This window comes from Telopea speciosissima, chromosome 6 (genome assembly GCF_018873765.1).
Source record: "Telopea speciosissima isolate NSW1024214 ecotype Mountain lineage chromosome 6, Tspe_v1, whole genome shotgun sequence".
Classification (NCBI taxonomy): Eukaryota; Viridiplantae; Streptophyta; class Magnoliopsida; order Proteales; family Proteaceae; genus Telopea; species Telopea speciosissima.
In genome coordinates, this window is record NC_057921.1 from 33,516,398 (window position 1) to 33,660,576 (window position 144,179).

Genomic DNA, 144,179 nt, shown 5'->3' on the forward strand with positions numbered 1-144,179 from the left:
TGGTTCGGAGATACTTACGGTCTTCAGAGTCATCAATTCCAATTATTTAGGCCAGTTCCACAGTGTCAAAGGAGATGTGTTTTCCTTTAACAAGAGATATGATGGTATAGTCCCCTTTAACACCAACCACTTGTAGGTTACAATAAAACAGTTGCACAAGTCTAGGATAGGTCTTCTCTTAGGGATAAAGAATGGAATCCCAACCCAACATCTCAAAGAAAGTATTAATCTCACAAGGAAGAATGTTGTTGAGTTCAGTGATACTTACAAGACTTTTCCTAATGAGTTTCTTAAGTTGAAATTGCTTCCACCAAATCGAAACCTCCTTAGAAATGAACAAAGTCCCATCATATGCATCTTTCTTTGAAGCAACCGTCTTTCTCTTCTTTGAGGATTCTCCTTTGGAAGCCATTTAGAACAAGGGTTTTGGAGAAAGAGGGATTTAAAAGGATTTTTAGAAGAAAGATGTGAAAACTTAGAGATTTGATGGTGAAGATGAGTTTGGATCACCAAAAAATAAAAAATCTTCAAGGGTTTTGTAGGATTTTGTCCTAAAAACTCAAGAGAGGGGTTTTTGAGAGAAGAAAGAAGGGTTTTGAGAAAGAAAGGAATGAGCCAAATGACCCACGGTTTGGGTTTAAATACAATCTGTCTTCGATCCGGTCAATCGGTTTTGACAATCCGGTCGATCGGATGACTTAAAAATTGAATTTTAAGCCAGTCCAGCCCAGAAATTGATCATGAGGTTTATTTGGGCAGGCTCAGGGGATATAATTTAATCAAAAGGGTTACACATACCTAATTCATGTCGAATATTGCAAAATCGTTCTTCAAATAAAGGTTTGGTGAAAATGTCAATGACTTGCTTTTCAGTCTCAATCGTTCTTCAGATAAAGGTTTGGCGAACATCTATATGCTTTGCTCTTGAGTGAGAATAGGGTTTTTACTCAGATTGATGGCGTTAGTACTGTCGTAGAAAATTTTGGAAGGATTGAATTGGAGTCCATAATCTTGAAGAGTTTGACGCATCCAAAGGATTTGGGCGCAACACCTGCCGGCTGCAATGTATTCAGCTTCGGTAGTTGAGAGTGCCACATAATTTTATTTCTTGCTAAACTAAGAAACAAGGCAAGATCCAAGAAAGTGGCAAGTACCACTCGTGCTTTTGCGATCAATATGACATCCAGCAAAATCAGCGTCAGAAAAGCTAAGTAATTCAAAATCATTTGGCATTGGATACCACAACCCTATATCGATGGTTCCTTTTAAATATTTAAAAATTCTTTTAACTGCACTCAAATGTGATTGTATTGGACTAGCTTGAAACCTAGCACATACACAAACACTAAACATGATATCTGGTATACTTACAGTTAAGTATAACAAGCTTCTAATCATACCTCGATAACAAGTAGGATCAACAGGGATTCCATTCTCATGTCTTGAGAGAGTTCTTAAGGTACTCATAGGAGTGTTGGAGGCCTTTTAGGAATTAATGTCAAATTTCTTTAACAACTCTTTGATGTATTTTGATTGATTGATAGCCTGAAGGACATAAATACCACCCAGGTTGCGACGGGTGAAGTAATACCACCCATCTAAGTTACACTGCTTCAGTATGAAATAAAATGAAAAAAAAGCCAGGCTCGGCTCGACACCAATCCATTTAAAGAAAACATAGAACCCGAGGATGATCCTCTAGGAATTCGGTACCAACTTACAGGGAGTAAGAAGCCAATGGTCGAATATCTCCCTCACAAGACCTAGGGGAAAGCCTCAATCCATTATAAAAGGACATCTCGTATAGGCTAACCCAGGGACCTTGAGTGTGACACGCCAACTCCTCCTTGGAAGGAAGTCTCAGGACCACATCATCCGGAATTGCATACTTTTTTCTGATCTGAACTAGGTCGGATTGGCGCAGAATACTAGCCACACTATATACACTTTGCTCTGGCTCATCCGGCGCGGGTTCATCACTATCATCATCCTTGTCCTCATCACCTTCATCGTCATCTACTTCCTCAGAGCTGGTCTGATCTTTCGGGATCACCCGATTTTGGACCCCATGATCTGCCAAGCCTTGGCTCTCCGCGGCCAAGATATCTACCTCTATATCTTCCCCAACTCCCACAGCTGGACCCACGGTCTTGACATGCCTCTCAAGATAGGGACGGGAATTTAACGTCCGATGGATATCACGATCGGGTTCCATAGCTACATTTCGGTCAGGTCGTACATTACTGAGGTCATCAGAGGTCGAGCTGAGGAGATCATCGGCATTCAGGATACTGGACGAATTTGGGTTGGAACTCTGACTATAGCCCTTCACCGAAGGGCATACCTCGGGTAATCTATATTCACTACCACTATAAGCCATGAGCGTAGAGGAACTTACTTGTGGCAAACCGGAGTAAGAGCACCAGGGAGGAGGAATGACAATGTACCGATCTAATAAATGCAACCGAGCAAGAGAGCAGCACGACCTTAAAAAATGAATGAGTGAAAAATGAAGGGTGACTGATTCTCCTATTTATAGCCTGAAGGAGCGGAGATCTAACGGTCAATAGATGATGCAACGGATGGCCATAATTCGATGACGTTCAGTTACTCGATGCATAATCATGACGCCTTTGACACGTGGTAGAGCGATGGTGCGGTACCCGAGGGAAAAATGAGTAAAGAAACTCATGACTGAGTGCGGCTTGGCATGAGTCGATCAAAAAAATAAAAAACGAAAACAAAACAACACAACAGGGAGGACGAAGGGGTCATTGACACTTGACGAAGAGAGATGCATTAGTACTCGCTCAGACCAAAATGAGACTAAGCGAGTGGGGGGCATATGATATACCCATTCTTGCTCAGCCAATGAGGACGTGACACGCGTCCACCATGAAGGTCGGGTCGGCATAACCAGAGAGATGCATTAGTACTCGCTCAGACCACAATGAGACTAAGCGAGTGGGGGGACATATGATATACCCATTCCTGCTCAGCCAATGAGGACGCGACACACATCCACCATGAAGGTCAGGTCGACATAACCGAGCTCAACCGAGGATAATCTTAGTCTACCGATGGGAAGATACGTAAAGAAGAGCTGGAGCTGACCCAGTCACGACATGACCGGCACTTATCTAAGAACGAAGGGAAGATTGGCAGATACACGAACAGAACCGACCTCCCCATGACCGAGGTCCCGCATATCCGATGATGATGGGATTTCTTCACCCAAGTCACGCAAGCCACATGAGCTAGGGTCATGCGCATGGGGTGATCCTCTGGGACAGGTGTCCGCCCAAACCAGACTCCACCTCAACGTTTCCTAGACCGAAGCAATGGTCCATCACCCGTAAAAGCCTATGATGGTCCTTGGCGCAGAACCTATAAATAGCCAGGTATGTCATAGTGGAAAGGGGTCTTTGGATGCTTAATCTTCTAAACTTCTTGAATTATCTATGTGCACGATCTGACTTAGGCATCGGAGCTCAATCCGCCGGCTCAGACCGGCTTACCATTGACCCGAGTGTATTATTTTGCAGAATAGCTCGTGACTCCAAACATACAGCTCAGATCGTGCATTAACATTATCCATCAGAGACATAATATATTCCTTCTTTACCCTGCCTTTTAAAATGTCAGTCCCCAAATATTTGGAAGGAAAGTTGCTTTCAGAGAAGCCGATGATGTCCCTAATCCTTGTCTTTCTAGCTACAATAACATGACAAAGGAACATCTTGCTCTTTTGTAAATTTATAAATTGCCCTGAGTAACTTTGGTATTTTTCCAAAAAAGTCTTCAAATTTCGAACAGAACAGATACTTGCTTTGATAAACAAGAAAACATCATCTGCAAACAAAAGGTGAGTTGGGACCGACACCCCTCTGGGCCCTTGTAGAGGTGTAATCTTACTGGATTCCTTTAAATCTGCAAATCCCTGACAAAGAATTTCTTCCACAGTAATGAAGAGGAGGGGAGCCAGGGGATCACCTTGCCTAAGGTCCCTCTTGACACCAAAGAAACCAACTGGACCTCCATTCAGTAGGATAAACAATTTGGCTGAGGAAAGAAGCCGGTGTATCATGTTTATCCAAGTGTCATTGAACCCAAATTTCTTCATAACATTAAACATAAAAGTCCACTCAATAATATCGTAGGCCTTTTGAATGTCTAATTTAAGACCCATGCCTCCCCCCATGAGATTTAACGTGAAGAGAGTTTGTAATTTCAGACGCCACACAGATATTGGAAAAAATGACTTTTCCTTTTTGGAACACTCCTTGCTCCTCTGAAATCAACTTTGGTAAAATCCCAGATAACTGGGTGGTTACAATTTTTGGGATCAGTTTATATAGGAAATGTCCCAAACAAATAGGCCGAAACTTGTCAAGGGTAACTGCACCTTCAATTTTAGGGATTAAAGTAATAAAGTTACTATTAACCCCCTTAGTGATAATGCCTTCACGGAAAAAATTTGAGATAACACGACACACATCCCTCTCAATAATATTCCAACAGCATCTAAAAAACACATCTGGGAAACCATCGGGCCCTGGAGCACTATCTGGATCCAAGTCGAAAACTGCTGCTTTGATCTCCTTCTTACTTGGAACTGTAGTAAGAAAAGCATTATCATCTGGCAAGATAACCGAAGGGATACAAGACAAAATCTCAGGGTGGGCATCAGAGTTCGCCCGCCTATGGAAAGATTCATAAAAATCTGTAATATAGTTACTGATTTGGGAAGCATCATTGATCAGGTTCCCATCTGCCTTCTTCAACACCCTAATGAAGTTTTTTGAGCGTCTGATCTTCGTTGCTAGATAGAAGAATCTTGTATTCCGATCGCCGCATGTTAGAGCCCGATTTCTGGACTTCTCTAACCAAAGCTTTTCTTCCAGTTTGATAGCATTAATATACTCTTGTTTAGCCTGGCTTTCACATTGGATGAGATACTCAGAACAACCCACATTTTTAACGACCTCTTGGGCATCCTCAAGAGCAGTTCTGGCCCGATCCACCTCTAGGTTCACATTAGGAAAGGCCGACCGTGACCAGATTCTTAGAATGGCTTTTAACCTCTTTAACTTCTGAGTAACCACAAAAAAGGGGAAACCCGAAACATACTCAACCCATGATTGACTTACTACAGCAGCAAAGTCGTAGTGTTCCAGCCAAAAGCGATGAAGCCTGAAGGGGCAGTTCACAGGCTTGGGCACTAGATCAGAGAAAACTACTAGCAGTAAGTGGTCCGATACCGATCTCGGAAGAACACGCTGGTATGCATCATTATAAAGATCTAGCCAAGCCGAATTGCAGAAACTTCTGTCCAACACAGCAGCTACGTTCCCTCGCTCCCTGCTATTGCTCCAGTTAAATTTATTCCCTTTGGAAGGCAGAGGCAAGAGGGAAGAGGAGTCCAAAAAAGTAGCAAAATCCATAGCACTACTAAAGGATCATTTGTATTAAAAGAATGAAAAGAATTACTGGAGAACAAAGGCTAGTAGCCTAAACTTAAAACACAAAATGCATAGTAAGCCCCTTCCACCTTCAGCATTTCCATTAATAGGAGGGATAGACCTACAAATGAAAGAAAGAAAAAATCAACTAACATGAATCCAAGATCTTCCTTGGGCATCCACCTGGAGCTCATTAACAATCAATTAAAACTGGGGAAATCAATCAAAGTAGAGGATAGCTCTAATCTAGCAGCTAACTTGGCTAAGTAGTCTGTAATAGGGTTGGCTTCTCTATAGCAATGCGAGATTTTCTAATCTATAGAATAGAGGAAGGACTACAAGATGCCTCACAAACCATATCACCAAACCTTTCGAAAGAAGAATGAAAACAAGCTTGATTCACATTCTATCCAAAGTGTAGGAATTCTGAGATCCCTTGCCCAAGCCAGGCCCTTGGGCACTGCTGAGAACTCAACTTCGAAGTTAGATTTGACTCACAAGAAATTTCTGAAAGTGAAAATCACCCTAGCTTGAGAATATCGAAAGACCTCACCAGTGCCTAATTTTTTTGGGTTTCCCAGAGAACAACATCAACATTAAGTTTTACCCAAGAAGAAGATGGGGGTGGGGGCACCAGAAAACCTCCAAAAGATTGTGAATACCAGTTAATACTCAAAGTCTTATATTGCTTCAAGACGATAACTTACACATTATAGACCTTATATAGGAATCACACGGACTTCAAACCTTACAGATGGATTTAACAAGCTCCTACATGTTGAATTAATTGCATTTGATATATGTGTCCATCAAACCCAATTTAATATGATTAAATTAATTAATATATTGTTACATTCATGTGCTTGTTATGATTATTTTAGTAATGTGCAATTGCCCACTTTTACCATTTTAGTTCACAATTATGGACAAATTTGGGCATTCTGTTCTAGGGTTGCTACATTGTATATTTTTCTAATGAAGATTAGTATGGAAACATAAATATAGGCACTTATTTGTGTTGAACATTGATCCATTGGAGTTCCCAATTTGGTTTACAATCATTATATTTACAAGAAAAATTTTGGTAGTTACTTTTTCCTATACCTGAGAGGCACTTACTGTTACATTAATATGTCATGCAATCATGGTGATTCTATGATTGATGTCTACCTACAAGACTGACTACACACCGAACGCTCGTTGTATGGTATATATACGTGAATGAAGATGTTCCTTCATACGGTTTCACACCCCGATAGGGTGAACATCCAAATGTGTGAGTAATTGGATAATGATCGATCAGAATCCAGGGCCTTGGTAATATTAGTTTAATATTATATTTGAAATTTGGTTGAAAGCATTGGTCCTGACACTTATGGTTAATTATACAATGCACATGCAATTTTAGTGGTTCATTTACTTATGAGGGTGCATTGTGGATGTTGATAGTGTGGGGAGAAAGTGTAATGAAAGTTTCTACTATAGGGGGTTTTTAGGTTATACCTTTTGTGCAATTAAGGATAACTTAAAGGGTACCCTTTAGGTAGAGGTTCATGGGCATGGTCAAGATCTCGGATTCCCAAGTTTCCGAGATAAAACCCATATGTAATACTATTTCGACCAGGTTTCAACATATTTCAACAATATTTCAGAAATTTTGATAAGTTTCGCCCAATTTTAACCAATTTCAACTAGCCCAGTTTCAGTAGTTTCGACCAGTTGTGACCAGCCCATGACATGTCGAGTTTTGCCCAAAAAATACTAGGTTTTGATTGAAACTTAGGAAATTTCAGTTTTGGCCAGGATCAAAATTGGCATCGAAACCGAGATTTAGAACCTTGCTCACAGGTTGCTTCACACTTTGTATTTTTCAGACCTCAATCTACCCTTGGTTTAAATTTATTTTCTCCTGTAATGCAACCAAACATGCGCATGGTCCAATTAGCGCCAAGTTTCTCCTCCCACTACCTCCAAGAAAGCAACCAACTAAATCTTTATTTCTGTGCAACTAAGCATCATTGGTCCTTGTATAATTAGAAGTAGGAGATTTAAATCTATGATCCCTTTGACCATCAAGAAGCAGCCGGTCACTAATTTTTCTTTCTCTAGAAAAATAGAAATTTTGAGAAAGTAATTGTGTGTCACTAATAGTCCAGACAGGCTCTGTCATGAAGTGAAACTTTAAGAAGCCTCTGCAAAATCTGTCATATACATGAATAAAACCAGATGCGAGGAACCAAAAAGGCCAATAACTAAGGATTGACCTTTTTCCAAATACACCATCATCTCTGTAGGTTCCACCTCTTGATGAACTCATGTTGCTTAAATTTTTACAAGTACAACAACAACCAGAACAAAAGGAAGTGTGTACAAGTCTCTAACTGAAATCAGACATTTGAATAAACAAAAGAAAAAGATGAACTTCTAAGAGGTTCCTACCAAATTTCAATAGCCAGGGGCAGCCAATATTTCAGTGGGTAATCAAGAAAACCCACAATGTAACATTATTTCAGGTCAAAACTGGACCTGAAGCCCTACGAAGGACAAACAACTTCTATATGAAAATGCTAAATGATCAAGCTAGTTCTATTAGATCAATTACATTCCTATTTTCGGGTGTCCTATCATATTTGGAAGTGAAATTATATCAGTTAACTCTAGATTTAATTAAATTCTTTGGTTCCCTATAGAACACAAAATACCATTACTTTCAGGTCAAAACGGAAGTTGAGACCCTATAACCAAAACAAAATTTAATTCATCTGTTCTTCAGTACCTCTGCAACTCCCTTCTTCCAAATGAACAAAGAATGGCGGGAAGATTTCATAGTTTCGGATTCTATATACATATTGTATTTGGAGTTCAGTGTATTTCTTAATTCCATTAAAATAATATTTATTTTGTATCCATTTGTAGACACATTGTATATCACTGTATCACATAAAAACACATGTGCTATAATTTGATGGCCAAGATTTCATGGTTCTAATCTGTGTACTACTTAAAAATTAAGTGGCTGAATTTGATACCCCCCGTTGACCATGGGTTGAGGGAAACTCGGTCCTAATACAATTATCCTCAACTTCTATAACGTCTCCATTCCTTGATTTTTTGATCTTTGTAATCTAAATACTTTGGGCTGGCTTTCACATTTGAATGAATAAGCTTAGTTTAAAAAAAAAAATCCATAATAGCATCCATATAAAAAGATTAATGTATGATCGTACATCATGCACAGTCGTACTTGAAACCCTTACATGGAGATAAAGCCACTTTAAAATACTAAAACGCACCCCCTATTTATGAAGATTTGGATTTCCGTCAACCACACAAAAACCCTCCCCTTGCATCTAGACCAGAAATTGTCTACAAGACTACAAATAATTCAGAGCATCTTTCTATCCAAATAATCACATAATCCATCCACATGATAATATCTTAATGTTCCTAGCATGGGAGTATAAGAATGTTTTTATGGGGAACCGTTCTCTGCATGAGAGCACAGAGATCGAGCATGCTTGCAACAGCCAATAAGAGTGCTGGCACATTGAGGACGGAGATTCTGCCATTCATGGGGGTGGGGCGATCATTTCCACCCCCAATGTGTCTGGATCCCTGCAGCGAATTTTTCTCCGTTTTTTTTTAAATTTTATTTAAAATATAGGAGCCGTCTTTTTTTGTTTTTTATGCGCGCTGCCTACGTGGTATATGTTATATAATAAAGCAGCTTATATGCATTCCCTTAAAAAATCCCCTAGAATTACTGATACAGTGAGCTTCAGCGCATGATTTCCAATTCCGAGCGTCATTGGAATTTCGAACGATCTCTCGTCGTTCAGTGAATCATCCCGATATTTGCAGCTTCGAACAGGTTCGTTTTCATTTAAGTTCGTTTTGTTGTCCGATTTCTCCACATAATTCAATCGAGAACCCGTGCCAGTTCTTTTCTTGATTCAATTTTCTTCAATTGCATGAATTGTAAAACTTTTCGAAATCAGTGTTGATTTCATCTCTTCTTGATGCTTTTTTTTATGATGAGCAGTTAGTGTTTTCTCCTTCAATTAATGGAACTCCATGATTGCTAGCTTTGGGTTTCATTCGCTCGATCATCTCTTTACGTTAGGAAAGCGATTGAATCAGTTTCTTTCTTTTCAATAGAAAGAACAGATCATAGGTTACCGCAGTTCTACATTACGATAAACATTGAAACCACAAAGATTGTTCAATTTAATATCATCTCAAAGGCTGTTAGGTGTCCATCTTGCACAATGCCTGCATTTCTAGGTTTTGGTAGTTTATTTAAATATATAAGTAAAGGAAAAAAGTGGGACCAAAAGACGTTGTTAGAGAAAGGGAAAAGAAGATCCTATCTTGTTCTTGTATAAGATTTTGTCTCTCGTATTCAACATTACAATGCAGATATTGGATTCTGCGGTTGGAGCACCGTGAAGCTGAGAAAACTCTGGCAATTTATGCTTCTACTGACATATTATTTTCTCCTAAAGTATACAAATATTTGATAGTATTTTTTCATTTGACGTTTCTGTATCTCTACTGACAAAGACTCTGTTGTTTTTTCTTGGAATTTGACAGATATACATTTTCTCTGTTCTTCCAGTTGGATGCTTATTTTTCTGAAGAAGTTCTCGTGTCTTTCTTAGTTGGGTTGTTCTTTGTATTATCTCACAGTCTATTCTGAGGAAAACCATGTTTTCCCCCATCTCTTCTTTTTATTGGAAGGGGGGGGGGGGGGGGTTAAGAAAACCATTTGGTGTTTAGTTATTAAAGGTGCAGATGGATGTTCTTTGGGACAATGAGCTCCTTTTTATTATTCTTCTATTAATTCTAACATTATGAGAACTAACTAAATGTATCTGTTTCTGGTGTCTCTTTACCATATGAGCATATCCAAAAATAGGCATGCAAGCCTTTCATGTTATGCAAGAACCTGCAGAATAAGGTAACAAGAAGTGGTTGTGTGCGTTAATCTGATAATTACAAGATTAATCCCAGAGAAATGATTGCGGAAAGTTCTAGAGAATGGGGAAAGAAAGAAGAAGATAGAGGAATGAGGAAAAATTACCATGGAATATCTCAAAGGTCTTTCTTAAAAAATATATGTAAGGTCTCTAGTAATACCTCCACACAGCAAATTTTGCAGGCAGCTATTAGGGCTTGATAATTGTGGCATAATAAAAAAAAATGAAGTTAAGGAATCAGTAAATCCTACTTTATGTAGATCTGATATATATCTGTTTTGAAACTGGATTAAATTAACTTATATGCAATCCAAACACTCAAATAAGAAAGCTTAACAACCAATCAACACCGACATAGTGTGTTGTTATAATGGTAAAGGATCCCACATAATTACATCGATCTAATTGGTACAAATATTTGTACTAGATTAGTTGGTAAGAGTTATGTTATTTAAGAGCTTGATGGTTTGTCTTACCTTTCTGAAGGTGCTAGCATGCTTCACTGATACTGTAGTACAGTTTGTAGGCAGTCTCTAGACCTAGAATTGAATCCCGTATTTGTTTTGTGCTCGTAGTGCCACAACCAGTTCTTGTGCCAACACACACACCCCTTCTTCTCCCCACCCCCCCACCAAAAAATAAATAAATAAATAAAAATTCTAAAACCGTTGAAGTTACAAAAATTACCTTACACTTATATGAAATTTGGGAAGTATAGATAACCTTTATTGTATTCTGCCCTGCTACCATAGTTGTCATGGCGTCTAGACGACCCAAGGCGTTGGAGAGGGTCCAAAATCAAGGCGACCATGGTGCCCGCCTAGGCGACATCTTGACAACTATGTCTGCTACCTTAGTCACACCTCATAGGAAGGACAGCTATACCAAGCAGCACTTGTGGAACCACAAATTTTCCTCCTTACCCTGTTTTTAAGTCTGTTTCCCCATGTTTTAGCTGTAGATTTATGTCTTTCTGTTGGATGTGATTCCCACTAAGTTGTCATTTGTTAAGATAAATTTTAACCAGGTTGGGGTTCATTGGTAATGGTTATCTGAGTTCTCTTCAAATCTTTGCACATTGAAAGCTTAGTGGGAAATTGGCCTTTGCAGCACAGATCTCTTTTTGTCATATGGCCATGTAAATGACATGAGATACTGCTTCTGCTACTGTTATAGCATTTACATAGTTTCATTATCCAACAGAAATTTTGTTGGCCCAGTATATTTTTCACTTCTGATGCTGTTAGGAAGATATTGTAAAAATTTAGATAAGTCTCCATCATCTTCCGGTGATTGTGTGTTGTGTAATTACAGAAAGTGTAAAGAATATTTAGTTGTTGTGTCTGATACTTGTGAACATGCATCCCCCTACATATGTTCCTCCATCAATGAATAGAAACATTTTTGATTCTGTTGTTTGCCCAAATGAGCAAAGTGGAACTGGTGGAACTTTTTCCTTAAATGTGTGAATATATTTTTTGGGAGTGCCTGTGATTTCCTTTTACGTATTTATTCTGATGCATTTTGGTATCTTTGATGCAGCAAAAACATCTTGGTTGAGATTCCACACCATCTGTGACCGCATATCTGGTATCCAAAGCAAATATGAAATCTGAGGAAGAATCAACTAAGGATATATGTAATAAGCCTTCAGAAGAATCTGTCTCTCAGCAGTCTTCTGAGAGTGACAATGAAGAAACTGAACAGCCAAGTGAGGAAGTCGAAGAGGAACCAACTCAGGACGCATCAGGAAAACATGTTTCTCAATTATCCTCAGACATTGAAAATGATTTGACTGAACAGCCAAGTAAAGAACCATTTGAGGGCCCAACAGAGGAATCTTTGTCTCAATCACTTCCAGAGAGTGACTCTGATGACAATAAATGCCACACAGAATCTGTTTCAATCAATTCAAAGGAAAAGAAGAGGTTATTGGATGTCACAACGGGTGACTCAGGTTCATTGCAAGTTCATCCTTCACGAAAGAAGTGCAAGCAAGAGGAGTGCATAGAATCAGAACCAGGTATTGGTTATACTCTAACAGATCTTCACAACGAATTTGGAAGTCCCAAAGAATTTGTTAATGCTGAAAATGCTTCTGAGCAGCAGAACCGCACCAGAAGTTCAGGAAAGCTAAGGCGTAGTAGGGATCAACAGCCTGAAGTTGATGGGGAAGAAGGTGAAGGTGATAGAATGAGTAAAAGAAGGAAAACCAGCTGGGCCAACGAAGATTCTCAGTTAAAAATGATGGGCCCCATTCAACTGCCTGATTTCATAAAAGACATTGTTACTGGAGCTGATTCTGATCCTGAAATTCAGGAGTTGAAAATGAAACTTCTTGAGACAAACAGGAAGCTGCAAGAATCAAAGATTCACTATGACAGGACAAAAGAAGAGAGATGTCCTTCTCCTCATTCAGTGTATGATAAACTTGGAATTAGAATGAACTCAAGTGATATCAGTTGCAGGGAAAAACTTATTCAAGACCGGCAAGCTATCATTTTAAAGTTGATTCAGAAGAACCCTATGTTCAAACCTCCCTCTGATTTCAAGCCGTCAAAGCTCTTCAAGAAAATTTACATACCTTTAAGGGAATATCCTGGGCACAATTTCATTGGTCTCATAATTGGTCCCCGTGGGAACACACAGAAGAGAATGGAGAAAGAAACTGGTGCTAGGATTGTAATAAGAGGTAAAGGCTCTATCATAAAAAGAGGGCACATCAGATGCCTGATCCTTCAGATAATGATGATTTGCATGTATTGGTAGAGGCAGACAATCAGATGTCTCTGGATGCAGCTGTGAAAATGGTTGAAAAGCTACTTAATCCAGTGGATGAAAGAATTATCAAGCACAAACTTTCCCAGTTAAAGGAGCTAGCTGCGCTTAAGGGCATGCTCAGAGATGAGAGCTTGTGCAGAAAATGTGGTGAGCGGGGACGCAAACAATATGCTTGTCCTAGTCAGAGGTCAACTTTCGAAATTGATTTATGTGATATATGTCGGGGCAGCAGCTATCCAGCTACAAACTGTGCATTGGCAGCATCCAGTCCAGTTAGTAACATTGACCATCAACACCATAGTTTTGCTGACTTTGGAAGTGGAGGTCTCACTTTTGGTGCCTCAACAGTTTCAAGCATCATTAGCGACTACAGGTTGTTTACTTCACCATCCTATGGTCATTTTTCTCATCCTGGTGTCAGCCCAACTCCAAATCAAGGAAGCTGTGAGCGGGGACACAAGCAATACGCTTGCCGTAGTCGGAAGTCAACTTTTGAAACTGATTTATGTGATATATGTCGTGGCAGCAGCCATCCAGCTACAAACTGTGTTTTGGCAGCAACCACTCCAGTTAGCAACATTGACCATCAACATTATAGTTTTGCTGACTTTGGAAGTGGAGGTGGTCTCACTTTTGGTGCCTCAACAGTGTCAGGAATCATTGAACTGGGACATAGCAACTGCAGGTTGTCTACTTCACCATCCTATGGTGTGAGCCCAACTCCAAATACAGGAAGCAAATGCTGTAAAGAAGTTGATGACAGAAATATATATGTGGGCTATCTTCCGCAGACTGTGGATGACAATCATTTAAGAGATCTGTTCTCTCCTTTCGGCATGATTAACTGCAGCAAAAGTGATAAAGGACAGAAGCACTGGATTGAGTAAAGGCTTTGGCATTGTTAGGTATGATGATCCCACAAATGCAGTAGCTGCTGCGGCACACATGCAGGGTCAAAAGATTGACGGAAAAACATTGGTAGTAAGAGTAGTAAGGCGCTTTGCAAATCTGGGATCTTCAGGAAGTGCCTTCTTCCAAAGTACACAGAACCTCCACCAGTGTTTCTAGATAGTGAGGGTTCAACAGCTTGGTCAGGCCCACCGGACTTGAGGACTCCTTTCCTATGAGTGATGCTGTAGGTTTGAGTTCCTTAACCAATTTCTCTGTGCCTACAGATTCCTTTAGCAATCAGTTTGCCTTCATTTTATGGGGGATATCAAACCAGAATTTTTTCTCATCGCCCATTTTATTTGCAATATTCCCTGTGAATCCTGACTATCCTGGCTCATCTGTAAATTGGTTTTGAGATTAAGAAATAATGCACCAGCAGCTCAAAAGATGTTAAGATTCATAGCTTCTGTTTGTTTATCATGTGGTATAGTTCACCTGGGTGGCTGGATCGTGCTTGGTTGTCCAATGCTGCTGTAGTTAATGGAGGTACTTCCGCCAGGCCAGCCTGTGCTTGCGCTTGCCATCAACATCCTTTAACTGGTGCAGAAAATTGGATGTTTTAGATCATTGGTCTCAGACTTATTTCAGGTCTCTCACAAGTTTTCAACTTCTATACTGCAAATTCGAAGTTTGCAGTTTGAACTTCTAGGCCATGAGCATGGTTTTAAATCGGAATCAGCCAGAATCAGATGAAATCTGCCTTAAGATATAGGAAGTTAAAATATTGAACAGATCGAGTTAACCAGGTTGTTGAGGACAATGATGTATTGAACGCAGAAAGGAAGAAATAAAGAAGCATCTCACCTATAGTCAGTAACTTAAATTGTGACAGAGAGATCCATGCAGAGCTGCCGATTATTGCAGAGAAAACAAAGCAATCTATGAACGTATAACCAAGGTTTCGAAACATGGAATCGGGGATTATATTGGTCCCCGCACTCTGTTCCAAGATCTGAATTGGCCAGAGTAGGTCCAAAAACCCCTAGAATTGGTCCTTAGATCTAAAAACTCAACCATGAATTGCTATAACTGTTGCGTCAAGAAATCGCTCAGCGGTCCTTCGAGTGCCGTAACCTGCAAAAGACCTTGGATGACAAAGGAGAACCGGTGTGGTTCCGGCCTAGGACTCTCCGATGCCTAAGTTAGATCTCTCTGAGCAAAACAGATGAGTGAATAGAATTCAAGATCCCTTTATGGGGTAAAGTACCTTCCTTTTTATAGTTGTGCATGGCGGAGTGGAGAGTCTCAGTTTGATGGTGAGGGTGCCTTGAAGTGGATAGAGACCCTGCGTGGCGGGGCTCTTCCATGGTTGGTCGTCTCCCTGAAGGAGGGAGTGTCCTAGTCATGTTGGGATCCTTGATGGATAGATACGTGTATGAGGTGATAACGCCTCCAGTGTTAGAGTCCGTCCTAGTGACATGTCCTCTAGGCGGTGGCTTAGAGTCCTGGAGGTGGTTCATGTCTGCATTGGCGGTGGATCGCAGCCTAGATGTAGCGGTTCAATCTGTGGTGTGGAACCTAATGAGGCCGCGCCCGGGCCATGGGAGGTCGTCCTTTATAGGTCGCGCCCCTAGAGGCCGTGCCCTGGTGGTTGCGTTCTGCATTGGATCTCTTCCGGGTCTATGATAGCTTCTTCTTGCAACATGTGGCAGCCCCTGATTGGTCCATATAATATTGGGTTCATCATTTGCCCCCCACTCTCTTGGAACAGAAGGGCCAAGAGAGTAATGCTTTCATGTGGTGAGGGGTTCATCACAGATAAGCTCCTCCTAAGGGGCTTCTTCGCAAATCTTCTTGGTGAGGTTGGGAAAGTTGGAGAGGTTGGGGGTTCAAACCCCTCTTCTCTCACTTTTTCCTTTTCCCCCTTTTTTATTTTATTTTATGTACATATGTCTCTTTCCTTCTTACTTCACTTTTGCTTTTCAATTTTTCTTATTCTCCTCATCTCTCTCTTACTTTTTGTCTTTCACTTTTTGAGATTTTGCTTTTTCCTTGCATCTTTTTGCTCTTTGCCTTCTCTTTGGTGCCTATCAAATATTTGCTTTTATTCCCCATAGAGTAGAGTGACCTTTTTTGGAGGCTTTGGTGCTTGGTATCTTGGTGCTTGCTTGGTGCCTTGGTGCTTGCTCGTGGTCTGCTGGGTTGTGGTCACATCCATTTGGTCAAGGCTTCACCTTGTTCTGGTCTAAGCTCGCTCAACCCTGTTCGGATTTGGATCGCGCCTGCACCCGTGTCCATTCTAAAGGTTGCTCTTGATGTTACATTGGAGGCCATGCCCATGACAAAGGCCGCGCCCTGGATCACGTTGGAGGTTGCGCCTGGTCCGCTGTTGGTGGCCGTGCCCGTGACCCTACGCCCACGTCTGGATCGTCGTTAGAGGTCGGTCCCAGATCCTAGGCCCGCCTGGATCGCCGTTGGTGGCCGCGCCCACCTATCCCTTTGAGGTTTTTTTTTTTTTGGTTTCCTTTGCGAGCTGCCTCTCATGGGTGTCATTGGTTATCCTTTGCAGCTGCTCTTCTTCTCTCTGGTGTCCGCTTCTTGTCCTTGGGGGAGATCATCTTTCGAGTAAGTAATCCCTCTTAGAGTTGTTCATGTCATCTTCTAGTGACTCCGATCTTGCCACGGTCGTGGTGGGATCCTTGGAGGGGTCCTCATCAGGGTCACCTTCTTCGCCTTCTCCTGTGGGTACCCCGTCTTCAGTGCCTTCCCCTAGTGCTAGTGATGGGGAAGTGGGACCCTCCAGCATCCCCAGCCCTGGTAGTGGTCCTCGGTCCTTTGGGGTGGCTCCTGCTGCCTCTGGCCCCGCTAGTAGGTCAGGTCATGTTACCAGTGTCCTGACCCCTTTCGACTTGGTCTCCCTTCACCATGAGTTCCATATTCTTTCGGATGTTGTGCTTCGCCATCCGGGACCCAATGAATATGCCTTTTCTCACCGTGCGGATGAGATTTGTCTCTACCGCACCTTCTTTCTCCAAGGCCGTCGCTTCCCTGTTCCTCGCTTTGTAGAGTTAGTGTTAGAGCATTAGCATCTAACCCTTGGTTAGGTGTTGCCCAATTCTTGGAGGGTTATCTTGGGCTTTTATGTCTACTTTGCTCGCATGGGGCATGTTGCCACTGTTCCCCTGTTCTCGTATTTCTACTTGTTGAAGATGGGGGATGGCGGATGTTACCATTTCGCTCGCCGCGTCCTCAAGGGGTCCTACGCCACCTTGGATCTCCTCAAGGGGATTACTAGTGAGGTGAAGTGTTGGAGGGATCGCTTCCTTTTTTCCACGATTCCTCGATGCTCATTGCGGACTACCTGGGAGGTTATCGACCTCAAGAGGGAACCACAGCCTTGAGTTGAGTGATTCCGAGGGCGACTCCCTCAAGCTGTGTCTGGGACGTGATCCATTCAACGTCCGGGAGCTGGACTCGGAGGCCTTCCTATTTCTCTGGAAGCTGAGTCCAAGTAAGGCTATGGTCCTTCGTACTTGATCTTTTATGCTTCTCTTAATGCTTTGATCGTCGCCTTTATCTAATGTCTTTCTTGTATGTTACTGTGCAGTGGATCTTTGATCGGACATCAATATCTTCCGCGACAACCTGCGGAAGAGGGCCGCTCAGGGTGGTTCATCTTCTGGCAGGAAGGCTCCTGCGACTTCCCGTCCTTCCTCTCCTATAGCCGTTGGTGTCAAGCGGAAAGGGGGTCCAGGTGCGGCCGGTGCTTCGAGGAGTGGTTCTCGGGTTATCCTCCCAAGACAATGGCTGGCTGTTGATGCTCCGAGCTTTGCCCCTCCCCCTCCTGCTATTGCACGGGGAGTGGTCTCTTCCGTCAGTGTGTCTGCTGATATGTCGCTTACCTCGACTGCTGCTCCGCCGACCCCGTCTATTTTGGCACTCCCTTGGGAGCTTCAGGAGGGTGCGGCTTTGGCGTGCCTGGGTGTGCCTCGGGAGTGGTTAGACCTGGGGAGGCTTCCAGCTGAGCGTGTGGCCTTTCAGGTGATGAGTAACTCGGTTCTCGTGCACACTCTCTGTCAAGATCTGGCTTTGGTGAGTTATGTTTCTCCATTTTTGGTTTTCCATGTTGTTGCGCGATTGGCTTCTGATGCTGTTTCTGTTTGTAGGTCCACCACCGCACCATCGAGGCTGTACTCCGCCTTGAGTAGAAGGCGTTCCATGAGATCTTGCAGACTCGCAGGGTACGTGGCATGGAGAGGGAGCTCCAAGAGCATCGGGTCGCTCGAGAGGAGGCCGACATCTGGGTGAGGAGGCTGGCTGAAGAGCTCCGAGCGATGTCTTCCTGGTGCTGGGTTGTGGAGGCTGAGAGTTCAGCTCGGACTTGTGCCTTGGAGGAGGAGCTTCGAGACCTGAGACAGAGCCATGAGGTGGAGTTGGCTGAGGCTGGTAGGCGAGCTATGGAGGAGTACCAGAGGTCTTCAGAGGTTACAGATTGGTTCTATAGAGAGAACCAAGGGATATACGATGCTGGGATCCAGGACTTGGCCGCCTATGTTCTGGAGAAGACCCCTGGGTGTGACTTCTCTCAATTTACGGGTGTTGCAGCTTTGACTTCAGTCGTTGCGGTGGTTGTCGAACCCACAGGGAAGAGTATGGTGTCGCCCGAGGTTACCCGGCCTGATGAGGGTACTATTTTCGCGGAGGAGGGGGTGACACGCTCCTCTGAGGCTGAGATGGCTTCTCCTCCCGAGGAGGATGTGACTCGCCCTGCGAAGATTGTTTATCTTTTATTTATGTGATACTTCTGGAACTTGTGAACTTTTGAACTTGGACTTGTAACTACTGTGATGTTTCTGTAATTAACTTTCACCTTTTTGATGGCATATCCTCGGCAGTTGTTTGATCTTTATTACTTCGGTGATCCCTCGCTCTTGGTGGGGTCTTAGTCTTGGTGGCATTGCGCCTTGATGGTCAACGGACCTTGGTTGCCGACGAGCCTTGGCGGCATTGCGCCTTGATGGTCAATGGACCTTAGTTGCCAACGGGCCTTGGCGGCATTGCATCCTGGTGGTCAACGGACCTTGGTGGCCAACGGGCCTTGGCGATGATGTGCCCTGGTGGTCAACGGACCTTAGTGGCCAACGGGCCTTGGCGGCGATGTGCACTGGTGGTCAGCGGACCTTGGTGGCCAACGGGCCTTGGCGATGATGCGCCCTGGTGGTCAACGAACCTTGGTGGCCAACGGGCCTTGGCGACGATGTGCCCTGGTGGTCAGCAGACCTTGGTGGCCAATGGGCCTTAGTGGCGATGCGCCCTGGTGGTCAACGGAACTTGGTGGCCAACGGGCCTTGACAATGATGCGCCCTGGTGGTCAATGGACCTTGGTGGCCAACGGGCCTTGGCGACGATGCACCCTGGTGGTCAGCGGACCTTGGTGGCCAACGGGCCTTGGCGACGATGCACCCTGGTGGTCAACGGACCTTGGTAGCCAACGGGCCTTGGCGACAATGCGCCCTAGTGGTCAACGGACCTTGGTGGCCAACGGGCCCTGGCAGTCAGCGGACCTTGGTGGCCAACGGGCCTTGGCAATGATGCGCCCTAGTGGTCAGCAGACCTTAGTGTAGTGGCAGTGATACGATGAAGTAGTAGAAGAAGACAAGTATTCCCGAAACTGACTTTTTACTTCAATGAAAATTTTCAGAATATCCTTGAAACAAAGATACCATCTACTGCTACTATATTACTACTGTTGGTGATGCTGCTACTCCGCTACTGTTACTTCTACTGATAGTACTTCTTCAGGTGTTCTGAGTTCCAAGTACGGTCTACCTTCTTGCCCCCCGGAGTTTTCAAGCGGTATGTCCCTGGACGTATTTGCTTGGAAACTATGTAAGGTCCTTCCCAGTTTGCTGATAGCTTTCCTTCCTTCATTGGCTGCGATGCGCTTGCCCTTCTTAGGACTAGGTCTCCCTGATGGAATAGTCGTTCCCTGATCCTGGCATTGTAGTACTTGGCTATTCTCTGCTGGTAGGCTACGTTCCTCAGTAATGCCTTCTCACGTACCTCATCCAGGAAGTCTAGGTTCGCTCGTAGTCCGTCTGTGTAGGTTCTTTTATTGAAGTGGTAGCACTCTATGGGACATGGCGAGGACCTCTACTGGTGCCAGTGCCTCTGTGCTATATGCTAGGCGGACTGGGCTTTCTCCTGTGGGTGTCCTTACTGTGGTGCGGTATGCCCATAGGAAGCTCAGTAATTCTTCGACCCACTTTCCTTTGGCTTCTTCCAGTCTTTTATTTATTCCATCCAGTAGGGTTCGGTTTGTGACCTCCACTTGACCATTGGCCTGTGGGTAGGCTATCGAAACAGCCTGATAGTCAATGTTGTAGCTCTGATAGAAGGTTCTGAACTTGGGGTTGTTGAATTGCTTCCCGTTGTCGGAGACTATGATCTTTGGTACGATGAACCTGTAGATGATGTCGTCACGGACGAACTTCTCCATTTCATTCTCTGTGATCTTGGCCAATGGTTTGGCCTCTACCCACTTGGTGAAGTAGTCGATGGCGACCACCAAGTACTTTCGATTACCTGATGCAGCTGTGAAGTCCCCTAAGATGTCGACCCCCCACATGGCAAAGGGAATGGGGTTGAGGATCGATGTCAACTTGGTGGCGGGTAGATGGAGTACTGGGGCGAACAACTGACATTGCTCGTAGGCCTTGACGTACTGAATGGCTTCCTCTTGCATTCTCGGCCAGTAGAGCCCCTGGCGGAGGATTTTATAGGCTAGGTGTCTTCCTCCTATGTGGCTTCCACAGATCCCCTCACGTACCTCTGCTAGAGCATATTTGGCTCCCTTGGGTCCTAGGCACCGAAGTAGTGGTGTTGTGGCCCCCCTCTTGTATAGTACTCCATCCAGGATGGTGTACTTTGCAGTTCTCATCCTTATCTTCCTTGCTTCAACCTTGTCTTTTAGTAAGACGTCGTTCTGTAGGTAGTTGAGTATGGGATCCATCCAGCTAGGCCCCTCCTCGATTTCATTGACCTGCATCTCCTGGTATGGGGTTCATGCAATATCTCCATGTACACTGCACTAGCCAGGTTTCTGAGTTCGTCATTGGCTAGCCTGGACAGCGCATCAACAGTGGCATTCTTGACTCTGGGAACTCGAATCATCTCGAACTTCACGAACCCCTTGATCAATTCTCGAGCACTTGCTAAGTATGATGCCATTCGATCGTCCTTCGCCTCGTACTCTCCATTCACCTGGTTCACTACAAGTTGGGAGTCACTCCGGATGGATAGGTGTGTGACTTGAATGGCCTTGGCCACCGGGAGTCTAGCGAGTAGTGCCTCGTACTCTGCTTCATTATTGGATGCTGGGAAGGCGAACCGCAGAGCATATTGAATTCAAGATTCTTCGGGGCTGGTGAGTATGAAACCACCTCTGCTTCCTATGGGGTTACTCGAACCATCCACGAACATCTCCCATGACCCTTGGTCTTGGTCCTCTGGTTCCTCTGGTTCTGGCTCTGTCTCTGGTAAGGTACATTCAGCAACGAAGTCTGCCAAGGCTTGGCCTTTGATGGCAGTCCTGCGTTGGAACTTGATGTCATGCTCACTCAACTCTACTGCCCAGGCTATCAATTGTCCGGAGACATCTGGCTTGTGGAGTACCTTCTTCAGCGGTAGGTCAGTGAGGACTATGATGGTGTGGGCTTGGAAGTCTAGTCATAGCTTCCTAGCCGCAATCACCAGTGCATAAGCTACTTTATTGATCCTGGTGTACCTGATTTCTGCATCAATTAAGACATGGTTGACATAGTAGATGGGTCTCTGTATCTTGCCCTCTTCTTTTAGTAGCACTGCGCTTACTGTAACGGGTGTCGCAGCCAAGTAGATCTGCAACTCTTCGTTGGGTTCTGGGTGCCCAAGCAATGGTGGATTCTCGAGGTACACCTTCAGCTCTTCAAACGCTCTTTTGCACTCTTCTGTCCATACAAAGTCTTTCGGACTTCGGAGGTTCTTCAACGTCTTAAAGAATGGCAAGCACTTGTCTCCCGACCGTGACACGAACCTTGAAAGGGCAGCGATCCTTCCATTCAATCTCTGTATTTCTCTAACTGTCCGAGGTGGTGCCATCTCTCTAATGGTCTTGATCTTGGATGGGTTGGCTTCAATCCCCCGCACTAAGACCATGAACCCCAGGAATTTTCCTGATGTCACCCCGAAGGCGCACTTTGCAGGATTTAGCTTCATCTGGTTCCTTCTCAGTACAGCGAACACTTCTTCCAGGTCAGTTAGCTGTTGGTGAGCTTGGACGCTTTTCACGAGCATGTCATCTATGTACACCTCCATGTTGCGCCCAATTTGTTCTTCGAACATTTTGTTGACCATCCTCTGGTAGGTGGCCCCTGCATTCTTCAATCCGAACAGCATGATGTGATAGCAGTAGTTCTCCTTGTCCGTTCGAAAGGTGCTGTAAGACTCGTCATCTTCATGCATGAGGATCTGGTTGTAACCAAAATAGGCGTCCATGAAACTCAGCATCTCATGTTCAACGGTGGCGTCGATTAGCAGGTCAATCCTGGGCAGTGGGTACTCGTCTTTTGGGCATGCTTTGTTCAAGTCAGTGTAGTCGATGCACATTCTCCACTTCCCATTAGGCTTGGGTACCATAACCACGTTTGTGAGCCAGGTAGGGAACTTCTCTTCCTTGATGAACCCTGCTCAGCTCAACTTCTCGACCTCTTCCTTTATGGCTGCATGTTGGTCGAGGGCAAAATTTCTTCTCTTCTGCTGGACGGGCTTCCTTGTTGGGTCTATATACAGTCTGTGCTCTGCTATGGATCTGGGTATGCTCGGCATGTCTGCAGTCGACCATGCAAAGACATCCATGTTAGTCTGGAGGAGGTGCCCCAGCTCTTCTTTCTGCTCATTGCTCAAAAATGAGCCAACCTATACAACCTTGGAGGAGTCTTCTTTGCTGAGTGGCCAAGGGATGAGGTCCTCCACCGGTCTTCCTCTCTTCTCTATCAGTTCATCTCTCTGGTCGCTGACCAGGTTCTCTATGCATAGAGCATCCCCCGTTTGTTGCCATTGTTCTTCTTCACGAAAGTGGCATAGCAGTCTCTGGCCTTCTTCTGATCACCTCAAACTTCTCCCACTCCGTTGTCAGTGGGGAACTTCATCTTCAGATGGAGTGGAGACACCACACCTCTAAGGGCTATCAGAGATGGTCGCCCTAGGAGGCCATTGAACGACACCATGGACCTGACGACCATAAAGTTCACCATGATGGTTACCTGTCGAGGGTGCTCTCCAAAGGTGACGGGTAGCTCTATGGTACCTCTAATGGAGGCTGTGGCGTCCGAGAATCCATGGAGGTAGGTGGGCTTTGGCTTGAGTTGATCATCTCCGAATCCAAACTTGCGGTAGGCTTCCAGTGAGAGTACATCCATGGATGCCCCTGTGTCTATCAGAACCCTGTGCACGGGTCGGTCGGCCATCTCTACCTGTACTACCAGGGCGTCCTCATGTGGAAAGCTCACTCCTTCCAAGTCCTCATCCGAGAAGGAGATCACCGTCTCGGTCTTTGCTATCTTGCTTGGCTTCTCTGTTACTCCCACGAACCTGGCATGGGCTTTGGCCTTTCTGGTAGACTCTTGCCCCGGTCCTCCAACTATGGTGAGGATGGGGGCTCCCTTGGTGCCGCTTGGTTCTGGTACTTCTCTCCTCTCTTCAGCGCGATCTCTCTCTCTCTGTCTCGATCCGCTCTTCTCTCTTCCCTCCTTGGTTCTTCTCTTTCTCGATCTCATCCTCGATCACCTAGGCCTGACTGGCCATCACGTCTCCCCTTCACGTATTTGTTCAAACTCCCTGCTTCCACAAGGCCTTCTATCTCCCTCTTTAGTTGGTAGCATTCTTCTGTGTCATGCCCATAGTCCTTGTGGAAGAGACAGTATTTGTTGGGGTTGTGTTTCTCAGGTACTGCTAGCATGGGTCGTGGCCATCGAATTAGGTCACGATCCTAGATCTACATAAGCATTTGGGACCTGATGGTGTTCAGCGGTGTGAACTCCGGACTGCTTGCTCTTTCGCTCCTCTCAGAGCGACGGTCACTTCTTCCTGGTGGGCGATCGCCCTTCTCTTGTCGACGTTCAGTCCTCAACCTCTTACTCTCTTTACGGTCATCTGGTGCAGACCTCTTGTTGTCCTGTGGTTTAGCTTTAATTGCCTTCTTTCGAGCTTGTACTACGGCCATGTTGGCGAACTCGTTACATCGCTCCAGGAGCTCTTTCATGGTCCTGGTCTCATGACGTGCCAGGTCCTTGATCAACTCAATGTTGCAGATGCCCCCCGCTAAGGCAGTATGCTGGGTCTGGTCATCCAGGTCTCTGACTTCTAAGGACTCCTTAGTGAACCTTCTGACATACTCCCTGAGGGACTCCCCAGGGTTTTGGATCACATTCAGCAGATTGACCGTGGTCTTCTTCTGTTTGACGCTGCTCTGGAAGCGGGTCATGAATTGTTCGCATAGTTCTGCAAACGATCTAATCGACCTCGGTCATAGCCTAGAGAACCACGAGGTCACCGCACCCTTGAGGGATGCCACCGCACCCTTGAGGGATGCAAGGAATGCTAGACAGGATACCATGTCTGATCCACCATATAGTGTCATCATGCCATTGAAATAGTTGATGTGGTCATTAGGGTCGGTGGTACCACTGTAGAGTTCAAAGGTAGGTAGCCTGAACCTGGATGGCAGTGAGGCTGACATGATCTCTTCTAAGAAGGGGTGTTGTCCAGAGATTGAGTGTGTCTCACCCTTGGTTTTCTTTTTCAACCCTTCCAGTTTCTCATCCAACTCTCGGAGTCTCTTGTCTAACTCTTCATCCCATGCCTGTTCCCCACGCCTTGCTAGTCGTTCACTGCGAGCTCGTTCACGTCCTCTCCTGGAAGTCCCCTCCCGCCTTGACTGTTGGCGGGATGGTGAAGGGTCACGCCGTGATGAATCTTATCTTGAACGCGATGGGCTCTTTTCACGGTAAGTCCAGCTTTGCTCTGGTGTATGACTTCCTCCTAGTCGACCATCAAACACCGACCTCCGAATGGACCCTTCAGGGGTGGGTACCACGGATCGGTGTGATGGTGTTCTCCTTCGGTCTGACCTTGGAAGGTTTGTCGTTCTCCTTGGGAGTTGGGATGGCTCCCCCTATTTCCTAGTGTGCCTCTCGGACCTGTCACCCCTGGGAGGTGACCCCCCGAGGTTCTCCTCCTGCCTACGACGGTGGTTCACCGCTCTCTACCTTAGGTACTCGTGGAATAGTCGTTGGTCATCGAGGATCTGATGCTGTAGGTCATTGACCTGACCCACAGTGGCTGGTGCATTGGGATCAGGTACTAGCTCCACGGGGGTTTCAATGGCTGCTTCCGGGTTGAGGTTGACTCCCCCAACCTGTTGGTTCTCTGGGACCTCCCTCTCCTGAGAGACATGGTTAGTGGCTCTGCAATGCGAGCTCTTTGGAGGAGGTGATCTGTTCCCCTCCCTCGGGGCATTGTTGTTGGAGGGAGCGGTCTTCCTGGGTGCCATGGTTAATCAGTGATGGAAATGTGCTAGTAGAGGTGATGGCTAGCGTTGTTCCCATAGACGGCACCAATCTATTGTATCAAGAAATCGTTCAACGGTCCTTTGAGTGTCGTAACCTGCAAAAGACCCTGGATGACAAAGGAGAACCGGTGTGGTTCTGGCCTAGGACTCTCCGATGCCTAAGTTAGATCTCTCTGAGCAAAACAGATGAGTGAATAGAATTCAAGATCCCTTTATGGGGTAGAGTACCTTCCTTTTTATAGTTGTGTATGGCGGAGTGGAGAGTCCCAGTTTGATGGCGAGGGTGCCTTGAAGTGGATAGAGACCCTGTGTGGCGGGGCTCTTCCATGGTTGGTCGTCTCCCTAAAGTAGGGAGTGTCCCAGTCATGTTGGGATCCTTGATGGATAGATACTTATGTGGGGTGATAACGCCTCCAGTGTTTGAGTCCGTCCTGGTGACGTGTCCTCTAGGCGGTGGCTTAGAGTCCTGGAGGTGGTGCATGTCTGCATTAGCGGTGGATCGCAGCCTAGATGTAGCGGTTCAATCTATGGTGTGGAACTTGATGAGGTCGCGCCCAAGGGAGGCCACACCCGGGCCATGGAGGTTGCGTGTTTGGGTTTAAAAATTACCGCAAGCGTACGGGTCAATCGTAGCTACGGGTCGAACACGAGGAGATATACGCCACTCTATTTAACTAACTTAAAAGTAATGCAAAGTGAACCAAATTAAAGTGTTAAATTAAACTAATTAAACTAATGAAAATTAATGCATCCTAACTCATAAGCATCTAACAAAATTAAGGGATTAAATTGACGACCTAACACATGAGCATCTAACCTATCAAACTAACGCAAATTGAAAGGAATAAAAATGCAGCCACACATAATAACCGCATAAAAAGGAATAAGAGAATAAAAGTGCATCCACAAACTACAACCATATAAAAAAAATAAAAGAAATAGAGGGAGAAGAAGAAGAAGATAGAGAGACATAGAGGATAGGGAGAATGAGATTGAGAGTTTAGATAGTAAAACCTGGATGTGCTTGCATGAATGTAATTGAAAAGCTTGAATACTTGCATAAACTTACCATGGCCTCCTCTTCTAAATCTTCAAGTCTTGTCATCAACTTAAGAATTTAGACTAGAAGGCTTAAAACCTAAACTAGAATTAAGAAATTACAACCCAATTGAAGACTTAAATTGAAAGTAAAACATAAACTAAACCTATTACAACCATTAACTACAAATCAAAAAACAAACTAGAACTTAGAAAAGCCAAAAATCACAAATTAGAAGGAGAAGAAGAGAAGAAATTTCACTAAGTGAATGAACTAAAAATGACACTAAAAACTGAAATAAAATTGAACTAGAAACTAACTAAAAATTGAACTAAAAAACTAACTTGTTACAACCCAAAGGGCAAGGGGTATTTATAGGGGGAAGAGAGGAGAAGAGAGAAGAGGGAAGTGCAGGAGAAATATTCCCTAAGAAAAGAGAATATTCTCTTCTCCTTCCTCTTTTACAATGTCTTGAATCCTAAGAAAAAAAGAAAAAAAATAGAAAGAAGAAGAAGAAAAGATTGTTTACATAGACCTTCTATTTCTAGAAAAGTAAACTTCCAATTCTAACAAGTGCTTCCTTTTCTTTGTAGATATCTTCTCCAAGCAATAAAACAAAGCATCTTTGACTTTTCAACTTTTCATAGGTGAGAGAATATCTTTCAAAATAAATCTATTCCAAGTAGAATTCCAGGAGTGCCCTTGAAAAGTTGGAGGAGAGAGAGGGAGTGATGACTAGGATTCCACTCATAATTAATGAAATATCAAATCTATCCTTCAAAAAACGTGGAGCATGGGGTGGTTATATAGGCCTCACCATTGTGTTCCTTGCGAAAAATCACCCAAAATAGACCCAAATTTCGTCCAATTTGGAGTTGGGGAGCCCAAGATATCTCAAGTTGAAGTTGGACTGTCCAGAGCCCTCCAAATGAAATCTTCCGGGTACAGGAAAGTAACTTTTGATAATTGCGTTAAGGCTCCTGGAATCTGAACTTCTGCTGCACTTTGTCCTCGGTCGACTGTCAATAATTACAAATAAAACCCCTATAGACATTTTTGCGCGTTGTTACAGAAACGGCCGTAACTTCTTCATTTCAACTCGGAATCAAGTGTCGTTTGAACCGTTGCGAAGCTGACTCAATGGGCTATGCATCCATGACATTAACACCTCTAAACAGCTTAAAAATATTTCCTTAGCATCATCTCCTCCATTTCACAAGAATTTACCTAAACCTTGAAAAGCACAAGAAAGCACCGAATAACTCTGTCCAATGTGGTAAAATATATGCTTTATGCCTTAAGATTTCACACATAAATGTGCTCATCATTGTGCCCAAGGGAGGCCGCGCCCAGGCCATGGAGGCCGCCCCAAGGGAGGTCGTGGGTGGTGGCCGCGCCCAAGGGAGGCCGCGCCTGGGCCATGGGAGGTCGTCCTTTATAGGTCGTGCCCAAGGGAGGTTGCGCCCCTAGAGGCCACGCCTATGACCCTGGGTTGCTCTTGGATCGTTGTTGGAGACCACGCCCTGGTGGTTGCGTTCTGCATTGGATCTCTTCCGGGTCTATGATAGCTTCTTCTTGCGACACGTGGCAGCCCCTGATTGGTCCATATAATATTGGGTTCATCAATAACAAATCGGCAGGAATCAGATTAGAATCCATCCACTCCAGTTCCTGCTACCTAGATCAGGAGTACAGAGATGGTATCTAATAGGGGTGCAATTGAGCCGCGCTAGGCTGGGGTTTTTGAAAACCCCGGCCGCCAAGGCTCAGCTCAGGCCTGGCCCTAGGTCAGGTTGAGATATTTCACCCCAGAGCCGGAACAGGGCTGGCTAAGGTTGGCTCTATTCTATCATTAGACTACTTGATTAGTTCAATAATATATAACCAACCCTAAGGAGAGTTGAACTCAACACTTCAACCCAAAGCCTGGCCTTAGCTTGGTTCTAGGCATCTCAATCCTGGCCTGTCCTTTGGGCTGAAAACCGCAGCTTAGGCCCTGCTGAGTTCAGGGTGGGGCTTCGGGCTAGTCGTGCCAAACAAGTATCTTTTTTTTTTTTGGTAGAAAGAAGGCTATTCATTCATGCGCGCCCAACACCAAGCAAAGGAAAATGAAAGACATAAACCCGATAGTAAGCATGATAAACACAAGGTATGGATATACGGTATCCAAGACCAAGGAGTGGAAATTGACCTGGTCGCACATGCCATTAACTGGGTCATCTAAACTAGGGGTTGGTCACAACCACTTCCCTAGGAAACAGGCAGTAGTCACTGCTAAAATAAGGCACATGCACATACGTGCCAATAGAGGGGGCCCCATAAGTGCCGAACAGTTCAACGCCACACACCCAAAGCATGCCGACACGCTGTCATAGCCTACTCGGCTAGTGGAGAATTATCCGACGATCAGAGAGGGTTGGTGAAGAAAGGACGGCGGCTGGGGCTTCGTTGCCGATGATAACCTTGGTGTCATAAGCACCTAGATCGGCATCACCTACAAACACACAAAAAAAGAAAAAAGAAAAAGAACCCTTGATTGGGAGCTCCTCGATGTTGTCCACATAGAGCCCGGACATTGAAACAGAACCATGGAGCACCAACGCTGTAATTTCCTGCCGACGATGGCAAAAAATCCAAATCAAGACCAACACAATGGGGCCCTTGGAGGCCATAACCACACTCATCAACACCAACACACTGGAGCCCTTGGAGGCCATAGTCACACTCAAGAATTGAATCTATTGGCATCTAGATACCACATTAGAGCTGAGGAGCTCCAACACCGCATGGTGGCAGTGACCCTTGCATGGGCCCAGTAAGAACACCCCTTCTCCTTGAGCGATGCTGATATAGAGATCCACAATGTTGGGGCATCTGTTGAAATAGGAGGGGGAGCATACCTCAGAGGCGAAGTACGGCTCAAGTAAGGCATCAGAAGAGAAGCCAATAGAGTTCCTTTCGACATCACGATCCTTGTCGCCGACGTCGCCCCAGATGATATTGCTGGCCTCCTTGTCGTGGGGAAAATGAGGGCCAAGTGATGGGAGCAGAGGGAAGACAGTCATCCGGCGTCGGCGTCGTCGTTGGGGGTTCCGATGGTCACGGTTGAAGAGCTGAAGAGAAAAAGGAGGAAAGAAAAAACAAAACACGCACTAAGGCGGATTGATTAACACGCACTAAGGCAGAGAAGGCACACATACGACAACAAACAAGATAAGCGGCGAAGAGAGGAAAAAAGAGAAAAAACCCTAATCGCATGCATTCTTATAGAGCAAGAACCTTTAATTGATGGTTACTAGTTAGCACCCAAGCACACCAGAAGTAGAAGATGATTTTGTTGAGAAGGTGGGAGGAGGTTGAGTCACAGTTGGATTGTTCTTACTCTGGGCCAAACAAGTATCAAAGCTATGCAAACAAGAAAATATACCCTTTTCCCCTTTTGTTAGAGAATTTATGATATCATGCTTCTATGATTCCCTATAGTTCAGTTAGGTTTCCGGTTGATCGTCTACGTGGCCTAATTTTATTGGCCTTGAGCCTACTGACCATGGATTTAAAAATCAGAATGGGATAGGCTGATTCGACTGATTCATATCAGATTCGATCCGACCCCACTCGGCTAATCCCTATCCAAAATCTAAGGTTGGGTTAGATTTCATTTGATTTGGCCATTCCTAAGTCCTAACCGACAACCGATCCATTTTGTGTACTTTGAAACACCATAGATTTCCTTGAGAGACACGGCGAGAAAATCTACTTTGTTGTAACTTCATAGTGGAAAATTCTACGCTTTCTTGGCTGTGCATGCATTTATATGAACGAAATTTTGTTGCTACCCAATTCACAGCCAAAGAAATGGAATCTAAAAGGGCATTTTCCAAAATGCCCTTTTAGATTCGATCCGATCCCGCTTGGCTAATCCCTTTCCAAAATCTAAGGTTAGGTTAGATTTCATCCGATTTGGCCCTTCCTAAGTCCTAACTGATAACCGATCCATTTTGTATACTATGAAACACCATAGATTTCCTTGAGAGAAACAGCGAGGAAATCTACTTTGTCATAACTTCATAGTGGAAAATTCTATGCTTCCTTGGCTGTGCATGTATTTATATGAACGGAATTTTGTTGCTACCTAATTCACAACCAAAGAAATGGAATCTAAAAGGGCATTTTGGAAAATGTAAAAACCTAAGAGAGTATTTGTGAACCCAAACAGGAAATTAATTATTCCATTTCTTTGGCTGCAAGCCTAGGTAACAAGAATATTCTTGCAACTTGGGTAGTAGGAATGTTCCTGCTAGGCTGCTACCCAGTTCACAGTCAAAAAATGAAATCTCAAAGGGCATTTTGGAAAATACAAAAACCTAAGAGGGTATTTGTGAACTCCAAGGGAAATTGAATTGTTCCATTTCTTTGACTGCAAGCCCAGGTACCAAGAACATTCAAACCTGGGTTTTCCGTACTGAGTTATTTTTTGTTTCATCCCACGTGTCCAAACTACGAATCACAAAAATTTCGAATAAGGAAGAAAAAATATCCCATTGGCGGAGAAACGCAGATGAGACGCGGTTAATAATTAGAGGATTTCTGGCCCCACCCCCTATTATTTGGACGCAATCTGATGAGAGATTCGCTATCAAAGGCTAAATATGGAATGCTTCCTTCTTTCCTTGGATTGGGAGATTCTTAAAATATGAAAGATTCTAATCGCCAAACCCAAAACTGATTTATAGACGGTTTTGTTGCTACACCATTTAAAACTAATGTTAGAGAAGTTTGTAGTTATTGCCTCGGCTAAACTTAAGTAGTGTTTAAGTAAGGTCCACGGTAAACACATATTATCAGTTGGATAAAATAAAGAACAAAGATCTTTGTTGTAGCCTTACAAGAAAAAATCCTTTATTGTAGCACCACACTTCCTTGAGTTTGATATTGGCCTTTAGAGCTTGTTTCCACCATTGCAATAGTCCGTAAAGTTTTGCCTCCTTCTCATCAGTGGTTGTTAGTCTACTTGCAGATGTTAAACCATCCTGGCCATCTATCAAAATTGAAAAATCCCAACCAGTTAATCTTAGATCAGGGTCATAGATGCCTGCACAAATTAAACCAGGGAATTGCAAGTTAGAGGTATGATACATCTAGTTGTGTCACATAGAAGGTGATAGGTAATTTGGATATGGGTGAGGAATTGTTGTTCGATTGCATGACCACTTTGTCAGCATATGAGCCAATAGAACTACATAGGCATCCAGCCAGTGGTGGAGTGGTCATTTTATGGTGCCCTATTTTTGAAGGGAACACCACCAGGCAGCATTATTTTTCCCTTTGGTTATTTAGGAATGGTAAGTAGTTTTTTATCCATGGGGAGTGCCACACTCCCATGTGTCTATTTCTCTCCTCCTCAAAACAAGGGGGTAGGGGTGCCTTTTTATATGGGGAGGAGAGAGATAGACTCTTGGGAGTGCTAGCATAGGCCACACTCCCAGACATAAATCTTTTTCCCTTAAGGAATGGTCTCATTTATCCATGTAAGGGGACACTTTCAAGCAACTTTACTTTTCCCTTTGGATATTAAGGAATGAGAAAAGTTTCTGTAAAACGCTAGCTCATAAATAAAATTATACACCCCCTCACTTATCATTATTCATGTGAGAGGATGATATATCATAAATGCCCCTCCTCTTTCGTCAGATTCAAAAGAGGTTTCCCTTATTCGCTCAAAACTAAACTCAAACAGTGTAGGGCCTCTCCCTTAAGGAATGGTCTCATTTATCCATGCACCAAAAATTCTACCTTTCAATTAAATTTTCAAAGGAGAAAATTTCCCGATCGCCAAGTGATCCACTATGATGTGTCCCTAGAATTAGACTATTGGGTATGTGAGCTTCATCATTAGGGGAAGGGAAAAGTCTCTTGTTCGATTCCCCCACTGCCCAATCGGATGCTTGACATCCTGTTATACCCTCTCCCCTATGAGGACCCATCTTTCTGGTGGTTGTTGGACCTAATCCAAAGAAAAATAAGTTTCAACATTTTACTCTCGTATGTTAGTATACGAAGTCGAAAACATCCTTCCCTAGTCCAATTCAACGACCAAATGTCGCTTACGATGTTTTCTCTTCTCCGTAGGTGATAGGAAACTCAATCCATCTTCAAAAGTTTTAATTTTCATTGTGATGAACCCAAATTCACACCAACCAATCAGAGATTGCCACATGGAACGACCCAGAAGAGTGGGCCAAGATAGAGTCAGTGAAGCACCATCCACCAACACCCATGGGCGCGGCCACCCTTGGGGCCAACCCCCCTGGGGGCGTGAACCTCCCTGGGTGCCAACCCCCTTAGGCAAGGATCCCTTCTCCGAACACGTCATCCCCGGGCACGGCTTCTCTGAACACATCATCCCTGGACAAGTCTCCCTCAAACACGATAGTCTCCACCACCATCAACAAGGCACAGATCGCATCACCAAGGACTCTAGGCCGCCGCCTATCGAGTCATGTAGTCTGAACGGACTCATGCACCAGAAACCCCATCTACCACGTAGATGAGGTCTATCCACCAAGGACACTAAGCCTATCAGAACACTACTTCTTATAAGAAGACAACTACCAAGTCTATCAAAGACACCACGTCTCTCAAGAAGACGACTACCAGGTCTACCGTGTCACCACGTCTCACGGGAAGACAACCTATCAAGGATAAGTCCTGCTACTTAGGGACTCTATCACCTACGACAAACATTCTACATCATCTGGGACTCTCCATATAGCCATACACTACTATAAAAGGCAAGGTACACAACCCCATCTGAGGAGATCTAAACTCATATTGAATACTACTATTCGTTTGTTAGCTCAGAGAGATCTAACTTAGGCATCGGAGAGCCCTAGGCCGGAACCACACCGATTCTCCTTTGTCACCCGAGGGTCTTTTGCAGGTTACGGCACTCGAAGGACCGCTGAGCGATTTCTTGACACAACAGATTGGCACCGTCTGTGGGAACGACGCTAGCCATTACCTCTACTAGCTTGTTCCCGTCACTAAATCAACCAATGGCACGTAGGAAGACCACTCCCTCCACCAACAATGCCCTAGGGGAGGGGAATGGATCACCACCTCCAGAGAGTTCACCCCGAAGGGCCAATGATCCTACCCCTCATGAGGAAGAGATCCCTAGGAACCAACAGGTTAAGGAAGCCAACCTCAACCCTGGAGCCATTGCTGGAGATGTCGTGGAATTTATACCGGACCCCAATGCACTAGCCACTGTGAGTCAGATCAATGACCTACAGCGCCAGATCCTCCATGACCAGTAACTATTCCAATACTACTTGAGGTAACGTGCAACATCCCACCATCACAGGGTAGATCCTCGACAGGAGCAAAACCCTAGGAGGTCACCTCTTGGGGGAGATAGGTCGGGAAGGTGCACCAGATAACAGGGAGAAGCCTCTCAACCTCTGAGAAGAACAGAGGACCTTCCAGTGCGATCGGACTGAGGAAGAACACCATCGCACCGATCCAAGGTACCCAATCCTGAAGGGTCCGTGTGGAGGTCGGTGTTCGATGGACTACTTGGTAGAAGGCATGCATCAGAGTGAAGTCGGACCTACTGTGAAGAAAGCCCGTCGCACTCGTGACAAGGTTCATCACAACGTGACCCCTCCCCATCTCACCAGCAGTCGATGTGAGAAGGGACGCGAAAGGGATCGGTACGGGCGACCCCCCAAACGTGGAGCGTGGGATGAGGAATTAGACAAGAGACTCTGGGAGCTGGATGAGAAATTGGAAGGGTTGAAGAAGTAGACCAAGGGAGAGACACACTCGGTACCTGGACAACATCCCTTCTCAGAGATTATGTCCGCCGCACTACCATCTAGGTTCAGGTTACCTACCTTTGAACTCTACAGCGGCACCACTGACCCCAATGACCACATCAATTATTTCAATGGCATGATGACACTATATGGAGGGTCGGATGTGGTATCCTGTCGGGCATTCCCAGCATCCCTCAAGGAGGCTACAACTTCGTGGTTCTCCCGACTTCGACCACGGTCGATCGAGTCGTTTGCAGAGTTATGTGAATAGTTTGTGACCCGCTTCTAGAGCAGCGTCAAGCAAAAGAAGACCACGGTTAATTTGTTGAACGTGATCCAAAACCCTAGGGAGTCCCTCAGGGAGTACGTCAGCAGGTTCACCAAGGAATCCCTGGAAGTCAGAGATTTGGACGACCAGACCCAACATGCAGCCCTAGCAGGGGGCATCGGGGACATGGAACTAATCAAGGACTTGGCACGTCATGAGACCAAGATCATGAAAGAGCTCCTGGAATGATGTAACGAGTTCGCCAACATGGTTGAACTAGGTGCAGTCGAGGAAGAAGGCGATCGAGGGCAAGACCTAAGACAACAAGAGGTCGGCACCAGATGACCGCAGGGAGAGTAAGAGATCAAGGACCGAGCGGTGACAAGAGAAAGGTGATCGACCACTCGGAAGGGGTGACCGTTGATCAGAAGGAAGTGAGAGGGTAAGCAGCCCCGAGTTCACACCCCTTAACACCACCAGGTCACAAATCCTCATGCAGATACCAGACCGTGACCTACTCAAATGGCCACGACCTATGCTGGCAGGACCTGAGAAGCGCAGCACTAATAGGTACTATCTCTTCCACAAGGACTACGGGCATGACACGGAGGAATGCTACCAACTAAAGAGAGAAATAGAGAACCTTGTGAAAGCCGAAAGCCTAGACAGGTACATGAAGGGAAGGCACAATGGCCGTTCGGGCCAAGGAGAAAGGAGAGCGGATCGAGATAGAGAAAGAGACCGCACTAACGAGAGAAGAGATGCAGCAGAACCAAGTGGCACCAAGGGAGCCCCCATCCTCACCATACTTGGAGGACCAGGGCAAGAGTCAACAAGGAAAGCCAAAGCTCATGCCAGGTTCATGGGAGTAGCAGAGAAGCCAAGCAAAATAGCAAAGACCGAGATGGTGATCTCCTTCTTGGATGCAGACTTGGAAGGCATAAGCTTTTCGTATGAGGACGCCCTGATAGTGTCAGTGGAGATAGTCAACCGCCCGGTACACAAGGTGCTGATAGACATAGGAGCATCCACGGATGAACTCTCACTGGAAGCATACCGCCAATTCGGGTTCGGAGACGATCAACTCAAGCCAGAGGCTACCTACCTCCGTGGATTCTCGGGCACCATAGCCTCCATCAGAGGCACTATAGAGCTACCCGTCACCTTTGGGGAACACCCTCGACAGGTGACCATCATGGTAAACTTCATGGACGTCAGGTCTGTGGTGTCATTCAATGGCCTCGTAGGACGACCATCCCTGACAGCCCTTAGGGGCGTCGTATCTCCAATCCACCTGAAGATGAAGTTTCCCACTGACAATGGAGTGGGTGAAGTACGAATGCGATTCGAAGAAAGCCAGAGAATGCTATGCCACCTTCGTAAAGAAGAATAATGGCAACATACGCGGGATGACACTGTGTATACAGAATCTGGTCAGTGACCAAAGAGATGAATTGACAGAGAAGAGAGGAAGACCGATCGAGGACCTAGTTCCATGGCCACTCAGCAAGGATGACCCTTCCAAGGTCGTACAGGTTGGCTCACTATTGAGAAACAAGCAGAAAGAAGAATTGGGACACCTCCTGCAGGTAAACATGGATGTCTTCGCATGGTCGACCACAGACATGCCCGGCATACCCAGATCCATAGTAGAGCACAGGCTACATCTGGATCCAACCAGGAAGCCCGTTCAGTAGAAGAGAAGGAATTTCGCCCTCGATCGACAGGCAGCCATCAAAGAAGAGGTCAAGAAGTTGAGCCGAGCAGGGTTCATCAGAGAAGAAAAGTTCCCTACCTGGCTCGCAAACGTGGTCATGGTACCCAAGCCTAACGGGAAGTGGAGGATGTGCGTCGACTACACTGACTTGAATAAAGCATGTCCCAAGGATGAGTACCCACTACCCAGGATCGATCTGTTGATCGATGCAACTGTAGGACATGAGATGTTAAGTTTCATGGACACCTACTCTGGCTACAACCAGATCCTCATGCATGAGGATGACGAGTCTTACACCGCCTTTCGAACGAACAAGGAGAATTACTGCTACCGTGTTATGCCGTTCGGACTGAAGAATGCAAGGGCCACCTACCAGAGGATGGTCAACAAGATGTTTGAGGAACAAATTGGGCGCAATATGGAGGTATACGTGGATGACATGCTCGTGAAAAGCGTCCAAGCTCATCAACACCTGGCCGACCTGGAAGAAGTATTCGCCGTACTGAGAAGGAACCACATGAAACTCAACCCTGTGAAGTGCGCCTTCGGAGTAACATCCGAAAAATTCCTAGGGTTCATGGTCTCAGTACGAGGAATAGAAGCCAACCCATCCAAGATCAAGGCCATCCAAGAGATGGCACCACCTCGAATAGTCAGGGAAGTACAGAGGTTGAATGGAAGGATCACCGCCCTATCAAGTTTTGTGTCACAGTCCGGAGACAAATGCCTACCATTCTTCAAGACGCTGAAGAACCTCCAAAGTCCTAAAAACTTTGCATGGACAGAGGAGTACTAGAAAATGTTTGAAGAGCTGAAGGCGTACTTAAAAAATCCACCATTGCTTGGGCGCCCAGAGCCCAATGAAGAATTGCAGATCTACTTGGCAGCGACCCCCGTCGTAGTGAGTGTAGTGCTACTAAAACAAGAGGGAAAAATACAAAGGCCCATCTACTATGTGAGTCATGTCTTAATTGATGTAGAGACCAGGTACACAGGAATAGAGAAGGCAGACGTCGATCGAGTTTAGAGCGGACCGAACGAGCGTCAATGACCGCGGATAGAATGAGCGACAATGACCATGGATCGAACGAACGTCAATGACCACGGACCGAACGAGCGTCAATGATCGTGGATCGAACAAGCATCAATGATCACGGACCCAATGAGCATCAATGATCGTGGACCGAACGAGCGTCAATGACCACGGATCGAATGAGCGACAATGATCGCGGATCGAATGAACGTCAATGACCACGAATCGAACGAGTGTCAATGATCGCGGACTGAATGAGAGTCGCTAGGCATGGACTGAATGGGTGTCCAAGGGCGCGAATTAGGATTGAATGGGCGTCACCAGGCGTCAATCAAAGGGGCGTCAACGGGCGTGGATCAAACAAGGGCGCCATCAATGGACGTCGACTCTTATAAAAATAAATAAATAAATAAAAAGGGGGTCTTTGGCCACAGCCAAGGACCGCGATTGGCAAGCCATGGGCATGGACGAGGTTTGAGGTTCGAGGTCCGAGGTTTGAGAAGTTCGAGATGGTTCCAGCTCCAAGGATCGAGAATGCAACTGCTAATGCACTGTCCAGGCTAGCCAATGATGAACTCAGAAACCTAGCCAGTGCAGTGTACGTGGAAATATTACATGAACCAACATATCAAGAGAAGCTGGTCAATGAGATCAAGGAAGGGCCTAGCTGGATGGACCCTATACTCAACTACCTATAGAACGATGTCTTACCAGAAGACAAGGTCGAGGCAAGAAAGATAAGGATGAGAGCTGCAAAGTACACCATCCTGGACGGAGTACTATACAAGAGGGGGGCCATAGCACCACTGCTTCGGTGCCTAGGACCCAAAGGAGCACAATATGCCCTGGCAGAAGTACATAAAGGCATCTGCAGAAGCCACATGGGAGGAAGAGCACTAGCCTACAAGATCCTCCGTCAAGGACTCTACTGGCTAAGAATGCAAGAGGAAGCCATCCAATATGTCAAAGTATGCGAGCAATGTCAATTGTTCAGCCCAGTACCCCATCTACCCGCCACCAAGCTGACATTAATCATCAACCCCATTCCCTTTACCATGTGGGAGGTAGACATCCTAGGGGACTTCACAGCAACATCGGGCAACCGCATGTACCTGGTGGTCGCCATAGATTACTTCACCAAGGGAATGGAAGCCAAGCCACTAGCCAAGATTACAGAGAATGAGATGGAGAAGTTTCCTGTGACGACATCATCTATAGGTTCGGGGTACCAAAGATCATAGTCTTCGACGATGGGAAGCAGTTCAACAACCCCAAGTTCAGAGCTTTTTGTTAGAGCTACAACATTAACTATCGGCCTATTTTGGTAGCATACACACAAGCCAATAGTCAGGTGGACGTGACAAAATGAACCCTATTGGATGAAATAAAGAAAAGAAGGGAAGCTATCACCAAACTGGGAAGGACCCTATATAGTTTTCAAGCAGATACGTCCAGGGACATACCGCTTAAAAACTCCAGGGGGCAAGAAGGTAGACCGCACCTGGAACTCAGAACACCTACAGAAGTATTACCAGTAGGAGCAATAGTGAGATAGCACCATCAGCAGTAGCAGCAATAGCACTGTTTCAAGGATAATTTGAAAATTTTCATTCAAAATGAAGAGGTGTTTCAGAAAGTACGTGTCTTCTTCTACTACTTAATTGAATCACCGCCACTACATCAAGGCAGTCCGCCACCACTGAGGATTTAAGCCTAAGGTAGTCCACCACCACTGAGGCTTTAAGCCTAAGGCAGTCCGCCACCACCGAGGCTTTAAGCCTAAGGCAGTCCGCTACCACCGAGGCTTTAAGCCTAAGGCAATCCACCACCACGGAGGCTTTAAGCCTAAGGTAGTCAGCTACCATCGAGGCTTTAAGCCTAAGGCAGTCCACCACCATCGAGGCTTTAAGCCTAAGGCAGTCTGCCACCATTGAGGCTTTATGCCTAAGGCAGTCCACCATCACTGAGGCTTTAAGCCTAAGGCAGTCCCCCACCACCGAGGCTTTAAGCCTAAGGCAATCCTCCACCATCAAGGCTTTAAGCCTAAGGCAGTCCGCCACCACTGAGGCTTTATGCCTAAGGCAGTCCACCACCATCGAGGCTTTAAGCCTAAGGCAGTCCGCCACCACCAAGGTCTCATGCCTAAGGCACCATGCCACACCCGAGGTGTTATGCCACCAAGGTCCATGGATCACCCAACCAGGGCATCCCTATGGACCACCAGCTACATGGGGTTACATAGTTGAAAGCCATCAAAGCAAGAGGGATCAAATGCATGTCATATCAACATCACCAGAAGAAAAAGTCAAGTATATACAAAAGATAAAAAACAAGCATCAAAATCCAAAAGTTGTCATCCAAAAAGTTCTCATCCAAAAGTTCAACATCTAACCAAGAATATAAGGTAGGACGAGCCAGGAATGCATAGAAGGAAGGTATACAAGCAAATATCAAAGAAGTCAAGTATCTTGCCAGGACTCAACTTTCAAGGACACAAGAAGGCCTCAGAATCCAATTGACGATCGAACGGGTCGCATCCCTGACATCGCTGGAGGGAGTCGCGCTCAAAGTCGCTCAACTCAAGAGGGCGGTTTAACCTCTAGGTGTCAATAACCTCCCAGGCAGACTGCAAGACACATCGGGGGACCATGGCAAAAAAGAAGCGATCCCTCTAGTACTTCAGTGAATTGGTGATCCCCACCTGAGGATCGAGCGTGGTAAGAGATCCCCTAGGGAGACGACGGGCGAAGTGGTAACACCCACCTTCCCCCTTCTTCAACACGTAGAAGTAAGAGAACAAGGGAACAGTGGCAGGACACCCCATTCGGGCGAAGAATACATAGAAGCCCAGTATGACCCTCCAAGAGTTGGGCAACACCTGCCCCGGGGGTAAGGCACCAATGCGCCAACACTAGCTCCACAAAGAGGGAGACAGGGAGACAAAGACGATGAACAAAGAAAATGCGGTACAGGCAGACCTCATCTCCTCGGTGGGAGTAAGCACGGTCATCCGGTCCAGGGACATGAAGCAAGACCTCGGGGGGTATATGGAACTCCCAGCAGAGGGACACCAAGTCTGAAGAAGTCAAGATACTAGCAATATGGGCCAACTTGCTCCTAGGGTCGCCAACAGAAAGTTGAAGCTCAAGAGGCCCGGCGACCTCTGCTAGAGGCAGAACCCCTAGAGACCTCTTCCCCATCCCTATGACCAAGGGAAGGCAGAGGAGAAGAAGTACCAGAAGAGGACGACCCCGCAGAAGACTCCTCAACAGATCCAACCTCAACTGAGGATGGATCAGAGTCGTCAGACGAAGACATGAAAGGACAAGGAAGTGAACCGATCACTTACTCAAAATGAAGACCTCCCAAAGCTAAGCAACCAAGGAAAGAAGATGGAGATAACCTACAACCATCAATGCAAAGCCAATAAAAAAAAAAAAAAAAAAAAAAATGGAAGGAAGAAATGATAAATATAGATGCTATATGGAAAGAGCAAGAAAAGAAGGGTGCGGACCGCGGACGTTGACCAAGGGGCGGACCTTAAGTGTCGACCAAGGGGCACGGACCAATAGTCGACCAAGGGGAGCAGACGGCGGACGTCGACCAAGGGGCGCAGACCACAGACGTTGACCAAGGGGCGCACACCACAGACGTTGACCAAGGGGCACGGACTGCGGATGTCGTCCAAGGGGTGCCGCGGACGTCGACCAAGGGGCACTGACCAAGAGCGAGCGTGGACTGCGGACGTCGACCAAGAGAGGGACGCGAACGAGGAAGTCAACCAAGGGGCGCTGACCGAGGACGTCGACCAAGGGCGCAGACCGCGGACCTCGACTAAGGGGCGCAGACCACTGACGTCGGCCAAGAGTGGACGTGGACCACTGGAGTCGACCAAGAGCGGGCGCGGATAGCAGGCGTTGACCAAGGGGCTCTAGCCAAGGACGTCGACCAAGAGAGGGGCCCGAAACCGAGCAAGGAGTCGATCAACTAAAGGCGAGGATAGCCTTGAGAATAATAGCTAAGCTCACCCTCCAGGCACATGAATGACTTGGGCGCAATCGAGCAATGCAAGGCACAAGCAAGGCCAGGGGCACCCCTTCAAGCAAGCCACCATAGGCAAGGATGATGCTTAAAGGAAGTCAATCCAAAGCCAAATGCAACCTATGATGGCAAAATATCAAACACATGGGGGGCACACAAAAGAGACACAAGATCCAAAACTCAAGTACAAAGGAGAAGGAGAAAAAGTCAAAAGGTGAAGAGAAGGTGGAAAGCAAAAAAGTGAAAAGTAAAAAAAGGACAAGAGTACATATATCTCCAAAAGAAAGGAAAAAAAAAGACATGGACAAAAAGATGGGGAAGGAGGGGTTTGAACCTATGACCTCTCCCTCACCAAGTTATTCACAAGCACATCCTCAAAGAAGAAATTATTCGCAGAGAGCCACCTGGTTGATACAAGGCAATGGAAATCTACTCTCTTGGGCACTCCGTTCCAAGAGAGTGGGGGGCAAATGATGAACCCAAATTCACACCAACCAATCAGAGATTGTCACGTGGCACGACCCAGAAGAGTGGGCCAAGACAGAGTTAGTGAAGCACCATCCACCAACACCCATGGGCGTGGCCACCCTTAGGCGCCAACCCCCTTGGGGGCGTGGACCTCCCTGGGCGCCAACCCCCTTGGGGCACGGACCTGGGCGCCAACCCCCTTGGGCGCGGACCCCTTCTCCGAACACGTCATCCCCGGGCACGGCTTCCCCGAACACGTCATCCCTGGACAAGTCTCCCTCGAACACGGTAGTCACCACCACCATCAACAAGGCACAAATCGCATCACCAAGGACTCTAGACCGCTGCCTATCGAGTCACGTAGTCTGAACAGACTCATGCACCAGAATCCCCATCTAGCACGTAGATGAGGTCTATCCACCAAGGACACCAAGCCTATCAGGACACTACTTCTTACAAGAAGACAACTACCAAGTCTATCAAGGACACCACGTCTCTCAGGAAGACGACTACCAGGTCTACCGTGACAGCACGTCTCACGGGAAGACAACCTATCAAGGATAAGCCCTGCTACTCAGGGGCTCTATCACCAATGGCAAACATTCTACATCAACTGGGACTCTCCCCACCACCATACACTACTATAAAAGGCAAGGTACACAACCCCATCAGGGGAGATTTGAACTCATATTGAATACTATTATTCGTTTGTTTGCTTAGAGAGATCTAACTTAGGCATTGGAGAGTCCTAGGTCGGAACCACACCGATTCTCCTTTGTCACCCCAGGGTCTTTTGCAAGTTACGGCACTCAAAGGACCGCTGAGCGATTTCTTGACGCAACACATTGATTTTTAAAAAGTGTTTTTATCACTTAACCGAAGCAATTTGGGCTAGCAACGTTAAATGTGAGCAACAGATCATGTGCATCTATCCAAAATAGTTTGGGCCGATCCACCCTCGAAGAAAGCATGATAAATGTTTGGGCCGTCTAAAAAAACTTTTCTTATTTAAACTCCACATGTGTTTCTTTAAACAAAATGTTTTGGGGTTAAAATCACATAAAAGGAAAAGTGAGGCAAAATCTTATTCTTCTACTCAGTTTTTACCTAATAACTTTCCTTTTAATTGTGAGTTTTTTTTTGTCTTTTTTGGAAACATAAAGGAGAAACAAAAAGGATCTTCTGTGTTACATGTAATTGTTCCTGTTCATGTGCTATAAACAGGAATCAAGGTCCCAAGAAATTGGAATATGGGTTACAACATTTTTTTTTACAACATATAAAGCATGCACACAAGAACCAAGTTTGCACTTTGCACTAACCGTGCATGAAAAAGAACTCCCACTGTTGGAAAATTAAAGTTTGAAAGTTCTTTTTTGCTATGCAATAGGTTTTGGGAGGCAGTTTCCTTCACCATAACCTATGGGTTTGGGTGTCATGGGATGGGTATTGGGAATAGTGGGGAGGTCATCATGGTCTTTGTACAGTAGGAGGTAATAATAACGACCGTAGATGGTTGTACTTTTTCTTTAGATAAAAATAAATTATTTTTCAGACAAGTGATTAGATTCTAAGGCTCATGAGGTTCACTAATTTAATGAAGTTAGCATTTTTTTTTTTATAATAAAATGTCTTCCTCCATGAAGACCTTTCAGTGATCTACATATTTGATGAAAGAGTGATCTACATGTTGATATGTATAATTATAGAATAGGTCACCATTGATTCACTTCGCTTATTTAATTATTTATTTACAAAAAAATGGCCTTTGAGTGGTCCACCTAGAAAAGAGCTTCCTCAGGGGCAAACCTTATTGTGCCACGTGAAAGGATGACATGGCAATCCGATATAGAAAATATGATTTGGATTAGTGACATGTCAAATTTCAGAATCTACTTCTATCAAATATTCTCCAGTGTATTGACATGCATTATCTCCATTGTATCCGTCTTAGTAAACACCTTATAGGTTGTCCTTGGTTTTCAAAACATCATTTTGCCACATGATTAATTAACTCTATTTGAGCTGAAATTTGAAATATGAGCACAAGACCTTAGGGGTCTCCTTTGTCCACATGATTTGGGGTCCCATACGAACTACCACATTGCATGTTTTTAGGCTGCACAAGATGTCCTTAATGGGTAGATTGTGTAGAAAACAATAGATCTTATTTATTTATTAGGAATAAAGAATGATGATTAATTGCGTTCAGCCTGTGTCAGACACAACCCTCTTGGAATGATAGTCCCACTTCCCTATAAAATGAAAAATCCCCCTTGATTGATGTCCTTGCAAGCTCCCATTGGCTTCTACACTGGTGTAGGGCCCATGCAACAGGGAGCAACCCCATTCCCTTGAGAACAAAGAACGTTACTTGATCGCAGTTACCACAAGAGAGATGAAATGACCACTATGACCTTTCTATTAGATGCCCTATGCTCCCCCTCATTGGTACCTGTGCTATTGCAAGGGCCACACCATCCGACAGCAAACCCTTCCCCAAGATTTTAATTCAAAATGTCTAGGGGGATCTATGGTCAGCCTTCAAGAGGCCCCCAAGGATGATTGGGCCTCACATGAATACTAAGTTCCTTTAAAAGAGCTATGAAACAGGAGATACCATGAGAGTGCATTATAGTTGGGAATAGAGGACGGGGAGGATCGGTTAGATAGGTGACACCGACCTCGTCCTAGCATTGTTGTGTACTTGTGTTGGTAATACTTAAATTCCTTCAAAATTAGAAAATTAAAATATTTTCATGAAACTTAAATGAAGTTGGGCGTTTGGTCTTAGTGGTATGATTCTTGCTTTGGGAGCAAGAGATCGTGAGTTCAATTCTCGCAACGCCCCGCTTGCTTTGAGAAGGTTGTCAGTTAATCAAAATAATATCATTTTATCATTTATTGTAAGCAATTTTTTAACCTCCTCCCACATGTTAGTTGATTTAATAGTTTATTCTCTCTTTCTCTCTAAGCAAATTTTTTTTTCACTAATCAAGTATTTTGTTTGGGCAACCTATGCTAAGATTAGGGGCAAGGCACAATGTCATTTGAGCAGAAACCTGATTTTTCGACAAATCTCAACTAGATCAATCTATCACCAACCTGCATTAAAAAAATGGGGAAAATTTCACGTACCTCCCCTGAGGTTTGCCTTAATTATACTTTCATCTGTGAAGTTTGGCATATTTCACATACCTCCTCTGCTTTCCAAACTAAGTAACAAAAACACCCAATCCGTCGTTAACTGTAGACATTAAACGTTAAAATTGTGTTTTAATTGACCAAAATGCCCTCATCTTCCCCAAATTGTTTAGGGTTTGAAAAAACCTGCAACTCATCTTCCCCAAATCGTTTTCCCAAAACCAGCAAGTCATTTCGAAGAAGCAGCTCGTTCTTTGACAATTCGATTGATGTAGCCCTGGACTTGGGCCATAAAGCTGACAAAATAGATGCCGCCACCTCACACCCCAAGGTTCTTCGAAGGTCAGCCCGAATCAAGGAGAGGCTTGCCAGGCCCCTGCATGGATAGCCCATTCAATCCTTATCTTCCCAATATTTTTAAGGAAAGAAATTGCACCTAAGGGAGGGAAGATTTGGATTGATTTGGAGTTGCTAAATAAATTGTAACTAAAAATAAATAAAGGATCAATCAGCCAACTAGTTTATTAGGCTGATTGAAGAGAAGATTGGATTCTGATTTTTGGCTGATTGAAGATTGGAGATTCTAATTTTTGGCTGATTGAAGATTGGAGATTCTAATTGAAGTATTTTTGGCTGATTGAAGATTATAGATTGGAATCTTTTCTTTTTTTCTTTTCTTCCTAATTCATACTCGGCTCTAAGTCCATATATGTAATCCTCAATGATTGGATGAGGACAGATTATGAAGTTTAATGAAAATTTCTCTAGCTTGAGCTTGAACTCGATTGGAGTTCTTGCAAGTCCTTTTCTTCTTTGTTCAATTGATTAACTCTCTTCTCCCGATCCCGGTTTCCATCAAGGCTGCATCGGCTTGGTATCAGAGATCCAGTGGGAGAACGAGTGACGACATGGCACCTAAACAGAGAGGAGGTCACACCGTTACTGTTGAGGACATCAATGCAAGGGACGAAAACTTGTGCCTGTAGCAAGAAATTGCTATCCTGCGACGTGAGAATGAAGCTTTGAGAAATAAATCGAGGCATTTGAATCACAATGAGGAGACGTCTGATCCTTACTCAAATTCACCTTATGATGCACAACCTGTCCAGGAGAGGAGGACTCAGCGAAATGGGAACCAATACCCCCAAGCAAGGCATGAGCCTGATTGGGACAAGAATGTCCGCCCATGACATCCCTGAATTCTCAGGAACATTCTCCCTCGATGAGGTTGTCGATTGGTTGACCATAGTTAATGAGGTCTTTCAATACAAGGCGGTACCCGAGAATCGTCGTGTTGGGATCATTGCCTTGAGGCTTCGCGGTAAGGCAATCGCATGGTATTGGCACGAGAAGCAATTGCGAGCCAATGCTGGTAAGACACCCATCACCCAATGGCAAAAGATGGACGAGAAAATCCAAAAAAAATATTTCTCCCTAGCAGCTATCGTCGTGAATTGTACCAGAAGTTCCAGCACTTGAAACAGGTAGTCGCACTGTAGATCAATATACCTCTGATTTTAATGAATTGGTAGTGCGCAACAATATTGATGATTCAGGAGAGATGCTCATTCACAATTATCTGAGAGGACTTCAGCCCTATATCCAAGATGTTCTTGAGGTTCTCGACATCTGGGATCTAGGGGACATACATCAAAGGGCCTTGAAAGTCGAAAAGGCACGAGCCAAGAAAAACAATTTTTCCTCATACACTTGGCCTGTGACAAATACAAGTGGGTCTGCCAAAGGAGACATGACCACTGTAGAAGCCCAACGAGCACCACCCTCAGGTCGTTCTGCTCAACCTATTGGCCCTAACCATAATCCAATCCCTAGGTTAAGGTGTTATACATGTGGGGAGCCTGGTCATCGTGCCAGCAACTGCCCATCAAAGAAACCCCATGAAAAGGGCCTATTGCTCGAAAATGGCCCAGAAGATCAAAAAGATCCATCCTATTTTGAGGCCATTGGTGACCCACAGTATGACAGTAAAGATGAGCATATATTACATGCAGATTTCGAAGAACTATTGATGATGCGCAAGGTTTACCTGACCCCACGACAGAGCATTACAGATCAATGGCTTCATCATAACATCTTTCATTCGGCATGCACCATCTCAGGGAAGGTGTGTCAACTAATTATCGATTCAGGGTGTTGCAAAAATGTTATCTTTGAAGAGGCAGTGCGCAAGTTACAGTTGGAGCAACAAACTCATCCTATTTTGTACAAGATGACTTGGTTGAAGTGTGGAATTGAAGTAACTGTCAACAAATGATGTCATGTTTCATTGTCCAATTCCAACATTTATTTTGACAAAGTTTGTTGTGACATACTACCTAGGATGCAAGTCATTTAATCCTTGGGCGACCTTGGCAGTTCGATAGGAGAACCTTACATGATGAGTATAAAAATACCTATGCTTTCAATTTCAATGGAAAGAAAATTGTATTAGAACCCTCCAAGGAACCCCTTAAGACCCCTATTGCTGAAAGTTTTAATCTACTTTCTTCGAAAGAACTGCACAGTGCTTTGGATGAGACACAGGTTATTTATGTGATGTTAAACAAGGCAGGGAACATGGAGCATGAACCAATTTCGAAAATGATCAAGCCAATGTTGGATGAATACAATGATGTTTTCCTTGAAGATCTACCCCAAGGGCTTTCCCCTATGCGGGACATACAACACCAAATTGATTTGGTGCCTGGGGCGTCCCTCCCCATCCTTCCCCATTATCGCATGAGCCTAGTCGAGCATGATGAGTTGCGTCATCAAGTAATGGAGCTGATGGAAAAGGAGTTTGTTCATGAAAGTCTCAGTCCCTGTGTTGTTTCGGCACTGCTTGTACCAAAGAAAAATGGTACTTGGAGGATGTGTATCGACAGTCGGGAGATTAATAAAATTACCATCAAATATCGCTTCCCGAATCCAAGATTGGATGATCTCCTAGATCAGCTATCAAGTGCCACAATATTTTCCAAATTTGATCTCAAAAGCAGGTATCACCAGATACGAATCAAGCCCGATGATGAGTGGAAGAGCGCATTTAAAACACGGGATGGATTGTTTGAATGGCCTGTTATGCCGTTCTGGTTATCAAATGCCCCATCTACATTCATGCGGTTCATGACCTAGATTCTTCGACCATTTCTTGGGAGGTTTGTCTTCGTCTACTTTGATGATACTTTAATTTTTACCAAATCCCCTGATGGCCATATGCAACACCTCCAGCAAGTCCTCTCTGTTTTGCGCCAGGAACACTTGTACGCTGCAACCGAAAAATGATATTTCATGAAGGAGCGAATCCTATCCTTAGGGTTCCATGTCTGTGGCGAAGGAATCTCTGTAGATGATGCCAAAATCCAAGTGATCCAGAATTGGTCGGTCCCTACCAACATTCATGAAGTCAGGAGCTTCCACGGTTTGGCCTCATTTTATTGGCGATTTATCGCCCATTTCAGCACCATTGCCGCTCCTCTGACCACTTGTATGAAGAAGGGTCAATTCGATTGGATGGATGCCGCCACCCAAAGTTTTGAAGCACTCAAGGAAAAATTAAGTTCTGCCCTTGTATTAGCAGTTCCAGATTTTGATCTCTTATTTGAGGTCCACTGTGACGCTTCGTCAGTAGGTATTGCGGCCGTACTAAGCCAAGCTGGGCACCCAGTCGCCTATTTTAGTGAAAAACTCACTTCGTCACGACAACATTACAGTACCTATGACCTTGAGTTCCATGCGCTCTACCGCACATTAGAATATTGGCGGCAATATCTGGCTCATCATGAGTTCGTGCTCTACGCACACCGACCATGAGGCACTCAAGTATATTGTGGGTCAACAAAAATTAAATTCCATGCACCCCAAATGGGGAGAATATCTACAAAAATTTAATTTCATTATCAAGCATAAATCTGGTGCGCAAAATCAAGTAGCCGATGCACTTAGTCGGAAGTGCACTCTTCTTTATACTATGCGCACCACCATCTTGGTGTTTGACTCATTTCAAGAGCTTTAGGAAGGCGATACGGATTTTTCTATCATCCTAGACGCTGTCCGCAACAACAGGAGCGCTGAGTTCACCTTCTGTGATATATGGAATTATTTTCAAGGGGAATTGTTTCTGCATCCCCTGATTGTTCACTGCGCCTCAAAATTATTTCAGAGCTGCACAATGAAGGCCATTTTGGGCTCAACAAGACACTACAGATGGTAGCTTCACGCTATTTTTGGCCACACCCCCAGCAGGACGTTGCACGCTTTGTCATGCGATGTCAAACCGCTAAGGGCACAACCAATAATCCAGGACACTACCTGCCGCTACCTATTCCCAAAGCTCCCGATTGCATGGAAAATTTGAATCAAGGAGTTACTTAGAATTCCATAATGTACATTTCCCACATGTTACTTGGGTGTTTAGATCTTCCAAAGTCAGGTTAAATGAGATTTTGTTCTTCCTTTGGTTGACAAAATTAAAGATCGGCTAGCTAGGTGGAAGGATTGTCTTTTATTAATGGTGGGAAGAGTTGAGTTGGTTAAGTCTGTTATATGCAGCATTTTGCTACATAACTTCTCTAATTTATCTTTGGCCATCATCTGATATTGCCCTTATGGAAAGGTGGATTCGTAATTTTATTTGGATGGGGTTGTAACGACTTCAAAGGCCATCACAGTCAAATGGGACACTGTCCACAAACCAAGGCAGGAAGGAGGATTGGGGATTTGTCGTTTAAGGGACATCAATCTGGCTTTACTAGCGAAATTGGGGTGGTTCAATAAATCTAATAAATTTGTTTTTGCGACTTTCTTGAGAGGCCGCTTTCTTTCTAATGATGGGTCTCTAAGGAAGCTAAACTCTTCTTCGATTCTTCCAAGGTTGAGAAAGATCTGGTCGTTTGTAGGAGAATCAGAGCGTTGGATTATTGGGGATGGATCATCCATTAAATTCTGTTATGACCGATGGTTGGAGGTAACAGAATAGTGGATTTGTTAGCTAATGAAGTTCAAATTTCTCGCCGTTTGACAAGTTCAGTTTCGGACTTTATTGAAGATGGACGTTGGTGCTTACCAGCGATTTCTCTCTCCCCCAACATTTAGTGTGTAAGTTTGCGCATTTGGTCATTCATTTCCCCCTCATTTTCTATCTATATTTTCAAAAAGAAACAATGGTGTGAATCATGAAACCTAAAACCATATCAAATTAGTACATTGACTTCACTAGTTGTGTTGTAAATTTTCCTGTCCAAATTATAGAATCACACAATTAGACGATGTGCATTGATGTGCATATGATAACATTGTATGTAGCTTTTTTTGTTCATGAAGATGCTACCATTGTATTTGCCCATAGAGTTAAGTTACCTCAAAAAATTACATATAGAATTCTTAGAGGATTTGCCAATCTATCCAATGGTAAGAATGACCTAATCAATAGCCTATGTGCCAGTGATACGTCTAGGAATGTTGTCTTAGACTATCTGTCTAGGGTCCCATCCTAATGCATGCCACCAAAAAACTATAAGTGGGCTGGGTTGGACCAGGAATAGAACCAAAATTAGATAATCAAATAGAGAGAGACCAAATAAATAGAAGGTTGGCTTAATATGAGAACCTTTCTTGTACGGTTTTAGTCGGCACATGGAATTCAAGAGAGTGAGTGAATTCTATCTAGGCAGCTAAGGAGAACCATTCTTGTACGAAAACCTGAATTGCCTTCATAAAAAGACCTTAACAGAAAACTCTCAACCGTTCAGTGGTCCGAGTAGGACAGTGGGGTATATAATGAGATCAGATCATGTCCTTGTACAAGTACCCTCCAAGCCACTCACCTGAAATTCACTCCTCCTATGAGTCCTACAATAGATTCCATGTGACTGGCTTGGAGGGCCTTTGACGGTACTTGTAACCGCTGTTGAATATAATTACCAAAAAAAAGTAAAAACGTAAAACAGTGAGGTCCACGTGCAAGAAGCCATGGTAAGCTTTGACCTTTTGTACCGGTAGAGTAGGAACAAAGTTTGGCCATAGCCCGTATTCCCAACCAAGTAGCCAAGAGCTCAGCGTAAGTCTGGCACGTGTGGAGAGGGATCACTTTTAGAGACTATAAAAATTTCCTCTCCTTCAATTGGTTTTGCATCATCAAAGCAAAGCTCATATTTTGAATCTCATACTCTATAAGTTGCTGCTTTCGTTAAAGTGAAGTGTGTGGAGAAAATAGTTAATCAAAGAAAGATGGCTGACAATTCCCAGGCTCAGAACCTCAGCTACAAAGCTGGCGAGACCAAGGCCCATGCTCAGGTAAGCGACCAATGTATTTTTAATGTTTCACCATACATGCATGAATGGTAACCCCATCCATCCATCCATCCATCCATCCATGATGAATATATATATATGGGCACATGTATGTCTGCATGAGATGATGTATGTTGGCACATGTATGTATCCATGGTGAATATATGTGTTACACAAATGTATCATGTATGGGTCGATTCGACGAGATGAGATGAGAGGATATTCTTTGTTGGTGATCATGCGTGCAGATGAACAAGGACCAGATGATGGATAAGGCAGCCAATGCTACGAATTCTGCCAAGCAATCATGTCAAGAGGTTCAATCGTTTTTCCCTCCCTACCCAATTATTTTTCCTAATTTTTATCCTCTCCTATTCGTTGTCCGAACAGGCCCATTCTGTCCCTTCATATGGGATACAAAATGATGACTTAATCACCCTCGGGCATTGTGTTTGAACAAGGGGTTAGGTCATCATTTCGCACCCCCATGTGAGAGGACAGGACAATCCTGTTCAGGCAGCGATATAACGATTCTTATTTTCCCAACACTCAAACTTCACTTGATATTATTTTACAGTGATGGCATGAAACTCAATAATCTCGATCCAACCCTATGATAAATGCCGGATCTATCTAGGACCCACTAATTCTATGGCTAGGATTTCTCAATAAGGATTATCAATATATTATATTTTACTTTCATATTGTCCACGTTTGTGACTCGCATCATAATTTGTGTGTAGACTGGTCAACAAATGAAATCCAAGGCAGAAGGAGCTACAGAAACAGTCAAGAACGCAATGGGCATGAACAAATGAACATGATAGACTTTTCTTTCTTTCTTTCTTTTATTTGATCGTTTTTTCATGTTTTGTTCTTTCAACAATGAAGAGTGGGCTCCCAAATAGATGGACTATCAATATATTCTACTTTCATTGTCCATGCTACTAGTTTTATTTCTTGTAGAATGGAACAGATTCTTTTATAGGTTCTTTCTATATTTAAAGGGTGTATTCGGCCTTTAAGAGAATCAGCTAATTTGAATTCATCCACTAGCATTGAACAGTTTTTTTTTTTTTTTTTTTTTCGATGAATAATAAAACATTAAAGAAGGAGAAAGAATATAAAAGAGCATCCGAAGAGGGGGTGAAACTAGAAAACCAAAACCCAAAGAAAGGGGGATAAAGGCTAGTTAATAAGCCTAATCTAAAGCCCCCAACTAGATACAATATGACAATTCCGGGCACAATCCGAATTGAAGGATTGAAGGTGATTATTTATAGTTTTGATTTCAAAACTAATAGACCTCCATATTTGATTCTCTTACCATACACGTCTTCATCAGATTAGGATAGTGTATATCTTGTGCATAATCATAGGAGATTCATAGAAGAGATTTTAGCATAGCCAGCCTTGTATTCTTATCCAATCTTATCTGTAACCTTCCTTCTTTTTATTTGTAAATCTCTATTTATTGTTATTCGAAATACTATCAAAGCAAGCCAATTACGGCCAAACACTTCTGAGTTTATCAACTTAACATGGTATCAGTTTAGGTTGATCCTCCAAATACTGTTTTTTTCTTCTTTCTTCCTTCATCATCTTCATGGGCGATCTCACTAATCCTGTCGCTGCTACTCTTTCGGCTCCACTGCCGGTGACTTCTCCATATCACTTACACTCTTCTGATCAACCCAATGCTTCTCTCGTTACACCTGCTCTTGATGGGAATAATTTTCCCACTTGGCACCGCGCCATGACGATGGTTCTTGAGGCCAAGAACAAATTGTCTTTCATTGATGGCTCGCTGCCACGACCTGCTTTCACTTTTGATGATCTTCCCCATTGGATACGCTGCAACAGCATGGTACGGTCTTGGATCGTACACACTACCATTCCTACAATCACTCACATTATTCTTTGGTTTGATTCGGCTAGGGATGCCTGGCTCGATTTGCACACTCGATTTTCTCAAAAAAAAAGCACCTCATATCTTTGAGATACGTCATGCCATCTCCACTCATAGCCAAGGTCTGGAATCCATCTCCGCTTACTACACCACTCTGAAAGGCTACCACGATGAATTGTCGTTATATCGCACCTTACCTGTCTGCACTAGTGGCTCGATTGCTGCCCTCAACGTCATCTCTGATTCAGATTACTTGATGGATTTTTTGCAAGGATTGAATAACTCTTATGCCGCTCTCCGCAGCCAAACTCTCCTAATGGATCTCTTGCCTTCTGTCTAGAAGGCTTACTCATTATTGTTGCAAGAAGAGTGTCAACGCACCATTCATTCTGTTGCCCCCGCCACTCTTGATCATGCTGCCATGGCTACTGGTTCAAAGGATCCATCTGCTTCTTCGATTCAGCATTTCAAGCCCCATTATCATTGCACCCATTGCAACATGGATGGCCACACTGAATCTCGCTGTTTCAAGAAGCATGATTATCCCGATGCTTGGACTCCACACCCCCTCAAGCGCATTGGTACTGGTACCCGTGGTCAGTCTCATGCTCGCGGTTCTCCTATGGCCGCTGCCGCCTCTTCTGGTTCGCCTAGTTCATCACCGGCGCCCACTCTTTCTCCAGCCCACATTCAGCAACTTTTGTCGTTACTTCCTACTGGTGACACCCATCCTCTTGCCAACCTCGCAGGTAACTATTGTTTCCATACCTCTTTGGGATCCAATCCTTGGATTTTAGATTCTGGGGTGTAGACACCACATTTTGACACCTTGGAAGTGTGTCTTGGCAATGATGGTCAAGGACGTAACTCATGTGGTGACTGAATGGCAAGAATTACCAAATTACCCCTACCCGCTTTTTGTAACCAAACTGTCCCAAATAGAGCCTAAACCCCTAGCATGGCCTTATTTAACCATTTTAAATCCACATTTGAAGTTTTACCCAAATCGGACACCTTTTGTGAAAATGACCGTTTTGCCCCTAGCACGGTTCTCAGTATCTGGACCACCCGATTTAGTCCATAACACTTTCGGTGACCTCATTTGGTCATATTAAGCCTTCACGTAAAGTTTTGGCCAAATCGAAAAACTTTTATAAAATGACCGTTTTGCCCCTGGCATGGTTCTTGGTACCCGAGCCACCTGATGTGACCTGAAATCATTTGCATAACTTTATTTGGTCATATTGTGCTTACACGTAAAATTCCATGAAATTCCGGTATCATTTAGACCTTGATCGGTATGGAACACCATTTATGTGCTTTCCTCGATATCTGTGCCACTTTTAGGAAAAATCCGGCCATATCTGCCACACGGATGGAAAATACGTGTTGAGACCTTTGCGACGATATGTGGTGCGTCAAAATCGGCCATTCAGCTTTGGAGATATTAACATTTGAATGTGGACCTTTAAAATGAAATCTTTAAAAGGTTTAAAAAAAAAAAAAAGTGGTGCAAACTGAGTTGACCCGAACCGGATCAACCCAGTCTGATCCAACCCAGCTGAAGTGTCGGCAGGGAACAAACCTTCTCCATTTAGGCTGAGCCACACATGACCCCATGCCCACTTGCTGCCTGACCCAAGATAAGGCTGCAATGCTGCACTGGCCTAGGCTGCCCAGCAGGCCGAGGCACACGCAAGCCCCAGCTGCCCGCCCACCTTATCCCCAGCCATTTAAGGCCCCAAGGGTCTTTGAGACCTTTCCTCGAACAGTTTTTCTCCTATAAATAGGAGGTGTTTTGGAGAGTTTTAAGAAGGAGAAAAATTAGTAAACAATTACTTCACGTAGTCCTTGATCTCCTCTTTCAATAAATGGTTTTCTCATCCATAGATTATACTTCATTATTCACATAAAATTCCGTAAATACCCCTTGTTCACCACTCATGCCATTCGGAGCAATCACATTTGGAGCGGCTTTTGGAGGTTTTTGGCAACTATTTGCGGTCAAACAAGGTTACTCAAGCTGAGCCCAGGCACTTCCACGCCTCAAGGGTATTTTCCCATATTTTTTACTTATTTTTAGGTATTTGTTTTGATCTTCTTTATAACAAAGGTTGTTTTTCAGTTATAAAAATGTTAAAACTAATTCAAGAGTGATAAAATTCTGAAATTTTCAGGGATGATGGTTACCACTATGTTCGATATTCACTAATTTTCTCAAGCTCCAAATCACGGTTTTTGTGTCATTTTTGCCCCTGTGAAGGATTTCGGATTATGTAAAATCTGAACATGTGGGTGGGTATTTGGACAAAATTATTATGACCACGTTAAAGATCATGTTTTGATTAGTGGGAATGGGCTCCGGTTTGATCCAATTCGGATCTGTGATGGGGATTTTGTATTTTTCTTTGTTTTTCCTTCTTTTTCAGTATTTCAGAAAATATTAAAAATAGTATAAATACATAAAAATTCACAAAAAAATTATGGGATGCATATTTCATCATGCTTGATTTTGTGGAATCATTACCCACTGTCATTCATGTTTCATCGTTTTTATATGTGCTCCCCACCCCATTTAGGGATATAAATGTCATTTTTCTAATTATAATGAAAAATCCTGAAAAAATAAGAAAAAAAATGTTTTTATGCATGACATGCTGTTTTAGAATGCTTTAGGATGTTTTCATATGCATGCATGACCATCATGCTTGATAAATATGCATTAAAAGTCATTTTCTCCATCCAGGGGCATTTTGGTAATTTACCAAATGCGGGCCCAGACTATCATTCTGGAAATATAATTTGGTGTGTTCGATCATTTTAGGATGTTTAACATCACTTTCGATGCCTACAATGATTCTAAGTGTCTTTTTGACTCTTTTACCATTTTGCCCTTAGGGGCATTTTGATCATTTTGCGACCAAACCTTGTTTAGGACCCCAAAAAGGCTCCTAACATGTTTTAACCATAAGTCAGCATTTTCATGAATTATCATGCATTTTCTATATATTAGCCATAACAGGGGCATTTTGGTAATTTTTACCACCTCACATTTCCTTAGCATTCATTTGCTCTTGATGATCCAAATGCATGATGTTAATGTTATTTAATCATGTTTTGCTTATTTACAACATTTAAATATGATTTCATGCCTTTGTACATATTTTGGCCCTTTAGTGGCATTTTCATAATTTTGGCTATTTTGGCCTATGAGCTATTTTGCTTATCAACAATGATTGTCCTTCTCCATGATATAATTAAACTTGGTTTTCTTTTTTACAGTCAACTATGTTTTTTATCATAGAGTTGGGCTTTCTAATTTAGGTAAAATCCATTAATTAGCTTAACTAGGATGCATAATGTACATAATCATCTAGCTTAGTGATAGTAATTAGGATTAAAACATTAATCTTAATAAGCTTAATTAGATCCATAAATTTCAACAAACATAATCAAAACATTAAAAAAAATTAGTTTAATTAGGTGCATAATATGTATAACACAACAGTACACAACAGAGTTTGGTCTAGGAAGACCGGCCGTTTGCCAGACGGTTGCTGGGTGCCTAACACCTTCCCAGCCCATAACTTGACACTTACCCAGAGATCTGGGGTAGACCATCCATTGAGTCATTGGTGTTAATTTAGCGCCCCTTATGTAAAGGAGGGGCACCATTCGTGGGCCCTAGACCCTAAATCTAAGTGGCGACTCCCATTTTCCCATTTTCTTCTTTCCCCTGGGTGCATGCCAACGACCCTCCATCCACTGCGCCTACATGGGGCAACTGACCACATTGCCTCAGATTTCACTTTGTTTTCTCATGTTATGCCTCATTCTCACCCCGTACCTATCACCTTACCCGATGGTACCCAATCCCCTGTTACCCACATTGGTTCTGTTTCACTAACGTCTACAAGAAATTGGTGCAACAATGGCACTTTGGGTTGAGCTATTGCGGCATTTTTACAAATGTCGTCATATATGAAGATATATCGACATTTACTATTGTGCATACCTCTTGTCACCTTCAGTCTTACTAATTAGTTTATATTGCTATTTGATGGTTTTGTGTAGGATGGAGATGGTGTTCGGGTCTTGGAATTTCACTTTTGGGCTTGGTTTCCTCCTGGGAGTATAACTTTGGTGGCTGAGATCCATGAACTAATATTATTTTACTTGCTAATTGGGTTATGAATTTTTTATAGAAGGGGGTCTCTTTGTGGTCTTTTTGCAGTATCGAACCTTAGTACTATGGATTTTGTGTAGGAGGGGATCTTTTATCTTTTTGTAGTATTGGAACCTTAGAACTATGGATTCTCGTGTAGGAGGGGATCTTGTCTTTTTGCAAGATCGGAACCTTAGTACTTTAGACTCTATTTTTATTTTATGTTTAATGGATATTTTACATAGTTCAATATATCTTGGCATTAGTAAAATCATTATTTTGTGGGATTTATGTGTTCTATATGAAACAAGTGGTCGAAAAGATTAATATGGATGAATGCATTATATATGAAATAGGTGTAGAATGAATCTATTATATTTGAAAAGTTAATGGAATAGATACGAAGCTATTCTTAAATTTTAAAAAAATAGCACCTATAGCAGCGTTTTAAAAACGTCGCAAAACAAAAAGCCAGGCCTCATTTACCGGTGTTTATTAACAAATGCCTCAATATTATTGCCTACACGGCGCTTTTATAAACGTGCGTTTTAGTGTACTAAGCCCGGCATTTGCTACAAACGTCGCAACAATTAGGAATTCAATGCCTACCTCGGCACTTTTAAAAACGTCGTTGTAGGACATTTTCCACGACGTATTAACGCCGCGTAAAGGCACCCTACTCTCAAAAACGCCGTTGTACAAAACGCGGACTTGCCGACGTTCTACGGCACTCGTTGAATGATGCGTTTGGATCTATACGCGGACCAATTTCTTGTAGTGAACCCTTCTCTTGTTCTTACTAATGTTCTTTATGTTCCATCTTTTGCTTCAATCCTTCATCTATTCCTAAACTCACCGTTGCTACTCAATGTCATGTCATTTTTTCTCATGATTTGTGTACCTTTCAGGACCCACGCTCGAAGAGGATTTTTGCGACGGGTAAACATCTTGGTGATCTCTATTTCTTGGACTACCCATCGTCTTCCCTTGTTCTTGCCGCCAATTCCACCTTTGACCTTTGGCATTGTTGCCTGGGTCACTCTGGTTCCTCTCTTGCATCTTCTTTAAGGACTTTGGACTCTGAATTTTTTTTTAATAAACAATGTTTATGTCACATTTGTCCATTGGCAAAGCAAACTAGATTACCGTTTTCCAGTAGTTCTATTTCTACCATTGATTAATTTGAAATGCTACATCTTGATGTTTGGGGACCATATCGTTTTTTTCTAACCATTGTGGATGATTATTCTCGCAGAACATGGATATTTTTGATGCAGTTTAAGTCTGAGGTTAATACCCTTATTTGGTCCATTTTCGCCATGGTTAATACACAATTTGGGAAACTAATTACAATTTTGAGAACTGGCAATGGATCTGAATTTTTTAATACACCTACTATCACTTTTTTGGCTAATCTTGGGGTTATACACCAATCTAGTTGTGTTCCACCCCTCAACAGAATGGGATAGTAGAACACAAGCACCGTCACCTTCTCAGTATTGCCCGTGCTTTACGTTTTCAGGCTCATTTACTGCTTACCCTTTGGGGCGATTGTGTCTTAATAGCCGCTTACTTGATCAACCGCCTACCCACACCCGTGCTTTACGGGAGGACCCCATATGAAATTCTCTTTGGTAGCAAACCCTCCCTTTCTCACCTAAGGGTTTTTTGTTGTCTCTACTTTGCCCGCATCAGTTCCATTCAACACAAGTTTGACCAAAGGGCCACTTCGGGGATTTTTTTAGGCTATCCATTTGGACAGAAATGGTATCATATTTATGCCCTTGGCACTGCAAAGGTTTATGTTTCCCACGATGTAATTTTCCATGAAACGGTTTTCCCATTCCAGACTACTGGCGTTTCCCCCCTCCCCTTCTCATGTGCTACCTAACCCTGATGAAACACCATCTCCATCTTCCACACCAACCCACCCCACCCCTGCCCCTGTTGAGGCTCCACCTATTTTTGACCCTCCACCCCCGGTCCCCACCTCTACCCATTCTCAACGCGCCCGTCAGCCCTCTGTCTGTTTGTGTGATTATCAGTGTGACTTTATCCGGCCTCAAAAGTCTTCTGCGACTGTGCTCACAGGTACATCTCATCCCTTGATTAACTTTTTACAATATAATCATTTTTTATGATCCCATATTGCTTTTCTATCCTTCTTGTCTGACATTACAGAACCTACTACATTTACTGAGGCAATGAAAATTCCACAATGGTGTGATGCAATGCAGGCTGAAATAATGGCCTTATCTAACAATCAAACTTGGTCACTTGTTCCTTTACCTACTGGGAAGAAACCAATTGGCTCTAAGTGGGTTTTTAAAATCAAACGCCATTTTGAAGGTTCGATTGAGCATTACAAAGCTCGTTTAGTAGCCAAGGGCTATACTCAGATCAAGGGCCTTGATTATCATGATACCTTTGCTCCCGTGGCAAAGCTTGTAACTGTGTGCACCCTTCTTCCTTTGGCATCTATTAAGGGTTGGTTGTTACACCAACTAGACGTCAATAATGCCTTCTTACATGGTGACCTCGAAGAAGATGTATACATGATGCCACCACCTGGATATCGGCGTAAGGGGGAGAGCCTTGTCTGTAAACTTCACAAGTCTCTCTAAGGTCTCAAGCGGGCTTCTCGCCAGTGGTTTTTCAAGTTTTCCACTGCTCTTCTGGATTTTGGTTTCTCTTAGTACCAGGCTGACCATTCATTATTCATTTTATGGCATCACAATGCTTCTGTCTTCATCGTCCTCTATGTCGACGACATTGTTATCATCGATTCTGATGATGTCAAGTCTTTTCTCAGTCAGCCCTTTTGAAACAAGGATCTCGGGCCGTTAAAATATTTCTTGGGTATTGAGGTGGCCCGTTCCTCCTTTGGTCTTTGTTTATCCCAGCGTAAATACATCCTCGACATATTGGTAGATTGTGGGATGATCGGGACTCGTCCTACTGATATACCAATGGAGCAGAATCTTCACTTGACTGACTCCAATGGTGACTTATTGGCTGATCCATCTATATCTCGCCATCTTGTTGGATGCTCGCCCTAATATTGTTTACACAGTTAACATAACCTTGATCAACTTAACTAAGGATTTTCACTATCTATGATCCCTTTCAATCGAATGGGATCAAGCCTTACACCTCTCAATCACAGTCAATCAGATTGAGCGTCATGAACAAAGTCTGTCGATCAAAGGACTTCCACCTAGAACACTATCTGATTGTCTTAGGATTTCCTCCATACAAGTACACAAGGTACAATGGAGCTTCTTCAAGATCCAACACAGTAACAATGGCTTATTCTTTCAAGCCTAAAAACTAGAACAATACAAGCCCACAATGAATCACACAACATAAGCTTAGAGCCCTTTCCTCAAGACAATATTATCATTCAAGTATATATGATTAAAGTCTGATTTGACTTAGCCTATTATATAGGCAAACAACTAGTTGTTTACTAGTTGGAGTTAATCTTGTTTTTTCTGCAAGTTTGAAAAAATTAACTCCATATGGTTTAACCTTGTAACAAACTTCAATATCCAAGAAATCTAGCTTTTGGAAGTGCTCAACATCAATAAAGATGTTTAGTATTCCCACATAATATGTTAGAGTCCTTTAAGTGCTTTAAATGATCAAGAGCATTCAAAGCAAGCACTATCGTGGAGTAGTGCTTACTCTGTGCATGGTCGTCTGCAGTACCATCACGTAATCCTATGAAACAGGGTAGACATGGACAATGCTATTGTTAGCCATGGATGCAACATGCGGATGCATAACTTTTAAGCACAGTTGTCCATCAGTTATGATTTAGACCTTTTTATGATTTTCTCATTAGCTCGGATGTTTGTCACTATTTCAAGGTCGTCCGTGATTAGCAAACTTAAACATTCTCAAAGTCAAACCTACTAATTTCTTGGTGTAGACATTAAAAATTACCATCCTCCCCCAGCAATGATGACAACTGGACATGGACAAACATCGACAACTACCCAAGGACTTGCTCAATGGAAGCCCCATCAATCCTAAAAATCCCAGAAATCCCCAAAAAAAAACAGCCAAAAACAGCCCCAAAACCCCTTTTTTGGGTTATGGCATTGTGGAAGCGACAGTTGACCTCCGATACATTGCGGTACCACGGTATAAACACCGTACCACTATGGCGCCACAAAGACCATAGTGCCTGCATCGCCCTTTCTGCAAGGCTGCAGTACAGACGTCGTACAACCATCTATAAATAGAGGGCACTTCCCCATTTTAAGGAAGGAGTCCCCAACCTCGAAAAATGTGATTTTTGGATCCTTTTCCTACTTTTGAAGGTGTAAGAGACCTTTTTCAGCTCGCCTTGCCATTCTGCCAAACCTCCCTTGAGATTCGCGCTCCCAATTCTGTATCCACATCCCAAGTAACCCGAATTCATCATTTTACCTCAAAAACCCAGTTTTTCTCACTTTTTCCACCAATCACTTTTAGATAATCCCTTTTATCCCATTCTAACATTGTTACTCTGTCCATAGTGCGAGTGTCAAACCCCTTTTAGCTTCTTACGACATCGTTATTCTATCCATAATGCAAATATCAAATCCCTGAAGTCTTTTGTGTCATCGTTAATCTGTCTGTGGTACAAGTGACAAATTCACCTTGCTTAGTCATCACTTTGTCTGCATTTAGAGTGACTCAAATCCACTTTATATAACCGTTACTCTGTCCGACGAAAGAGAGATAAGCCATTTGTCCGTTTCCACTTAAACTGGGAGACCTTCCCACACTTTGCATTTGCATTTGAAAATATTTTCTCGTTTTTTGTCTTGTTGGATTCAATTTCAGGTAGGTATTTATTTCTTTTCTTTTCATTGTGACACAATGTAGACTATTAAAGTAGCATGTTTTTAGTGTAAATAATAGTGTAGGCATGTGAAAGTCCAATTTTGTTCAATTATGTTCCCATGAGCGACGCCTGGGTGGCTGGCCTGGTCTTGGTCCCTTATAGTATTTGGTTGGAACGGAATTGCAGAAGGTTTGAGGGGAATTTCATAGGCTTGGAAGCTCTATTTTCTAGCTTTCTCACTTCCCTGAGGGAGATTGCATGGTCATTCGCCTACCTTGTCTCCTCTCTTCTTGATCTTTGTTGTGCTAGAAGGCTGGACATCCCCATTCTCTCTAAGCCTACTCGGGAGATTAGAGAAGTCCGGTGGTGTAGCCCTCCCCATGGCTGGGTGAAACTTAATATTGACAGGTGTTCTCTAGGGAACCCTGGTAGGGCCGGTGCGGGCGGTGTACTTAGGAATGATCGGGCTGCCCTGCTATCGGCTTTCGGCTTCTTTCTTGGCATTAAGTCCAACTATGTGGCGTAGTTCATGGCTATTTTCCATGGTTTATTAAGAGATAAAGAAAAAGGTGTGACTCGGTTATGGGTGGAGTGTGATTCTTTTGTCGGTCGTGGATGCTTTTCATTTTGGGTCGATCCCTTGGTTCGTCAGGCAGCAGTGGATTAGCTTGCAGCCATTTCTCGGATCCATTTCTTGGAAGATTTCCCATTGTTTGTGAGAAGCCAACCCTATGGCGGACTTTCTTGCCAAGTTGGTGGTGAGTAGTGCTGTGTCTTCTCCTTGGGTATTGGATTTCCCTTCTTCGATCCAGGTTCTCTTGTCGGATGATGCGATGGGTAGGCCTAGATTTAGATTTGACTAGTTCTGTGGTGTTTTTTTATGGCCGCTGGCCTTTGGCCTTAGCGTGGTGTTTTTGTATTCGTCTGGGAATGCCTGGACGTTAAATTCTTGTATTCTTTTTTACTTTTCTTAATATAATCTTGCTGATCCTTGGCAAATATAAAATAAAAATGTGAAAGTCGCATATTTAGCTTCTTTAAATGTATTAAATGCATGATAAACAACCATACGTTACCCTTGCATATTGGTATAGGATGTGATATTATGGGAGAAAGTTCAAACTCAAGCATCTAGTAGAAAGACCAGTTTAAATAGGCGAAATAGGGAGCTAACACCTTCCAACTCTCATAACCTGACCTCTTACCTAGGCTCTCTAACCAGACTATATGGAATCACGTGTAGCACTTTCCACTCATCATGGATGGGGTACCCCCTTTTAGTCATAGGCTTGAATCCTAGGTGGCGACTCCTTTTATTTTAATTTGTATATCATGACTCCAAACCCCCTTGTCGCTAAGGAACCCCGAAGTTCAGACCACTGCTTATAAGGCGGATGAAACCCCGCTCCAGAGGTTGCAGTACCCACATTTGGATTTATCCATTTAGGTCTTATAGGTGACTTTTACTTGGGCTTTTCCATCTTATGATCATCTTACAATAGGATTACAAAGATATAACAATAAGGCTCAAAATTCAAATCCAACGTCTTAAAAGATTCCTCAATTTGATGCAGTTTAAGTTCTTGAACTTTCACATTACAAAAGTCCACATTGACTATGGAAGTTCATCGCAAATAATTCTTCTCAACCCAATACCACTTCTTCCATTAGTGATTCCACCTCAATGACATGCATTCCATCATTCACATAGCACATAAACAAACAAGTTAGGACTCCCAAACACACATCATTCACAAATCTCTCAAATATATTTCTAGCCAACAGAAGCTAAGTTCTAAGCACGCCAAATGGGCAGAATGTTTACAAGAATTTAATTTTATTTTCAAGCACAAGGCGGGTTCCCAGAATCAAGTGGCAGACACCCTTAGTCGCAAGTGCACACTTTTATATGCATTGCACACCACTATATTGGGTTTCGACTCCTTTCAGGAAATATATGTCGAAGACCCTTAGTTTTCATGTGTACTTGAGGATGTACGCGCTCATTCAAGTTCCAAGTTTACTCTTTGTGACAGGTTCTTGTTTCAGGGGAACCGTTTGTGCATCCCCGAGTGCTCCCTTCGTTAGAAGGTCATTTCTGAAGGCCATAATGCGAGTCATTTTGGGAGGGATAAGACTCTTCAACTAATTGCATCCTGCTATTATTGGCCTCATCTGAAGAAGGACGGGCACCTCTTCGTGATGTGATGTAGGGTATGCCAAGTGAGTAAAGGACACACCACTAATGCTAGCCTCTATCTACCATTGCCCATACCTCAAGCCCCATGGGAAGACATTTCAATGGATTTCGTGTGGGGTTTGCCACAAACTCAGAAGGGTATGGTGTCACACCCCAAACCACCCCTTAGGAGGATTGGGTAGGTGACCCGAATTGCACAACGACAATTCGCCAAATCCCATGGATCTAGAAGCAGTGCTTACATTCATGAACCACATCCACATCTTAACCATAAGTAAGATCAGAGTAATGCAGGACGTCTACAATTCAAAAGTAAATGGAAGCATACCAACATGGGAAATGGTGATAATATATACATAATAAGCCTTGTTTGATACACCTCCTAGGCACACACAACCCACAACAAAGAAACAAAAGTTGATAAGTACATACGAAAATATATACAGGGCGAGCATTCTCAGCTCCAAAAAGAAAACAAAATAAAAACTTCACAACCAAGTTAGAACAGGGATACTCTAGAAAACTCAAACGGAGTTCCTGGCCAAAACATCACATGCACGCTTCAAAGGTCTTCATCCGCAATGACCACCGAGAACGTACGTAGAATGGGTATGACCTCCATCGGGGTCCACACCAACATCGTCATAACAACCAAAACTCTCCTCATCGTAATAGCCCGCCATGCCACAGCGGCATCCACCTGCAGGATCATCTAAGAAGAAACAATGTATAACAGAGTGTGAGCCCCACCAAGCTCGTGAGCAAATAACAACCATCATGCATGCATATGCAATCATAATCTATAGTTCACATGATCTACATGATATGCAAGTCCGGATTTTATTATTATCCACCTATCATTACAACTAAGTCTGGTCTGTGCCACTACAATCCTCAATACATGTATCCCTATTGCGCGGGCTTCTAACCCCTTCCCGCGATACACCCATTGAGTTATCAGAGAAGACTAGTCGGCCCCCGCATTCGTTCGCCAAGGTCGGCCCGACTAACCCTCTGTGATTATCCAGGGGGACAACCGTTTCTTCCCTCATGCACCATTTCGGTGTTCTTTTATTCTTTTTTTTTTTCCACTCCCTGATAATTGTCCCCATAGGCATCCAGCACTTCAACCCCTGTTGGTAAGGGTTCGTGGCATGGGTGATGAAACTATAGCCCCATGTCTATATGGCATCGTATGAGTCCAGCGGTGTCAACCGTACCCCATAATACGGGCTACCGCAGGCCTCATTTCCAAGCCGAGTATGGCATCTAGTCTAGCAATCACAACCATCATATAGAATTCACAGTGTTGATCAACAACAGTCATTCTGCAGTGATTTGAATAACTTGAATTATAAGTAAATAACACAGCATTCATGATTCAATTATTAATAGCCGGCATCAGATCATAATTACAGTTGCACATACGATAGTATTATTCACTCACCAGTACTTAGCTCTAAGTTCTCAGTCACAAATTCAGTTCCAGCAGTTGTCTGGTTGTTGACCTCAAGCATGGGATTAGATCCTATACACAAATTAAGCATTGTCTTATTCAGTCATTTTCCCTAACACTGGGGTCCTGAGGTTGGCCTAACTTACTGGGTTAGCCCGGGGTTTTATTTGTCTCAATTGGAGTCACCGGGCCTTACACTGGATCTTAGGTCATATCCCGGTGCATGGGCCAGTGTCAGGGCACAGGGGTAAATTGGTCATTTTTAATACCAGTACCTGCCACTAGGTCAAAAGATGGTTCCACTACAGTCTATGACATAATTACACCACTGTCCACTTTAGGTCAGTGATGTAGAATCAAACACAACAGTGCACAGTCACATGCGGGGCCCACTTAGGGTTCCAAAGCATTCTTCATTTATGGACAGATATGGGGGAAGGGTATTTTTATCATTTCTCACATCCCACAGTGTCCAGGGATCATTGCATGCAAGAAATTATAGATCTGCCCTTCATTACAGCAAGATTCCATTCACTGGGCGATGTCTCTAGGCCTTGCTGCATCGCCCAGTGCCATGGCCCAATGAATTCCAGCAACTGAATTCAAAGGGGAACAGCACAGGGGTTTGACCCTTGGTCAGGGTCTTGTCCCCACATGCCATTTAGGGACTTTTACATGATTTTTTAGAGGTGGGTCCCACCATTTTAGGGAGGAGAGAGATTACCTGGGATCCAAGTCATACATCAGGCTGTGAGCTGTGCAAGTGCAGGGGTTTGCTATCCATCTTCTAACAGGTATATAGGGAAACCTGTTCAAAGCATTCTCATTGATCTCATTGAGTGGAGTGATGCTCCACAGTGATCCTGGTGGCCTGGCTAGGGGTTCTTGCACTTCAGTCAGATTCCAGCCAGTCAGAGGGCAGGGTTTGACATTTCTCCCCACCTTACAAAACTTTCGTCCTCGAAATTTGCTTACCTAGTAATCCAAAGAGTTGAAGATACTTCTCCTTCATTTCTTCCTCACGTTCCCATGAAGCTTCTTCCACTGGGTTATTTCCCCATCGAACCTTCACAAAAAGTGACGGTGCAGTTACGGAGGTTATGCTCCTTTTTGTCCAATATCTCCGTGGGGTGTTCTTAATAGGTTATATCCACATCCAACTGTTCAGGTTCAGTTGATAGCACATATGTCGAATTGTTAATATACTTTCGTAGCATTGACACATGGAAGACATCATGGACGCCTGACAAAGATGGTGGTAGAGCCAGTCGATATGCTACGGGTCCCATTCTATTAAGAATTTCATATGGTCCAATGAATCTTGGGCTCAGCTTGCCTCTCTTGTTGAAACGTAGTAATCCCTTGGTTGGAGATACTCGAAAGAATACTTTTTCTCCGACCTCAAATTCAATATCTTTCCTTCGGTTATCAGCATAACTCTTCTGTCTTGACTGAGCTGCCTTGATCTTTTCTCTTAGGACATCCACCTTGTCGCAAGTCACTTGAATCATTTCGGGGCCGAGATATTTCCGCTCGCCAACTTCATCCTAATAAAGTGGAGTTCTGCACTTTCTGCCATAGAGTGCTTCGAACGGTGCCATGCCAATGGTGGAGTGGTAACTATTATTATAAGCAAATTCTACCAGTGGTATGTGAGCATCCCAACTGTCATTCATTTCTAAAACACAGGCTCAGAGCATGTCCTCCAGAGTCTGAATGGTTCTTTCTGTTTGTCCGTCCATCTGTGGATGGAAAGCTGTACTAAGATTTATTTGAGATCCCAATGCCTTCTGTAAACTTCTCCAAAACCTTGAAGTGAATCGAGGATCTCTGTCTAACACGATACTGACAGGCACGTCGTGTAAGCAGACTATGTTTTCAATGTATATCTGGGCAAGCTTCTCCATGGGATAACTTATTTTGATCGGTATGAAGTGTGCCGCCTTTGTTAGTCCGTCTACGATCACCCAAATTGCATTCATGCCCTTCCTGGTGTGGGGCAGATTTGTCACGAAATCCATAGTGATTCTTTCCCACTTCCACTCAGGTATGGGAAGTGGTTGCAAGAGTCCATATGGTTGGTGTCTTTCCGCCTTTATTTGTTGACAGGTGAGGCACTTGGACACGTATATTGCTATGGTTTCTTTCATTCCCATCCACCAGTAATACTTCTTCAAATCTTTGTACATCTTTGTGCTTCCAGGGTGGATAGTATAGGGTGAGCGGTGCGCCTCTTTGAGAATTCGGTCTTAGACATCATAGTCATCTGGCATGCACAATCTATCTCAAAACTTCAATGCACCATCATGGGCCAAGGAAAAATCTGGGTCCTTATGGACACCTTGTTGAACTTCTTGAATTATCTTGGCCAGCTTGGGACCCAATGGTTATTTCGTAATTATCTCCTCTCGTATCGACGGCTGCAGGTCCATTGCTGCTAATTGTATAGCCGCTTCTTCGATCACGAGCTCCAAATCAAATTTTTGAGCTTCCTCTATTAATTGTTCGCTTACGACCAAATATGCGAGGGACGCAGTCTAGGATTTCTTGCTTAATGCATCTGCTACAACGTTGGCCTTGCCGGGGTGGTACTGGATTTCACAGTCATAATCTTTTACCAATTCCAGCCACTGCCTCTGTCTCATGTTTAGCTCCTTCTGAGTGAAGAAATACTTCAGGCTTTTATAATCACTGAAGATTTCACTCTTTTCACTGTATAGGTAATGTCACCAAATTTTCAACGCGAAGACTACGGCTGCCAACTCTAAATCATGAGTGGGGTAATTCTTCTCATATTCTTTTAATTTCCTGGAGGCGTATGCGACTACTTTACCTCTCTGCATCAGGATGCCACCTAAGCCTATTCTAAATGCGTCCGTGTATACTACCATTCCTCCGGTTCCATCTGAAATGGTCAAAATCGGAGCTGATACCAATCGGTTCTTCAATTCTTGAAAACTTTTCTCACATGTCTCATTCCATTCAAACTTAGCACCCTTCCTCGTAAGTTTTGTCATGGGCGCCGAGGGGCTTGAGAAATTCTCAATAAATCGGCGAATCTTAGTGGCATTTTTCAGAGTCTCCCATTTGAGAACTGCCTTCACTTTACCGGGGTCTACCTTGATGCTGTCTTTGGTGACGATATGCCCCAGGAAACCAATTTGGTGAAGCCAAAACTCGCACTTGCTGAACTTGGCAAAGAGCCAGTGTTCCCGCAATCGCTGCAACACGAAAGTAAGGTGTCGAGCGTGTTCCTCCTCATTCTTAGAGTACACCAAAATATCGTCAATAAATACTATGACAAACTTGTCCAGCATGTCATGGAATACTCTATTCATCATATCCATGAATGTTGTCGGGGCGTTGGTTAATCCGAATGACAAAACCAGGAACTCGTAATGTCCGTATCGGGTTCGGAATGCCATTTTATGAATGTCACCACTTTTGATCTTCAGTTGATGGTATCCCGACCTAAGATCAATCTTGGAGAAAACTCTTGCTCCTTGTAGCTGATCAAACAGGTCATCAATACGCAGCAACGGATATCAATTCTTAATTGTCAGTTTATTTCACTCACGGTAGTTGATACACAGCCGCATGCTACCATCCTTCTACTTTACAAATAGCACAGGTGCTCCCCAGGGTGATACACTGGGCCGAATGAATCCCTTCTTCAGTAGGTCTTGAAGTTGAATTTGCAATTCTTTCAGTTCGATTGGCACCATTCGGTATGGTGCCTTGGATATCGGTGCTACTCTAGGAATTAGATCAATCGCGAACTCTATATCGTGGTCCGGCGGCAACTGTGTCAGATCTTCTGGAAATACATCAGGAAATTCTCTGACGACGTGGAGTTCCTCCAAGGGTTTTATCTTCGCCTCCGTGTCTATCACAGTGGCCAAAAAACCTTGGCATCCTGCTTCTAATAACTTCTGCGCCTGGAGTGCGGATAATGTTATCCTTCTGGATTTCCTCCTTGATTCACTTTGATAGGTGAAGTCCGACCCATCTTCCAATTTAAATCTTATCTTTTTCTCCGCACATAAGACATTTGCACCATAGGCGGATAGCCAGTCCATGCCTAGTATTACGTCAAAATCGTTTATATCCATCTTTATTAACCATGCGGCTAGTTTCTTCCCACAGATTTCAATCTGGCAGAGGTCGTAGACCTCCTTCAAACTTACCACACTCCCTGTCGGTGTGCTGACTACTAATTCATGCCCAATATCTCTTGGTTGTTCTTTCATCTTACTCACAAAGGTTGAGGAGACGAAAGAGTGGGTTGCACCCGAATTAAATAATACTCGCGCGGGTATAGTTAAGACATTCAGGGTACCTAGGGTTTGTAGGTAATTTAGGTTTCATGAATTAAACCAATTATTCCCTATAATTTACAGGGTTCGATCACTTACCTGTCATTATGTCGGGGTTTGCCTCAGCTTCTTCGTTTGTCAGAGCATACACCTTTCCTTGCATCCGATTGTCACGTGGTTGTAATGGTCTAGCACAGGGCTGATTAAATGAATTGTTGTCATACCCACGTGATTTGCAATCCCTAGCCATATGTCCTTCCTTGTTGCACAAGTAGCATTTGAAGGGCGGAGCTCCGGGTGTCGATGCTTTGCTCGCTTGACTTGCTGCTGGTTGGGCTGGCGAAGCTGCTGTCATCGTTTGACTCATAGTAGGTTGAGTGGGTCGAGTAAATGTGGGGCGGAAAGAATTTTGACCTACACTCGGCCTACGATACGGAGTTGGAGTAGGGCTTGAATTTGTTCCTCGATAAACCTTATTTGGCCAGCTATAAGTTTGGAAATTATTTGGCCTTTTGTTCAAACCAAGCTACGCCATAGTCTTTCCTTTCTCTTTTTCCTTAAATCTATCCTCCATTATCTTCACCTTATCAACCATTTGGGCATAATCCCGAATGTCCATAATCAACAAAACTAATCCAATATCAGTTTTGAGTCCTTTCTCAAATTTCTTCGCTTTACTAACTTCCCCTTTCAGGTGATCTGGAGCGAAATGAAACAGATCTTCAAATTGCTGTTGATAGTCCAGCGCCGATTTATTTCCTTGCACCAATGTGTTAAACTCAGCTTCTTTTCTATCCTTCAAGCTCTCTGGGAAGTAGTTCTTGAAGAAAACCTCTTTAAACTGTTCCCATGTGGGGTTTGGGTGAGTAGCCTCCAAATTGGGCCTCATGGCTTTCCACCAAGCTTCGGCTTCATTCTGCAACTAATAACCCGCACAAATAATCTTGTGTGCATCCGTGCACTCAAGTACTTCAAATGCCTTTTCTAGGGCACTGATCCATCGTTCTGGCTGCATTGCTTCTGATGTTATTTTGGAAAATGCAGACGGTTGGAGTTTCTTGAATACCTCCATAACCTTAGCGGTAGAGTTCTCCGCTAGATGTTGGGGCACAGGCGGTGGAAATAGTATGGGTCGATTAGGTGGTGGTGGTGGTGGTACAGCACGTTCGTGCATCATGGTTGCAAATTGAGTTGACATTTGACCAAGCAGTTCTTGTTGTTGTTGCATGGTCCTCATCATAGTGGTCATGAACATAGTCATGTTGTCGGTTGCCACATTTGGCTGAGGTGTAGCAGTAGTGGCTCGTGCAGCCGCTGGTGCTCCTGATGAGGCAGCCGATGCCTCAGAGTTTTGAGCCTTAGTTCCATTAGGCAGCTCAACCTCCGGTACCACTCGAGGTTGTTTACCTTTACGACCTCCACGAGAACTTCTAGTGTTGACCATTGTTGCTTCTCTGAAAAGAGGAGCTTGCTCAATATTCCATTTTCATCTATATGGATCAACAATTGTTTTCTAGCTAAGCAGGTACAAATCCAGTCCACAGTTCCAATGAGTATCATGAGTCACGCCAGTAAGGTGGATTGATAGATTCATCATCTTGGTTTGTTAGGTGTTGTGTTCTATTGAATACCTTGTGTTTCTCTTTCTTATGCATTTTATGTGTCGATATGCTATGCATGGCACTAATGAAAATTTTCAAATTTTTAAATAAAGACTTTTAATTAATTACTTGATCTAGCAGGAAAGCATCTCCAGCTTCTTCCCAGTCACAAACTCCATTGCCAGTAGAAATTCTATATCAGCTATTACCTCTCCAGCTAGTCTCAAAAAATGCTCTCAATCCTCGAGCCCACTAATGGCTGCAATAGCCAAGTAAAAGTCCAATCGACACTGAGCCCAGGGTAACACTAACCGTATCCGTCTCAGTTTCTCTCGTAAATGTCTAATATAAAGCATGATGCTAGGGTCACGAGCCTCAGTTAACTCACTGGTCCTGTTACATAACATGGTTCTAAGCATTAGGACATACTTAATTGAAAGAATTAAGTACACGACTACTAAAACTTAAATAATTAAAGGTTAATGAAACAATTCTTGGGTTGGCTCGAGGTACCTTAGCGTCTAAGTGTTTCGATTGACTAGGAACCCTATTAGGTCCTATTCTCAGTTATCCTAGGCCTAGGTTTGGATGAGGTCTACGCTTTCCATACGTACTACATACTCATTACAGCATACCTATGTAACTATGTCCAGTTTACACAACAACAGTTTAGCCAGTTCGTACATCACAATAGGCAAGCATTTAGCATATTTGTAATACACCATATACTATAATTATATACATACTAATATACTCACAAATATGTAATACATCATTATTTTAACCTAGCCATATAGGTTCTTTTCCCTTAGTCCCTAGGTGTTGCATTCACGAAGTCTAAGTTCTTAGGTCATCAATTATATTTTATTAATATAATATTCTTATAAATTTTTATTTTTTTTTTAAGTCCTTGTCGTTAGGTCCTTTGGGGTTATTATCCCCCAAACTAAGTTCCCATCTGAAAATTCTGGATTTTTTGCAAATTTACCATCACTGAGCGATGTCTCTGGGTGTTGCCACATCGCCCAGTGCCATCGCCCCAGGGCACAGGGTTTTTAAGTCCGAGAGGGCCCCATTTGTTCCCTATTCTATTCCAAACTTTTCCAAACCTTAGGGAAAAGTTCTTGAAGAGTAAAGGGACCACTTCCACACTATTTCTCATCGATTCCTCAGGCTATTTGTGATCACATACGCTCTCTCGTAAGCTTTCTAGGTTAAACTTGTCTTTTACATATCTCTATTCACTTCCCTCTTGTTTCGGTTTTGATTTTCACCAAATTGCTAGTCCGAACCATGGGGTTTCTTTCTCTTTTGTAGAGAATGTCCACTAGCAGGCATACTACACGCAAATCAGTAGCCCAAAAGAGGCTACGAGTTGAATCTGAGGAATCAGCTTACTCTTCGGTTCCACCATCATCTCCTAGAGAGGATTCATCTTCCGAGGAGCCAGATTTCGATCACCACCTTTTCTCCAGGTATGAACACGCTAAGAAGTGGAAGAATTTTGTTTTCCTAAGGATAGTGAATGGCCGGGTGGTATGGGTAGAGGACTTCCACCAATATGGCCTCTTTGCCAAATTCAATGCCCTAGGTTGGGCATCGATGCTATCCCCTACTAAGCCTTGTTATTTCAATCTGGTTCGGTATTTCTATTGTAACTTGATGCCATCAGGGGCATGAGACTTCACACTTCTGAGTAGGGTAAAGGGAGTGGATATCAGATTGACCACTACCCTCTTGGCAGAGATCCTAGGCTTGCCTGACACAGGTGATAGGGTTAATTACCAACTCCGCATGGACATATCTAAGATGTTCTCCCTTGAGACTAGGAGGATAGTTTTCATAGCTTTGACAGGTTCAGGAAACACTCAGCAGTCTGAGACTATCTATAAATCGAGTGCCAGAGTGATCAGTAGGTGTGTGACCTACAATATTTATCCTAAGGGTGGAAACAAGGGCAGTATTTCTATGATGAGAGCATATATTACTTACTGCCTCTTGGGAGCTGGTCAGGGGGGTCCAGTCATCAACCTCCCTTATTTGTTACTTCAGGTGTTGCTTTATCACGCACGAAACCCAGCTGATGGGAATATTCCCTATGGGAAATTCCTTACCTTGGTTTATGGTATTTTGGGGTGCCATTGGAGGACGAGTTCATTGATAAGACCAGATCCAGGCCTATAGACAAAACTTCTATACTGAAGATGAAAGTGCCTGGTGAAGATCCAGTAGAGGGCAAGGAACAGATGAGGGCTGTGGGTATGCAGCAGGGCGAGGGGCAGATGGGAGTGCTAGAGGTTGAGATCCAGGGTGATGTTGCACATGATGAGGGTCAGATTGGAGAGGGGCAGGACGACATGGGTGGTGGTGCTCAGGGCATGTATACGGAGGAGCAGGGGTTAGGTTTAGATGATCTTGAGGGTTTTGACACACAGTTTACGGACTTACCTGCTTACGAGACAATCAGTGCCACCAGTTCACAGGTTCCAGGGACTCTTGATTGGGCTCAGGTGATGGCACAGCTTTAGAGCCTCAGTACACAGATGTCAGACCTGGGATCCAGGGTGGACCAGGGCTTCACTTCCTTGGGCAGTAGAGTGGGTACTGTGGAGCAGCGATTGGATTTCTGGGACCGCTACTTCCGAGTTGATTCGCACCCGCCTCAGCCTCCTACAGATGATGTATTTACCTCCTACAGAGAAGCTCTCAGCATCATCCAGACACTTTGGCTACATGGTCTTAACTACTGTTATTTTCTTATGCTTATGTACTTTTTCTTTCTTTGTCTTCAGTTTATATACTTGTTGAATTGCAGTTATGCAATCAAACTGTTGTAACTATTGTTAAATTAATGCAAATCTTGTGTCTTTGTTTATTTACATCTACCTCCCCTGTTGCTTTTCAGTGTTACATGTTTTATTGCTTATATCTTATTAACCCTAGTCTGCATGTCATGAATGCAAGAAGAGCCTCATGCTCTGATACCAAGCTCTGTCACACCCCTAACCACCCCCTAGGAGGATTGGGTAGGTGACCCAAATTGCACAACGACAATTTGCCAAATCCCACGGATCTAGAAGCAGTGCTTTCATTCATGAACCATATCCACATCTTAACCATAAGTAAGATCAGAGTAATGCAGGACATCTACAATTCAAAAGTAAATGGAAGCATAACGATATGGGAAATGGTGATAATATATACATAACAAGTCTTGTTTGATACACCTCCCAGGCACACATAACCCACAACAAAGAAACAAAAGCTGATAAGTACATACGAAAATATATATAGGGCGAGCATTCTCAGCTCCAAAAAGAAAACAAAATAAAAACTTCATAACCAAGTCAGAACGGGGATACTCCAGAAAACTCAAAAGGAGTTCCCAGCCAAAACATCACATGCACGCTTCGAAGGTCTTCATCCGCAATGACCACCGAGAACATATGCAGAATCGGTATGACCTCCGTCGGGGTCCACACCAACATCGTCATAACAACCAAAACTCTCCTCGTAATAGCCCGCCATGCCACAGCGGCATCCACCTGTAGGATCATCTAAGAAGAAACAATATATAACAGAGTGTGAGCCCCACCGAGCTAGTGAGCAAATAACAACCATCATGCATGCATATGCAATCACAATCCATAGTTCACATGATCTACATGATATGCAAGTCCGGATTTTATTATTATCCACCTATCATTACAACTAAGTCCGGTCTGTGCCACTACAATCCCCAATACATGTATCCCTGGTGCGGGCTTCTAACCCCTTCCCGTGATACACCCATTGAGTTGTCGGAGAAGACTAGTCGGACCCCGCATTCGTTCACCAAGGTCGGCCGACTAACCCTCTGTGATTATCCAGGGGGACAACTGTTTCTTCCCTCATGCACCATTCCGTGTTCTTTTATTCATGCACCATTCTGATGTTCTTTTATTCTTTTATTTTTTTTTCACTCCTTGATAATTGTCCCCACAGGCATCCAGCACCTCAACCCCTGCTGGCAAGGGTTTGTGGCACGGGTGATGAAACTGTAGCCCCATGTCTATATGGCATCGTATGAGTCCAGCGGTGTCAACCGTATCCCATAATACGGGCTACCACAGGCCCCATTTCCAAGCCGAGTATGGCATCTAGTCTAGCAATCACAACCATCATATAGAATTCACAGTGTTGATCAACAACAATCATTATGCAGTGATTTGAGTAACTTGAATTATAAGTAAATAACACAGCATTCATGATTCAATTATTAATAGCCGGCATCAGATCATAATTACATTTGCACATACGATAGTATTATTCACTCACCAGTACTTAGCTCTAAGTACTTAGTCACAAATTCAGTTCTAGCAGTTGTCTGGTTGTTGACCTCGAGCACGGGATCAGATCCTAAACACAAATCAAGCATTGTCTTATTCAGTCATTTTCCCTAACACTGGGGTCCTAAGGTTGGCCTAATTTACTGGGTTAACCCAGGATTTTATTTGTCTCAATTGGAGTCATCGGGCCTTACACTGGATCTTAGGTCATATCCCGGTGCATGGGCCAGTGTCAGGGCACAGGGGTAAATTGGTCATTTGTAATACTAGTACCTGCCACTAGGTCAGAACATGGTCCCACTACAGTCTATGACATAATTACACTGCTGTCCACTTTAGGTCAGTGATGTAGAATCAAACACAGCAGTGCACAGTCACATATGGGGCCCACTTAGGGTTCCAAAGCATTCTTCATTTATGGACAGATATGGGGGAAGGGTATTTTTGTCATTTCCCACATCCCACATCCCACAGTGTCCAGGAATCATTGCATGCAAGAAATTATAGATCTACCCTTCATTACAGCAAGATTCCATTCAGTGAGCGATGTCTCTAGGCCTTGCTGCATCGCCTAGTGCCATGGCCCAGTGAATTTTGGTAACTTAATTCAAAGGGGAACAACACAAGGGTTTGACCCTTGGTCAGGGTATTGTCCCCACATGCCATTTAGGGAATTTTACATGATTTGTCAGAGGTGGGTTCCACCATTTTAGGGAGGAGAGAGATTACTTGGGATCCAAGTCATACATCAGGCTGTGAGCTGTGCAAGTGCAGGGATCTGCTATCCATCTTCTAACAGGTATATAGGGAAACATGTTCAAAGCATTCCCATTGATCTCATTGAGTGGAGTGATGCTCCACAGTGATCTTGGTGGCCTGGCCAGGGGTTCCTGCACTTCAGTCAGATTTCAGCTAGTCAGGGGGCAGGGTTTGATATGGACTCCGTCTTTGTGGTCGTTGATCGGTTTTCTAAAATGTCACACTATATCCCATGCCATACGACGATGGACACTTCACGCATTGCTGACCTATTTTTCCGAGAGATCTTCAAGCTCCATGGGTTGCCCAAAACGATCACTTCTGATCATGACACGAAGTTTCTTAGCCTTTTTTGGCATCAATTATGGAAATGCTTGGGTACTACCTAGCTTACAATTTAGTACCATTTTCCACCCTCAAACGGATGGTCAAACGGAGGTGGTTAATCGTTCGTTGGGTAATCTGTTACGTAGTCTGATTGATGAAAACCCACGCTCATGAGAAAGTCAGATCTCTAAGGGGGAGTTTGCCTTTAAGTATTCTATCAATCGCTCCATGGGTTACCGTCCTTTCCATATTATTTATGGCTGTCAACCCCTATCAGCTCTTGATTTGGCGCCTATTCCTTTCTCGAAGAAACCCCTTCCTTCGATCAATGACCTAGTTTCAATAGCTTCAAATCATCCATGATGATGTGTAGCGACAATTGACCTCTAGCACGGCTTTGTATAAGCAGGCCGTTGTTAAGCGGCGGCGTGAGGATCTTTTTAAACCTGGCGATTATGTTTAGGTTTATCTACCCCCAAAGCATCAACTTGCCGGCTCCTATCACAAGTCCAATGATCATAAGGTAGGTCCTGTTGAGGTGCTTGACCGGATTAATCAAAATGCCTACAGGCTGAAGTTTACCTTCTCATCTTCGCACACATGACATTTTCAATGTGCGACAACTTACTTCCTACCTTAGGGATTCCACGATGGATGACACCAATTTCGGGACGAATTGTTTTCAACTGGGAGGGAATGATGCTGGCCTAGAAGCATTTGTGGATAACATTGAAAGCCAACTCAGCCATCCCAAAACACTCAGGCATTCATCAAGGATTAAAGCCCAACATGGTTAAATTGGTCTTCACAGCTTGATCAAGGTGGCTGGATATCATCACCAGCTCATGTCTATATGTCTTTCCAATTGTTCCACTATATTATTAGTATGTTTTATTTTTTATTTTTTCCTGATCTCATTTGGATTGAGATCGGATTGCTCTTCTATTATTAGTATGTTTTCAAATTTCTGATCTCATGAGGATTGAGATTGAATTGTTCCTTTTTCTATTTAAGCATCTTCTTTTGTAATAAGGAAAGACAGACTTGGATAATATAATTTCAGACTCCATTGGAACTTCTTGAGAACTTGCAAGTTCTTTTCTTTGGTGGTTTAGTGTTTGATTCCTACTCCTGACCTATTTGATCCATCACCCTCTCAAGGATTGCTCCAGTATACCTTATTTTTCGTTAACAATGTTCTCATACATTGGCATATCACTTTAAGTACATTAGAGTTTATCAACTTCCCCTAATCAAAACCTATAGGTTGAGTTTGATTACCAAAGCCTATTGAGTTTATCAAACTTTTGTATACCTTTTTGTTAGAGTTTTTTGATTTGAGACCAGTGTGTTATGTTTTTTTTTTTTTTTTTTTCTGCTAAAGGATCATATATTAAAAAGAAACAGAAATCAAATACAAGACAAAGTAAAACAGGGCAAAAACCAAAAACCCACAAAAAACGCCAATTATTTTCCCCACCTCCGTTATTGCCATCAGCAGGGAGAAACAAAAGGCCAACAAATCAAAAAACAACAAGACCTCAGGCATGAACAAGTCTGAATCTCGGTCTATCCTAAGGATCCAAAGCAAGGTCATCCATAATCAAGGCCGACAAAGAAACCATCACCTAAGAAATTTGAAGAGAAGCCGTAGATTTAACCAAAAAAACAGCAATAGGATTTGCTTCACGGAAGTAATGAGAGATCTTCCACACGATCGAATCCAAATAAGAGAGAAGACCATACCAGCTCTGCCAAAGGAACCAAGAGACAACTTTTTACGAGACGAGCATGAAGACTGCCACCGAGTCACACTCAATCCAAAGGTTTGAAATGTCCTGAGATTTTACAAATTCTAAACCCAGAATTAAAGCATGCAACTCAACCTCAAAATTTGTCACCACTCCCAAACTTTCCCTGAAGGAAAAAATAACCTGAGCATTAGAGTTGCGGAAGACTCCCCCTGCCGTTGATCTACCTGGATTCCCCAGAGATCACCCATCAACATTCAATTTTATACAGCCTGGAGAGGGCCGAGTTAAAAAAATCTCCAATAACCGACCTGGGCCACGGGATCTCAGAGAAATATTTAGGCTTCTCCCAAGCAAAAAATCTTGATAGAAATAGACTAGCAAGGGAGAGCCGAGGAAATTGCTTCTATTTCCTTGCGAATCAGACTCCATACTTGAGCTTGACCGGTATAGTGCCCTTCAAATTTCTATTATTTCTCTCCAGCCAAATAAAATAAGAAATGAGGATTAGGCCACAAACCCACACTTCTTTGAGCAAAACTGATGTTGCCTTTCTCTTCCACCCAAAACTCAACTCCAAAAATGAAGCATGAAGCTACCAGCCAATCTTGAATAAACTCGAAAAGGAAGACCAAAGGAATTGAGTGAAGGGGCACTCACAAAAAATATGGTGAAGAGACTCCTCTGTACGAAAGCAAAAACCACATCTCGAAGGAAGGGGGATGCCAAACTTCTTAACCAGGTCATCAGTGGGAAACTTACCATGATGAATCCTCCAACCAAAAATGAATACCGAGGTTGAAGCAGTTTATTCCAAACCAAAGAAGATCAAGGTGGCTTAGGATTCTTCAAACGGACCACCTCCCAAGCATATTTCGCCGCGAAAACACATGTAGGATTAAGAATCCAGAAACACCTATCTTCTGATGATGAAGGGGGGGGGGGATACTAATCTGCCTCGTCAAAAATCTCATTCAAAAAATTTGACTCCACCTGAGTTAGAATCCAACACTCATGAATAAACTCAACCACTTTGCTTCCAAAGCCCTTGAACACTTCTGGCTCTAAAGAAGACAACTCCACGATGGAAGATGGACCCAACCATTCATCAAACCAGAACCGGATGCGAGAGCCATTGCCCACAACCTATCTCTCATAGCCTAACACCAAGTCCTAAAGACGTTTTATACTAGGTCAAATAGAAGAGGCTTTATAACAGCTTTTTAGAGAGCCATCATGGTTCAAAAACCTGGCTCGCATGAAAGGCCAAATCTTGAATGGCCATGTTTAATTTGCCAAACAAGCTTGCACAGAAGAGCCTTATCACATCTCTCATGCAACATACTCCCAACCCTCTTTAGATTTAGGCTTGCAAACCAAATCGCATTTGACTGTAATTTTTTTCACAGAATCTGCATCCCTTGCCCAAATGAAATTCCCCATCCACCTCTCAAGAGTCTTCCCCAAAGATTCAGGCCACAAATAGATGGAGAAATTATGCACCGGAATACCTGCAATCATTAATTTGACAAACTCCACTCGCCCAACCATTGAGAGTAATCTCCCTTTCCAACTCAAAAGCCGCGTCTTGATTTTATCCAATAAAGGAAGAATATGCTCACCCTTGGCACGGCCCCATAAAATATCCACACTCAAGTACCTGGTAGGCAAGGAGAAAATGGGAATACCAAGATCATTGGAGATTCTATTATGCCTTTGCGTAGGAACATTGCCAAAGAACAACTTGCTTTTCTCCAGATTCACCCTTTGGCCCAAAAAATCCTGCTTCTTGACCAGGAAAGACTTCAGGTTATGAATGTACCTACTAGAAGCATTCATAAAGATAAAAATGTTGTCAGCAAATAAAAGGTGGGTAGGAGTGAAAACCCCTCTTGGACTTGGAAGAGCATTAAACCTACTTTGATTTCCTGTGTTATGACGAGAGAATCCACTATTCAAGTGGAGGAAATGGAATAATTTTTAGAGACCAGATTCGTTCGGTCTGTTTGGTAAGTTTGGAGGGAAATATGTCCCAGAAACCCTTATGCATGCTCTTACGGAGCTCGAGTCGTCGTTCTTGTCACTTTCTAGGGATGAGGAATTCCAGGTTGTTCATTCGCATTTTCCCATTTTCCCTTTTCTTTCTGGTTATTATGCCATTTGGTTGTTTATAAGCACTGATTTCAATCAATCGAATTTCATTGTGGTTCTTTATTTTAATTTCTATTGCTCTCTTAATTCACTTTTAGAAAGAACTAGATGGAATTTTGAGGGACTATGTTGGGCGGGAAAGCCCTCCCTACTTTGTCGAGCGGCTCACAGAGCACTATAAACGTCCTAATGGTGAAAGGCCTCACATATACCTGAAGAGGGAAGATCTCAATCACACAGGAGTGGCAGCTTTTATTTGATGTCCTGGATAAATTTGGATTTCATGCCAAGTGTGTTAATTGGATCCATCAAATTCTTGCTTTTATAAGACTTTCTATTTTGATCAGTGATGGCGCTGTTGGATTCTTTGGAGTGGAGAGGGGTTTGTGTGAAGGTGATCCGATCTCTATGTTATTCATATTGGTAGAGGAGGTGCTTTGCCAGGGGCTTCAAGATCTCTGACGGAATGGTCTTCTAAAAGGCATTCAAGGTCCGAGAAAGGTATTCACTCTTTCGCATTTTTTTTTTGTTGATGATCTATTCATTTTTATGAATGTTGAGTTAAGAGTGGTTAAGAACTTGAAGGATTTCCTTGACAAATACCAAGTTTATTCTAGACAAGTTTTCAACTTGGATAAAAGTAAACTTTATCTGGGTTCAATCCCGATGGCAAGGAAAATTCGAATCAAGGAGTTACTTCGAATTCTAGAATGCACATTTCCCACATGTTACTTGGGTGTTCAGATCTTCCAAAGTTGGGTTAAACATGATTTTATTCTTCCTTTGGTTGAGAAAATTAAAGATCGGCTAGCTGGGTGGAAGGGTCATTTTTTATCAATAACGGGGAGAGTTGAGTTGGTTAAGTCTATTTTATGCAATATTTTGCTACATAACTTCTCTATTTATCTTTGACCATCGTCTAATATTGCCGTTATGGAAAGGTGGATTTGTAATTTGATTTGGAGTGGGGCTGTGATGACTTCAAAGACCATCACAGTCAAATGGGACACACTCTACAAACCAAGGTAGGAAGGAGGATTGGGGATTCGTCATTTAAGGGACATCAATCTAGCTTTACTGATGAAATTGGAGTGGTTCATTAAATCTGAAAATTTTGTTTTTGCGACTTTCTTGAGAGGCTGATTTCTTTCTAATGATGGGTGTCTAAGGAAGCTAAACTCTTCTTCGATTCTTCCAAGGTTGAGAAAGTTCTAGTCGTTTGTAGGAGAATCAGAGCATTGGATTATTGGGGATGGATCATCCATTAAATTTTGTTATGACCACTAGCTGGGGGTAACAGAATAGTGGATCTGTTAGCTAATGAAGTTCAAATTTCTCGCCGTTTGACAAGTTCAGTTTCAGACTTTATTGAAGATGAGCGTTGGTGATTACCAATGGTTTCTCTCTCCCCCAACATTTGGCCACACTTGCATTTGCATGTGTAAGTTTACGCATTTGGTCATTCATTTCCCCCTCATTTTCTATCCATATTTTAAAAAACGAAACAATGATTTGTATCATGAAACCTTAAACCATATCAAATTTCTTCATTGACTTCACTAGTTGTGTTGCAGATTGTCTTGTCCAAATTATAGATTCAAACAACTAGACGATGTGCAATGATGTGCATATGATAACATTGTATGTAGTTTTTTTTTTCTTCATGAAGATCGATGATAGATACCATTGTATTTGCCCATAGAGTTAAGTTATGCCAAACAATTACATGTAGCCTTCTTAGACAATTTGCCAATCTATCCAATGGTAAGAATGACCTAATCAACAGCCTATGTGCCAGCGATACGTCTAAAATGTTGTCTTAGACTATCGGTCTAGGGTTTGCACACAAAAAATGACTATCTATCTAGGGTCCCATTCTAATGCATGCCACCAAAAAACTATAAGTGGGCTGGGTTGGAGCAGGAATAGAACCGAAAATTAGATTCTTAAATAGAGAGAGACCAGCTGGGTCAGGTTCTCGTATGAGAACCATTCTTGTATGGCTTTAGTCGCCCACATGGAATTCAAGAGAGAGTAAATTCTATCTGGGCAGCTAAGAAGAACCATTCTCATATGAAAACCTGAGTTGTCCCCATAAAAGGATTATAAAAGAAAACTCTCAACCGTTCAGTGGTTCAAGTAGGACAGTGGGGTATAATGAGACCGAATCATGTCCTTGTACAAGTACCATCCAAGGCCCTCCAAGGCCCTCCAAGGCCATTTACATGTAATAAGTCTGAAAGAGTTGAAATTAGTTATTTCACACTGAAACAGATTCTCCAATTTGGAGAATATATAGAGTTTACATGAGAAGACCAGCTCACTGGACTTATACAAGATAAGTTTACATGCAATATTGAGGCAATATTGAATTTTTAAAAATACAAAAATTCAAAACTTGCAATCCAAAGAATGAATTCACTGATTATAAATCAATATCCCATGTGAAAAATGGAGAATATGAGAGAAAGAGTGTTCCTCTTGTGGATCCCACAATGGATTCACATGATCCGCTCTCGTATATACTAACCAAAAAAATTGAAAAGGTAAAACAGTGATGTCCACGTGCAAGAAGCCATGGTAAGCTTTGACCTTTTGCACCGCTTGAGTAGGAACAAAGTTTGGCCATGGCCTGTATTCCCAGCCAAGTAGCCAAGAGCCCATCGTAAGTCTGGCGCCTGTGAAGAAGGGGATCACTTTCAGAGACTATAAAAATTTCCTCTCCTTCCCATTGGTTTTTTGCATCATCAAAGTAAAAGCTCATATAAATTTTGAATCTCAAACTTTCTCAGTTGCTGCCTTTGTGGAGTAAAGTGTGAGGATAAACCAATCAAAGAAAGATGGCTGACAATTCCCAATCTACGAACCTCAGCTACCAAGCCGGGGAGACCAAGGCCCATGCTCAGGTAAAATCAACCAATTGTATTTTAATGTTTCACTTTGCATATATTCATGATGCATGTATTGAAACCCCCATGCAATGCATGATGAATATGCATGTATGCATGCATGAGCTGGTCGATGAGAGGATTCTTAATTTCTTGGTGCGTGCAGATGAACAAGGACCAGATGATGGATAAGGCAGCCAACGCTGTCAATTCTGCCAAGCAATCATGTCAAGAGGTTCAATCCTTTTTTCCCTCCCTACCCAATTCTTATTTTCCCCATGAAACTCAATAATCTCAATCCAACCCTCTGATAATTAAGGGCCAGATCTATCTAGGACCCACTAATTGAATGGCTAAGATTTGCTCTCAATATATTTTATTTTAATTGTCCATGTTAGTGACTTACAGCTAAATTTGTTTACCGACTGGTCAGCAAATGAAAGCCAAGGCAGAAGGATCTACCGATGCAGTCAAGAACGCAATGGGCATGAATAAATGAAAATGATAAATTTAATTTCCTTTTTCATGTTTTAATGGAAGAAGAGCTGATTATTGTAATTGTTTTTTAACAATGGAGAGTGCGTGCTCCCAAAGAGGTGTAGCTGTAAGAACGAACCTCAATCAATAAGTTTTCTTAGTAGCATGCAACAGATTTTTTTTATAGGTTTTTCTCTCTCAATATTTAAAGGGTTTTTTGGCTTATACTCAGCGACAATCAGCTAATTTGATGAATTCTTACACTTGCACTGAACTGCTCTTGATTCTTTAAGGCAGCAAATGTTTCAGACATAATTTTAAAAACCAGATTAGACATATCCAACCCACAAAGTTTCAAGTTCGGGTTTCATTTTTTTTTTTTGCTAAAGATGAGCATTGTATTGATTATGTGAAATGTAAAAGAATCATGTTACAAGGATAGATAAACAAACAAACAAAACTGAAACTTAGGTGATGTTAGAAAAACTCTGTTTGAAGAAGGAAACTTCAAACTGCTTTGAACGCGATCTCGCTATCTTAAAGGAGATATTTGTCCCACACGGCAAATTCACCTTCAGGAATCAACAAAGCAATAAATATAAACCACAGAACTCCACTTAGAGATACTGAATTGCAAGAGAGAGAGATAATTCGTTTGAACACAGGACTTCTATTTTATAGAAGTGGAGCACCTCTTCTGAATAGACACATCTATTCATTTTGTATCCATTAGATCGATTGTCAGCCGATCTAACGGTCCAGATTAAACCAGAGATGAACCTGTTCACAACAGTCATATCCTATCAGACGTGACCGTAGGATCTTCTAATCCGACGGATCTGATCATTTCAAAAAATCAAGTGCTAAGTGCGTGCGTACGCCACTAACGCCTCTACAGCCCACTGCCCACGCTGCGCGTGTGTGGACGGCTACGCCGTCCTCGCATATACACCGTAGAATGTCGCCCTTTTTCGATTTAATTCAAGAGATAAAGAAGGTAATATAATAAATACCATTTATAACTCTTGTAGTTTTCCGATGTGAGACTAAAGCACTTTTCCCAAAATAACAAATTATTTATCTAATCTCTCATTTATTACAATCTATCTAACAGGTGAGAGCTAAGAGCTCTCAACCTAGTTCACAATAAGCCGTCCTTGCTATTTGAAGCAGTGCAGTAATATTCTAAGAGAATCTGTAATAAGGACGCTCGGATGCTTCCCAGCAGATGGCATGAGCTAGGAAACTTGGTGGAGAGCTCTAGAAGTTGGTTGTTTGTTTTTTTGCTGGAAACAAACAGCTAGAAACTAACTAGAAACTGGGAGCCGTTTACATATTCGAGCAGCTGTTTTAGCTTAAGCAAGTTCAACCGGCTAGTCCAGTCCACTTTTTAGAAGAAAAAACAAAAAAATAAAAATAAAAAAAATCCATTCAATCTTTTTTGTTTTGAAAAAATCCATTCAATCAGTAATAATACATTTAAGCATCCCCCAAAAAAAAAATTTTTGATAGTTGTAGACACCATTATTTTTGGTAGCCGCCTAAAAGCATTAGATCGTATGCTACAAAGGAATTTAGGGGAATTTATGGGTTCTTTATTTTTGGACTCATGGTGTTGTGTGGCAGTTTTTATAGAATTTCACAATACATATGTTGTCATTGTTGACAAGAGTATAGGTGCTTTATGTGTTGGGATGTGCTGAAGATGTCAGAGATGTGTTGGGGATATTTTCGGATGTATTTGGGTTGTGTCGTGATGTGTTAGTCATGTGTTCAGATATCAGTTGAGTGTTTCAGCATGGTTCAGAATGTGTCAGATGAGTTTAGGGTATTTCAGGATGTGCTCACATGTGTATGGCATGTACATCATGCATGGTGATGCCCATGATGCATGTGAGATGGGTAAGGCATGTATCTGATGCATGGTTGATGTGGAATGATGGTTTTCATGATCATGGTAAACTGAACATGATTACGTGAAAGATGCATGGGTTTATATGTGATGTGATGGCCATGGACCATAAGATGTATGATGTGTTGCTATGTTTGGAAAAATAAAATTTGGATCAAAAGACTGAAAGCTATTTAGTTATTAAAAGAAATCAGTATAGGAGTAAATCCTAGCCCGAAAAGAGGAAGATACAAGAAAAGGAGGGTGATCCCCACCAAACAAAAAAAAAAAAAATTCTAAGACAGATTTGCTAGATTATGAGCCTCCCTATTGGAAGAACGAGGAATAAAACTAAAACAAACAAAATCAAAAGAAGTAACTAAAGAAAGCAAGTAATCAATAACTGTTCTAGATGCCCAATCTACAGGGCTAGAAACACCATTACAAGCCTTAATTGAAGACAGAGACATCACTGAAGATAGCCACAAATTTAATTCCTAAAACTTGGGCGAGCATAAGGCTATGTCTCACTACTTCAGCCTCCATTAGTGTGGATGAACCATAGCTAGTTTTGCACCTTGCCCCAAAGAAAATTCCCAACAAATTTTTAATGATAACACCTCGGCTCCCCTTGCATGTGAAAGAAGACCACGCCCCATTAGTGAAGATAACAAAGCAATCACTGGGAGTAATCACATTATCAAAGCCCAAAGCAGTCAAAGGAATGGCCTGAGTTACTTCAGCTATACATAGATGACCTTCAGCAACAGAGCATATAATTTACCAACAGCTACCTAGTCAGTTGGTGAGCTGTGGTGCGCTTCATGCCCATGCTCACCAGGAGCTCTCGAGTTCAATTCTCCTGGCTGGTACCTTCCTCCCTCCCTATTCCCCCCTATTAAAAAAAAAAAAAAAACCCAGAGCCTGTAGTTTTAGTAGCTTTGCCAAGTCTGCCAAGATATAGATGACCATAATATATGAAAATCCTACAAATTTGGAACAGACTTAAACTTTACAAAGAGAAAGTTCAGCCAATCCTTGAAGCACTCACCCATTTTTTTTTTTGCTAAAGATCAGCAAGGAATATATACCAAACCATAGAAGCAAAGGGGCAGAAGAGAAGAGCTTGAGTGATGGTCTTCGGCCTCCTCCCTATTACAAACTGGGCAGAGAGCATTAGTGGCCAAGTGTCTATCACATAACAGTTTTTTAACAGCAATGGAGTTAGACCAATAGCGCCAGAAAAAAAAATTAGTTTGGGACAATCTGTAAACTCCACAAACGGGACCAAAAAGAAGTAGAAGATGTGGATGCAATTGACATGTTAAATAATGCAGTAAAGTATGTCGATTTAATAGATAACAAGCTTGATGTTAGACACCTCTCAATTCCTTTACTCCATAAGCTGGCTCGTGCTACTACAGAGGTCCACTGGTGTCACCCTCCTAAGGGATGGGTGAAGCTTAACGTTGATGGTAGCTCATTAGGAAACCCTGGCAGAGCAGGAGTGGGTGGGGTCTTTTGGAATGTCCAGGCGGTCTCTATCTTTGCATTTAGTATTTTTCTTGGAACGACCTCCAATTATGTGGCAAAATTTTGGGCTATTTTCCACGGTCTTCTAAGGGCAAAGGAATTGGGAATTACTCGATTATGGATTGAATGTGACTCAGAAGCAGTGTCCAGGGCTTTTCAGTGAGGATCTATCCCTTGGTTTGTTAGGCAGCAGTGGATTGGTTTGCTCCCATTCGTTCAGTCCATTTCTCAGAAAATCACTCATTGTTATCGGGAAGCTAATCCAATTACAGGCCATCTTGCTAAGACTGCTGCTAAAAGAGGTGATTCAGTGTGGCAGTGGATTGGTTTGCTCCCATTCGTTCAGTCCATTTCTTAGAAAATCACTCATTGTTATCGGGAAGCTAATCCAATTACAGACCATCTTGCTAAGGCTGTTGCTAAAAGAGGTGATTCAGTGTGTGTGGTGTCTGATTTTTCTTTGGTGGTTAATGCTTTCTTGTTGGAGGATGCTCTAGGGAGAACTCGATTAAGATTTGAGTAGTGGGGGGGTTGCCTCTTTCTTTTTTTTTTTTGGGAAAGTTCGTGAGGCCCTTTCTTTGTTTTTGGTAATCGTCTGGGTATGCCTAGACGTTAAATAGTTGGTTTTTTTTTTATCAATATATTCTTTGCTGACCTGGAGCAAAAAATCTCTACGGGACAAAGTGTAGACGCTGAATTTTGCCATCCTCCTGTGATGATGACAATAGGACATAGATAAACATCAGCATCTCTCTCAAAGAGGGTTCTTGCACTTAATTGCACCCAAGCCATATCATCCTCATGTCCCTAAAAATGATTCAAAAACTCTTTTTTCCAAATGTTGAAGGAGATAATGTTCACCTTCCCTGACCATGGCTTTTTTTATGAACTATAAAGGGTGAAAAACCTTTACAAAAATGCCAAAGTTTGGGCCAAGGTGGAGGGGGTTGTCCATGGCACTGCAGTCTCCTGACTGCGACACTATGACACTCTAACCGCAATGCCACAATTTTCCCTCGTAGTGTCGCAAATAGAGGGGACCACATCGTGGACGTCAGAATTTTGACACAGTCGCGGTGTCGTGAGGTTTTTATACCACGGCGCCATGGTTGACCAGGGGACCCCTCTAAATAAGGGTGTCCCCCCATTTGAAGGGGAGAAGAGAGGAGACCCCAACCTTGAGGAAGCGTGTTCTCTACCATGTTTTTTTGGTTTTTGGTGTCAAAAATCCCTTTCTGGGCCTTCTTCGAAACCCCTATTCATATTGATTCGAAGCCCACACTCCTGTTTCCTTGTCCGTAATGCAAGTCACTTGAAACCCCACTTTTTCACCATTCTTGACCAGATTTAAGCCCATTTTCAGCTGTTATTCTGCCTAAAGTCTAAGTAACAAAAAACCCGTTTTCAGCCGTTACTCTGCCCGAAGTTTGAGTAGCGAAAAATCTCATTTTTAGTTGATACTCTGCCTGAAGTCTAAGTAATGAAAACCCCATTTGCAACTATTACTCTGCCTAAAGTCTGAGTAGCAAAATTCCCTTTTACAGTCGTTACTCTGCCCGAAATCCGAATAATCCAAATCCATTTGACATAATCGTTACTCTGTCCGACAAGAGAGAGGCAAGCCGATTGTTCGTCTCCACCTGAGCCATGGGACATTATATATTATGTATTTGGTATATTTTTCTTTATTTCTTTTATTTCGTGTTAGATATCTATCTCTTTCTTTCTTTTTATTTCTAGTATGATATAGATCATTAAAGTAGCTTGCTTTTGTGCAAAATGTTTGAAAGAGACATCTTTGGCTCGATCCAAAATCTGCAAGAAATATTTTAAGACTTCAAAAGGCCAAGGAGAATGGGATGGAGTTGGAAGAAGTCCAGGTAGCGTTGTGTTGGAGCACCAAATGTCTTTCAGCTTCAAACTTCTCAAGGCAGCATAGTCTGAACCATTGAGGATCCCACTCACCTCTGGTTCCAATTCATGATTGTTTTTAATCTGTCCTGCAGTCAACAAAATGAATTTGCCATCTAGCAAAATGCCAAATGCCCATCCAGAATATCTTGTCTCTAGAATCAAACCTTGCACATAACAAAACAAGAAAGTCTAGAATAGGTAAATCAAGCCTAGAAAGATTAGACATAGCCACATCAGTAGATAAAATTGCATCCAAATTAGAGAAAGGGGGACTAATATTAAGGTCCATCATCCATTGTTCTATCCTCCGCACAACAACGAGAAGATTAGGCTGAACAGAACTAAAGACAGAATTGTTTCTAATATCCCAAATAAAATAGCAAGTAATGATAAAAACAGTGAAAAACCAAATGAGAGAGGGCTTATCAAGGTTGCGGCTTAGGAGGGTAGAAATGCCGAAATGTCGTCTTAGAGATGGGAATGATATGAATTCTTTCCTCAAACCCAAAGGACCAGCTGCCCAGATATGTTTAACTCAGTCACAAGAGAGGAAGATATGCCAGAGGGTCTCATTACAAGTTCCACAGAAAGCACAAATGGGGTCGACCTGAGTCCATTTTGAAACAGTATCCTTAATCGGAATCCCTGCATTTAATACACGCTAGAAAAAAATTTTAAACTTAGGATGAAGATTGAGTTTCCAAAAAAAATTCCACGAAGTGACACAAGAAAAATCATCAATCAAGGTATAAGAAAGAACATTTGCCACTTTTTTTGTGCTGAAATGGCCATCTTTACCAAGAGTGCGCCACCAAGAGTCACTAGAGTCAAAGCATGGAATGTTGAGGATATTGGGTAGGTAAGAAGGGATAGCATTCCTAATTAACTCCTCATTCCATTGGTCATTAGAAAGAAATAAGCTGAACTTTTCAGGAAAAGCTCTTTGGGACTCACTCTGTTTGATGGTGAAGGTTGGAATGGATGGGATCCAGGGATCGGTCCAGAAATAGGTATCACAACCATTCCTAATTTTTCTAAAGCAAAAGGACTGAAGGGGAGCAATGATTTTGGCAATACTATTCCGAGACCACGATCCATTTTTCAATCTCATACTAGGGTCAAAGAGATAGGTGCAGGGAAAATATCTAGCTTCCAAGACCCTAGCCCAAAGAGAATGTCTTTCAGTCAATAACCTCCACCCCAAACGAAGAAAAAGAGCATGGTTTTGAATACGAGCAGGTCGAAATCCTAAACCACCCATAGGGGTAGGGCACACATTTTCTTCTAAGAAATAAGAGAGTTTTTCTTTTTTTTTTCTCAATACCACCACACAAAAATTTATAACTAATGGAATCCATTTTCTTGCAAATAGATTTAGAAAAGTAAAAGCAACTCATGAGATAAGCAGGTAAAGAACCTAACATAATTTTTGATGAGCACACTACGCCCTACAAAAGAGGAAAAAGTTAGATTTCCAAGAGAAAAGTCTCACATTAACTGCCCATAGAATTGAGATACATAAAAAATATTACATATAACCTTCTTATACGATCCTAATCCATCCAATGGCAAGAATGACCTAATCAGCAACCAGAGATGGTCTAGGAATGCTGTCTTAGACTATCTGTCTAGGGTTCCACTTTATAAGTAGGCTGGTGTTATGATCTTGCATAAGATCATGAACAGGAAAGGGAAAATAGGGAAAGACTGCTTCGAGGCACAATTACCTCCTAGAGATAGAGACAAAGAAGAGAGTTTTTCATTAATCTTTCATATCCCTTACATGGACTATTCGTCCCTATTTAACCATCATCCTCTAACTACCCAATTTGCTAACAAATTTACCCATTTTCCCATCTTCCTTAACATAATACCACCTAACTAGTCTACTTTTAATCTCTTAATTCTACATTCATAACATTCCACGGCCCTTCAAAACAACCTTGTCTTCAAGATTGATGCGAGAAGTCCATCTACCTCACAAAGCAATATAAGAAAAAATGAGAATTGAGTCCACAAACAAATATGAAGCGACACCCTTGGAATGAGCTTGGTCAATCCATTTGTCCCAACCACCATCAGACCCGGCTGCAAATACTGAGATGTTCTCATCAGACGATCAGATGAACCACAAGCCAAGCATAGGCTTAGGTCATGAGGAGCCCACGCAATGGAGTTGACAGGTACCTTGAGATCATTAAAATAAAAAAACATGGGCTGGAGTCCACTCATTTTGGATACCCACCATATTGACCAAATTGATAAGAGTCTCTTTCTTCTTCTATAATGGCTCCCAACGCAACCCTCATTCCTCAATTGCTCTCTAAGAAGATGGGTTTGCCCCAAATTTCCCAATTTTACAGCCAAAATGGAGCAATTGACGGGCACAGGGAGAGCATACGGTTGCACGTGACCAACAGAAAGAACAGAGACGATGTAATCGTTGATCTCATCCACACAATGTCCATACCCAGCTACAGCTTTAACAAAATCAAGAGCTTGTCGCAACTGCTGATTCAGTGGATGAAAGTTCAATTGGGTCAAGATCGTCGCCGGAGAAGAACTAAAATCACTCTTCCATCGTAAGAACAAGAAGCAAGGATGGAACCAAACTTGAGATTTTTATTTTTTTATTTTTTTATCGTCGCAATTCTCGGTTCTGTAAACCGGAACAGAGAACAGGTCGGATTGGGTATTCACTAAGATGGAATTGGGATTTTTTTTTTCCTTGGTCATCGTTTCTGGTTCTCTTCTGTAGCAATGGTTTCTACAGATGTTGAGGTCCGATGCATCGTGGTGGTTGGATATCACAGCGGTGGCATAGTCTTGGTTTGTTTGGAGTCGCACTTATGTATTCCACAGCCGTTGATTTGAATTGGAGTTCAAATAGGAATTTGGAGCTTGGACGGCCGTGACTGTCCTCTCGCACTCCCGTTGAAGGTGGGGCCTCTGGTGGTGGTCGAGGGGTCCAGTCCCCTGCTCTCCCTGTCGCACACGTATGGTGGAGGAGGGTGCCAAGATTGAATGTTGAGGGTAGAAGCTTTTGTGAGACGGCGCTGCAAGCGAATCCTAGAGCGATCGACGGTGGCCATGGTGGAATGGACAGAAAAGCCAAGAAATCTGTGAAATCTTGGTGCAAGAATGGTGTCGCAGCACCAGTATCATTCCAATATGCACCGGAAATGGGTTTCTTGCAATGGGTTTGGGCCATTGCCCCTGGATCGGCAAGATCGAGTTTGAAAACTCCATCACTTTTCGCAACCAACGAAGCCTGCAACGAAACTTCCACAGTGGTTATGCGATCATTGGCTGCAGTCTTCTCTGGTACAGCCTCCTCATCCTTTAGGTGGTTTGCGCCATTCTTAGTCTTGACTGGCTGAACACCAACGGCAGTGGTGACTGAAATTTCTGCAGAAGCAACGACAACTACAGGGGTGGATGACAACACAACCATGCCAGTGGAAGAGATATCTGCCACGGATGCTCCAGATAGAGCCAAGTAAGGTTCAAGATCAGCCATTGAACCAAAATCTTCAACTGCCGCAAGATCAACACTGTAAATCCTTTCTTGCTCTTTGCAGATTGCATCTTCAAGACATGGAAGGAACGCATGATTCGGATCTTGACGTTCCAGTGACTGAAAAAGGAGAACCAGCCTGTTGTACTAAGAGAATAGACCCATTGGAAGCACTGTGGAGTTTAAGTATGAGAAGGATGAAAGCAAAGGCAATGAGAAAGAGAGGATCAATGAAAGCACCAATTGTTATGATCTTGCATAAGATCATGAACAGGAAAGGGAAAATAGGGAAAGACTGCTTTGAGGCGCAATTACCTCCTAGAGACAGACGAAGAAGAGAGTTTTTCATTAATCTTCCATATCTCTTACATGGACTATTCGTCCCTATTTATCCATCATCCTCTAACTACCCAATTTACTTACAAATTTACCCATTTACCCATCTTCCTTAACATAATACCACCTAACTATTCTAGTTTTAATCTCTTAATTCTACATTCATAACAGCTGGGCTGATTAGGGACAGAAGCCAAAAGATAGTCACACAAACACAGAGAGAGAGAGAAAGAGAACCATAACAGAAAACTATTGTTCTGTGGTCCGGGTAGGACTGTAGTATCCACGTCCCAGAAGCAGTGGTTAAGCTTTGACCTTTTACACCATTGGAGTAGGAACACAGTCGGATACGTGTCAATAACAGGATAAGTCTGGGATACTATAAATTTTCCTCCCCCTTCTATTGGTTTTGCATCATCAAAGTAAAAGGTCATATAAATTTTGAATCTCAAACTCTCTCAGTTGCTGCTTTCGTAAAGTAAAGTGTGTGGAGAAATCAATCAAAGAAAGATGGCTGACAATTCTCAATCTACGAACCTCAGCTACCAAGCCGGGGAGACCAAGGCCCATGCTCAGGTAATCAACCAATTGTATTTTAATGTTTTACATTGCGTTCATGATACATGAATTGTAACCCCCATGCATGCATGATGAATATGCATGTATGCATACATGGGGTGAGGTTATGTGTTGCACAAATGCATGCATGGTTGATGAGAGGATTCTTTCTTGGTGCGTGCAGATGAACAAGGATCAGATGATGGATAAGGCAGCCAACGCTGTCAATTCTGCCAAGCAATCATGTCAAGAGGTTCAATCCTTTTTCCCTCGCTACTCCCTACCCACCCAATTCTTATTTTCCCAACACCCAAACGTCACATGAAACTCAATAATCTCGATCCAACCCTCTTACAAGGACCGGATCTAAGTAGGACCCACTAATTGAATGGCTAGGATTTGCTGTCAATATATTTTATTTTAATTCTCCATGTTAGTGACTTGCAGCTAAATTTGTTTACAGACTGGTCAGCAAATGAAAGCCAAGGCAGAAGGAGCCACGGATGCAGTCAAGAACGGAATGGGCATGAATAAATGAAAATGATAGTTTTTTTTTTCTTTCTTACTTTTATTTGATCGTTTTATCATGTTTTAATTAAAGAAGAGCTGATTATTGTTCTTGTTCTTTCAACAATGAAGAATGCTCCCAAATAGATGGACTATCAATATATTTTACTTTCATTGTCCATGCTACTAGTTTTCTTGTAGAATGGAACAAATTACTTTATAGGTTCTCACTATATTTAAAGGGTGTTGTAAAGGATAATCAAACTCAAATTCAAATTCAAATTCAAATATTCAAGTTTTGAATTCACTGTTGCTAGAGTCAAGGACGGTTAGGGATAATCCATCTCTCAAGGAACCTCTAACTCCTACAAGATAGGAAGAGATACCTTATCTTTTGTAACTAAGTGATCTGTGGTATACACTTAAAATTCAAATATATATACCTCTCTTTGTCACAAGAAAACAATAAGGGAGAATTTAAACTCAAACGTAACTCTTACTTGGTATCATCGCCTTCGACTAACATCAAAGAAGAGCCATGGCCGGTTCAAACAGCTCCTCCACCACCACTCCAGCCGTCACCACCTAGACTGCACTCATCTCTCCCACCAACATCGTCTCCCTGCTCCCGGTCAAACTAGACCATTCCAACTATTTGTTGTGGAAGTCCCAATTCCTACCTCTCTTGCATGCCCATGATCTTTACGGGTATGTCGACGGCAGCGCACCCGCACCACCTCAAACACTATCTCCATCTCCAGAGTCTACCTCCAGTGATCTTCGCCCACCCAATCCGGCTTACTTTGCATGGAGAAAATAGGATCAAATAATCCTGAGCTAGATCATATCCTCCATGACCGAGACAACCCTGGCCCAAATTGTTGGTCTCACTACATCACATGCAGCATGGAGTACCCTTGAGAAAACATATGCTTCTTATTCTCAAGCGAGAATAATGCAGCTGAAATATCAACTATTGCAGTTGAAGAAAGGCACATTGTCTATGGCGGAATACCTGCAACGCATCAAGAGCTTGGTCGATAACCTTACCGTTGCCGCCCATCCAGTGTCTGAATCAGACATAATTCTTAATATTCTTCAAGGACTCGGCCAGAAATATGAGTCCTTTGCCACATCCATAACCACTCGGCTAGAACCACTAGCCCTGGATGACTTCACTGGCATGCTTCTCAGCCAGGAAATTTTAAAAGAGCAACGGACATCTCCCCTTGATTTTCCCACAGTAGAGGCAAATATTGCAGCTAAGAACACGACCAGCCACTACTCCAACAATGGGCGTGGCCGTAACCAGTATGGCCGAGGTCGTGGTAATTGGCAATACTACAATAATGCTGGTCGTGGAAGGAACTCCAACAACAATCAACAGCAAGCCAATCAATCACAAGGAAGCACTGGCTGCCAAATATGTCGTAGGACTAATCATACAGCTGCGACATGCTACAACCGGTTCAGTCAAAACTATCAAACACCAGCTCCACAAGCTGGTCCTGTGCAATCCGAAGCACTTTTAGCCACTCCATCGGCTTCATTTGATTCAGCATGGTACCCTGACTTGGGGGCAACACACCACATCACATCCGATATGGCCAACTTGAGTGTAAGCTCCCCTTACACTGGCTCAAACCAAGTGCATGTGGGAAACGGGGCAGGTTTGAGGATTCAAAATACTGGCACCTCTCTTATTAAATCCTCTTTATGTAAGTCTTAATGATGTGTTGCATGTGCCTAGTATTACCAAGAATCAATTATCTGTCACTAAGTTCACTGCTGATAACAACATTATCTTGGAATTTCATCCTACTTGTTGTTATGTGAAGGACCCACGTACGGGGATCATACTACTCAAAGGACCAATTAAAGATGGGCTCTATAGGTTCCCTCACTCATCTCCATCTTCAACATCACCATTGCTGCCCACCGTTCACATTGGAGAAAGAGTAACAAAGTTGGTTTGGCATGATCGGCTAGGTCACCCTTCATCAAGGTCTATGAATCATCTCCTTCATCAAGCTTCATTACCACTGCAAGCATCATCCACTCCATTAGTATGTGTCTCATGCCAAATGGGAAAGGCTCACAAACTTCCCTTTGGTGTCAATAAATCAGTAGCCACTTCACCTTTTGAATTAGTGTACTCCGACATTTAGGGACCTGCACCAACTGCATCAATTCAAGGATTTAAGTATTATATTTCCTTTGTAGATGACTTCAGCAAGATTCACATGAATTTTTCCACTTGTTTATCGTTCTGAAGCTCTCTCTGTGTTTATGCAATTTTATGCACATGTTCAGAACATTTTTAAATGCAAATTGAAGTTTTTTCAATCAGATGGAGCAAAGGAATATCAATCTTTTGATAAGTTCTTTATAGCCGGTGGTATAGTTCATCAATATTCCTGCCCACATACATTTGAACAGAATGGAAGGGCACAGAATGGAAGCATCATCACTCTTATGGCAAAATCTTCAGTTCCTATGAAATTTTGGGCATCAGCCTTTGAGACTGCTGTCTATCTGATAAATCGGCTTCCAACACCAGTCTTAAATAATCAATCACCTTATAAGGTGCTATTCAAGAAGGATCCGGATTATACACTGCTCAGAACATATGGCAGTGCCTGCTATCCCTGGCTACATCCGTACAACAGGCACAAATTGCAGTACAGATCAACCAAGTTCATTTTTATTGGCTATAGCAGTAGTCATAAAGGGTATAAGTTCTTCGATCCGTTAATGGGCCAAACCTATATTTCACGCCATGTCATCTTTGATGAGGCATGTTTTCCTTATGCCACCAAAGCCCATGCCAATCCAACACAATTACCTAAACCATCATCACCGCCACTTGTTGTCACTAGTGATAATATTGTCCCACCTAATCCATTAGCCTTACCACCTTCTGCACCCATACCCATAAATTCACAACAAATGCCACCACCAATTGATAATCCAACCTCACCTTCATCACCCACTGAGACCATAAATCCTCAAAATACCATTAACCTACCAATTAAACCCACAAATGTATAAGTCTCGGACCCACCACCTTCACACCCGAACTCATCAACTCCTCCTTTAGCCGCTCCAGTTCAACATCCCATGGTTACAAGATTTCGGTCTGGACTTACAAAACCAATTTCAAAACTAAACCTCATGACCATTCGGCATCCCATACCTTCAGCCTACATTACCCAAGCCCAACCGAATGAGGTTGAACCCACATCCTTCAGTATGGCAAACAAGGATAAACGGTGGAGGGAGGCAATAAGCGAAGAGTTTAACGCTCTACTCAAAAATGGCACATGGCAACTTGTACCCAAGCAAGCCTCAATGAACTTGGTTGGCAATAAATGGGTCTTTAGAATCAAGAGGAATTCCGATGGTACAGTCTCCCACTATAAAGCCCGTTTGGTAGCAAAGGGGTTTCACCAGTGTGAAGGGATTGATTACTTTGATACATTCAGTCCAGTTGTAAAATCCAACACAATAAGGACTGTTCTCTCAATTGCAGTTTCGCATGGATGGGTCTTAAGATAACTGGACGTCCAAAATGCTTTCCCCAATGGGGCCCTACAAGAAGATGTGTACATGACACAACCACAAGGATTTATTGATCTAGCCTATCTGGACCATGTGTGCCATTTGAGGCGCGCTCTGTATGGCCTTAAACAAGCTCCACGAGCTTGGAACAATAGGCTTGGCTCCTTTCTAGTCTCAATTGGATTCCAACCATCTGGTTCAGATTCGGCCTTGTTTGTTAAAAATTCAGGAAGCCATGCCATCTACTTATTAGTATATGTTGATGACATAATTATCACTGGTGCCAGTCATCCACATGTGCAGGAACTGATAAGCAAGCTAGGAACTAAATTTGCTATCAAGGATCTAGGAAATTTGCACTTTTTCCTAGGCATAGAAGCAGTGTGCAGTTCAGAAGGGTTGCATCTGTCTCAAACCAAGTACACCTTGGATTTGCTAAAAAGGGCCAACATGATTGAAGCTAAACCAATTGCTACACCAAGCTCCACGACATCACTGGTTCCCAGTAATGGTTCATCATTTGAGGATCCAACAATGTACAGAAGCACAGTTGGAGCATTATAGTATTTGACTCTCACATGGCCAGACATTGCCTTCTCAGTTAATAGGGTCTACCAATTTATGCATGCTCCAACAATTGATCACTGGACTGCAATCAAGAGAATACTTCATTATTTAAAAGATACAATTGACATGGGAATTCAAATTCGGCCATCCCAATGCACCCAACTCTATGCATACATAGATGCGGATTGGGTTGGATGCCCTTATGATAGACGATCTACAAGTGGCTACTGCATCTATCTTGGTGACAATTTAATATCTTGGAGCTCTAAGAAACAGCATACGGTGGCTAGGTCATCAACAGAATTAGAGAATAAAGGTGTGGCCAATGCATCAGCCGAACTACTGTGGCTTTGGCAACTACTCCTTGATCTTGGCATTCAAATCCCTTCACCGATGCTTTATTGTGACAATATTGGAGCAACATATTTAGCGACCAATCCTCTGTTCCATGCTCGCACAAAACACATCGAGATAGACTACCACTTTGTTAGAGAACAAGTGGCATCCAATCGTCTATACATACGTTTTGTGCCGAGTCAAGATCAACTGGCTGATATCCTCACTAAGGGCCTACCAGGACCACAGTTCAAGTTGCTGCGGGACAAGCTCACCGTGCGCAAGCGATTGTTTCACTTGAGGGGGAGTGTAAAGGATAACTCAAATTCAAATTCAAATACTCAAGTTTTGAATTCACCGTTGCTAGAGTCAAGGACGGTTAGGGATAAACCATCTCTTAAGGAAACTCTAACTCCTACAAGATAGGAAGAGATACCTTATCTTTTGTAACTAAGTGATCCGTTGTATACACTTAACATTCAAATATATATACCTCTCCTTATCACAAGAAAACGATAAGGGAGAATTTAAACTCAAACGTAACTCTTACTGGTGTATTCGGCCATTACAAGAATTAGCTAATTTGAATTCCTCCACTAGCATTGAATAGGTTTTTTTTGTGAATAATAAATACATTAAAGAAGGAGAAAGAATATAAAAGAGCACTTGAAGAGGGGGTGGAACTAGAAAACCAAACCCCAAAGAAAGGGGGACAAAGGCTAGTTAAATAAGCCTAATCTGAAGCCCCCAACTAGATACAATATGACAATTTTGGGCACAATCCGAATGGAAGAATTGAAGGTGATTATTTCTAGTTTTGATTTCAAAACTGATAGACCTCCATATTTGATTCTAAGTATGAGAAGAAGCAATTCACTTTCACTTATTCCATTCCCATTAAAGATGATAGGTTGCAGCACAAAATGCCATCTTGACAACAAGATCACAAGCTGAATTACCTCTGAGCTCATTTAAAACCCATCTCCATTCCTCTTCAAAGAAAAGAAGGGGGGAGTGAGCCGTAGGCCAATATTTCTGAAGTACTCATTTCAAAATACACATGGAGAAAGGGAAATTAAAGAAAAGATGGTCTATATCTTCCACAACATTCCAACAAAAACATCAGTTAGGGTTACATAGGTTTCTGTGAGCAAGAAAGACTTGGGTTGGAAGGGTGAGAGTAATGCACGCCAAGTGTTGAAACTATGTCTTGGAATATGGTGTTTGAACCAAACTACATTCCACCAAAGAACAATACTTCCTTTGGAGGAAACAACATCCCACGTAGATGCAATAGAGATGCTCGTAGAGGAGGAGGGAAACCATTGGAAAACATCACCACTACCAAAAGGTCTTCTAGAGATACCAAACAGCTGATCCCAAACATAATCCAAATCAAAACATAGAGGTGGGCTCAGATACCAATTACCATCAAATATGATGGGGGAACACAAGAGCCAACCTGTTTGAACCCACATCATACCTGATCCTTCTCCCAAATCATACCTGATCCCTAACAGCCAAGCATCTTTTAATGATAGAATCTTGGATTTGTGCTTCCAACATACAAGCAAGTCACTATACATACTTGGGATCAACCATGATAAATCGTAGGAATCCAGAAACTGCCTCTAGATCTCCCTTGAAAGATAGCAATCCAAGAAGACATGGCTCAAAGATTCTATCTCCTCAAGACATAGATAACACATGGACACCATACACCAATCTCCAACCAAATGTGGAATGTCTGGGAAGAACATATTTACCCCAGAGAATAGAGAGGCCCAAGGCAATTTCGGGTGTTTCACCCTTATCTCTTCCCAAGCCGTCTTTATAGAGAAACCCGGAGGGCATTAATCTTCAAAAAACAAGCATCCACTACCACCCGAGTCAGAAGATTGATCTTCTTAGCCTCCAAAAAATATTATTCAAGAAGATCGAAGTCGCTAGAAGTACTCTTGAGAGTCTCGAATAAAGTCAGCAACCTTTCAATTCATTCCATTAAAAGGATTCAAATCCAAACCTAATGCCTTAGTTATAGAAGACTCTCCCAACCATCTATCTCGCCAAAAGCTTAAGCTTTAGCCCATTGCCCACCAGCCACCTCTCTTTTTGCGACAGGAAATCCCAGACTTTCCTAACACTAGGCCATATGGATGAGAATTTATGCCCACTCTTTGACATGCCGTTTTTGTTAATGAATCTCACTCAAAACAACTAGCCAACAATGGAATCTTCATGCTTGAGATACCAAATCAAATTACATAGTAATACTTTATTAACATCATGAAGCCTCCGAAGGCTAAGGCCTCCTTTAGCTTTAGGCCTACACATTATTTTCCATTTGACAACCACCATTTTCCTTTCCTCCACATTCCTAGTCCAAATAAAATTATTCATCCATTTCTCCATCAACTTAATCAAAGCTGAAGGCTACTGATAAATTTAAAAGTTGATACTTGAAACTACAGATCTTACAAGCTCCACTGGACTTGCAAAGGGCAAGAGCTTCCCTTTCTAGCCCAACATACGACTCTTGACTTTATCCACCTAAGGCATAATGACATCTTTTTTCACTCTCCCTATAAAAATTTCCACCCCCAAATAATGAGCTGAAAACTTGCAATTAGGGTGGTTGAGAAGCTCTGAAATCTGCTACCTCCTAGTAGGACTGATGTTGTCCAAAAATAACTTGTTTTTATCGAAATTAATTCTCTGACTAGAGAAGCTTTCGTACTTCAAGAGAAAATCTCTCCTATTGCGAACATACCTGAAAGAGGCATTCATAAAAATAAAAACATTGTCTGCAAACAACAAATGTCCAGGGTACTTGAACCCCTCGGACCTTAAAGGGCCTTTATTTTGTTGTCTGTCTACCACCATCTTCTTAAGGCCTCTGCAGAGAACTTCCTCAGCCAAGTTTGAAGACAACAACTTGGTTTTGTGGGGGAGAACTAGACCTCAAGGTCTCATTGGACAAGAAATTGTCACCTAGATTAGGGTCTAGGACTCATACTAAAAATAAAACAAAAAATAACTCCAGCCGAACTAATCCAATCCAAAGGTTGGGATCCATGTCAGTTTGCTGCTCGAGGAAGGTGTTAGGCACCCCAATCCATATGGTAAAAACTGAACTTCTACCTTAGATTAATGTCTTTGAACGAGCCTAATTGAAATAAACAAACATGCTAGGAATTCACACACAAAAATCACAAAAAAGGGATGGATTGCGTTTCTAAATCTAGCTTTATCCTACAAGGTTAGTATACTAAAATGTAAAGCATACATGGCATAGAGGAGGAATAAATACTATGCTATACATGTTGGTGATGTTCATACGCTTGTTGGAAATTACATATTTGTCATTCATAGCATCAAGCATGAAAGATGAGCAATATGAAGCACAAAGGCATATACATCATAGCAAGCGTGGAAAACATGAATATAAGAATCTTAGGCATGATAATAGGCATGCATTACAGGAAAAAATGATAAAATAAAATGATCGGAATTCGTGTCTAAAAACTACCAAAATGCCCTTAATGCTAATCTAGCTTAAAAAAAAGGTAAAATCATGAAAAAGAGAGGGGGAATGGATTTAAAACCCAAAATAAAGGTAAAGAGATTAAAATGGCGGTGAAAACATGATGAAAATGTATAAAATGGATCAAAACATGTTAACAACAATTAATTCAAATGATTAAGAAAAAAAATAAAAGCGGTGAAAACTCCATTTTGTAAAAATAGGGAAAACATGGTATTCTAGAATGAGAAAATCAATGAAAAATAGTAAGACAACGGTAAAATTGTGATAGAATTAAGGTAGGTAGATAAAGGTTTTGGAAAAACTTGGTAAAAAGGATTCTGTTATGTATGTCTCGAATTCTTGGACCCGTTTCGAAGAATGACCCGCTCCGACGTTTTTGGTGGCTACTCGAATGGAACTTTTTTCTGAGATCTGTGATGGTAGTAGAGGGCCTATCCCGGAGCCCATCATTGATCTGGTTGGGGGTGCGAGGGCAAAGCCCCCGCGGTACGGTTTGACCCGACCCGATGGATCGACCCGGATCTGATGGAGGAGTATTTATGTTCCTTACCCATTTTATTGTAAAGAGAGAGGAAGATTTTGGGGCTTTTCGTTCTAGGGTTTCTGAGAGAGAGCAGCAGCACCGATTTGGGTGTTCTTGAGAGTTTCCATTGTAATTTTTCTCCGATTTGCATAGTGAATCATCTTCGTCTTCGCCCGTGGATGTAACACACCATACTGGTATGTGAACCACGTTATATCTCTGTGTTCTTTTGCTTGGTTCTTGTTTCTTTTCGTGATTTTGTTGGTGTTTGCTATAACAAACTAGTATCAGAGCTCTTGGTTGTTTCGATCACTGCATCCATGGCTCCTACATCAACGAAATTTGATATTGACAAGTTCGATGGGAGCATTAGCTTCAGCTTATGGCAAGTTCGGATGGTGACTGTTCTTGCACAGCAAGACTTGAGGGAAGCCCTGCTTGGGAAAGCGAAGAAACCTACAACTATGTCTGAGGAGGAGTGGAACAAGATGGATATCAAAGCCCTTTCAGCTATCCAGTTATGTCTTTCAAATGATGTTTTGCAAGAAGTTCTCTCAGAGAAGACGGCTGCTGAGTTGTGGGCGAAGTTGGAAAACCTATATCTCACCAAATCCCTCACCAACAGGTTGAGATTAAAGTAGCGTTTGTATACCCTTCGTATGGGTGAAGGTAGCTCACTTAAATCCCATATTTCTGATTTCAATTCTATTGTTACTGATTTGAAAGCAGTAGATGTAAAAATTGATGATGAAGATTTAGCTCTGTTATTGTTATGTTCCCTGCCTCCATCATATAAGAGTTTTAGGGACACCATGATTTATGGTAGAGAGACCATCTCTATTGAGAAGGTCAAAACGAATCTGCTAAGCAAGCAGGAGATTGATGATCAGTTGACATCAAGTAAATCAGAGGGTGTTGGTTTGGTGGTTAGGGGGAGAACTTCTGAAAGAGGTTCAGACAGTGACAAGAAGAAGGCTAGATCAAAATCTAGGCATAAGAATTTGTCCTGCAATTACTGCAAGAAGAAGGGGCACATTAAATCTGAATGCTAAAAGCTTTTAAATAAGCAAAAGGCAAGTGGTGGTGCCCAAAACCAACAGAAGAAAGAAAGCTCCACAGAGGCTAGTATTGCTACAAATGAGAATGATTCTGACATGTTTTAGTTACTGATGAATGGATTCTTGATTCCGGGTGTTCCTGCCATATGTGCCCTAACCGTGAATGGTTCTCCACATATGAATCAATTCAAGGTGGAGTTGTGTTGATGGGCAACAATGCTTCTTTTAAAACAGTTGGAAAGGGGACAGTCAGAATTAAGATGCATGATGGCATTATCAGAACCTTGTCTAATGTTAGACATGTTCCTGACTTAAAGAAGAATCTCATCAGTTTAGGCACTCTTGATTCAAATGGGTGCAAATATACAGCTGAAGGTGGAGTCGTGAGGATCAGTAAAGGTGCTCTTTTGTTGATGGAAGGAGTGAAGATTGGTAGTCTGTATGTGTTGCAGGGTACTACAGTCACTGGTTCAGTTGCAGCAGCTTCATCATATATGTCTGAGTTTGATACTACAAATTTATGGCACATGAGATTGGGCCATATGAGTGAAAGAGGGATGGCATCGTTGAGTAAAAGAGGTCTATTATGTGGTCAGAGTACAGGTAAAATGGAGCTCTGTGAACATTGTGTGTTTGGGAAACAGAAGAGGGTCAGCTTCAGTACTGCTATTCACAGGACCAAGGGAACTCTGGACTATATTCATTCAGATCTTTGGGGACCCTCCAAGGTTCCCTCCAAGGGGAACGGTGCTAGATACTTGCTCACTTTCATTGATGATTTTTCTAGGAAGGTTTGGGTCTATTTCTTGAAGCACAAAAATGAAGTATTTGTTACTTTTAAGCAGTGGAAAATTTTGCTTGAGAAACAGACTGGGAAACAAATTAAAAGGTTGAGAACTGACAATGGCCTAGAATTCTGTGAAGGTGATTTCAATGAATTCTACAAGAACGAGGGGATTGCAAGACACCACACAGTTGTGAAGACACCCCAGCAGAATGGAGTTGCAGAACGTATGAATAGAACCTTGTTAGAAAGGCAAGGTGTATGTTGTCAAATGCAGGATTGGGCAAGGAGTTTTGGGCAGAGGCAGTAAACACAATAGCTTGGTTGGTGAATAGGTCTCCTTGCACAGCCATTGAGTGCAAGACTCCAGAGGAGGTCTGGTCAGGTAAGCCTACAGACTACTCAAATTTAAAGATTTTTGGATGTCCTGCTTATACACATGTGAATGATGGGAAGTTGGAACCTAGGGCCAAGAAATGTATTTTTCTTGGGTATGGATCTGGAGTGAAGGGATTCAGGTTGTGGTGCCCTGATCCAAAGTCTCCTAAATTTCTTATTAGCAGAGATGTTACTTTTGATGAGTCTGCTATGTTGCATCCTAGGAAAGAAACTCACATTCAGTGTGATGAAAGCCAGAAAAATTCTGGGGAGAAGGTGGAGTTTGAAATTGATGGTCCATCTTCAAACAAATCAAAATCTACTTCAATTCAGCTGCCTACTTTCACTGAAGAAGATGAAGCTCAAGGGGATCAAGAAGAAGAGCGGTATAGCATTGCCAAGCATAGACCAAGAAGGAATGCTAGACCACCACAAAAATATGGGCATGCTGAAATTGTTGCTTATGCATTGTCTGTTGCTGACACAATTGAAAATAGTGAGCCTGCAACATATTCAGAAGCTATTTCTTCAGTTGATTCCACAAAGTGGTTGATTGCCATGAATGAGGAGATTGAATCTCTTCATAAAAATCAGACTTGGGAGCTTGTCAAGCCGCCAAGAGGGAAGAAAATTGTTGGCTGCAAATGGGTTTTCAAAAGGAAGGAATCCACCTCAAATGTTGAAGGTGCTAAGTACAAGGCAAGATTGGTTGCAAAGGGCTACAGTCAGGTATATGGTGTTGATTTTAATGATGTTTTCTCACCTGTTGTTAAGCATAGCTCTATTCGTGTCTTGCTTGCTTTAGTTGCCATGCATGATTTGGAGTTGGAGCAACTCGATGTGAAAATAGCATTCTTGCATGGTGAATTGGAAGAACAGATTTATATGCATCAACCTGAGGGTAAGGAGGACCATGTATGCTTATTGAAGAAGTCTCTTTATGGTTTGAAGCAGTCTCCTAGACAGTGGTATAGGAGGTTTGATTCTATTATGGCAAGTTTTGGTTACAAGAGGTGCCAACATGATTGTTGTGTATATTTCAGAGAACTCTTGATGGTTCATTCATATATTTGCTATTATATGTTGATGATATGTTGATTGCAGCCAAAGATATGAATGAGATTAATAGGTTGAAGCAACAGTTAAATTCTGAATTTGAGATGAAGGATTTGGGGGCAGCAAGGAAGATTCTTGGTATGAAAATTAAGAGGGATAGAAAAGCAGGGAAGCTGTGGCTATCTAAACAGAAATACATTGAGAAGGTATTGGAGCGCTTTGGCATGAAAGATGCCAAACCTGTAAGTACTCCTAGTGCATCTCATTTTAGACTTTCAACTGCTCTATCACCTCAGACAGATGAAGAGGTGAAGTACATGTCATATGTTCCATACTCTAGTGCAGTTAGTTCCATTATGTATGCTATGGTTTGTACACGTCCTGACATTTCACAGGCAGTCAGTGTGGTGAGTAGGTACCTGTCATGTCCAGGTAAAACTCACTGGGAAGCAGTGAAATGGATACTTAGATATTTGAAGGGGACCTCTGATGTTTGCTTGGAGTTTGGAAGAAATGGTGATAGCTTATCTGGTTATGTTGATTCAGATTATGCAGGTGATCTTGACAAGAGGAGATCACTCACAGGTTATGTATTTACTCTTGGAGGATGTGCGGTTAGTTGGAAAGCTACCTTACAGGCTACAGTTGCATTATCTACTACTGAAGCAGAGTATATGCTAGTGACTGAGGCAGTTAAAGAAGCTATTTGGCTTAGAGGTTTGTTGGGAGAGCTCAGCATGGATCATGATGTGACTGTTGTCCATTGTGATAGCCAGAGTGCTATTCACTTGACTAGAGATTAGATGTATCATGAGAGGACGAAGCACATTGATGTTCGATATCACTTTGTTAGAGAAATAGTTCCTCAAGGCAATATTCAAGTGTTGAAGATTGGTACTGAAGACAATCCAGCTGATATGTTGACAAAGCCTTTGTGTGCTACCAAGTTCGAGCATTGCTTGAACTTGATTGGAGTTTGCCACATTTGAGTTGAGCCCTTTTGGAAGGGCTATTGGAGAAGATGAAGATTTCAGCTATGTGTTTTCATGTTAGAGGAGAATTCAAGCCAAGGTGGAGATTTGTTATGTATGTCTCGAATTCTTGGACCCGTTTCGAAGAATGACCCGCTCTGACATTTTTGGTGGCGACCCGAATGGAACTTTTTCTGAGATCTATGATGGTAGCAAAGGGCCTATCCCGGAGCCCATCATTGATCTGGTTAGGGGTGCGGGGGCGAAGTCCCCGTGGTACGGTTTAACCCCACCCGATGGATCGACCCGATCCGATGGAGGAGTATTTATGTTCCTTACCCGCTTTATTGTAAAGAGAGAGGAAGATTTTGGGGTTTTTCGTTCTAGGGTTTCTGAGAGAGAGCAGCACCACTGATTTGGGTGTTCTTAAGAGTTTCCATTGTAATTTTTCTCCGATTTGCATAGTGAATCATCTTCGTCTTCGCCCGTGGATGTAGCACACCATACTGGTGTGTGAACCACGTTATATCTCTGTGTTCTTTTGCTTGGTTCTTGCTATAACAGATTCCTTGCAAAGCCTATCCAGCAGTGCAATATAAATGTGGACAGCACCGCTTCCCCATGAAGGGTAGTAGTGAGGTGTGCTGAGTAGAAAAGGGATATAAAATCAACGAAATATCGGAAAAAAAATGAAATGAACACTGAAATAACGAGGACAAACAAAGTTCTATTATGGTTATGTATTCACATTAGCAGGTGGACCTATTCCATGGAAGGAAATGCTCTAGTCTACAATAATGTGAATACATAACCATAACAGACCTTTGGCTAAATCATCGGCATAGTCAGCATTAACATAACCAATCAGTTTCATAGAACTTCTCTACCCACTGAACATGTTGCAAAGGCCTATATAACAAAATTAAAGCTTCACTACATCCAAATACTCTATTCCACTAACTTAGATTACAAGGACCAAATAAACAATACTTGAAGAGATATTACCATTGTTACACTACAAGAAAATTCATCAACGACTCCAAAAAAAAGGTCGCCAATTACTATGATTAATCCGCTATGGAATGTTCCACATCTATTAACTCACAACGGTTTTCTAACCGCCCTTGTTGAACACATTATTGGCGCTTTTTAAAACCGAAGCTATTTATATTTTAATAGCAACGATAAAATTTGCTGTGAAATTTTTTTTATTAAAAACCACAAATAACAGCGGTTTCAAGTATGATATTTTATTATCAAGTAATTTTTTATTTTTTTATTCTAATTGTAGAATCGAATGAAACCCAAGAGGAGGTGAATTGGTTTATAATAAATTAAAAAAAAAAAAAAAAAAAAAAACAAAAATACATAATCATACAATGGCAAACACAATCAAATAGATATGATATAACCATATTGAGTGTCATGATATTTCCTACCAACTACTTGATGTGTAGAGAGTGCAAGAGAATGATAGAGAAAGAGACAAGGAATCATACAAAGATTTAGCGCGGTTCGGATCCTCCTCGATCCTACATCCATAACCTTGATCAACTTAACCAAGGATTTTCACTATCTATGATCCCTTTCAATCGGATGGAATCAAGCTTTACACCTCTCAATCACAGTCAATCAGATTGAGTGTAATGAACACAGTCTATCGGTCCAAGGACTTCCACTTAGAGTACTATCTGATTGTCTTAGGATTTCCTCCACATAAGTACATCAGGTACAATAGAGCTTCTTCAAGATCCAACACAATAACAATGGCTTATTCTTTCAAGCCTGAAAAATTTAACAATACAAGCCCACAATGAATCACACAAAATAAGCTTAGAGCCCTTTCCTCAAAATAATATTTTTTACTAGAAGTCAGCAATGTGTATATTAACTAATAAATGGATACAAAATACAAAAACTGGAGAGATCCCCAATATAAATATCAGGGCACCACCAAAGCCTCTTGCATAGTTTGGGGCTTCCTCCCACCGTTGGGAGACATTAGTAGAGGCACACCTTTTTGCTAGAATATCTGCAACAACATTTGCTTCTCTGTAACTATGTGTTATTGTCCACCTTATATCCTTGAGGTATCCAACAACCTCCAGCCATGATTGTTTGAACAACCATAGTATTTTACTGCTTCTTATGGATGTAACCACTACTTGTGCATCACTCTCAATCCACAGCCTCTAAATGCCTTTCTCCTTGGCCATTTTAACTCCAAGAAAGAAAGCCAAAAATTCAGCAATAAAATTTGTAGACACCCCTAGGAACTGACCAAAGCTTCCCTTTGGTTCTCCTTCGCAGTTTCGTAGGATCCCTGTTGCACTTGAATTCCCCGGATTCCCTATAGAGCAACCATCAATGTTTAACTTCATCCAATGTTCATCAGGCTTTCTCCACTGTACTTCCCTGATCCTTCTAGCATGCACATTTGGTAGAGAAGCACCTATATGATGAGCTAGAACCAGATCCTGCATAGACTTTATTGAGATCTTCATTAGTGTAGAGGCATCTCTAAGATCTAAAATCACCCGCCGTAAGAGTGTGGCTGATCTATTGCAGCTCCCTTCAAACCGACTCTTATTTCTTTCATTCCATATATGATAAGGAACCAAGATGAAACCCACAAGCCATACCTTGGGTAGAGCGCTAGAACCAGCTTTCTCCTTCCACCATCTCAAAATAATATTATCATTCAAGTATATATGATTAAAGTCTAATTTGACTTAGCTTATTATATAGGCAAACAACAAGCTGTTGGAGTCAATCTTGTTTTTCTCTGCAAGTTTGAAAAATTAACTCCATATAGTTTAACCTTGTAACAAACTTCAATATCCAAGAAATCTAGCTTTTGGAAGTGCTCAACATCAATAAAGATGTTTAGTATTCCCACTAATATGTTAGAGTCCATTAAAAGTGCTTTTTTTTTCCCCTAAAGGTCAGCAAAGTATGTATTATGAATGATAAATATAAGTTACAAAAAAGGCACGGTGACTATCCCTACTTCAAGAGAAATAGTGGGGTAGTCACAAACTCCAACATAGTAAGACATGTTAAAATCTGTAATATGGCCGGCTCATAGCCTCCCAAACTATAGAATGAGCTATAAAACTCGGGGGTGTGGACCATGAGTGTGACTTTCTTCGCATTGTTGCTTTTTTGGCTAGCACATTTGCTATAGTATTTACTTCTCGAAAGTAGTGAGTCATTCGCCACTGGATGGAATCTAGATAGCCTGTTATCGCCCACCACTGCTGCAGGTTGTGCCAGGGGAGTTTTCCAGACAGAATAGAGGAAACTACACCGAATCGCATTCCACCCAGAGATGGCTTATTTGTAGTTCCTTAGCTTCCTTTATTCCCTTGAAGAAAGTAGCCAATTCCGCTACGAAATTCGTTCCAACCCCTTGGTAGGCAGAGAAACATCTGATTGGATTGCCAAGGTGATTTCTAAAGATCCCACCTGCTCCTGAGGTTCCCGGATTTCCCAAGGAAGATCCATTAATATTAAGCTTAGTCCAACCTAGAGGTGGTGGGCGCCACTGTACCTCTTTGGCTGAACTCGCCGGCTGCCGAGTGATTGTGACATGAAAGTTTCTGGCCAGAATTAGATCTTGAATTGACTTCACATTGACACCTTTTAGTCGAGAGCAATCCGCAATATGTCTTATGCATCGCTTCACCACCTGCATTGGCGTCCCTCTAAGATTGTCATATCTACGCCTGTTGCATTCAAACCATAACTGTTGACAGCCAACAATTAAGAGCATCCCCCATATTTCCTTTAAGGATATTGTCTTGTATTTTCTTCGCCACCAAGAGAAAAGGAGTTCCACTGTTGGGAACCCATTCCAACTTACATTAAAATAAAAGACAATTTCCCTCCATACCTGGCTCGAGAAGGGACACTCAATAAATATATGCGATCTTGTTTCTCTATCTGCATGGCACAACTCGCGTCTCGAAACCAGTGGTATTGCTTTGCGGGTCACCTTCTCATCGGTTGGTAGCGCCCCATGTACTAACTGCCATCCAAATATGGCGCAACGGGGGTGTATGTGATGCTGCCAGATCGCCCAACTCCACTCAACTGTCGCTGCCTTCACCCTTAATGCTTCCCAAGCTGACCGCACTGAGAAAGAATCTGTAGAAGAATCCGCCCAGACCCTCATGTCTCCCCTTCCCGTAGTGGTGATTTCTAGCCCTTGAATCATTGTGAAAACATTTTGAAGCGCAATTGCTGTTACCTGTGGAAAGCTCCATTTGTCATTTTCTAGAAAATCAGAAACTTTGGCAGCCATGTTGCTTGGAATCACGTTTGGCTTTAAAAGATCTTGCACACTATTCTCTCCTATCCACCTATCATACCAAAACCGTATTGAGGTTCCATCCCCTACCACCCATCTTTCTGCTTCTTGAACAAAATTCCACACCCTTTTAAGTCCAGGTAGCACCGAAGACGTTCCCACCGATCTTCTTAGACTCCCATTTTTCTTCATAAATCTTCCTTGTTCATGCCGTCGCCTAATTCCCAGTCTGCCCTCTTTCTTTGGCTTGCATAGTCGGTCCCAACGGATGGTGATGGATCCAGAAGATTTTGCTTCCCCCGCCCATATGAAATTGCGGATGCAACACTCCATTGTAGCAATAATTGAAGATGGCCATAAGTATATCAAAAAATTGTGAATTGGAATACTACACATCACCGTTCTCACTAGCTCCACCCGGCCTGCCATGGATAGCAGCCTCCCTTTCCAGGCCGACAGCCTTTTCTTGAAGTTATCAACCATAGGCATTAACATTTCCCTTTCCCTTTTCCTTCTTCCTTGCAATAGTTCCACCCCTACGTACCTTGTAGGCAGTGTGCACACTAGAATCTGAAGAATTGAAGCAATACGCTGCCTCCGAGTCATTGAAATACTCCCCAAGAAGACCTTGCTCTTGGATAGATTCACCACTTGGCCAGAGTATGCTCCATAGTCCTCTATAAACTTTTTAATCCTCCTCACACTTCATACATCTGCCTTCATAAATATAAAAAGGTCATCAGCGTACAAGAGGTGGGAGGGAGAAGATACCTGTTGGGGCCCTGGCAGCGCTTCGATTTTCCCCTATTACATAACTCGGATATGCCACGACACAAAACTTCTTCAGCCAAGATAAACAAGAGGGGGGAGAGGGGGTCTCCCTGTCTGATTCCCCTCTCAACTCCAAAAAAACCTACAGGACCCCCATTTATTAAAACTAAGATCCTTGTAGAGAGCAGAATCTGTTGGACCCATGAGATCCATAACTGAGAGAATCCAAACGCGCCGAGTACATCAAACAAGAAACTCCATTCTAGGGTGTCAAAAGCCTTCTGAATGTCCAATTTCATTCCCAGTCTACCCCCTGCATTTCCGCATCATGGAATTGGTTAATTCAGAGGCCACCCCAATACTTTCAAAGATGATCTTCCCCTTCTGGAATGCCCCTTGCTTAGGAGATATTAGCTTGTGCAACATCAAGGATAGTCTTGTTGCCATAATTTTTTGGATCAATTTAAAAAAGAAATTGCCTAGGCATATTGGCTGGAACTGTCCCACTTTGTTAGCATTATCCACCTTTGGAACCAGGCTTAGAAAATTACTGTTTATCCCCTTCGTAACCACTCCTTCTTTGAAGAAATTTTGGATCCCCCTGCAGACATCATGTCCTACCACATCTCAACATGATCTGAAGAACTCTCCTGGATACCCATCTGGGCCTGGTGCACTGGTAGGATCTAAGTCAAACACTGCAGCTCTTATTTCCTCTTGTGAAGGAATTTTGCGAGCATTTCATTATCTTCATTTGTAACTATAGTTGGAATTGCTGTAAGTAAGCTTGCTGCCTTAGTGGACACCCCTCTTTTAAACAAAAATTTCAAAATGTGAGGCCATATGCGCACCCATTGGCCCTGCATCAGTTAAAATCTCTCCATCACTCTTCTGTAATTCCTTGATTGAATTTCTCGCTGCTTTAATACTGGCTGACATGTGAAAATATTTTGAGGACCTATCTCCCTGCTGTATCCACTTGTCCCTTGCCTTTTCATGCCATAACTTCTCTTGAAGCAAAATGGCCTTATCATAGCTCCTTCTAGCCTGCTGCTTCCTTTCAAATAGGTCGTTTGTGATCCTTTCCGCCTCTATAAGAGACTGAACAGCTTCTAGACTAGTCCTTGTGTTGGCCACCTCTTGATCAATATGTGGGTATTCTGCTCGAACCCACTCTCGTAGAGGGCCTTTAAGGCGTTTCAGCTTTGCTGCTACAACAAAGAGTGGAGATCCCTGAACTGGGACCGCCCATGATTGTTTCACAAAATCATGGAATCCTTCATGTTCGACCCAAAAACGCTGCATCCGGAATGGTATGTTAGCAGGCCGAGCCACCCCGTCACAAGAAATCGCGAGTGGTGACTGATCTAAAGGCCCCCTTACCAGCACCCTCTGACTGCTGCCCTCGTATTGATGCCACCAGGCGTCAGGAGTCATTGCAAAAGCTTCGATCTAATACCGCCACCACATTGCCCACTCGCTGGTTGTTCGACCAAGTAAATCTGCTACCAGTTGAGGGGATTGGCAGAAGGGAAGCAGTTTCCACCATTGCCGCAAATTCCTCCGCTGATCCCCAACCTGCCCGGTCCTCTCTTCTCTGAGGCATACAAGCATGCATTAAAGTCTCCTGTTACTAACCATGGGCAGGATACTCCTGCAAGGGATGTTAAATCATACCAGAGCTGACGTCGAAGCACGCGAAAACAACTAGTATGGACAACTGAAATAATGCTTCTAACTCCCTGTATCTCCACTTTCAAAGATAATTGTTGATCGGACTCCATAACTACCACTGGCCGAGTCAACCCAAGTTTCCATAGAAACCAAATGTTTGGAACACCAACTTCACGGTTATTGCTTATCACATCTGCATGCATTCCCATTCTAGCAAAAAATTGTAATAGAGTATTACTGACACTTACTTTGGGCTCTACCAGACACAAGAAATCTGGTTTTTCTTCCTTAATGAGAGACCTTAAGTGAGCGCGTGCTCGCTGGTTCCCCACTCCTCTAACATTCCAATATACACAGTTCATTAATGAAGGTTCTCTGTCAAATTATGGTGCATACCCTCAGGACCCTCCCTTTGCGCAGCTTGAAGCTCTTTGTCGACTATAGCTGCCTCCAATATACAATGTCCTCGACGACGAGAACCTGGAATAATGTTGGCTTGCTGGATGTGGTTCTCTCGAGCTTTCCGGCGTCGACTAACTTTAACGAACGGAGCCTCTTGAACCTCTTCTTGGCCGCTACCTGTACTCTGGTTTGCATGATAAACTATCGCTGTCCTGCCATTATCACAGCTCGACACTGACACCGGTGATAGAACGACTTCAATGTTTCCACCAGCCATAGCCGAATCTGGTTGAGCCACATCTGGTTCGAGCATTTGGACCGCTCCCAACTCCCTGGGCAGCGAGTGTTTGGCCGTTGCAACTGCATTATCCAGTAGTTGAGAGGCAACATGACGTACCTGAGAGAACTCCCCTTCATTCACTGATGCCGCCACGTGTATTCCCACTGATTCGTAAACCCTAGAGATAGAGTTTGAATCTGAATTAACCTCTTACCCATGAACCCCAACATTCGGCTCAACCACCTGCTGTAAAGAGTTTTGATTCTCCACGACAACGCACTCTCCCCCCACAAGAGCCGTGACCTTCTGGGCTACGTTATCGCTCGCCGTCATGCCGGTCGCCAGATTCCTGTGCGACCTCCTCTCCGGCCTTGCATTCGTGGGACGCGCCTGAATATCAACGTAGGTCTCACCAGGGATTTCTCCTTCCTTCATCACCCCCCTTTCCTTAGTCGGGCATGCATCCATTCTGTGACCAAACTTGTTGCACAGAGCACAACGTGATGGAAGTTCCTTATATATCACCTCTTGTTGGAAGACAAACAGATCGGTGGTACCCTCCTGCTCCCTTTCCACGTAGACCTCCTCCACTCGTGGTATGGAGGTGTCAATATCAACACACACCCTAGCGTAGTGGCCATACTAGTGGCCATACTGGGTGTCCTTCGTCCTCCTATCAATTACAATTGGTTGGTCCACTGCCTTGGCTATTGATAGCAAAATATCATCGTGCCAGTACTCCTGAGGCAGATTTGGGAACCGTACCCAAGTAACCCTGTGGGTTATGTCCTGTTCATTGACCTTGAAGTCCTTACGCCATTGCTAGAACCTCAAAGTCTGCCCTTCAACTCGCACCGGTCCTCTCCTCCAAACTGCAGTCATATCCTCCATATTGCTGAAACGAAAAATAACAAATCCCCTACCAATTGATTTCAGATGCACTGTCTCTTTAAGCGCCCAGCATTTCGTCACCTCACGGAGCTTAAACATTGTGGTATATCTAAAGTTAACTCTGCCTAGAAGGGCGAACCTCAGCTTATCCAGTTGAGCTAGGTACGCTGCTTGAGGGATCTTGATTCTTGTCAGATTATCATCCCTAACAGGCGAGGGCAGGGCGGCAACCTCTGGTAATCTTGGCTTTACCACTGTCGCAAAAGACTTCTGGGGGCCAACAGTCTCTTTAGGCTGGGGCTGCAGCGCTGGGAATCCCAGAAACCCTCCTAGATCGACCACCGGAGCATGGCCTCCGACTTGCTTCCTCCTCTCTTCCATTTTTCCAATTGAATACTTCATGACAACATTATACGCCTCCACATTGCACTGTTAATCGGTTCTATGAAAACCCTTTCTGTCTCGTTTCTTGTGAATTCGTCCACATCACCTGAAAACGTTAACGGATGATTTCGTCTTCCACAGCAAAGCTGGTTCTGGACGGTGGAGTCTTGCACCGCAGCTGCTACGTGGGCGACAGCACCTCCTCCTCTTAGTCCAAAAGCAACTCAGCTCCCTCCATGATGACCACTTAATAACTATTCTAAAATTACTTCCAAGACATATGGCAAGGTCATCCGTTCTAAAGTTTTTGGGCTTTTGAGAAAACAAGTTTGGGACTGAAAAATGCCTAGCACCCCCCCCCCCCCCCCACTTCCCAATTAAAAAATTAATCTTTAAAACATTGTTGATGGTGATATAACTAGACTCACGATGAATTTCTATGTCATGGTTAACTTTTCGTAGCACTTCTCACTAAAAAAGACACTTTTAGAAGTTCTCAAAATATTTTCTTGTCTTAACCACCCGCTCCCGAAAAATATATATATATATATGGTCAAGAACATTCAAAGCATTACCGTGGAGTATTGCTTACTTTGTGCATGGTCGTCTGCATTACCATCACGGAAGCCTATGAAACAAGGTACTCATGGACAATGCTATTGTTAACCATGGATGCAACACACAGATGCACAAATTTTAAGAACAGTTGTCTGTCAGTTATGATTTAGACCTTTTTCTGATTTTCTCATTAGCTCGGATGTCCGTCACTAATTCATGGTCATCTGTGATTAATAAACTTCGATATTTTCAAAGTCAAACCTCTTAATTTCTTAGTGTAGACGCTGAAATTACCATCCTCCCCAGCAATGACGATAGCTGGACATGGACAAACATCGGCACCTACCCAAGAAGGACTTGCTCAATGGAAGCCCCATCAATCCTAAAAGTCCCAAAAATCCCTAAAAAACAACCAAAAAGAGCCCCAAAACCCCTTTTTTTGGGTTATGGCATTGTGGAAGCCACAGTTGACCTCCATTACATCGTAGTACCACGGTATTGACGCCGTACCATTATGGCGCCATTGAGACCACAGTGTTCGCAGAGCCCTTTCGCAAGGTTGCAGTACGGACGTCATATAACCATCTATAAATAGAGGGCCCCTCCCCATTTTAAGGAAGGAGTCCCAAACCCTGAAAAACATGATTTTTGGATCTTTTCCTACTTTTGAGTGAGTGAGAGACCTTGTTTAGTCAGCCTTGGCATTCTGCCAAACCTCCCTTGAGATTCGTGCTCCCATTACTCAATTTGCATCTTGAATGACCTGAATCCACCCTTTTACATCAAAACCCTATTTTTCTCACTTTTTCCACCAATCCCTTTTAGGTAATCCCTTTTAGTCCATTGTGACAACGTTACTCTGTCCATAATGCGAGTATCAAACCCCTTTTGGCCTCTTGCAACGTCATTACTCTGTCCATAACGTGAGTATCAAATCCCTTAAGTCTTTTGTGTCATCGTTACTTTGTCCGTGGTACGAGTGAAATATTCACCTTGCTTAGTCATTGCTTTATCCACATTTTGAGTGACTCAAATCCACTTTAAATAGCCGTTACTCTGTCTAACGAAAGAGAGACAAACCGTTTTTCCATTTCCACTTGAGCTGGGAGACCTTCCCAAACTTTGCAGTTGCATTTGGAACTTATTTTCTCATTTTTTGTCTTGTTGGATTCGATTTCAGGTATATATTTATTTATTGTCTTTTCATTGTGACACAATGTAGACCATTAAAGTAGCATGTTTTTAGTGTAAATAATAGTGTAGGCATGTGAAAGTAGCATATTTAGCTTCTTTAAATGTATTAAATACATGATAAACAGTCATATGTTAGCCTTGCATGTTGGTATATGATATGTTATTACTAGAGAAAGTTCAAACTCAAGCATCTAGTAGAAAGGCCAGTTTACCTGAGTGAAATAGGGGGCTAACACCTTCTCTCTCTCGTAACCTGACCTCTTACCTAGGCTCTCTGACCAGACCATATAGAATCATGTATAGCCCTTTTCACTCATCATGGACGGGGTATCCCCTTTGAGTAGGCTTGAATCCTAGGTGGCAACTCCTGTTATTTCAATATGTGTATCATGAATCAAAAATGCCTTGTCGCCAAGGAACCGTACTACCTGTAAGGCGGATGAAACCCCACTCCAGAGGTCGCGGTACCCACATTTGGGTTTATCCATTTAGGTCTTATAGGTGACTTTACTTGGGCTTTTCCATCTTATGTTCATCTTACAATAGGATTACAAAGATATAACAATAACACTCAAAATTCAAATCTAATGTCTTCAGAGATTCTTCAATTTGTGTTTTAAGTTCTTGATCTTCCACATCACGAAAGTCCGTTGTTGACTATTGCAGTTCGTCATGAGCAATTCTTCTCAACCCAATACCATTTCTTCCATTAGTGATTCCACCTCAATGACTTACAATATTCCATCGTTCACATAGCACATAAACAAACATGTTAGAACATCCAAACACACATCATATAAGGTTTTCATCATCAAAACACATAATCATATATAGAACTTTCTAGGTTCAACAATCTCATCCCCCTTTTTGAAGATGACAAGCCATGATGATGTGGGAAGAATAAACTCCCCCTCAAGATGAGGTCTTTAGTCAATTTGAAACATGAAGAATGTTAATTGAGAAAACTTATCATAATTAAAAAGATAATTATATATACCAATGTCAGTATACCTTATTTTACTTAAAGATTTTTATATTATTGCTATAATTCATTTAAGTTCATGTATATATACACTTAAATTTATCATAATATACCAACTTCCGTATGCCTCATTTTTTGTTAACAATGTTCTCATAGATTAGCATATCACTTTAAGTACATGAGAGTTTATCAAACTCACCCTAAATCAAAACCTATAGGGTGAGTTTGATTATCAAAGCCTATTGAGTTTATCAAACTTTTGTATACCTTTTTGAGAGTTTTCTGATTTGAGGCAGGTGTGTAATTATTTTATTTCTTCCTTTAATACAAATGACCATTTAGAGAAAGATTACATCATCATGATTATTACCTCATTATGTTTTTTTTTTTTTTTCTTTGCATCCAAACATAACCCAAGTGGACTGAGTAAAATCAGCAACAGAACCCAAAAGATAGTGTGAGAGAGAGTGAGAGAGAGAGAGAGAGAGAGAGAGAGGCTTAGTTGAACCAGGTAAACGGAATTTGACAGAAAACCCTCAACCAGTGGTGCGGGTAGGACAGTGAGATCCACGTGTAAAGAAGCTGTGGTAAGCTTTGACCTTTTACACCACTGGAGTAGGAACGAAGTTTGGCTATAGACCCGTATTCCCACCCAACTAGCCAAGAAGTCCAAGAAACCTGCAGCAAATATATCATAAAATCAGGCACGTGTCAAGAGGGAATCACTGGCAGAGAGACTATAAATTTCCCCCCTCCTCTAATTGTTTTTTTACATCATCAAAGCAAAAGCTCATATAAATTTTGAATCTCAAACTCTCTCAGTTGCTGCTTTCGTTGAGGTAAAGTGTGTGGAGAAACCAATCAAAGAAAGATGGCTGACAATTCCCAATCTACGAACCTCAGCTACCAAGCCGGGGAGACCAAGGCCCATGCTCAGGTACTAACCCAACCAACCTTCCAATGTATTTTTAATCTTTCACCATGCATGCATGAATGGTAACCCCATCCATCCATCCATCCATTCATCCATGATGAATATATATGCTAATATGCTATGCAGGCACATTTATGTATGCATGCCTGAGATTATGTTATATGTGTTACACAAATGTATCATGTATGGGTTGATGAGATGAGAATAATCTTTCTTGGTGTGTGCAGATGAACAAGGACCAAATGATGGATAAGGCAGCCAATGCTGTCAATTCTGCCAAGCAATCATGTCAAGAGGTTAGATCCTTTCTTTCCCAAAACATGTTATTTTCCCAACAGCCAAACGTCACTTGTTACTTCTTAACAAGAACTATCAATACATTCTACTTTCATATTGTTCACGTTAGTGACTTTCATCATAATTTGTGTGTATTAGACTGGTCAACAAATGAAATCCAAGGCAGAAGGAGCTACAGAAACAGTCAAGAACGCAATGGGCATGAACAAATGAAATTGATCGACTTTTTTTTATTTGATCGTTTTTTCATGCTTTAATTGAAGAAGAGCTGATTAGTGTTCTTGTTCCTTCAATGGTGAAGAGTGCTCCCAACCAGATGGAGCTGTAAGAACGAACCTCAATAAAATAAATTTTATAGTAGCATGCAACAGATTTTTTAAGGCTTCAAATGTTTCATACATCAAACCGCAAAAGTTCAGGTTCTGATTTTCATCGACAATCAAGAATCTAACCGAAAAACTGGGAGCCATTTACGCATTCAAGCGGCTGTTTCAGTTTAGGCCAATTCAACCGGCTAGTGCAGTTCACTTTTCGGAATTATTATTGCAAGTAAGAGGCTCCCGCCATTACGAGGTCTAGGGAGGGTTATAAGGTACGCAGTCTTACCTCTGGTTTCACATAGAGGTTGTTTCTAGACTCGAACCCATGACCTTTAGGTCACAATCATGGTTCTAAGTATTGGTATCGTATCACCCGATACTAGTCACCGATACTGCTACCGATATACCGTGCCTATACTGTACCTGTAGCATGCTACGGGACAAGGGGTAAAATGGTTAGAAAACTTATTTTTTAAGAAGATTCAGGGATAATTTTTTCCAATAGAGCCGATCCAAGCCAATACTGTATCAGTATCGTATCGATTTTACAGGTTATCAATACTCGTTCCAATACCATGCAATAAAACCATGGTCACAATAGAGCAAACTTAACCATTGCACCAAGACCCGCCCTCATTATTGCTGTAATACATCACCAAAAAAATACAACTCCGTTTAAGTTAACTCCCTCCCCCATCCCTCAAAAAAAAAAAAATTTTATGGTACATTTCACTAATTCTTTGATAGTAGATAACACCATTACCATTGGTAGACACCTAGAAGCAAAAACATGCTAAACATGATGAGATTTTGACCCTTCATGACATACATCCTTTTTTTTTTTGTTGCTATGAATCAGAAATGCGAGAATATTATTAAAAATAAAAGAATTACAACTCAAATATCAAGACACAACTAGTCAAATTGAGCTGCTCTTCCACCTTCGACATGGCCATCAGAAAACTCACAACCCAACACCAACTACAGGACTCAAAGGCCCCGTTTGTTTAAAGGGAAGGTGGGTTGGGATTGTTGAGAAGATGGGACCCATATGTTGGCGGGGTTTTGTTGGGTGAAAATGTTGAAATAAAATTGAGGTAAAGTCACTTTTCCCATGAACAGTAACCAAAGTCCCACCAATTTGGTGGGACTTTGAATTGCAAAGGGGTGGGATTTTGAAGTATCACATCAACAGACAAAACAATTAATGATATCTCTTAAACTTTTGTAAGTTAAGCACCCCAAATTAACCAAACAAGGTTGGGATGGGATTTCGAAGTGTCACATTAGCATTTTCCCACCCCAATTCTCCCACCCGGCCCACCTAAGTCCCTCTAAACAAGTGAGACCAAAAAGAAATCAACCAAATCTAAAATGAGGCCTTAACTGGGCATCCTAGGAGATATCATCATGACATAAAATGGGAATCATATTCCAAGAGTCTGAAACTCTAGCCGAAGCCGCATGCTTAGCTAATCTATCAGCCACTGAATTGACCTTACGATAACAATGAGAGATACACCAGGAACTGGAATATTGAAATTCAAATAGATGTTGCAGGAAGTCACTTTTGCCCGAAGCACCAAGGGATGTGTGAATTCTTGATGCGCCGAACCACCGACTTTTCAATCCAAATATGGTAAATACCCATCTCCTTAGCAAACCCAACACCCTAAAAAAAGGCAGCATACTCGATCAGCCCAGTAATTGGTTGCCATACCTTCATAGGAAGCAATAAGGATAATAGGACGGCCCATGCAAACTCGAAGCACGCCACCAGAGCCAGAGTGCCCCTGGGTTACTAAGCGAACAGCCATCTATGTTGAGTTTCAGGGTACTAAAAGGTGGGAGAATCCATAAGACCTCTTTGATCGTCCTACCACGAAGGTATGAAGTTGAGATGCACCATTTCCTGCAAAGCATAAGATCCTTCAAGGAGGAACCAATAGGAGCTGCTAAGGACGAAAAATCCTGAATATTTTGAATGATCGATTTTACCACCATGCTAGAGTTACGACTCACATTTTCGAAGCGACGATAGTTTTTTCCAACCAAATATTATGTGGAACAAAAAGCATAGAAGCAAGCCAGACCCTCTTAAGAGGACAGACCACAGCTTTTCTTTTCCGCCAAGAAGAGAGCTCTTAAATGGACAAGAAACCCTGCCACCAAAAGTCAAAGAAGCTTAAGAACTCCTCCCAAACCATTATAGCAAACCTTCAAGTAAGAAAGATGTGAGAAAAAGGTTTTTTTTAATCAAAGAAAAACAAATTTATTCAAAATGAGAAAGAGATGTAGAGCCCTGTACAAAAGATACAAGAATAGGAGGTGGCTTTTGCCACCAAAATCGGGAAATTCCCCAACGAAGAGCCCCTGTGGCTAACAAATGAGTCTTCATATTGGAGGACCAGGGCACAAAACATAACAAATCTATATACCTAGATGTCAAAAGAGAGGAAATATCGTCTACAATAGTCCTAGCCGCCCAGTCTAGAGAACATGGTAAAGAATTCAAAGCATTTACAGCTGCAAGACAATTTGAATATACAACAACAAGAAATAGATCAAACAAAGAGCAGCAAGGATGCTGTCTCGGATAGCCTCTACTGTTGTGTGCGAAAAACAACTCCCCTACTTCCTCGTTGAGAGGCAGCACACCAAGTTCCATCAGAAAACATAATAAAACCATCTAAAGGCAGAACTGGAGAAGCTCGGGGAGAAGCAACTTTGGATGCCAAGTGTTATTGGTGAAGCCTGATTTTCGATCCAGATGTGTCGTTGGTATCTTCGGAGGGCCATTTCGGCCTCGAAACGATCTCGGATTGCCGAAAATGGTGTACAACCTTGCCAATGGCTAGGAGTTGTGTTGGGCTCGCCGAAATCTTCGAAATGGTATATTTTGGGATATATGTTATGTTTTGGTCCAACCCTGTCCAGTTCAGCAATGTCTGGGTCCAAGAGTATTTTTGTACTTCCTTGGGTTAAGGCTTCTCTATATAATGTTCTTATCTCTGAGAGGGTCATATGAGAGGTTTTGTCACATTTCCAAAAGATAGTAAAATCTGTTCTATTACTCGGCCATAGACGTAGGTTCCCATCTTGGGGGTGAACCACGTAAATCTCTGGTGTTGTATGTTGAATGCTTTCTCTGTTTCTCATTTTCTTCTACAAATCGCCATTCTGGGCATTGTTTTTTTAACAACTGGTATCAGAGCTTCGTTTTAGGATGTAGATCAAAGGTTTTTTCGTGTTTGGCTTGAGTGGGAGCGATGGAAGAAGATGGAAAGGCAAGGATTGAAAAGTTCAACGGTCAGAACTTTCAGTGGTGGAAGATGCAGATGGAAGATCTTTTTCAGAAGGATTTGTATCAACCATTGGAAAGGAAGAAACTAGAGGAGATGAAGGACGAAGATTGGAAGATTCTTGATCAGAAAGCGCTAGCTATGGTGAGGCTGTCACTCACGTCGCAGGTGGCCTTCAACATTACAAAGGAGACAACTACTACTGGAGCGATGTCCATCCTAGCTAAGTTATATGAAAAACCCTCTGCTTCTAACAAAGTATTTCTTATGAAGAAATTGTTTAATATGACTATGTCTGATTCTAGATCTGTCATTGACCATTTGAATGAGTTTAATATGGTCACTAGTCAATTGCAATCTGTTGATGTTAATTTTGATGATGAGCTTAGGGCTTTACTGTTCTTGTGTTCTCTGCCAAAAAGTTGGAACAACTTGGTTATGGCAGTGAATAATGCCATCACTGAAAATTTAGTTTTTAATGATGTTGTCAGTTGCATACTAAGTGATGAGATGCATAGAAAGAGCTCTAAGGCGACCTCATCTGCTACTGCACTATCAGTTGAAACAAGGGGCAGACAGCAAGAAAAGGGAAGTGGCTTGAGTGGGAGAAAGTTCCAATCCAGAGGGAGATCACAGTCAAAAGGAAGAGAAAAAGGAAAAAATGATGGAAAGATAAATGGGAAGTGCTGGACCTGCGGTAAAATGGGTCAAATGATAAAAGATTGCTGGAAAGGAAAGAACTAGGATGAAAAGGTTAAGCAGTCCAATGAGGAAGAAGCAAATTTGGTTTCTACAAATGATTAGGTATACAATGATTTATGTTTATCTACATCAGTAGATGTTAAATCTAAGGTTTGGTTTATTGACTCTGGAGCTTCCTTTCATTGTACTTCGCATAAGCATTACTTTTGTGATTATGTTCATGATGATTTTGGACATGTTACTGTGGAAAACGGACAAGTGTGTACGATTGCAGAAAAATGGGACAATTTTACTAAAATTGTCAAATGGTGATCTAATGCAGCAACGATCATAGAAGAGCAGCATGAGGCACGCCAAGGCCACCCCAAGCAGCTTAGGTGCTCCATGAGGATTCAAGAGAGGCAAGCCAAACGTTGAATTGGAGTTCCAGCTCGGCAGATTGGGTTCCTAGTTTAGTTTACATTTAAATATTACAAGTTATTTAGGAAGTTAATATTATATTTCCATTATCTAGTTTCCTAGTTGATATTATTTTATTTCCTAAGTAAGAAGATTGTTTGTAATCTCGTGGATTGAAGGCTATGTATTATTACTCTCTTGAGATGGAATGGAATTATTGAATTGATTATTGGACTTAAACTTCTGTTTTCTCTCATGGATAACCTCCATTACCGAACCTTGAAGAGTTCCTGTTAAGCCTAGAAGAGCTTATTGATTACGCAAGGTGGTCTAGAAGAATCACCTACCCTTTCTTCTCCATCGATCCTGCATTATTTGGTATGAGAGCCGGCGAGAAGCAAGGTTATTTCATGGCACTGAAGAATCATGGTGGTCGCACAGCTCGGGTGGAAGATGTACAAGCGCGAGATGACGATGCCCAGGCAGAGGCAGCGTTGCTTCGGCGCCAAGTAGCAGAGTTGACCCGCGAGTTGGAGCGATTGTGCACCGCGTCTTAACGCACCAGCGACGTCGAGAAGTTCAGTGACGACATCGAAGAGGCTGATGGCGTTCACTCATCTTCATCTGAAGATCTTCGCCATGTGCGTGGTAGGGGTCGGGGTCCCCGAGCATGACCCCTGCGGCCTTTTCAGCCCCAACCAAAGAGGGAACTAGATTGGAATCGCAAGTTGAAGGGTGATATACCAGATTTCACGGGGAAGGAAATGCCTGACGAAGTGGTGGATTGGTTGTCTCTCGTCAACAAAGTATTTGAACACTGCGACGTCCCAGAGAACAAGCGCGTTGGCCTTATAGTGATGAGACTGCATGGCAAGGCCATTAAGTGGTGGCGCTGTGAAAAGCAGACTTGCCACATCGAAGGGAAGGCTCCTGTTACTCAATGGCGACAGTTAGAGGAGAAACTTCGCAAACATTTTCTCCCTAACCACTACAAGAGAGAGTTGTATCAGCGATACCAGAACTTGCGTCAAGGCAACCACACTGTGGATGAGTATACCAGCGAGTTCAATGAACTGTTGACTCGTAACAACACTAGGGAATCTGAAGACATGCTGGTTAGTAAATATTTGGGTGGTCTGCAGCCCCAAATTCAAGAAGTTCGAGAGGTTCTTGACATCTGGGATCTGGGTGATGCACATCAGCGCGCAACCAAGGTTGAAAAATCGCAACAAAGGAAACAGCCCTCCACCGCATCCAACCCACGTTTTGCAACCAAGGGTGTGGGTGCCTACAACCCTTTGTTTCGCTCCACAGCAGCAACCCAGACCGTGTCCAAAGTGTCCCAGCCTGCTGCAACACCAATGGCTATTCAGCCTAGTCGACCAGCACCCCCCTCTCTCCTTGCGCAGCAACCGCCCTCTTCTACAAGGTGCTACGCATGTGGTGAGTTGGGTCACCGTGCTACCAACTGCCACACAATAAAAAATAGGCCTGCTGGAAAGGGATTGCTATTGGAGAACGACCCTGATGACTGTGGTGATGGCAATGTTGGATTTTATTTTGAGGACCCGCTGTATGATAGCTCAGGGGTTCCCGAAGGAGAGGAAGTACTCCACGTAGATGTTGGTGAATTCCTCATGATGAGGAAGATTTTTCTCACCCCAAGACATGACCAAGGCGATCACTGGCTCCGCAAAAATATTTTTCATTTGGCTTGCACTATCGCAAGCAAGGTGTGTCAGTTAATAATTGACTCAGGGTGTTGCGAGAATGTGATTTTGGAGGCAGCAGTCAAGAAATTGCAGCTAGAGCAGCAAGATCATCCTCATCCCTACAAAATGACATGGCTGAAAAAGGGTATAGAGGTAACAGTATCGAAACGTTGCCTTGTGACGCTTTCCATTGCTTCTACCTATTTTGATAAGATTTGGTGTGACGTTCTCCCTATGGATGCTAGCCATATTATCCTTGGTCGCCCTTGGCAGTTTGACCGTAAGACCTTGCATGATGGTTATCAGAATACTTATGCTTTTATTTATAATGGCAAGAAGATTGTGTTAGCCCCATCCAAGGACCCAATCAAGACTTCAATGGCTGATTAGGGTTCGGCAAATTTACTTACACTAAAAGACCTGCGCAGTGCTATGACTGATGTGGATGTAGTATATGTTTTATTGCATAAATCAGTGGAAGGGAACACTCCCACTATTCCTGACAGGGTGAAGCCCCTACTAGCTGAGTTTCATGATGTTTTTCCTACTGACCTGCCTATCGGTCTTCCCCCCATGCGGGACATCCAACATCAGATTGATTTGATCCCTGGTACACCACTGTCGAATTTACCTCATTACCGGATGAGTCCGGCTGAGCATGCGGAGTTGCACCGCCAGGTAACTGAGTTGATGAGTCGAGGTTTCATTCGTGAAAGCCTTAGCCCATGTGCAGTGCCTGCCCTGTTAGTACCTAAAAAAAATGGCACTTGGAGAATGTGTGTGGATAGCAGGGCAATCAATAAAATCACTGTCAAGTACCGTTTCCCTATCCCCCACCTTGACGATCTCCTGGACCAACTCATAGGTGCTACTATTTTTTCGAAGTTGGATTTAAAGAGTGGGTATCACCAGATCCGGATTCATCCTGGGGATGAGTGGAAGACTGCGTTTAAAACGCGTGATGGTTTATTTGAGTGGCTGGTTATGCCCTTTGGGCTATCCAATGCCCCTTCTACATTTATGAGATTTATGACCCAAATCTTGAAGCCATTTTTGGGGCATTTTGCAGTGGTTTATTTTGACGGCATACTAATTTTTAGTAAGACAGTTGAGGAGCATATGTAGCACCTGACGGCCATCTTATCTGTCTTATGAAAGGAGTGTTTATTTGCGGCAGCCGAGAAGTGTTATTTTATGGTACCCAAAATTTTATTTTTGGGATTTATTATTTCTGGTGAAGGTATTATGGTAGATGATGCAAAAATTCAGGTGATCAAGGACTGGCCTACACCCACTTCTATTTTTTATGTTCGTAGTTTTCATGGGCTTGCATCTTTCTATCGCCGCTTTATTGCTCATTTTAGTTCTATTGCTACCCCCATTGACTGCTTGCATGAAAAAGGGAGTGTTTGAGTGGACCGATGCAGCCCAGTAGAGTTTTGATCTCTTGAAGGAAAAGCTTACTGCATCCCCATTACTTGCCCTACCGAATTTTGATCTTATGTTTGAGGTTCATTGTGATGCTTCAGGTACAGGTATCGGTGCAGTTCTTAGTCAAGGTGGGCGTCCTGTTGCATTTTTAGTGAGAAACTCAGTGGTGCTAAGTTGCGCTATAGTACTTATGATCTGGAATTCTATGCTCTTGTACGCACTCTTGAGCACTAGCGTTCCTACCTGTTGCATCAAGAATTTGTTCTCTACACTGATCACGAAGCATTGAAGCACCTTGCAGGCCAGCACAAGTTTAATTCCAGGTGTGCTAAGTGGGCTGAGTTCTTATAGGGGTTCACTTTCCACATCAAACACAAGGCTGGTTCTCAAAACCAAGTGGCGGATGCCCTTAGCCGGAAACGCAGCCTCCTCTCCACCATGTGCACAACCACTTTGGGGTTCGACTCTTTTTAGGAACTTTATAAAGATGACCTCTATTTTTCCAGATTTGTGCATGAGGCGCAGGGTACAGGTGGTTCGGGCTATAATTTTGTGGATGGATTTTTATTCAAGGGTACTCGGTTGTGCATACTGGACTGCTCCCTCCGCTTGAAGATCATTGCAAATGCTCATAATGAAGGACATTTTGGCCGTGACAAGACCTTGCAGTTGGTGGCGTCACGATATTTTTGGCCTAATATGACAAGAGATGGCAGCGTTTTGTACAGCAATGCCAGGTGTGCCAGGCTTTGAAGGGGCAAGCAACCAATGCCGGTTTGTATTTGCCGCTGCCGATTCCCAAGGCCCCTTGGGAGGACATCTCTATGGATTTTGTGCTTGGTTTACCTCATTCTCAGCAGGGCATGGATTCGGTGTTTGTTGTGGTTGACCGATTCTTAAAAATGGCCCATTTTATTCCTTGTCGAAAAACAATGGATGCCTCTCGTATTGCAGATCTTTTTTTTAGAGAGATTTTCAAGATTCATGGGTTACCACGCACCATTACATCAGACAAAGATACTAAATTTCTCAGCCACTTCTGGCGGCAATTATGGAAGTGTATTGGGACTTCTCTGCAGTTTAGTTTGGTGTTTCACCCCCAAACAGACGGACAAACGGAGGTTGTCAACCGTTCTTTGGGGAATATTTTGCACAGTTTGATTGATGACAATCCACGCTGGTGGGAACATCGCCTGTCACTGGGTGAATTTCCCTTCAATAGCTCCATCAACAGGTCGACTGGACTTAGCCCTTTCATGATTATGTACGGGCACCAACCTATCACAGCATTGGATTGGTGCCTATCCCATTTCCAGCCAAGCCCTTGGTGCAGGTGGAAGAAATAGCAGACCAGCTGCGTCATATCCATGATGAAGTGCACCACAAGCTCGAGTCCAACACCGCCATCTACAGGCAGGGTGTTGATAAGTAGCGTCGAGAAGTTATCTTCCAGCCGGGTGACTATGTATGGGCTTTCCTTCCTCCAGAGCGGCACCCCGCAGGTAGCTATGGGAAGCTTAATGATCACAAAATTGGCCCTTTAGAGGTGCTGGAACGCCTCAACGACAATGCCTATCGCTTGAAGCTTCCATCACATATGCGCACTCACGACGTGTTCAATGTGCGCCACTTGACACCTTACCTGGGCGATTCTTCTGACGATGGCTCCCCAAATTCGAGGATGTATTCTTTTCAACTTGGGGGGAATGATGCAGCAACGGTCATAGAAGAGCAGCATGAGGCACGCCAAAGCCACCCCAAGCAGCTTAGGCACTCCATGAGGATTCAAGAGAGGCAAGCCAAACGTTGAATTGGAGTTCTAGCTCGGCAGATTGGGTTCCTAGTTTAGTTTACATTTAAATATTACAAGTTATTTAGGAAGTTAATATTATATTTCCATTATCTAGTTTCCTAGTTGATATTATTTTATTTCCTAAGTAAGAAGATTGTTTGTAATCTCATGGATTGAAGGCTATGTATTATTTCTCTCTTGAGATGGAATGGAATTATTGAATTGATTATTGGACTTAAACTTCTATTTTCTCTCATGGATAACCTCCATTACCGAACCTTGAAGAGTTCCTGTTAAGCCTAGAAGAGCTTATTAATTACGCAAGGTGGTCTAGAAGAATCACCTACCCTTTCTTCTCCATCGATCCTGCATTACGATCACTTGAAATTGAGAGAGGCATGATATGTCCCTGATTTGAAGAATAACCTTATCTCAACAAGCAAGTTGGACAGTGAAGGGTACAGTGTTGGCTTTGGTAATGACCAATGGATGATTACAAGGGGGTCTCTAATTGTGGCCAAGGGTAATTTGCATGGTACTTTGTATATGTTTACTAGTACTAATGACCACACTGTTTCAGTAGCTTCTGCAGATGAGAGTACCACTCTGACATCACAGACTTGGACATTTGAGTGAGACAAGCATGAAGAAGCTTCACTCAAGAAATTTATTACCTGACTTGAAGAATATTGACTTTGAGTTATGTGAAGACTATGTGTATGGGAAACAAAAGAGAGTTAGTTTCCACAAAGGAGGAAGAGTAAGAAAAGTGGAAAGGTTGGAGCTTGTTCACTCAAATGTTTGGGGACCAGCTCAGGTAAAATCTTTTAGTGGTAAATCTTACTTTATTTCATTTATAGATGATTCTACCAGAAAGACATGGATTTATGCTATGAAAAATAATTCTGATTTCTTTTTATATTTTCAAGTGGAAAGTCCTTGTAGAATTTGAAACAGAAAACAAAGTTAAGTGTCTTAAGAGTGACAATGGTGGAGAATACCGTGAAGGAGGATTCAAAGAGTTTTGTGCTCTTAATGGAATCAGAAGGTTGAAACAGTTCCAAGGACACCACAAGAAAATGGTGTTGCAGAAAGAATGAACAGAACAATTTTGGAACGTGTAAGGAGCATAAGGATCCATTCGGGAATGTCACTACAGTTCTGGGCAGCAATTGTTGACACAACAGTGTTCTTCATCAATAGAAACCCGTCTAGTGCATTGGATGGAGGGATTCCAAAGGAGGCCTGGACTAGGAAACAAGTGAATTATTCTTCTCTGAAAACTTTTGGTTGCATTGCTTATGCTCTTGTTGATAAAGAACATAGGTAGAAATTAGATTCTAAATCTGTCAAGTGTGTTTTCATTAGATATGTTGGAGATGAATTTGGTTATCGTTTATGGGATTATGAATAGAACAAAATTATCAGGAATAGAGATGTAGTATTCAATGAAAATTGCATGTACAAAGACAGACAACAACAAAAGGGAAAGGATGAAACAGAGTTTTTGAAACTTGATGGAATTGAAAGTGGGACTACACCAACTGTGCAAGGAATTCCAGAAAATGTGGAAGATGAAGCTGAAAATTCAGATGTTGATACCGGGAGTGGAAATTAAAATGATGATGGTTATGATGATCATGATGGTTTTCAAGAGCAGGAACCCAAAACTCCTGTTCTTAGAAGATCTGTAAGGACAATTAGACCTCCCAGGAGATATTTCCCTTCTTTTAACTTTATTTTGTATACTGATTCTGGTGAGCCAAAATGTTTTCATAAAGCAATGTAGGATAAGTGCAAGGTCAAGTGAGAGTAAGCTATGAATGAAGAGCTGGACCCATTAAAGAAAAACAAGACATGGGATCTGGTGAAGTTGCTAGTTGGAAAGAAGGCATTGCACAACAAATGGGTATACAGAGTGAAAAGTGAAGCTGGAGGAATAAAGAGGTGCAATGCAAGGCTTGTAGTGAAAGGGTTTGCACAGAAGAAAGGTCTAGATTTTCAAGAAATATTTTCTCCTATTGTTAAATGGCTTCAATCCGTATTATATTGAGCATTGTAGCTATAGAGAATTTACATCTTGAACAGTTAGATGTTAAAACTTTATTTCTCCATGGAGATTTGGATGAAGAGATCTACATGCATCAACCGGAAGGACTTAAAGTGAAGGGTAAGGAGAAGTTGGTTTGTAAACTGAACAGGAGCTTGTATGGTCTCAAGCAAGGATACTCGAAATTTGACAAGTTTATGCAGGACAGGAAATTTGCAAGATGTCAATCTGACCATTGTGTTTATTTTCTAAAGTTTGAAAATGGAGATTTTATTATTCTTGCATTGTATGTAGATGATATGTTGGTTACAGGATCTAATATGCAACGAATAAGTGATATCAAGAAAAATCTGTCCATAGTCTTTGACATGAAGGATTTGGATGCAACAAAGCAGATCCTTGGCATGCAAATAAGGAGAGACAGAAAACAAAAGAAATTGTGGCTATCCCAAGAAGGATATGTGGAGAAGGTGTTGAAGAGATTCAACATGGACAAGGCGAAGCAGGTGACCACTCCATTGGCAGCTCATTTCAAGCTTTCAAAGGATTTGTGTCCTTCTACAGAGGAGGAGAAAGAGTTCATGGCAAAAGTGTCATATTCATCAACAGTTGGGAGCTTGATGTATGCGATGGTGAGCACAAGACCAGACATTGCCCATGCAGTAGGAGTTGTTTTAGTAGGTTTTTACAAAACCCAGGAAAGGAGCATTGGAAAGCAGTTCAATGGATACTTAGGTATCTGAGAGGTACATCCAACTACTGTTTATGCTTTGGTGGTACTAAGTTGATGTGCAAGGTTTTGTTGACTCAGATAATTCAGGAGACAGAGATGGTGGAAGAAATACCACTGGGTATGTTTTCATAGTAGGAGGAACAACAGTTAGCTGGATTTCAAAGCTACAGAAGGTGGTTGCTCTTTCAACCACAGAGGCAGAGTATGTTGCTGTAACTAAAGCTAGCAAAGAGATGATTTGGCTTCAGAGGTTCATGGAGGACTTGGAAAGAGTGCAAGAAAAAAGAATATTATGGAGTGATAGTCAGAGTGTTATTCATCTCGCAAAGAACTCAGCCTTTCATTCAAGCACAAAGCACATTCAGTTGAGGTACCACTTCGTTCGGTCTGTTTTGGAGGATGGGCAATTGAAGCTTGACAAGATAGATGACAATAAGAATCCTACTGATATGTAAACAAAGGGTGTTGACAGAGAAAAGTTGGGACTTTGCTCAATTTTGGTCGATCTTCATGGATGATGATTGGTGATGTTGCTTGAGCAATAGGTGTTAACGGTTTTGTTTTCTTTGGAGTGTTGATATCAGTCTTCAACTGGGAGGTTGTTATTGGTGAAGCCTGATTTTTTATCCAGAAGTGCCATTGGGATCTTCGGAGGGCCATTTCGGCCTCGAGTTGCCGAAAAATGGTGTATGTCCCTGCCAAAGGCTGGGTGTTGTGTTGAGCTCATCGAGATCTTCGAAATGGTATATTTTGGGATATATGTTATGTTTTGATCCGACCCTATCCGGTTTGGCAATTTTTAGGTCTAGGGGTATTTTTGTACTTCCTCGGGTTAAGGCTTCTCTATATAATGTTCCTATCTCTGAGAGGGTTGTATGAGAGGTTTTGTAACATTTCCAAAAGATAGTGAAATTTGTTCTATTTCTCAGCCGTGGATGTAGCTTCCCATCTTGGGGGTGAACCACGTAAATCTTTGTGTTGTGTGCTGCGTGTTTTCTCTGTTTCTCGTTTTCTTTTGCAAATTGCCATTCTGGGCGTTGTTTTCTTAACACCAAGAAGCTGGAAACACATATATAGTTGTCCCTCTGTAAACGTATGAGAAAAAGCAACAAGAGTGCTAGATAGACTGGGATCCAAGTTGTTAAATACAAATCGATTACATGTTTTCCAGATCTGCCACAATAGCGAGGACCAAAATAATATAAAATTCCGATTTAACAAGAACAGACTTGTACTTTACAAACATAAAATTGAGCCAATCTTTAAAATTTTCTCTGAAACTCAAAAGTATCAAAACGGAGAGGAGATACTAACCAAACAGACAACGCAAAAGGGCACCCAAAAAAGGGCATGAAGAATGGTCTCCACTTCATTTGAACATAAAGGGCACAAAAGATTAGTTTTTAAATGATGATGAGCTAAAAGCTAATTAACTGCCAAAGCATTAGAGCTACACCTCCAAAGAAAAACCTTAATCTTAGGGACTAAAATGAGCTTCCAAAGGTTCACCCAAAAAGGATCCAGGGACAAGGAACTTTGCTGATGTAAAGAAACAATAGCATGATAAGCAGTTTTAACAGTAAAAGAACCAGATTTAGTTGAAGTCCATAACCAACCATCATTCTTAACACCAAGGGGGATAGGAATCTGATAAATAGTCATAACGTCAGCTGGGGAGAACAAAGACTGGAGAAAGCCTACATTCCATTGCTTTAAAGGCTGGATAATCAAATCAGAAACCTTTATAGGGCTTGGGTCATAATGCATGCCAAGAATGCGAGCCCCAGGAAAGGAGGGGAACCATGGGTCTACATAGATGGAAATATGTTATGATCATAAGTTATTGTGTTGGGTTAGTCTATTAGGGATAGATGGGTAATTTTGTGTTGGGTTAGTCTATTAAAGGTAATTAGGTAATTAGAGGGTAAATGGCTGTTATAAATTAAGGAACGAGGGTCATGTAGAGGTATCGAAGAATTAATCAAAATCCCTTTCCCTGTCTATCTATCTTCTTCTTCTCCTTCCCCTGTTTCTAGGAGGTTGCCCCCTCGAAGTGGCATTACCCCTTCCATTTCAGCCAATTCCATTGCAGGCCGATACGTGTTCGTATCATTGGTGCTTTCATTGAGAGTAATCGGCAACCATGACCGACGAACTTCGCCTCTACCCATCTTCCACTTCTGCCTCACCACCTCAATCCATCGTGCAGGAGGCAATCTCCAACCTCCTCCGCAGCTTCGATCCCATTACTCCACCACCGGAAAAAACACTACGCGACCAGCCTCTGAACTCCCTTCAATCCACCATGTCTGAGCTGTTTCGGCTACTTGATTCGATAGAGAGTCGACTAGATCAATATCTCAGTCTTCACTCCCAATCTTCCCCATCAGACCCACGTTCTATCACCAACATCTCTAAGCTGCAGCCAGATTCCCGCATCAGAGAAGACGATGAAATAGCCTTGGTTCAAACATCTCTCACTGGAGAAGAACCTTCAGTTGCTGAACCTGTTCAGCCGGAGATCATGGAAATTGAGATCGATGCAACAAATCCTCCAGTTTTAGATCTGGTTCAGACCTTCCTTGCCGGAGATGCATCCTCAGTTGTTGAACTGGTTCAAACAGAGATGGTTGACACAGGGATCGTTGCAACAGCGCTCGTCCCTACCTTCTCAAATTCTTGCGATGATCATCCTGGTCCGATTGCCTGCTTTTCTGTTGGCAGCGAGTTTGCACCTCATTTGCTGGGGCCGAGTGATGTCGATAACACACTCCTTGAAGATCTGATGCCATTTGTAACTATGTTCGTTAGCATAGGACCACCCCCCTTCGCCATCATACCACAAGCAATCAAGATCGACAAGCTCCGTCTCAAGAGCTTTCGTCAATCGCGTGCGAGGAAAATCCCCAGCGCCATGAGCATCGGCAACACTCAACCTTTTGATCCTAGAGGGGTTTCTACGCAGGTTCTGAAGAACTTCAATAAGATCCGTTGGCTCCGACTTGAGTTCCCAAACGACGCGTCAGAAGGTGATTACGGGTCGTCTTCCTATTCTTCTGTTTATAGAAGAACTGAGAGGTGGGAATCTCGTATCTGGGATCGTGTGAAGAATGTCAATACATCTTTGAGGCTCCGACAGAGAGTCGATGAGCAGCAGTTCAATCATGTGGAGACTCTGATTTGTTCCAAGCTAGAAACACCACCAGCCATGCCGATTCTTGGCGCCACCCAAAACGTGAAATCTATTTCAGGTTTCTTGGGATTTTTGCTCGTTCCGCCGTGGCCAGCACCTCGAAATCATTGGAATGAGAGTCCAGGCGACAGCGCGGAAGCAAGTGGTGCTCTGCCATATTCAAGGACAATTGATCCGTTTCACTCATTTTTGGGGTCTTCGTCGACTCCTGTTGCCTTGCCATTCGAAGTTTCTGCATCTGGAGCGAGTATCGATTCGCCTCCAACCGTTCTGGGTGTCCACCACATGAGGGCCATAGGGAGAGCTGGGGACTGGTATCCTCGGTCGCCACCGGAGCCACCACCACCACCTCTACGCGCATCACAGGGTGTTTTGTTTGTTGTGTTCAGACCTTGCAGAAAAGAAGAAGAACAGAAAGAGAGTGACACGCCATGGGCTGCAATTTTAGATTATAAGCGGATAGTGCAAAATGGGTTATTAGCTGCCAAGTACACTTTCCTAGTGCTTCTCAAGTCCTGTGTCACGGTTATGGGGATTGGAGAAGGGAAACAGGTCCATGGTGATGGTGAGGATGGGTTTGGAATCGGTGACCTGTTTGCGAATCTCTTGAGGAGTGTTGAGAGGGTTGGTAATGGTGATGATAACACCAGGGGACATGACGGAGAGAGAAGTGATAGGGAAGAAAATGGAGTCGGTGGAGAGGAGGACCACGTGACCCTTTCGTATGCCCATCTCCGGCATGCTCACGGTGGTGGTCATGCCTCTTAGTCGATTCTTCTTTTCTTTTCAGAAGTAGTTGTAGTGGAAGACGAGGACTGCTTGCAACCATTGGATTGGGCTTTGTAGCCGTTGGATTTAACTTGCAGAAGATATTTTGTCACACTTGGGCAGCCTCATTGTTTGGATGGTTCCATTTGGAGACAAAACAAATGGACATTTATGAGTGGGCCCTACAGGTCAATAACATTACAGGTAGCTCATTTGGAGTTAAATTGGCCACAAGTGGTGAATTGATTTTCATTGAGAGAGAGCAGATGGAGCGCAAGTGTGGAGAACGGGTTGTCTTACCGCGTGTCCGTTATTGATGGCTTTGGTACTCCTTCGGTCATCCTTTGGGTTGTAATTGAAGGGCCCTTCCCAAATCCAAAATTGGTTCCGGGCCAGCTTGGTTCGATTCAACAACAACTGGCTTCGTTGTGGGCGAGATGGTTTGAAATAAGCTATATTTTAGCATGAACCTTGAGGACAAGGTTCTCTGAAGGGGTTGGCAATGTTATGATCATAAGTAGATGGATTATTGTGTTGGGTTAGTCTATTAGGGATAGATGGATAATTTTGTGTTGGGTTAGTCTATTAAGGGTAATTAGGTAATTAGAGGGTAAATGGCTGTTATAAATTGAGGAACGAGGGTCATGTAGAGGTATCGAATAATTAATCAAAATCCCTTTCCCTGTCTGTCTATCTTCTTCTTCTCCTTCCCCTGTTTCTAGGAGGTTGCCCCCTCGAAGTGGCATTACCCCTTCCATTTCAGCCAATTCCATTGCAGGCCGATACATGTTCGTATCAAAATACAACTGCCATCCCCCACCTATTTACACAAGCCCCTTTCCCGCTGCAGAGAGAAGGCTCTCTTTCCATCCAAACAATTTTTGTTGGACCCTTTCAACAACTGCAGAAAACATTGCTCTCGTATTATTATCAAAACCCACTGGTAATCCCAGATATCTATCAAACCTATTAACCACCCTAAACCCCATTACCTCATGAGAAAAGGATTTCGAGGATGCACCGTAAAGGTTGCATCTCGAAACTAAAGGAATCGATCTTCTGGCAATTATGTCATCAGTAGGAAGGCACCCTTGAGCAAGTCTCCACCCAAATAGCGAACTCCTTGTGGATAAGCCTATCTGCCACACAGTAGAAGACCAGCACACCATAGGCTTCTTCTCACGAAAACATTCCCACTCCAATTGAACCGGAAAGGAACCAATTTGCAAGAGCGACTAGACTGGGCAATCCATTGAAGTAACAGATTGGAGGGGAAAGCCATAATGTCCACACTCAGAGATTGCAACTCTGCCGAAGTGATGTCAAGTAACACCTTTCTACCCTTAGCAATAAAATTAGCTATCTTCGTTTGCAAGCCCGTATCAACAACAGGATCAATAGAAACAACTTCTGAAATAGGGGTATCATACAACCATCAATCATGCCAAAAACTTATCTTCGAACCATCACCTACAATCCATCTTTCTGATTGGCTAACATGGTTCCAAACCTTTTAATGCTAGGCCAGATGGTAGAAGAAATAGTTGATTGCTTCAGGATTCCATCCACCGATAAGAATCTCCCCCCTCATAAAAGCAGTAAACATGGAGTCATCATGTTTGATAGACAATCAAAGCTTGGCAAACAACTCCAGATTCGCCTCCTTGAGACGGTGAATCCCCAAACCCCCTTCTTTTTTAGGCTTGCACACATTATTCCAGTTAACCGTGATAGACTTTGGAAATTTAAAGTCCCTAATCCATATAAAGTTTCTAAGCCATTTTTCCATATAATGAAAATAGAGGAAAATAGCCACAGGTAAACTTCACCAACTCAACTTTGCCCCCCATCGACAGTAGCTTTCCCTTCCAGCTAGCAAGCCTAGGTTAGAATTTATCCACAAGAGGCAGAATAAAATCCTTTTTAACCCTCCCTTTAAAAACCTCCACTCTCAAGTAGTGAGTAGGGAAATATCATTCAGGGATGAGAAGGACCTCCTTAATTCGACTCTTCTTTGGAAGAGAGATATTGCCAAGAAAAATTTTGCTTTTATCAAGACTAATCCTTTGGCCTGTGTACCCTTGATACAAATCCAAAAAAAATCTTCAATTTCTTAACACATTTGATGAGAAGGAGTTACCACATTTCTAGGACCAGACATGGCTCTAATATGCTCCCCTCGCTTTGAGAAATTGGAGGTCTTTGCATTAAACTTCTTCAACAATAATAAACAACATAGGTGATAAAGGATCCCCCTGCCAAAGGCCCCTCTCCACCCCAAAGAACTGATTGGGCCGCCATTGAATAGAACAGAGAGCTTAGTAGAGGCAAGAGTTTGATGAACATTGTCAATCCACCATTGAAAAAACTCAAATTTCTTAAGGAATCAAACAAAAATGACCACTTCAAAGTATCGTAAGCTTTTTGGATATCAAGCTTCAAAGCCAAATTTCCTCCAAAGGACTTAGAGTGCATCAAATTTGTGAATTTAAACTACATAAAAATATTGGAGTGAATAATTTTACCTTTCTAAATCGCCCCTGCTCTTCATAAATCAACCTGGGGAGAAAGGGATTCAATCGAGAAGCCAATTTTTTTGCAAATTAACTTGAAAAAAAAATTAACAAATAGACCTGAACTAACTAACTTTGTTGGCACCATCCACATGAGTTGATCTTGATGATCGCATAAGGTGGTGCTAGGTCCAAACAATGTACTTGCATTTGAAGTTGCAAAACCAGAGTCGGAAGATGGACGAGGAAAAGAACCATCAATGTAACCAAAAGTTTTTTTTTTTTTTTTTTTTTAAACCCAGGTATTAACTGGGACCCGGGCTGGCCCCTGCGATTTTATTTAAACACAAGCACAAAAAAAAACCCAAGTACAAGGGGGGAAACATAACCTGCCTCACCCCAGCCCAAAGAAGCTTCACACTCTAACACACCAAAGAAGAAAAATAAACCCAACCATAAAAGACACAATCTGAAAACTGGTAAACCAGCTTAATCTTCCCTAACAATCCGACGAAGACTTGTGGAAGCATACGATCATCCCGAAAAGAAGAATTGACCAAAGAATCACAAGCCAGATTAGCCAAAAAATCCGCCACTTGATTGCTTTCTCCAACTGAGAACTGAACGGAAGCTCCTAGAGAGTCAACCAGGGAAAGCACTTCGTGAAACCAAAACCAACAGCTCCAAAGATGACATGATCTTTGGGAAACAAAGCGCACAATAGAAGAAGAGTTTGAGTTGATAAAACAACCGTATATCCCCAAACTAGCACACAGCCGAAGGCCATCAAGAAGGGCTCGCATTTCAGCAACCAAAGTGGTTGTAACCACGGGAAAGAGGGAGAAATTGTGCATGCCACAATGTGTAGTTCGTAGCATTCATCTTGAGAGGAGGCTGAAGAGAAATGTTAGCAAAGATTAATGGAAGAGGAGAACCAAAACTAGAGTTCGTGCTTGTGGTCGTGGAAGACGCCATTGGCGAAGAGAAAAAATCCATTGGAGTATTTGACACTCTAATACCATATAGGTATTATTGTTATTGAACTCATTAATGAAGTTACACACTTAAATATAGAAGTTCCAATGAATTAAGATAGAATATAAGGTAAATACAAAGTGTTAGGCTATCGAGAACAACAACAACAACTAAGTAACCGCCCGAGAACTAGAGATAGCTACAGATAGTGTTTTTAGGATAGATGGTTGTGTATGAAGAGATATCTCCAGCACTTTTTAGATAGCGAAGGCTTATGGGGTGGAGAAGAGATCCAACCAGCACGTTATGATGCAATCAATTACTATCTTCTCCAAGTCATCCACCCAATATTGTGGTGTGATAACATTGGCACTATGTATCTCTTCGTCAAATTGACTTCCATTTTGTTAGTAATAAAGTGGCAAAGCATGAGCTCTCAGTTCAGTTCATCAATACAACTGATCATGAGCTAGCCAACATCTTAACTAAAGGGCTTCTTCCTGTTCGACGGTTTGAATTTCTCAGAGACAAATTGAAGATTTGCTCTCTCGGATCTTCCATTTGAGGGGGTGTATTAACGTATATTGGGTTTCCATTCCTGTCACAAATTCTATATATGATTTCCTTATATATTTCAATCTCTTGAGATCCTATCTTCTTATAATCTTCTCTCTCTATTGTATGTATCTCCAGCTAACACAAAGGCTGTCACCTTTTGTATATATTGACATACCATCTCTACAATTGTAGAGCAATCAAATACATAGAAATATTCTCTGATCTAACGAGGAAATGTGGCTTTTAAGTTGGAGTGAGAAATAAACAAGCTTGCCCTACTCAACACGAATTTTTCTCCTCTCAGGTTCCCTGCCCGGTCAGGTTTGTAGGTTCCTCTCATAGGGAGGGTGGAAATGACGATCTCACCCCACCCGGGTAGTGTGTTCGGGTAGGGAGTGAGGTCGTCATTTTCGGTCCCCTATGAGAGGAACCTATGAACCTGACCGGACAGGGAATCTAAGAAGAGTTAAGTCCACTCAACACTACTTGAATGTAAAATATCCTTAAATAGTAAAAAAAATAACTCTAAACAATCAAAGTTAATGGAAGATTTTAAATTCTTTATTGAGAAAAAGTTTCCCACAACACTGCAACCACGCTCTCTTGGCGGAAGCTTACTCTAATCAACTCTACTTGCATCTATAATATCGTTAATAGGAAACATTTAACAATAAACAAAGTTAATGGAAATTAAATTCTTTATTAGGAAATTCCACAAGACACTATACACGCTCACAAAAGCTTTTTTATTATTCTCTCTCTCATATTTTGTTAGATGTGCTTCTATTCGGTGTTGTGCTGCTATTTTTTTATTCCCCTTTACTTACTTTGTTAGATGCGTTTCTATTCGGTGTTGTGCTGCTATTTTAGTTGAGATAAGCTTTATTTGACTTTGAGTTAAGGTGCACAGTGACTGCCCAACGGTGTGATGGTTTGAACTTAAAATTCTGGTTGCATGTCAATTAGTAAGCCCACACCGTTTGGAGACCGTTTAGAGTTAAACGGCTCATTAGCCCGTTTTAGACCCAGTTTAGGCCCGTTTAGCCCGAATAAGGCTACCCCGATTAAAGACCGAACATTGACCAACCGAAATGAAATCGTACCATGCCTGTCCAAGGCAAGCTTGAATGTCTAAACGATCGAACACGGTGCAGCTTGTAAAATTGGTGAGGCTTGGCTAGGCGCGACTGAGACCGACCAAGCCTGACCGGTTGACACCCCTAGTTGTTGATGTTATACCCGCACCCCGGGAGTATAATTAATTATTAATTCTTCCCCGTGACGTGTAGTTATCACTACCACGTATGCCGGTGAGTTGTTCTCACTGGTGGTCAAACCCAGCTATATTGACCATAGTACGAGGTTGCCTGTGGAAACTAGTCGGGACCATGGAGGTTGCCCCTTGACGTGTCAGGGGTAAGTAGTTGACCAAATTTTATTGTGTGCTTACTGCCCTCTCAAAGCCCTCGAAGTGTGGTCCAAAGGCCCTGACCTCTTATGGTGGGAACCACCTTCCTACTCGCATCGGATGCAAGGTTACTGGCTGCCTCCGACCTTGCATCCAATGCTGCTGACAAGGACTCTTGTGGGTGAGACCCTATGGCTAAGGTGCTATGGGTGTCCTGCCATGTTTGACCCTACCCAAATAGACCCTAGGTTACACTTATGAGGCCTTATCCAAACAGGCCATTAAAAGTGATTTTCTATATGAGAGAGAGGGGTAAGACTATTCCTTAGTCTTTCTTTTTCTTTTCTTTCCTAACCTAATCGTGAAAAGGAGGAGAGCTTTGAAGAGAGGAGGCGGCAAGGAGGAGAAGAAGGAGAAGGAAGGGAAGAAGAAGAAGGAAATGGCTGCTGGGTTTGGAGCTTTAAAGAGGGCACATCTTGTGTATCTCAGACCAGGTAAGCCAAGTGCCCCTTTTCCCCCCTTTTTCTCTCTTTCCCCCCTTGCTCGTTTGAGCTTGGGTGGTTCTTTGGTTGCAGCCCCAAGATGGGGATTTCTTTTTGAAACCCAAAGGGTTAGTTCGAGTCATGTGTAGTCTCCCCTTGTAGGATGCTTTCCTATTTTCATTACAATCCTATAAAGACCTCTATTTTGACCTCTTGCTGAATCTATTTGATTCTAAAGCTTCAACCACCAAAGAAAACCCCAAATCTGGATTTTTGAGCTTTTGATCCTTTAAACCCCCTTAAATCTTTGAATGTTGGGTGTTTCTAAGACCCAAATAGACTCCAAGACACCCCTCCCTTGTCCCTTGAGGCTTAGAGAACCAAATGGGACAACCCTGGGCTTTTAAAGACCTTGAAATCACACTTGGGTTGCATCGGAGGCAAGACTGCGTGAGTCCGATGTTTGCCTCCGATGTGTCCTGAGCCTGCAGGGAAGGTCGGAGGCAAGACTGCGTGAGTCCGATGTTTGCCTCCGATGTGTCCTGAGCCTGCAGGGAAGGTCGGAGGCAAGGTCGGAGGCAAGACTGCGTGAGTCCGATGTTTGCCTCCGATGTGGCCTAAGCCTGCAGGAAGGTCGGAGGCAAGGTCGGAGGCAAGCCTGCTGAGTCCGACGTTGCCTCCGATGCAGTTTTTAAGGCTTATAACTTATGTAAACTGTGGGGTTTCTCTATGAGGCCTCCCCTACACTCTCTCACACTCTTATTCACTTCCATAGGCGCCAACATATGTGCAATGGAGTGATTTTGAGCGGGAATCGTTGCGCTTATACAAATTCCATTTGAAGTAATTGGTGAGTGGGTTTGGGTGACTGTTTGAGCTTGTTTACTATTGTTTATTCATGCATTTATGAATTATATTATGACATTATCATTCAAGCATGATTGCATACTTGCATTTATTCTTATTTGATGATGATAATTGATTAGGATGATATGGATCTGTGTTGGGTTACGGTGCCAGGAAGTACTGGCACTAGAACCCCCGAATTACGTGGAATTGTATATTGCATCTCATTCTTGCCTGTATGCGCCGTGTTGTGCTGGTACCCGGGTGTTAGATGGAATGGGACGTCGACACACCCGGATGTACCTCTCAACACGATAGGATTCATGTAGTATATCTGTGGTTAGGCTCAGTTCCCTATGCTACGACCCTTACCAACAGGGGTTTAGGTGTTGGGTAGCCAGAGCACCTGCTGCCTGTGGAGAGTTAGAGAGGCCAGGCCAGGGGTAGTAATGGTTATCGGGGTCTGCCTCTGGGTGGTGATGACTACGACCGGCGCGGGCTCCATAGTAATAATTGAGGTTGCATTGTGGTGAGAATGGAAGGATCCACAATGTCTTCCCAAGTTATTGCAG

General features: G+C 42.7%; 1 protein-coding gene, 1 long non-coding RNA gene, 1 other non-coding gene and 1 pseudogene across 3 annotated transcripts; 3 read left to right on the top strand and 1 right to left on the bottom strand.

The window, feature by feature from the left end:
- Positions 1-4,178: 4,178 nt before the first annotated feature.
- Positions 4,179-5,444, bottom strand: LOC122665645. Its single transcript, XM_043861795.1, has one exon. The coding sequence runs from the start codon at positions 5,442-5,444 to the stop codon at positions 4,179-4,181; it is 1,266 nt and encodes a 421-aa protein (XP_043717730.1).
- A 6,670-nt stretch (positions 5,445-12,114) lies between these two features.
- Positions 12,115-14,109, top strand: LOC122665646 (annotated as a pseudogene).
- A 30,776-nt stretch (positions 14,110-44,885) lies between these two features.
- Positions 44,886-44,958, top strand: TRNAP-UGG. The gene has a single exon. It is a non-coding gene; the product is annotated as a tRNA-Pro (tRNA).
- A 6,489-nt stretch (positions 44,959-51,447) lies between these two features.
- LOC122663707 lies at positions 51,448-94,971 on the top strand. The gene is made up of 3 exons (XR_006333210.1): positions 51,448-51,545; positions 84,397-84,465; positions 94,920-94,971. It is a non-coding gene; the product is annotated as an uncharacterized LOC122663707 (long non-coding RNA).
- Positions 94,972-144,179: the final 49,208 nt, after the last annotated feature.

Coding starts and splice junctions, on each gene's coding strand:
- LOC122665645 (XM_043861795.1), bottom strand. CDS start 5,444: ATGGATTTTGCTACTTTTTTGGACTCCTCTTCCCTCTTGCCTCTGCCT.